Source organism: Myodes glareolus, chromosome 7 (genome assembly GCF_982192425.1).
Source record: "Myodes glareolus chromosome 7, mMyoGla1.1, whole genome shotgun sequence".
Lineage (NCBI taxonomy): Eukaryota > Metazoa > Chordata > Mammalia > Rodentia > Cricetidae > Myodes > Myodes glareolus.
The window spans coordinates 65,020,343-65,142,238 of record NC_142032.1 but is presented as its reverse complement, the minus strand read 5'-3'; the positions used below and the strand labels follow the sequence as shown (position 1 = coordinate 65,142,238).

Below are 121,896 nucleotides of genomic sequence, written 5' to 3'. Positions count from 1 at the left end.
CCTTCCCCAATGCAGACTTCATACATGTTGGTCCCGACAGGTCACAACCCATTCTTCTCCACTCAGCACAGGCGGAGTGGGGTTCAATTCTCACAGCCTGTGATCTTTAGGGTGCTTTTGGGGGAGGGAGGAATAGAAGGAAAAGGAGAAGGGAAGGGAGAGAGGGAGAAAGGGAGAGGGATCCTGAGCAAGTAAGCACAAACGAGAGCGGGAAGGAGGGGCCCGGATGCAAATGAAATAGGTAGGCGGGGCCCACATTCAAATGAGTTAATCGGAGCCCTGCGCCCGGCAGGCTCACACTTGGACTCCCTAAGCTCCGCGCGTGTGCCTGCCGGCAGGTCCAAGTCCGCGCAGCGCCTACCGGGGACTCATAACCCTCCCGCGGATCAGTATGTCCTTCCAAGGCAAGAAGAGCATTCCCCGGATCACGGTGAGTCGAACCCCCGCCCCCGCCGCGTCTGGCGCCCCTTGCCCACGGCGGGAGTGGCTTGCAAGAGCAGCCGACGATCCTCCGGGCCCAGCCTGTGAATCCCACGCCTGCTCTAGTCCCCGGCCAGGCGCCAGCCTTCCCTCTCCTCTCCTTCGTATGCTGCCAGCAGCGGAGAGAGCTCTCCAGGCCGCGCGGAACCCACTGCTCAGCCGGTGCACAGGCCCGCGGTTCGCCAGCTCTCAGGACTCTGGTGGTTGACTTGGAAGGCGGGGTGAGCGGCCTGCTACCCGGAGCGTAGGTAGCCGGCCTCCTGCCGGGTCTGGCGTGGGGCAGATGGGGATCAAGCGGACATTGCCGGGAGTTCTGTCTCCAGGATGACCGGCGGTCGCAGCCTTTGTTGGCCCCGGGCCTGAAGGCACTACGATGTCGGATACTGTTCCTAGAGCAGCCCGTGGGCAGCGTACCCTCTGGACGCGCCGCTTCGGTGTCTTTAGTGCTTTGTCCGAGACAAAGCGATTTAGCCCTGACTACTAGATCTGGTGCCCCTGGAGGCCCCGAGCCCCTGCGTGAAGCTGGGTTCGGAGACTCCACGGGAGGTGAGTACTAACTGACCGCTCCAATCAGCATCCCTGCAGCACTCCCTTTCAGGACAGACCTCCCCAAAAGCAGAAGGTCAGTGTGATCACCGGGCCGACCAGGAAACAAAGCCTTCCCACGGGAGGGGTTGGAGGATGGCCCGAAGCCTGGGAGTAAGAGAGGGAGGCTCCTGGGATCAGCTGGACCAGGTCGGGAGTTCTAGGAGGTCTCTAAAAAGCTTTGGACTTGTTCCCAGCCTAAGAGCTCTGCTGGAGTCTAATCAGGCTGTTGGGGAGGTCAGCTTCCTAGCCTTCTGGGGGGAGTCCTTTCCTCTAGAAAAAAAAAAACCTCAAAGAGGAAAGAGGCCCCCCTCATAGGGACCAGAATTAGTTCCTGCCTCTTGACTGCCTACTACTCCTAGGGATCCAGGCCTAAGGAGGAAGTGCCATTAGCCAGCTGGCAGTGAGTGGAGATGGTAATGGCAGATTCCTGCCTAGTCAAGCAGTTCTGTTCATGAAGAGGGAGATGGCTCGAAGGAACCCCCACCCCCCACTCATCTAGATGGGGCCTATCACAACATGACTTGTTCTCCCAAACTCAGGAGGACCCCAGAATGCAAATTCTGCTGTCTGGAGACGGAAGTCTAAATAGGGACCCCAGAACTCAAGATTTCTGGCTCAGTGGTTTCTTCTAATGGTTGAGTTTTCCTAGCTTATTTTTTTCTGAGAATGGCTAGAACAAGGGGGAAGAGGAGGGGTGTGGTCCAGAGTGGCAGCCCTGCGAAGTGGGTGGCTGTGGTAGGCCTAGGTAGTCACTAGTGCTCAGTGCGGCTGGTCTCTGAGCAGCTACAGACATTTGAAGAGAGACTTGAGCTGCAGTCAAGCTATGTGTGGTCAACAGGCTACTTCCACCATGGGCCAGATGGTAAGTCCCTTCAGCTTCGTGTCGGACCATACCATGTCTGTCTCACTTAAGGACTCCTGGGCAGGGTGATTTCATGGACATGAATGAATCTATGAACTTCACCTGTAGACATTGACATGTGGATTCTGTAGAATGTTTACAAGTTATTCTTTTCTCATACACACTATAAAACTTAAAAACTCTGTGATTCTGTGTTGTACATACAGGCAGAGGGCTGGGTGGTGTGGGCTGGGACATAGTTGCCAGGCCTTTGGAAGACTATGATAGTTGTTGGGCAGAACAGGAGAACCCGGAGAGTTCAGTCCGACACTCGGCTGCTGGGCAGAACAGGCAACTATACAAAAGACCCCCCCTCCCCATCCTTGCAGGCTCACAGGGCTCTGCTTACCACACTCTCAGCTGGTTCTCCTGGCCTCAGACGGATGCTATAACAGAGCCGAAGCTGGCCTGGGCCTGGCCCAGCTGCCACATGGGTCACAGAAACTTAGGGCATGTGGCCAGGCTTCCTTGTTTTGTGTCAAGTGCTTTTCCTGGTTAGTCCACAGGCAGAGTTGTGGCTCATGATGGGTAGAAAGGGACATCAGTAGGTCTCCCCTCTCACATGAGTGCCTCCATTTTCTGTTTCCACTATTCCCCACCAGAGCTAGGTCACCAGTTCTGAGGTCTGTGCACAGTCTCAGCTTTCTGCCTGACCCATCCCTCCTGGTTGGTCCTCAAAGTGTCTGTCTTATGGGTGCTAAGCATTGAAATCAATCAGATTCCATGCCTCTGTTTTGCTGAAGTTAGCCCACAGGGAGCTGTCCTTATCCACAAACCCTGTCTTCACACACATGAACATCTTCACACTGCAGCAGAGCCTATGGCCATTTGATCCACCCCTGCTCCCCCACTCCCACTGCGCCCCACTCCCCCTACCCCGCCTCCGCTCCCTCCCATCCCTTCACACCCATGGCCTCCCTATCCATCAGTTCTCTCCATCAACTCCCAGCTCACATTTTCTCGTGCTTATGTCCATAACTCTGGCTAAGAGCCTCTCACCTTCCCTCAACAACCTACGAAGCCACTTAAGCAGCAATTGTGTCCCTCTTTCCATATCATAATCTGTTTTTTCCCTGAGAGCCCAGGTGACCTCGGTATCAGTCAGAACTAACCCAATAGTCTGTCCCCCGTATCCTCCCATGGACTCCAAATCCTCTGTGTCCCAACCTGCCCTGCCCCGATGCCTGCCCTTGCTCTTCCCACTAGCTGTAGCCCTTGCGTTCTTTTGAGAACCAACCCAAAGGCTTTCCTGCCTCGGGGGCCTCTGCACAGCTGCCTCTAGCCTGGAACAATCCCCCCACTTCTGTCACACTACACGAGTGCCCCAGAAAAGCCCCTGTGATGCTCAGGGTGGCCTGGATCCCTCTCACCCTATCTCTGTGTTGCTCTTCTCTGGGTTTCAGTGTGTCGACCTGTGCCTTGGTGGAGGGTAGCAGAGACGCACTGCCTCCATCTGTCTATCCCTGGAGCCAAGACGAAAATGTCTGTCATCTGGTCCGCCCCACGCCTTCTGATACCACCACGGGCCTGTGGCATTCTGGTGTATCAGCCTGGCCCTGTTATTGCCCTCCTAGTTCCATCAGTACAGGTGGGAGGGAAGCACGCAGGTGCCCCTTGAGAACGGTTAGGTCACCAGGTCTTCCCTTAGGCCGGTCTTTTTTTCTGATGGTCAGATGGCAGGTTCCAACAAAGCAGCTGCTTCGCCGCCGCACTTTCGCCAACACAGCCTTGCCCCACCGTTCCCACTCAGATTCCCCCTCCCCCGCCTTCGGCATCTGCTGAACAGTTAGTGCCAGGGTCATGTTGGACACTGCACTGAGCACCCTGTTAGGAGTACTGTAAATAAACCTTTGTGCTGGTTCTCACGGCTGCAAAATGCATCGAAACTTCTCAGTCATTCTAGGGGAAGAGGTTCCTAATGGTCCGGAAAGTCTCTATTGGCACCCATTGTTTTGTCTCTTGTCAGAGTGACCGCCTTCTCATCAAAGGTGGGAAGATTGTGAACGATGACCAGTCCTTTTATGCTGATCTGTATGTGGAAGATGGCCTGATTAAGTAAGTTTCTACACGGGGGCATTTATAGATATGTGAAAGTGTGAACGTTGGTTACCTGGCACTCAGGCATCTGCTCTGGGGTGAGAACCATGCAGATGCCTTCTTTTCCAAACCCCTGACCCTGGGAACCATCCTGGAGGCATGCTCGTCTTTCCAGATAGCCACGAGTCCCGGAGCAACACAATGGGACCAGTGTTCACGTATCTTTATGTTATCACCGCACTTAGGACAAGTCTGGGCCCCTGCAGACGAGCAGGAAACACTGACCTGCTCCCTCCTCTACTTGGTGTGTCACGGAGCTCTGGTACAGGTGTGCAGACAGCAGACAGGGTCTGCTGACAGTTATGGTCATTAGACAGCAAGCAGAGGCTTCAGGGGAGACCAGGAGGAGAGCCATGCAGGCACAGCACTGGGCCCTACACACTGCCCTCCTGAGATTGCAAGTCTTATTCTCTAGCATCTGGGCCCTCAGCCTGCTTTTTTTCTCTCTCTCTCATGGTCATGACTCCAAGCCCTCACTTCCCAGAGCCACTGCCATGGTGCTTGTCTGAGTTCTGATCTGAGCTCTCTATGAAGTGAAGACTCTTTTTATTGCTTTCAGACAAATTGGAGAAAACCTCATCGTCCCTGGGGGCATCAAAACCATCGATGCTCATGGCCTGATGGTACTGCCTGGGGGAGTTGACGTCCACACTCGCCTGCAGATGCCTGTGCTGGGCATGACCCCAGCTGATGACTTCTGTCAGGGCACCAAGGCGGCCCTGGCGGGCGGGACCACCATGATACGTGAGTGTGCAGGCCACTTTCCAGGTAGTCATGAAGCTTTGAATAGCACAATGGCGCTGGCTTCCGTGCATATTTTTGTGTTATCGCAACACTCAGTACGAGACTGGGCTTCTGTGAATGCTTAGGCACGCCGGGACAGTGTGTGACCCATCTCCTTGTTGCATGACGTGGTTTTCCTCGGTTCTGTTTCTATATTATATCTCCATCTAAAACATGCCGGGCACACCCCTGCCGTCCCTGCTTCTCTTTCTGAGCCAGTTGCCCGGGCTAGCTCTAGAATGCTGATGGGTGCTGGATAAGCAGATATGTGCCCACTTATTCCTTCCAGGGGGGCTGGCTGCTGGCCAGGAACTGGGGTTCAGAAATTCTGGTGCTCTGAACCAGGAGAATTGAGCCTGAACCTTGCCTCTGACGTTTGAAGTAAGTTCTTGCCTGTGTTGAGAACTGAGGCTGTGGTGTTTGAAACAGGACATTTACACTGCCCTGTTTGAACCCCTCCTGTGCACATCTCTATTTGGTCTCAATAATATGACCCCACATACTCAGGCTTGTATGCCTTCTCGGCAGGAGGAAAGGGTCTCTCCTCTCCTCTAGTGTCTGAGGATGAAAGATTTATCACACACATTTCTTTGTGCACCTGAAACACAGTAAATACCGTCCCCGCTGCTACTAAGGAAGTACAGTTCAGGAGACTCCGGGCACTCCCAATGACACTCAGCCATTGCTACCACCACAGCTTGGTTTGGTTCACTCTGTCAGGCTGAAGGAAAACGAGCAGCAAGGTGGGCCACCTCAGGCTCCTGGGGCTCAAGTACATGTGGTGGGCCAGGTGGGCCAGCCCAGCTGCTCTGTTAATGCCCCTCGTTTGGGAGATGTCTCCAGAAGCACAAATGGCATGCACACAGGGCTGGAGCATGGGCTATGTCGTGCATATGCTGCACCCAGGGTCCTGGCTGGTGATCTGAGGGATGGACAGAGGGGGTGGAGGTACAGGGAGTATGGTACGGAGATGAGGCAGCCTCTGGTTCCTGAAGTGCACCGTTTTGTTTAGCAGTCCCTCTGAGCTCTCTTCTGGCACATCCCAGGTTTGGCCCGTGAGCAGTATTTGGACTTTGGAATGGGAGGGAGACAGCATGGTGGCCATGTACAGGAATGATTTATACTCTTGGGGGCTTGTGGAGTCAGTGGGGCTATGGAAACTGGCTCAGTGGAGGAAGTTTTCTGGAAGCATGCATGTCCACAGGGTCAGCACTGTGGACAGCTGACAACTCCCCCCCCCCCCCCCCCAGTCACTGTTGTCCCCTGAGGAGTCGAGGTCTAGGAAGTGGGGTGGTTTGAACTCAGGCTCCCTGCTCAGTGCTCTACTCAGAGAGGCTAGAGGGACGTGGGAGAGAAGATACCCTGGAAGGAAAAAGAAGGTGGTAAGACAGGACAGGACCTCCCTTCGCTGTGTCTTCCTCAAACCCCACTCTGGTCTCCAGAACGTGAAACCAAATCCCCCTTGGAGACAATAGTGAGACACCTGGGTCAGGCTTGGGAACCTGGCTGGACACGCTGCCTCCTCCCCCTACAGTGGACCATGTGTTTCCCGAGGCTGGTGTGAGCCTGCTGGCAGCCTATGAGCAGTGGCGGGAGCGGGCGGACAGCGCAGCCTGCTGTGATTACTCCCTTCATGTGGACATCCCCCGCTGGCATGAGAGCACCAAAGAGGAGCTGGAGGCCCTAGTCCGGGACAAAGGTGAGCAGCAGTGATGGGTGGGGGTACCCGAGGACCTCTGTGCCTACAGGCAGACTGAGGGTCCCCTTCTGGATCTCCTGGGATTTGCTGCAGTCTGCCAGCCTGATCCCAAGGCAGGTGTTTAGGAGTTGAGTTGGAGAATCGCCCAAGGTCAGTTGTGTTCTCAGAGGCTCCTGACGAGGAAGGCTCATGCCATGAGCACATCCTGTAATTCGTCTTCCCACAGACACTGCCCTGACCATGCTGTCCTTGGCTCTCTGTTTTCTAGAAAAGAGATGCCAGAAGACAAAGAGGTAGCCACATTTACCGTCACTTGGGGGCTTTCTCTTAAGAGGTTCTTTTAGGCTCTGTATTGAAACGGACTCATCTGTAGATAAAGATTGACTCCATTCTACATAATCTTCCTAACGCTCAAACCACACCAGAGGTGCTCAGTGGGCTTGGCACAAAGCCGGACCGCACTGGGTGCTTGCCTCACTGCCCTCCACGCGCTGTCTGTAGCTCACAGAAGAGCATACTCATGAGGGACACTGTTACCTGTCTGCTATGACCCCAAGGCCATCTCCTTTGGCTTGCCGTTCCCGGAGAGTGGCAGCCCTCACTTTGGTGCCTTTCGGAGCATAGGGCCCACATCTCCACCACCTGGGTATAGTGGACTCTGCTATCCAGGCAGCAGTTAGACCCCTGCAGCCCCATGTCCCTGACCCAGGTGCCTGCAGAGCTCACTCTCCTTGTGGGGATGGCCTTCTAATCAGAAATTGCCATCAGATGTCACACACAAGCTATCACCTGTGAGGATGGCACAGAGTGACTTGGCTTTTCCCAGTGTGATCCACATTAATATTTTTTATCCAGCAAGGGGGGAGGCGCCCTTGGCTGGGCGGGTTTGGGGCTGCCTTCAGGCCTCAATGGACCTTCATAGGTCCTGGTCCCGGGAGGTGGGCAGATTCTGGCTGTCCAGAAGTTAGAAAGGCTCAGCCTTGCTCCTGATTGGACTCTAATATTGTGGGCATCAGCCCCTCTCCCTCCTTCCTATGTGTCTGGGGTCCCAGCCCTGAGACTCTCCTGCCCCTTGTAGAGTGTCGTGAACATTCACTATGAGCTGTGGTATAGTGCAGCAGGACTCAGGACCTGTAGGCAGGTGACACGCCAGATGGCCCAAGAGAGGCTCCCCCAGCATGCCAGGCCTGGTTGCTTTTCCTGAACAGAGCATATGGGACTTGGTTCGCAAGCTAATTGCACTGCTCTGTGTCCTGCAGGAGTGGAGATCTGCCTGAGAGTTGGTGGTGAGAGTAGGTATATTCTTACCTGTGTGCCCACTGGGTGAGCAAACAGTCCCAAACGTGAGCAGCAGTGAGGCAATGACTGGGGCATAGTCGACTCTGTCCATGTGGCCTGGCTTGTTGATGGGGAAGACTGGCCTGCAGGATGCTATGCTATCTAGCTCAGCTTCTGTGGGAGAAATGTCCCTGTCTCTGGGTTCCTCTCTGGTGGCTGAGCCTCTCTAGCCTCTTTTCCAGGTGTGAATTCCTTCCTGGTCTTCATGGCATACAAGGACAGGTGCCAGTGCACTGACGGTCAGGTGAGGCCGAGTTCAGACGGAATGAACAAGTGGGGTGTCTTGGGCTGTTGCTGGAGAGACAACCCTACAAACATGGGACTCTGCCTTCTTCACAGATGTATGAAATCTTCAGCCTCATCCGGGACCTGGGAGCCTTGGCCCAAGTGCATGCAGAAAACGGGGACATTGTGGAGGAGGTGAGAGAGGTTATACCACCCACGGGGTTGACTGGGTGGGTCAAGCTGATGCCTAGTTGGTGAGCCCCAGTGGGAAGACAAAGCTGGGAGGAATCTTATGAGCGCTGTGACCTCTGTGACACTTGAATGGGAGAACGGGAATATTAAGTCAAAGGTCAAACAGCCCATGAGTTAGGAGGTCTTAAAAGACACTGAAACCACAATGTGGCTTTTTCTATGATGGTCACAGATCTTGCCAAAGTACCCCTGCCAGTCCTTTGGGAGACTGCAGTGTGACACCCAGGATCAGGGGAGCAACAGGGGCTGGCTGCCTACCAATAGCCTGAACCTTGGGCCAGCCTTCCCCAAGCCCACACTGCTATGCATTCTTTGTGGTTGCTCTATTCTGGGATGGTCAGGGGCCCAGGATTATGTTCAAGGTATGGGACTTGCTGCCAAGCACCTCATGTCCAGGGCTTGGGATCCTTGGGACTGGAGCAAAGCATCCTATTGGTCATTTAGGAGCAGAAGCGCCTCCTGGAACAGGGCATCACCGGCCCTGAGGGCCATGTCCTCAGCCACCCAGAAGAGGTAAGTCTGCCCTACTGAGTATACCATTGCCCCATCCCACCCCCCGACCCTGAGCTAAGTTGGCCCTGCTTCATGGCCTGAGTCGTACCTTGCTCATCTTGTTCTCACCTTGTGGGCTTAATGCAATGACCCTCTGCCTGTCCAGTATCCATCTCAACCACTTGCCACCCCACAACCCTTACCTGAGGCAAGAAAGCAGTAAGTACACTTGGGTCCTGAGAACCATGTGTTGTCAACCTAGATTCTAGACACTGGGCCCCAGGCTGGGTTCTTGCTCCAACCGAGATGCATGCCCCCAGTGCCGACAGTCTCGTGGGTGATCTTTGGGTCCAGAACTCACCTGGTCAGGAAGTCTCAAGGCTTCTCGTGTTCTGATTGTCCTCTCCCTTTGCCACCTTCAGGTAGAGGCCGAGGCTGTATACAGAGCAGTCACCATTGCCAAGCAGGCCAACTGTCCACTGTACATCACCAAGGTGATGAGCAAGGGAGCGGCTGACATGATTGCCCAAGCCAAGCGCAGGGGTGAGTGCCAGCGCTCACTTCCTACATGTCCCTAGCCTCCCTGAGCTCTGCTGACAATTGAGGACCTCTGGGCACTAAGGAGGGGAAGACCCAATGAAAAAGTAGGTCTCTTCATGGGGCACCTACTTATATTAGTCCTAGGGGTGCAAGCCCAAGGGAAGTTTAGGAGCCCTGTGTCCCTGTGAGGGGTGGGGCTAGACCTGATTCTCCAGCCTTGTTAAAATAATAACTGCCTATTAGGGGTCTTTAGCAAACTGGGGCCCTGTGTATCTGTTCCCAGGAGAGCCAAGCGCAGAATTCTCTGAGTATGTATTTAAGAGGGGTTCTTGATTCCACAAGTAGTCTCACTTTTGCTATGGGTTCAGGAGCTGGGGCCCCCATTCTGATGGCTAAGGGGCTCCATGACTCTAACACCTAGACTAGCTAGAGGCAGGCACCTATGTCCTGGCAGATCCATAGCTGTGGTTGCCAGGGGCTAGACTGTGTGACTCACAGAGAGGCTGTGAGCTCCGAGGGCCAGAGAAGCCCCTGCGGTCACCAGGGTATGGGAGAGGGCCACAATTGGGGCGTAAATCCAAGGTCATTCATAAAAGAGGCAGCATGTTTAAGAACAATGGAGGATCTGGAATCCATTTCCCCACCCAGTCTCATAATGAGACCTCATTTCCTAGCTGTGCCTTGAGACTATGGAGTCCCTGGGGTGGAAGTGGATGCGTACAGAGACAGGGACAAGTTTTCTTCCCAAAGATTGGCACAGAAACCCTCCGTGTTTACAAGGGAAAGGATCAGTAGCGTTGCCAGCACAGGATGAACAGACCCTGCAAGGCTCACCCGGAGCCTCACTCCTCCTCCCAATAAGCTACTCTGCAGTAGGACCGGTCTCTACCTCACTGAGCCTGGGGCTTATTGGAACAGCATCAGACTAGTTCAGAGCTCTGCTACAAGGCCCAGACCTGGGACTCAGGGCCTCTCTGTGTCTGAACTGACAGGTGTAATTGGTTAAGTCCTACTCTGTGGCCCAGCAGGAGTGCCCAGCAGTCTGACCCTCAGCAGAGGTTGTAGTATAGAAAGGATCATTGTCTCGGTCACTGTACCTCCCAAAGAACCACCCTGCAGGGTCAGCGACTACTCAGGGACTCCAGAAAAAAAGCACATGCTTTTCCTGGTCATGAAAGCAAAGGATAGAGAGAGGTAGTAGTGTGAGATCATGCTGTGGGTGCAGGTTGCTGGGGTGCCGGCCATAATCCTTGCTCACTTTAGGGGTGGTCGTCTTTGGGGAACCTATCACTGCCAGCCTGGGCACTGATGGCTCACACTACTGGAGCAAGAACTGGGCCAAGGCTGCGGCCTTCGTCACGTCACCCCCTATCAACCCAGACCCTACCACCGCGGACTACCTCACCTCCCTGCTGTCCAGGTGAGCAGCCATCCCACCAAAACTCAGGGCAACCTGAGGCCTCCGAGTCTGTGCTTCCTCCGGACACCCCCTGAGGAATCCCAGGCTTCTGCAGGAAAGCCAGCTGGGGAGGTTCGGGGCTCTCTGGTCCCAGCTGGGATTTCCCACCCCTACACTCTTCTCTTAGTCCCTCATGAGTCTGTCCATGGCCTTCATATTGTGCCCACACTGTCCATTCTCTCCTCCCTGGGCTGAAGTACCAGCTCAGATCCCTCATAGCCTTGGCTGGCTGCCTAGGAGGCTGGAGCTGACCCAGCTGTGGCCAGTTCTGGAGGGCCCGTCCCTTGGCCACTCTGACCCTGGCTTGTTCTCAGTGGGGACCTCCAGGTGACAGGCAGCGCACACTGCACCTTCACTACTGCCCAGAAGGCCGTGGGCAAGGACAACTTCACACTGATTCCAGAGGGCGTCAATGGTGTAGAAGAGCGCATGTCTGTGGTCTGGGAGAAGTGTGTGGTAAGTCTAGGCCTGCGGGTGGTTGTGACAAGGGTGCTGTGAGCAGCGTGCTGTGGGGGGACCCCGCCACCAGAAATGCTCACGAGAGAGACCAGCCTTATCCCTTCAAGCCTTAGCTTAGCCGTCCCTGGCACCTAGATTCTCCTTGGGATGGTATTATCACATCTATAGAGCCCCCTCCCTGGAAGTTAATGTCATATCCATCACCCTGCACACCATAAACATGTAATTGTTACATGTTAATGAAAAACTTTACATTTTTGAAAATTTAAATGAAATGACATAAAATTGAAAGATTCATCATAGCCAAGCAGAGTGTTGCAGTCCTGTAGTCACAGTACCCTGGAAGCTAAGGGGGGAACTGGAGTTTAAAGTCAGCTTGAGCTACACAGGCAGGCAGGCAGGCAGGTGTGTACACAGGCACAGGCTTAGAAGGTAAGTCTCCCTCCTCTGCATCCTGGCCCCTCTCTCGAGATCATCTGCCACACCTAAAAACCGGGGTGACTGTCAGAGTGTCTCAAGGGACATCGATGTTAGTATCAAAACCTCATTTATTCACAGAGGCAGCGAGAAATGGGGCTGTGGCCACAGAAGCAGCCACAGAGGCAGTCACACCACTAGTCTGCCTTGGCACTGCCATTGGTGCCCTGTCTGGATGGGCACTTGTACCACTGTTATTGAAGCCATGGCTGGAACCCCTCCTGAGCTTGCGATGCCCTGTGACATCCACAGCCCACCCTCCCCCTCAGCTGGCTCTCTGAGCTTGCAATGCCCCGTGACATCTGCAGCCCACCCTCCCCCTCAGCTGCAGCCCACCCTCCCCCTCAGCTGGCTCTCTCGCTTCTCAGGCTTCAGGAAAAATGGACGAGAATGAGTTCGTTGCTGTGACCAGCACAAACGCTGCCAAAATCTTCAATTTTTACCCCAGGAAGGGGCGTGTGGCTGTGGGCTCTGATGCTGACCTGGTCATCTGGAACCCCAGGGCCACGAAAGTCATCTCTGCCAAGAGCCACAACCTGGTGAGAATGCTTCCCTTCTTAGCAGGGCCTAGATGGACCTGCTTTCCAGGGGAGCTACCAGAATAGGTGGTAGGTGTCCACCCTCAGTGTGGCTCAGTGGGCAGCCCTGACCTAGGCAGAGCATATCTGCCCAGCACCCCACTCAGCCAGTGTGTGTGACTGGGTTGTTGACCCATCCTATAGATAAGGAGCCCAAGGCAGAGGGTGCCACACCTTTGACAGCAGAAGAATGCCGTGACTCGGGGTGGGGGGGGAGCTGGGTTGGCTGAGAGTCATTTCTTCTATGTGTCACTTGGCTGCCTCAGTTGCTTTTCTTCTGGGTGGGGCCTTAACACAGCGTGTGCAGGTTACCTGTAGTGCTGGCCAGCTTGGGGGGGGGGCGGGGTCAGAGCTGAGGAAGCTGCACCTGTGGGCCTCTCCCCAGAACGTAGAGTACAACATCTTTGAAGGAGTGGAGTGCCGAGGAGTGCCCACAGTGGTCATAAGTCAGGGCCGAGTGGTGCTGGAGGACGGGAACCTGTTTGTCACTCCAGGGGCTGGCCGCTTCATTCCCCGGAAGACGTTCCCCGACTTTGTCTATAAGAGGATAAAGGCTCGCAACCGGGTAAGAGGCTGACCTGGGCTGACAGGACATCAGTGGGTGGCAGGCTTGGAGTTCCCGATACAGTCCGTGAGCTCTGGTGTGAGGTCCTGCCTCCTGGCTGATGTGGCTTTGGAAGGCAGGGTGGAAGCCATCACTTGCCCAAGGCCTACTAGATCATTGCCTGTTGTAGGGGAAGTGGCCAGGAGGCCAGTGGCAGGCCTGGTCCTCCTGTGCCCATCATCAACTGCCTACGCAGTGATGGTGATATACCCCTTTTGCCACAGTGGTCTATAGGAAATATGGGTATAAACTCATTTATAATCACCTCCCTCCCTGTGTAAATTCCCACGAAGACGCTAAGGCAGTCCAGAGCACATCACCTATCTGCACTCCCTCTGAGGGGTAGGACAGGAATGGAGACCCTAGGAGGAACCTATAGAGGACAGCTCTGTATGGGGAAAGCCCAGTTCCACTTGCAGGGGGAGAGGGGACCATGGTGGTGGACAATGGTTTGGCCCTGCCCACTGTCATCTGCTGGACAGTGACACCCCTTCCCCCTTGCCAATAGGACCTAGTCCTCCAGGGCTGCCTCTGATTACATTGTTAAGTAGGCCCAGGAGTCCAGAAGGGGGTGTCAGCCAGGAGGATGGGGCCCATCTGACGTCACTCTTGGGATCACTGGTCCATACTGGGGCCCTGGAAAATGCCTCAGGCTTTGCGAGCCATTTTCAGGGCAGACAGAACCTAGAACCTCATTCCATGCGGCCTCCTGACCACAGTTGGGACCTGGATCTGGTTCCAGTTCCAGATGGGGCTGCTTTGCTTAAGTGGCCTTGCCTGAACATTTTTGGGACTGAGGTTACACTGGTGTGTGTGTGTGTGTGTGTGTGTGTGTGTGTGTGTGTGTGTGTGCTTCCTGAGAGGCACAGGTGTAACCACATGTGTCGGCTGATTGCTACACAGGGAGAGCACAAAAGAGATGTGTGAAGCTGTGTGTGCTCCTCTATGCAGGGGAGCATGGGATTAGTGAGCTGGGATGAGTTGGGGTGCAGAGCAGATAAGCAGGGTACTACCCTCCATCAGCTTAACTGGCTAAACCCCCAGCTCTCTCGGCCCCACAGCTAGCAGAGATCCATGGTGTGCCCCGAGGCCTGTACGATGGGCCCGTCCATGAGGTGATGCTACCTGCCAAGCCAGGGAGCGGCACACCGGCTCGTGCTTCCTGTCCGGGCAAGATCTCAGTGCCACCTGTGCGTAACCTGCACCAGTCGGGGTTCAGCCTATCTGGTGAGTTGGGTCTGGGCAAGGGGTACGAAACTCTTCTACCAGGTCCAGCCTGTGCCCAGAAGGCTCTAAGCTCAGCTGGGAACCTGGGCCTGTACATACTCAGGACACATCTCAGGGGTGGACCTGTGGATAGCCAGTGTGGATACTTTAGAGTAGAAGGTACTTGGTAAAGGGCCTCATTTGGGGTCTTATGAGGGGCAAAGAGGTGTGCACCCCTTCTGTGGAAGCCCATTTCTGTCCCAGCATTTGCCTTTGGGGGTGCTGTTGAGATGAACGAACCTGCACCTTGAATCAATCTTGGAGAAGACATGTCAGCCCAGAACTTAACACAGAATGTTCAACCTCCATGGGAAGAGAGGTGTCACCTCTGTGGGGACCCAAGCTATAATACAGCTTCCTCAGCACCACAAGCTAAGAATCAGCAGTGAAGTATGAGGCATGGGTCTGAGCTGTGTCCTCAGCACTTGGAGACACTCTAGAATGTACCTGCCATGCTGACCAACAGAGTTGGCTTTTACTAGCTGAGGGGTTTCCCAGTCTCCCATCTTGCCTACAGACCAAAGTCAGACCCCTTCCACCACTTGAGTGGGGGCTACATTGCTATATTGTCTTTGTTCTCTCCTCTCTCTGCTTGGGAGGTGATAATAGCTCCTGGTCACTTGGTAGGATAAGTTGAAAGTTCTTCAGAATCCAAGATCACCGTGAATGAGGGGGCAAGCTCCTGTTATCACCAATAGCCCACACAAAGACCAAATAGGGCAGGCTTCCTGGAGGGTTGGCCTTTGCCTTCCTGTCCCCACAGATTGTAGGGTCTTTGTCTATACTTTTCAGACATACGGATAAGCAGCCTGCCTGGCCACCTTGCCCTATCAGCCATGGCTTTGGGGAGAAAACCCACCCTGGGTGCACACTGCATGAGGTTACATAGCTTCTTTGTGGTCCTGGTTTAGTGGGTACAACCAGCCACATCTATCTTCCCTTTTGGATGGAAAGAGAGAGCCTTACCCTCCCTCCCATCCTTACTGCACTTACTTGCCCTTTCTTCAGGGTCTCAAGCTGACGATCACATCGCCAGACGTACAGCTCAGAAGATCATGGCACCCCCTGGAGGACGCTCCAACATCACCTCTCTTTCCTAGACTTGGGGTCTGGCATGCTGGTGCTTTCCCCACTGGCGGGGTGTGGAGACCACTCACTTTAGTTAGCCCCCTCCTTTGTAGATGTTACCGCGAAAGGTGCTCAGCCTTGCCCTTCTGTACCCCATAAACTCTCCCTTTGGAGTCCCAGATCCCAATATGAGGTACCCCCTCCAGAGGGCTGAATTCAGGGAGAGTTCACTGCCAGAGAGAGAGAGGACTAGGCATGGCAGTGAGCTGGTGCCTCTTGCCCACCTGGCCTTACCCGGAAGGCCCTCCATGAGAATTCTCTGCCTCGAGCCTGTGGGCTTTCTAGGGTCTGGGACCAGGCAGGGTGGGCATTTGCTGCTGCCTCCCCCTAAGGAATCACTGCCCTGTGGAAGCCTCCAAGCTTCCACCAGCTCTGTTTCTAAGGTGCAGCTACCCCTTGGGGGCCTGTCCCCGACTGCCCTGGTGTAGGGAGGAGAGCGGGTGAGTGGAGCCTCCGTCTTGCGGAGCTGCTGTGACTTCAGGGATCCACCAGTTACTCAGTGCAGGGTAGCTCCCTCCCACATAGACACTTCCAAGGACCAAACCTGAGCTCCTATAGCAGCCCCCTCTAAGGTTTTATGATCCCTTAGCTAAGACACTTTCCTTTTCCTACAAACTGTGTTTCCATAAGTTTATTAGAGTAGCAGTTTTGTACTGTGAGGAAACCATAGCCAGGGATCTGCATGCTGCTGTACCAGATGCCGGCCACTGGCCACCGGCCACACCTGGCATGAGTCGGGTCAATAAAAAAGTCTGGGTTAGAAGCTGCCCGTGTGTTGCCAGCCAGACTTCCTGCCCTCACAAGCATTTGCACAGGGACCAGGGAGCCCCTTCTGTAGCTGCCACCTCTGGTCAGCTGCATGCTGTCTAGCAGAGTGGTCTCTGCCTGCTCTGGACCACAGGCGTGGCTGGATCTGAATGGTGGGAGGTGGGCTTCCTCCTAGGGTCTTTGGCTGTGATCCTCAGTCAGACGATCAGCAAGAGGACAGCCATGTTCTGACTGGCCGGACTCAAACCACTCCAGCTCTGATGAGGCTGTGAACGGAACACTGAGGCGTACTCTGCAGGTGGGATGTGGCATAACGGGCAACCTAGGGGACCAGGGCAGCCGCTCATAGCCAGGCACCACTGCTGAAAGGCAAGCGGCTAGGTAGTTCCTACCAGTGCCTTCTTGGGGGTTGGAATTGCTGGGCTAGCCTCCTGGCTGCAGCCTCTTCTCATGGAGGTGGGTGGGTCTCAAGTTCTTTATCTCAGGCAAGGGATCCCCCTAGAAGCAGGAGGTCTTTCCCACACTGCTTGTCCCTTATCCCCTCAACAATCCATTCTCAGTAGCAGAAGCATGTCCATAGGAGCTGACTGCACTGTGGACATCCAGGACTGTCATAAAGTTTCTCTGGTCCTAGCAGCAACCCTACTGAAGGCCCAACCTGGCAGCCCTGCCACTGTTTTGGGAGGTCATGTCCTCTGGGCCACATACACATGAATTTTTTTTTTTTGAGACCCAATCTTATTATGTAGCCTTGGCTGTCTGTAGACCCAACTGGCCTTGAATTTAGAGATCTGCCTGCCTCCCAAGTGCTGGTATTCAAGGTGTGCACTACCATAACCCAGCAGCTTTAGATTTGAACCTTGGGCTTTGGTCGACTGCTGTGCTCTATGGAAGTGTTTTTTCTGCTTCCACCAGCAAGGACAGGGGTGATGAAGGACTTTACATCCCTGCCACAATCAAAAAGGAGAGTGCACTCTCACCAAAGTCACCTCTTACACACTTGTACAGACCCCCCAGAGTTATTCCCTTGGGTGTGCCTGACCTTGCCAGTTTTCACTCAGAATCTGGCTACCTGAAGGGGCTGCAAGCAAGTGGTAGTGACCTGGGTACTTTGTCCACCCGCCTTTGTATGCCGTGCTGTACTTCTTAGGTGTGAGCCTCACTGGGAGCCCTATGGTTAGTCAGTTCCCCTAGGGGCAGGGGTGGGGTGGAACCAGACAGGGCTCAGAGCTGCCTTCTCAGTCCTGGGGCTTCAGCTCTGTTCTCAGCACAGTCCACAATTCAGACACGGTGGTCACTTCGGCCCCTGGTTACTTCACAGCCTGGCTAGGCAGGAGGACATCATTTACTGGGGTTTACCAGAACCATAGACATAGGTACAGATTTTTGTATGGTAACCAGGGTGGCAACTGCCCTGAGAGGGCACCATACGTGACGTGGGAATCTCCCAAGTGAATGCACACAGGCCTGGGAAGCCCTGGGCTGGAGGGGCAGAACTCATCCTTGGGCTGGAGAGGCCAGGGCAGTGGCTTATTCAAAGTGCCTCTCTGACCACAGAGGCCTGGGGCAGATGTCATATTTTGGGCTGTGAGCCTCCTGCCCAGCCCTGTAGAAGCCATGTTGTCTGGTACTACTCTGAGGCTCCTCGGCTTTTGACAATTACCGCTTGTCTTGGACCTTGAAATGGCTCTCAGCCACCCACTTCCGGTTTCTACCAATGCTGAAGTAGACACCACAACACCACTGTCCCGTGGCACCCGCTCCCCGGCTGCCCCAGCCCAACAGACCTTTTCCAGGAAGACTGCAGGCACTGGAGGTCACCACTCCACGGGCAAAGGACATACAGAACAGGCGACGCAGCAGTTCTTAAGACTGTAATTCTCAGAGGTGAAAACTATACACAAATTGCAGAAATTGCCAGAGCAGTGTTTATCTCTAGAAAACATTCTTTGCCGTCCCACCCACTCCCTCCCCCAACCCCCGCCCTCCATGACAAATCAGAATCAGCAAGGCCTGTTCCCATCCCCACAGCCTTGAGTAGCGAGCTCAAGGACATTCTGGCCAGGCCACGGCAAAGACTGGCCACAAGGCTATATACAGCCAATTCCTAAAGGGTCCAGAAATTCAAGGACTCCTGCCCCAACGTACCACTCTGGCTGTCCGTAATCTGCCAGCCTACAATTAGAGGGGCCCGCCATCATGATGGCTGCGTGACTCCCTCTATGTTGCAAATAACATGGTCTAGGTACCAAGGGTCCTCCTTGCCCAACCACCACTCTCGACGGGTACCCATGGCTCCCAGCAGTTTCACCATACTGACAGCCTCGCGGGCAGGCTGGGCGGTCAGGCCTTTGCCCCACTGCTGCCTCCTCCTGGCCGTCCTGAGTCTTCAAAGCAGCCTGAGAGAGAACTGCCCTTGGACACGGTCCACTTGGCCTAGCTGCTCCCAGATGAGGGGCAGATGGAGCCACACATGGGCAGGGCTGTGGGCTCTGGCTCACTGTCTGCAGTGGGATCTGTCATATCTGCAGTCTCGGAGCATGGAAGAGGCTCGTTCATGAGTTCCTGGCTCCTCTTCAGCCTGGGGGTGAGGGGAGACAACACCCAAGTGGATCTATGTAGCCCACCAAATGGCACAGCCTCACTGACATCTCCAGGACCCACTGAGGTAGAATATATATGGCTTTTCTTAGGACCCATGGGATGTGTCCTTCAGGGATGTGGTGTGGGATGCCAGGGATGTCCCTTGTTAGAAACCCTGTTCTGGCACTTGTTAGAAACCCTGTTCTGGCACATGCTGGGAACACAGGGAGCTGGACAGTAGACATGGACGGTGAGACCATTAGCGGTATGAGAGGCTCAGCCCTCTGCTGCTAGCCGCAGGCTCTGCATGGCAGCTCATTCAGAAGAAGCCGAGGGAGCTCTAGCTCTAGCTTGGGTCCTGTTTCAGTGGGCAGTGCTGGAACAGCTTTTCAAAGAGCAAGGCCAAGCTCACAAGTCATCATGTCCTCTAACCACAGGGTGGGGCCAGTGTCCTCAACCAGACCCACATTGCTCATGCATCCTCCCCAGCCTAGCACAGAGCCACTACCTCTGGGAAGCCCTCCCTGCTTCCCAGGCAGGGACAGTTGACCCTTTCTTAGGCCCCACTATACCAGGCTCTCTTCATTGAGGCAGGTGTTAGCAGTCTGTGACCTGTCTTGGCCACTGGCACTAGACACCAAGGAAAGCTTTTCTGAGTGAGTGACCCAGTGGCAGGTGTGACTGAAGGGGCCACCAGGAGGTAGCTGGCTCTGGTCTGAGCCAAGTGTGTCCCTGAGATTCTAACCCCTGGATCTGAGTTCACCCAGAATGTTCCCAAGGAGCCCCTGTAGGGGCCTGAGAAGAGGACACTCAACTTGATCTTCCATATCCACTGCTTGTCCTTCCCAGAGAGCACGGGCCAGTCCTTCTGGGTCACATAGCTGCTGGGACATCTGTGCTGTGTAACCCCTGCACCCTACTATGGCCCCTCACATACACACACTCACTTTTCTCTGTTAAAAATCACGAAATCTTGCTGGATGGCATCCAGACAGTCTTGCAGGTAGTCGTTCTCCTGGGGACAGAAAGACCGCCTCGGTGACTCGTGCTGGATGCTAGGGCCAGTTCCCAAGCGCTGCTCCGACCACCCTCTCCTGAGCTCTGGGAAGGCAACTCCCAGCTTCCAGGGAGCTCTGCTCTTCAGAAGCCCATCTCCTACCTCTGAGAGCAGACTCACTTAAGACCAGCTGTGGGGGTGGGCAAGGCAGGGCAAAGACACTGCCTCGACTCTCCTGTACTCACTGAACCCGCACCTGACCCCTCTGTGTGTCCCTTCCCAAAGAATCTGGTAGGGACCCTGAAGGTACATTACTCCTCCCTCAGAACCTCATTTGTGTCTCCCAGCAGCACAGCCAGGCTCAGGGGTGATGGACTCTGGGGGGCTACACAGCACAGCTAACGGGCACCTGTGAGAACCAGGACAACAGTTTGGGAGAGGGCTTTAGGGTCATGGATGGGCTGTAAGTTAAGTCAGAATATGAGACTCAAGAGCTGTGTCTCTAAGAGATTTTCTCCCCTGGCTCAGTTTTTGGAAATCTGGTTATGGGGTTCAAGGGTCCATATCATCTTGGAAGAATGCGGAGAAGTGAAAACACATGCCTGGGCGGGCTGAAGATTAAAGGCCGAAGGACCTACAAGATGGCCATGTTCTCCTACCACAAGGTGGTAAGCAATGAGCTGGGGAGGGGTCCTAGGATAGGAGATACTTCTAGAACCCATCCCCTTGTGCCCATGGTAGAGACGGCGCATCCAAGAAGCTGAAGCCCAGGGAGGCACACTTAGTCAGGAGGAGCCTGTGGTGCTAGCCAGCAGATTCTGGAGCTCTTGGTGGTCAGAGAGGCCAGAGTTAGCTTGGTAAAGGCTACCAGCTGCCCAGGGGCAGGAGACAGAGCTGCACACTTGCTTTCTAGATCCGATATCCGTCCTACAATCCTTTACCTGGAAGGGGTTCAGTCCCCTAAGTGGGAGGACGGCTAGGTTGCAGCAAATGCATGCTGTGGGGACCAGGTCCCTGCAGCTGTCTCCACAAAGGGGGTGTCTAAGTGCTTAAAAATCTGCTTAGACCTCAAGCCCTGCTCACAGAGCCCAGTGACCACAGACCCACCCTTTCTCTGAATGCTGAAAGCAAGACCCTGGTAAGGCTTATGGCATCTGTCAGTGCTGGCTTTCCTGCCAACTCGACCTGTGGGAAGCAGCTGTTATGATGAGGGGTGGGGGAGGCAGATGTAGGTTGCGAATAAAGTGTAAGTCATGCAGATCGGCACATTTGAGGCACCCAGTGTGTAGCATGGTAATGGGAGTTAACAACGCTGGGATGTATACTTGAGGTTCCTAAAAGGATAGATTTGGAAATTCAGCCTTTTCTCCAGTTTCTCTTTGATGATTATTTACCATTTTTTGCTTGTAATAACATAGCAGTTTGTACACCATAAGTGTCTGTAGCTTCCAGGCCAGTGATTCCTAAATAAATCATGTTTGTAAAATAACTGTAATGTTTATAAATGAAAAAAACTGTAAATGTTTGTAAAATAGCTGTTGTAGGGGGCTTGGGCTCAGTATATAACACATTGCAACACTGGGAGGCAGAAGCAAGCAGGCAGATCTCTGTGAGTTCAAACCCAGCTTGGTCTACAGGACAATCAGGGCAGTTATACAGAAAAATCCTGTCTCAAAAAACAAAACAAAACAAAAAACAGAAAGAAAGAAAGATAGGAAGGAAGGGAGGAAGGCAGGAAGGCAGGAAGGCAGGAAGGCAGGAAGGCAGGAAGGCAGGAAGGCAGGAAGGCAGGAAGGAAGGAAGGAAGGAAGGAAGGAAGGAAGGAAGGAAGAGAGAGAAAGCAAAACAAAAAACCCAACAAAACCACGTTGCAATGCAAGCCTGAGGATTAGGAGTCTGATTCCCAGCAGCAACTTAAAAAGGTAGGTAGGCATGGTAGCCCATCTGTAAGCTCAGTGCTCAAGAGGTAGAGGCAGGGGATTGCCAGGGCAGGCTAGACTAGCTACATCAGTGAGCTCTGGGTTCCTCAAGAGATCATGCCTCAGGAAATAAAGTCAACAGAGTGAAAAAGATACAGGACATCAGATTCTGTCCCCTCCCCGTATATACATGTGCTTGCATACTTGCACACATGTGTGCCCCCTCGAACACACACATTCAAAAGCAGATGCTGGAATAAATACCCCAGAACCAACCAGCCTACACAATTACCGAGAAGTTTGGCACCCAGGCTGAAGTGACCAAAACCAGCTACAATCAGAGACATTCGTCCTCACCTCTGTCTTTCTTTATGGTGTCTCACAGATTTCCCATTCCGTTTGTAAGCTATGCCTCAAGAACCATGGTCCCCTGGGAATAGCCTGCCGGGGTTAAGGATGAGTGGCCATACCTTATACCTCTTCCTGCTGGGAAAGTGGCACAGACCCTGACCTGTTGCTTCACCTGTAGGAGGTAGCTGGTTTCTTCATTCCTGTACAATGCCCTCCAGAACTCATCTTGACACCATGTCAAGAGTAGGAAGATAAACCAGATGTTCATGTGTCTGTGTGTATCTGAGTGTGTGTGTGTGTGTGTGTGTCTGTGTGTGCACGTGCACATGCATGGTTCTGTTTCCTGTCTTGGGGGTCTCCTCTCCTTGTATCTACAGCAGGTACAAACCAATCAGTACTTGGCTGAAGGCGTGAGGGGACTCGGAAGCTCTCCATATCTCCACAGCTCTCTCCTTTGCAGGAGATATCACACCCCAACATTTTGCACCACAGCTGTGCCACCCTGAGAGGGGCCTCCATCCAGCAGAGGAACTGACTTTAGTCACCAATAAGAGGTTGGACTCTGTTCCTAGATGGGCCTCGCTGTGTCTCTCCATATACTCTCTGATGATGAGCAGACAGACAGAAAATTCCAGTCTGAGAAGGCAAAGGCAGTCACAAACTCAAGCCCCTCAGGGATGAGGGTCTGAATCGCCATCATAGACAGGATTCATCCAACCAAACACTGAGACTAGCAGAGGTGCATTATGAGGGTGGGAAGGAACCAAACTGGCACTGAGGCAGTGGTGAAAAAAAAATCAAGAATCAGGCATGGCCTTGACCATGCGAGTAGCACCCTAGCAGGGGCGGCGGTCCACCCACTAACCTCCACATCAACACATTCCTAGGAAGATAAGTGCCCAGCGGCCTAAGGAGCCCCTACAAAAACATCTAATAAACCTGTCTCTGAGCTGAGCCGTGGTGGTGCACACCTTTGTGGGAGGCAGAGGCAGGTGCATCTCTAAGTTCGAGGCCAGCCTGGTCTACAAAGCAAGTCCCAGGACAGCCGGGATGGTTACACAAAAAAAACTCTGTCTTGAAAAACAAACAAAAAGTGGCTCTGAGTGAGACAAGAGATAGAATTGAGGACTCTTTCCTACAGACTCCCCTGCAGCTGGACGTTCTCTCGGTCTCTCCTGGTCCTGCTGGACCAGCTTCTCATGCATTCCAGGTGCTGTCCTCAGGAGGCCTCCTACGGTGTCTTCCTGTGCTGGTTCCACCGGGCCTCTGTGCTGAGTCCCCATGTTCAGCTCTTCTCCAGTGGCCTGCAGTGGGCTGTTGGAGTCCTTGCCAATACACACAGAGCCACCAAAACCTAGGTCAGGGGTAGGAGCATGAAAACTCGGCTCCTTTAGAACTGGTCACATCTGCACATCATAGTCCGCACCCTTGCTTGCTCAGGCTGAGGCATGCTGCCTCCATGACTGCTTCCAGCCATGCTTCCTTAGCGGCTCATATCTATGCCCGTGAATCCTCAGGTCAGGAAGACATCAACAAGGATGAATAAATGTTCAGCGGCAGTACTAGACTCCAGATGTCACCCATGCTGACAAAGAGCCTGGGAAGTGGCAACCAGGTCCAACCCCTAACGCTGTTGCAGACAGATGTGTTGAGGAGCTCGGGTGTTGTTCCTAAACTGCTCAGAATTCACTAGAAATGTAACTCAGACTAGCGCAATCATCTCGAACAAAAAGAACAAAGTGGGAAGAGCTACAGTTTCTGGTTTCAGCACTGACTTCAAAGTGACAGCCACCAAGACAGCACATGCCGGATGAGGACAGATCAATGGGCGAAGAAATTAATCCATAAATAAACCCTGCTATTTATAGTCAGATTGATTTTTGAAAATGGTGCCAAGAAGTTCCATGGGAGAAAAATAGGCCTCTCAACACATCTCTGCAACCATTTGATATCCACAATCAAAAGAATAAAGATGAACCCTCCCCCGACACCACACATAAAAATCGGTTCAGAGTAGATCACAGACATACACACGAGACCTGGAGCTAACAACACACAGGCAAAATCCTCAAGACTACAGGTTCGGTGACTCTCCCCCACACAAAATACAAGCAGTGGATGCTCCCAGCAGCCCAGCATCAAAGACTCCAGCTGCAAATGACATGCCCACAAAGAAAAGACAGTCTGGCAGGAGAAGCAAACATATAGCAGTCATCCATCTGATAAGCATTTGCATTAAAGTGTAAAGAAATAACTCTTAAAATTAAACAAAACCATAAAGATTTCTGCATTGGGTACTGCTCTGTAAACAACTTCCACATTGCCACTCCTTTTCTTTCAGCCAGAAAAACAAGGTTGATGTGCTGGAGATCGGAGGCTTTTCTTGGACCTGCCAGAGCTGAATATAGGGGGGTCACAGTGCCCCCAAATCTACAGAGGACAACAGAGTCCCTGGAGCTGACACTAGTGGATCAAGAACTGCAGGAGCACTTCCCGGAGGACCCCCGAGGCTGTATTCCTAGGGTACCACTCACCCATTCCTTTATCGGGCTTCATTCCAGGAAGCCAAGAAGTATTCATGGAGGACCCAGAAAGGTTCCCCACTTAGAAGAAGAGGAAAGAACTGCCAGGTGAAACACACCCAGAGTCTCCCCTATAGAAGTAGAAATGGGTTGTCCAAGGTAAAATCCACTGTAGTGGGGAGGAGAGCTTTCTGAGAGCAAACTCTTGCTAGCCTTGGCATCACCTGAGGGGAGGCAACGAGCTGGGGAATGTTGGTGAGGGTGCACACGTTAATACAGACTACAGACTCTCCCCACCCGACTTCTGCACGGAGCAAATGGCAGGGCATAGTACATGGCGAACAGTGCTGGCAGGAAGGGACTTTCCTCTTGGATAAAGTCATGTTGTCTGAAGGTAAACTTTAATTGGCTAACAACGTATTGCAAATTCTACTACTTTTACATTGATTTATGTGTGCACATGCACAAACACATGTGTCACAGTGCGTGTATGAAGGTCAGAGGGCACCTTTCAGAAATCAGTTCTCTCCCTCCACCATGTGGGTCTCAGGAATCAACCTCAGGCTATCGGGCCTGGCAGCAAGCACCGCTCCCCACTGAGCCATCTCGCCAGCCCTCCTAAATCTATATTGGAAGAAGTGTAATTGGTGAACTGAGGGAGGAGATGGAGGAAGATCATGTCATGCTTCATGAAAATCAGAGACGGCAAAGCTGGATAGGAAAGAACAAACACAGTAAGCAGATTGGCACAGAACATTGTGGGGTATGGCAGGGCACGCCCCTAATCCCAGCACTTGAGTGGTAGAAGCAGGAGATCAGACATTCAAGGTCATTCTAGACAATAAAGTGGGTTTAGGACCAGCCTCCGTTACAAGAGACCCTGTCTTAAAAAAGCAACCAGAAACCCACAGAGAATGCAAACAAAATACTCCATCAAACCAAACAACAACTACCAAAAAAAAAAAACCTAGCTAGAAAACAAAAACAAAATCTTCCCTGCTTCATACTGTGTGGTGGTTACAACTGAAGCCGCACACTGAACATTCAGAAGCACTGACGAGGACACAAAGCATTAGAGCCTCAGACGTGGCCAGTGGGGGCATAACATGGCACAGCTACAGAACACACCATGGTGGGTTCCTGAAAACCGAGGCACAGAGGTGGCACATAAGCCAGATGTAACACCAAGGTCCCTCCCAAGGGAAACAAGAGCATACCCCCACGGGGACCTACACACAAATTTGCAGCCGTGTTACAATGAGTCAAGAGCAGAAGTGGTCCAAAGCCCAGTCAGGTGACAAATGGCTGAGGGAAATGTGATACAGTCGTGAATAAAAGACTAAACAGAGGGGATATTTCTCCCAAGCAGAAGAATGGAGGCCTTTGGGACAGCGTGGGTGAGTCTTGAAAACATTGTGTTGAGTGCAATAAGTGTGCAGGATCACACACTATGATTCCATCTAGGTGAATGGACACCTAGATGTCAGAGCAGGGACATCTACAGGGACAGAGGCGGCTGCCATGCCTGCAGGGGAAGCCTGGAGAAGAGCAGCTGATAAGAGGGGCAGTGGGAGAGCTCTCCACTCAGACTGTCGTGGCAGGTGTGCTGGAAGCCAGCGATGTTGCACTCCGTGTGTGTGTGTGTGTGTGTGTGTGTGTGTGTGTGTGTGTTTTGTATGCGATGTGCCTATAAGAAAATAAAGGTATTCATTAAAGTGCCTCCGTCTTGAGGTTCTCAGTTTTCCATAAGAACGCTGGATGTTTTCCCAGTGTTAGCCGACTTTCAGAACACTTACCACCCTCCATCAAAAGCCCACCAACTGCTGCAGGATGGCACCGAGGTCCGCCCGGTGTAGGCGTCTACCCATCCAGAAGTCAGCACGGCAGTTAATGTCTGTATATTCTCCACATCTGGATTCTCACACTAGGCCCCCCGCTCCAGCAAAGAGCCAGTATCAATTCCCCAAAGCCCTGGTTCTAAAGACCCCAGCCAGAACCTCTGCCATCCCTACTCTTGGCACCTGGCCCAAGAGCCATCAGACTGAAACATAACACACAGACACTGGGGTACCATGGGCAGCTGGAGGAGAGAGAGAACAGAAGCCCTACCTCCCTGCCTGGTTCTGAAAAATCAGGGCATCAAGGGGATGATCCCAGTCCTGTATCCCACACCCACTCAGGAACAACACAGAGCCCATCAGATCTGGGAGGTCATACTCCAGAGAGGCCCAAGAATAGGGGCAAACAGTGACCATTGATCGCTACCACTCGGGTGTCAGCACATGACGGTTGCTCTCACCAGCAGCACCATGGCATCAGGAACAAGACTGTGACTTCCCCCTCAAATGTTCAGGATCTAAACCCTAGAACCTGTGGATGTGACTTTATGTGGGATGCTAGGATTGGCAGCCACCCCAGAGCCAGAGAGTCAGGGAAGGATTGCCTTCTTGGAGCCTTCAGAGAGCAGAGCTATGACAACATTTTGATTTTGGCCACTGGCACCCCTGAGCACTGATGTACCAGGACACAAGTCACCTGAGCACTAATGTCCCCGGGCATAGCATCAGGGGCTCTTCACTCTCAGTGTGTGCCCACCACTGGTCAGTTGGTCCCCCAGCTGATTGATGTCCAGAAGGAGCAAGCAGCTGAGGGCAGCCATGTGGAAAGGCCAAGTATGACCAGGGACGCTGGTAAGGATAGGGGGAAAGTCCTAGGCTTCCTTGGGACTTTAGGAGACTATTGCTGAGCTAGAGAGCACATGCTCTGCCCAGAGGCCATGCCAGAGTGCTGTGAAGTGACCTTGCACACCACACGCAGGGGTGGGGAAGACCCGCAGCCTGAACCCAGCACTCACCGACTGTGAGCTGTCCCTGCTGCTATCCCGCGACTTGTTCTTAGCCAACCGCTTTTTCTTCTTGTGCAGAGGCCTCGACTCCAGGATCATCTCTTCCAGCTCAAAGGTGGGGTCACAGTGCAGGCGGCCTTTCTGTGTAGAGACAGGGTACTGAGCCCAGCCTGCAGGTGCCACCCCACCCCACCAGCCTGGGCTTGCCTGTCCCAGCCCATGGGCTTCTTACATTGGGCACAAAGCCCGGCTCCACCTTCTTCTCGCTCAGGTCATCCCAGAGCACATGGGCCAGTGATGGGGCTGTCTGCATGTCTTGGAGACTGGAAAACCGGTGCTCGGGGTTCACGGTGAGGAGCTGCAAGGAGCCCCCCTCTTAGACGTGTCCCACAGAAGAATGGCCACCTGCCCCAGGTTGAAGCAAGCCTTGAGGATGTTCACGGGTCTGAGGCGTTGAAACCTCAGGATCATAAGTGGCATGAGAGGAAAGGTTGCATCAAGTAATATGGCCCAAGGGATTCTGTGATCCCAGTGCCCTGCTGCCCAAGGACAACAGAGGACCTGTAGAGACGTCCTACCAAGATTTGCCAGCAGGTGGCAGTGGTAGCCTGGTTAATGTTCTCTGATACTCGCATGTGGGTCCAACTATAGCAAAGCCTCTTATTACCAGGTAGACCTTCCAGGCTCCGGAAACCTAGGCATCCACGCTGGGTCAGGACGTCAAGTCAGTAGGGCCAGGTGCCTCCTGTTCAGGTTTTGTATATAGTAACCATTTCTCACACCTGTCCTGACTATGGGCTCTGCTATCTAGATCCACCCATTGGGATGCTCCAATCAACACATTTAGAGAAAAGCTCATGATGTGATAAACAACCCATAGTCCAGTCCCAGGACATATGGTGTCCCTGCATCCCTAGTAGCTCTTATCCTCCATCCTCCTTCCAGCTGCTATAGACAAAACCTGGATGTGAGACAGGGAGGGGGAGGTTGGCTTTCTTCCTTGTTTGCTCCCTGGGAGTGGTGACCCCAGGCCCTATGTACCTTTCAGGGTGGAGGCAGGGGCAGAGGAGAGCACAGTTTGAGCCATGCACCAGCTCGGTACTCTCTCCCTCCTAGAGGTGTAATGCAGAAGGCTTGATGCCTGAATTCTTTGCCTGGGTCTGAGTATCTTGTGAAGTGGGTGATGGCAATGTCCTAACGCATGGGTTCCTGACAGGATTACAGACAGGGGCATGCCATTATTTAACCCACCATGAGGGGCCAGTCAGGCTGTTTGTGAGAAGCTTCTGCAGAACTAGAAACCCACTTCGCTGAGCCAGACAGGGTCTCAGAGTGGTTGTCCAGGAAAAGTTACAGCTGTGCTAGGGAAGGGGTCTGTGCCCATGGAAAGATGGGGTACCTCTCTGAGATCCTGACAGAGTGAGTGCAGAAGGGATAGAGCTCTGGGGGGTGAAGGGGGAAGGAGGCTCACCTTCCGTAGCAGGGCGACCATCTCCTTGGACCAGGTGGGCACATATTGAACACTCACGGTGCTGAACAGCTGAACAAGCGACTCCACGGCGTTGTTCGAGTGGATATCGTAGGGCCTCTGTGGGCAGGGATGTACTGTACCAGGTGCCCCTCTCCGCCCCTGCACCCAAGCACAAGTGCAAACACCCTGGGAGCCCATCTGCACTCCCTGGTACAGAACCAGCTCTGAAAACAGCAGCTACTTGGTCCAGAGCCCAGGGGTAGAGCTTGCACCAGGACTGAACCGGGTATCACAGCCCAAAAGCTCATCTGTCAAGAATATCCGTGCCCTACCACCACTAAGACTAAAGGCCTGGGTGGGTCAGTCCCAAAGGATGAGACATCCGGTGTTCAGCAGACTGGGGTTCCATGGAATGGTGGGGGTACCCCAAGAGAGGATACAGAGGGCAATATGAGGCCTAAGCAGATCAGGATGTTCTTAGAGAGAGAAAGAGAGAAAAGCAAAGTCCCTTCCAGGAACCTGCTGGACACATGTCCTGTCCATCACTGGCCACTCAAGGAGACTCACTTGCTCGGGCATCTATTATACTTTGCTAAAAGCCTGTGTCCTCCAAGGTTTGGGTGTACCACCCTCCCTCCCTGACTCTCAGCCAGTCTGGGGCGAGGAAGTGGATAGCGTAGGGTCACAAGTCTCCATACCCATCCGCGTAGCAGCTCGTAAGCCATCACCCCCACCGACCACCAGTCCACCTCGAAGGAGTAGCCGGTCCCGCCATTGACGAATGAGTGGAAGATCTCTGGAGCTTTCCAACAGAGAGAAGAAAGAGCTGAGCTGTGGGGCTAGAGGGGCTGATAACCGGGCAACTCGCAGCCAGGCCTGGAAAGAAGGCTGCACCGGATCTAAAAGAGAACCTACCCACCATGATTCTGCACTGCTCCACCTGCACGGAGCAGCACCCTCCTGGAGCAGCCCACAGCAGCTAAAACATTGTGCATAGCTAGACCATTTGGTTCAAGCTCCGCTCCTCTGTTCTAGGAGTGTGCAGGGATGGAGGGGGCATCTCATTTTTCTATTCCGTGACTCTCATCTACACCCGCAGAGTTTTCTACACATACACAATTGATCATATAAAAAAGCCTTTCCTGCTAATCCTCTTATGACTTTATGTCTGACTGCGGCAGGGGCATGGCCCTGCATGGCCAGGTGTCACCTGAGGCCTTAGGCTTACCCATGTATGGTTTGGTCCCAGCTAAAGCTGTTGCCCTCTCCCCATCCTTTATGATGGTGGCGATGTTGAAGTCGGTCAGGTGAGCGTGTCCTGTGAAGAGAGGATAGACACGATTGTCCAGGTCCCGGGCCGGGTGCCCACACTCCTTGCGGTGTCTCAGAGCTCCAGACACTCACCTTGCTCATCCAGGAGAATGTTGTCAGGCTTGACATCTCTAGGAAGACAAAGGGTGACAAGAAAATTAGCTGGAACCCACGCCATTCCCACCCTGACATCTCTGACAGTCATGGGCTCTCCAGATGCTCCACCAGAGGCAGAGGCTGGAAGGCATGACTTGGTATTTAGAAAGAATCCTAACATAGGACCCGGTGTGAGGTATGGAGAACACCCTCCACACTATTCAGAGGGCACCGAGGCCACCCAGAAGCCAGCGACAGGGAAGCCACCAGCAATCCATGTTCTGAGTCATGGTGACCAGAGAGCATCTAGGACTGCACAGAAGTGCATGTACAGCTGAAAGCCCCGAAGGACCACGGAAGACCTGCAAGGCCATGTTCCCTCCCCAGAGCGCTGGAACTGCACGGAAGTGAACTCATGTACATTTCGCCCACAGCTTGGTTTTGGTCTTCTCCCCTTGACTTCCAGACACACACTAGTACCAGTAACGTTATGGTCAGATGACAGAACCCCCAGGGCAGAGAGGCAGAAATCAGGCTTCTTTGACTACTAACACACCTCAGTTTCCACTGAGGCTGAAGGATTTCAGCCTAATTTCTGCTCCCTAATTCTACCTGTTTGCTAATTAGACATTTCCCAATCCCACCTGCTCTGCAAGAACACCACAATCAGTGTGAAGTCCCAGGATGTGGTCATGGGGCAAATAAGAGTCAGCCGGATGTGGCCCTGTGATCCACCCATGAGGACTAAGTCCTGTGTCGAGACTCAAATGGGGTTGTTTGGATAGGGTTGAGGAACAGGTATTTCTGAGAGGGTGGGATGCAGAGCCAGAACAGACTCTGCTAGACCAGGAATATCATCCCCTTAGGTGGTGTGATCCAAGGTTACTGCCAACCACTCAACCCAGGTGGGCGCGTCATCCCGCAGGTGTTCACACACCTGTGGATGATGTGCTGGCTCCGCAGGTAGTCCAGGGCCAGGGCCATCTCACAGATGTACAGCCTCACGGTGTCCTCTGAGAACTGGACGTTCTGCTGGAGGTGGTAGCGCAGGTCTCCACCCAGAAGCAGGTCCACCACCATGAACATGTCCTCCTCATCCTGGAAGGAGTACCTGTGGGCATCAAGGGAAGACTTGGCATAGGAATGGCTGGGGAGCCAGAGCAATGGCTCCTGCCTCACCTGGTCCTTCCTCCTTCCAATCCGACCGCCATCCTGACTAAGGCAGCGACGACACCCTTGCTCATAGCTGCACCAAGACACCAGGGAAAACTCAACAGCCATGCGCCTGAGGGTGATTTGGCTGTGGGGCAGGGGTACCCAAGAGTGACAACTGGAGAACAGAAACAGTGAAAACTCCTGAACTGTTTCAGGTTTCCCTGGTTTCTTCTATGAGAATAAACAAAACAAGACAAAAACACTGGCTGGTGAAAGAACTTGAGACAGTACCAGTGAAATGCTTAGTGCAGAGTTGGGCAAGAAACTGGTGTTTAATGACCAGGAAGCCATGGTGATGATGGTAGTGGTAACGGTGATGATGATGGTGACAGCAATGGTCATGATAGCACTGGTGATAGTGATGGTGGTGGTGATGGTGGTGATATTGGTGGTGCTGGTGGTAGTGATGGTGATGGTGATGACCGCAATGGTGGTGCTGGTGAAAGTAATGATGGTGGTAGTAATATTGGTGGCTGTGGTGAGGATTGTGATGTTGGTGATGATGGTGGTGACAGTGATGGGGTGCTGGTGATAGTGCTGGGGGTGCTGGTAAAAGTGATGGTTGTGGTAATACTTCTGACGGTGGTGGTGATGATTGCAGTGGTGGTGGAGAGAGTGTTGGTTGGTAGTGTTGACAGTGGTAGTGCTGGGATGGTGATGGTTGTGATATTGATGGTGATGGTTGCCATGGTGGTGGTGATAATGATAGCTGATAGTGGGGATGGTGGTCGTGGTAATGGTGTTGGTGACAGCAGTGGCGGGAGTGGTACTGATGATGGTTGTAATGATAGCGATGCTGGTGGTAGCGGTGGTGATGCTGATGTTGGCAATAATGAAAATGATGGTGGCAGAAGCAGAGCAATGCTTTACGGATGTCCTTCCTCTTGGTAATGTCTTTTGTGAGCTCTCGGTGGTAACTAATTCTCACACAACTGACTCAGAAGAATTACAGAGAATTCACTTTCATGTTTGTCCCACTCCCTGTCCTCCACACCCACCCTCTCTCCTCAGGGGAAGGCGGTCTGGAGAGGGTAGCCTGGAGAAGGTGGCCTATGCAGGAGTCCAAGGAAGGGGTCTGGAAGAGGGTCAAGGAACAAAGAGAGCTGGGATTTCATGGTGACCCCAATGCACACAGCCCTAGATGGCAGGTGACATCCCTCAGAGGGCCACACTATGAAAAGGTAGAATGTAATTTAGATTCTGAACTTCCGGCTTGTGGCCGAAGTCACACCAACACCCGTTCAGCTGTGCACAGCAGCACTGGGGACCTCCTGCTTCACAGACGAGGAGACTAACAACAAAGAGATCAGGTGTGCTGTCTACAGCATGGTAGGGGACTCAATCCAGAACCCAAACACCCGACCATTAGGCAACACTGTCTTTCAGAAAGCCTGGGGAGGTTGGCTTGCTAAGGTCCCAAACAGGAAAATCTTGGTCTTCCTTTTTTCCACGACATCTCAGTGCCAACACCGTGTGGCTCCCACCTGACAGCGATTCCCCTCCTTTCTCCTGGTCCACCCCTGTGCCTGGGCCTGACCGCCCAAGCTACAGCGTGACAGGATCAGGTTGGAGGGGTACTTCTCACTGAGACCTCCTCGCCACTTTAGAATGGCGCTCAGCGTGCTGACAACCAGATGGAATGTGCACCACAAAAATGCTCTCTGAATCTATCACTCTCCAGCCTGCCTGGAAAACAACAGTCACAGCACACTAAAGTGTCTGAGTAGGAAGGAAAGCCATTGAGTCATGCTGCGTCGCCTCTGGGAAACGGCCACTGTCCACTTTGAAGTTTCTTGACCTACTGTAGCAAAAATAAAATTGCAGATTGCAGTTGGGGGGATGGTTCTGTGCTCTCCAGCAAGTCTTGGGTTCACCATCAAACAGAACACACTTGCTTTCCACTACCCCAAACAGCACTTAGCTGCTCCTTCCTGAAGCTCTGCTAAAGGACACAGGGTCACCGACAGGGAAGGGGCACCTGTGACTTCTAAGGGCTACTTTGCCACAGATCCCTGCTGTTGGAAACCCTGTGGTCCACCTAGCCTTTGTCCATCATGCCTGTCCAAGAGTACAGCACAGAACGGTCTATGTGGGAAGTCTATATAGCCCACAACAGGAAGCAGTCAAGGAGAACCCTTGAGTCTGAGAGATCCATGTACTGGAGGGGGAAAGGCCCCCTTGAGTCAGGGAGCAGTCCTGCCATGGAGCGGACCCTGGGTCCTTCCTGGAGAGGAAGGAATCAACCTCCTAGCAGTTTACAGGTTCTTATGCATCTAGCCCTCATTTTGTGCAGTGTGGTGGCCTGAATGGAAATGGCCCCCGTGGGCTCATAGGAAGTGGCACTATTAGGAGGTGTGGCCTTGCTGGAGTAGGTGTGGCCTTGCTAAAAGAAGTCTATCACCAGGGTGGGCTTGGAGATTTCAGAAGCTCAGCCTAGGCCCAGTGGCTCACTCTCTCTTCCTACTGCCTCAGGATCCAGACTTAAAACACTCAGCTACATCTCCTGCACCATGTCTGCCTGTGTGCTGCTGTGCTTCCCCCTATGACAAAAACAGACTAAACCTCTAAACTGTAAGCCAGCCCCAATTAAATGTTTTCCTTAATAAGAGTTGCCGTGGTCATGGCATTTATTCACAGTAATAGAAACCCTAACAAAGATATGCAGGAACCTGAAGGTCCTCCCCTACACTTGGTAATACAACTTAGTGCTAAATACTGGGCTCCTAGCAGACCCGGGGAGAATCTATACAAACCCAGTAGACCATGGGCCCCTGGAACCATCAGGCCCTGAGCATAGAAGCTGGAGAGATGGTGGGGGCAGGGAGGACTAGCGTGGGGCGGGGGGTGAGCATTCCAGCAGCCTTGTCTCATTCCAGAGGGCAAATCCTGTTGTGAGGGGCAGCCCTGGCAGGCCCTCGGGTGGGCTCACCAGAGGTTCACCAGGAAGACATGCTCGATCTCCTGCAGGATCTCCAACTCCCGGAAGACGTTGCGGACCTCGTCACGCTCGATGCATTGCTGCTTGTTCATGTACTTCATGGCATACATCTTCTCGGTGTCCCGCTTCTGCACGATACACACCTGGGGGCCAAGGGCCAGTGAGCAGAGTGCCAGAAACTGGACTCTTCAGCTGCCTCCACCCTGAAAGAGCCAGGGTTCCCAGCCGGCCGTGGGATGAGGCTGTGAACAGGCCCCTTCTACAGACCCACAGAACCCAGTCTCAGTGCACGCAGACAAGAGTCCTAGCTTCATGGTGGGCTTTCCCATAAGGAGTGCTAAGCCTCCCCACCAGCCATGACCTGTGAGAGTCGTCACACCTGACCAAGCTTCAGCACCCCCTTCCCTCTCAGGGCTTGCATCAGCAGGTAGCTTTGAGGGATGCTGGGGACTCTGGTGGGGTCTGAGTGTAAAATGTGCTCGCCACAAGTTCGTGTGTTTAAGCACCTAGCCTCCAGCTGGTGGCGCTGTTTTGGAACTTTGCAGAAGCTTTAACAGGTAGAGTCCAGGTAGAAGAAGTAGGTCACTGTGTTTGGGAGCAGGGGGTGGGAGATATGGTTTGGCCCTACTTCCTGTCTGCTCTCTGCTTCCTGGAAATGCCCTCACAGACCCATCCAGAGGCGTGTCTCTTAGTTGATTTCAGCTCCCATCAAATTAACGTTCGTGATAACCATCACCCGAATGAAGGAGAACCCACGTAGCACGAAGCTGTGCATCTGGGAAAGCTCCACCCGCCACGATCATCCTTTGCGCCCAGCAGGGACTGTCCATGATAGCAGGTCCCTTACAGTCCTTAAGGCGCGGCGCTTTCTGAGCCCTGTGCTGTCGTGGGCAACCACCAGCGCTGACCGGCATCACTTAGCGGAGAAGAGGATGAGGTGAGCAGAGCAGCTGGTATCCTTTGTGGCCAGGAAGTGTCTATCGGAACCAAGGACAAAGACTCCCAAAAGGAAACAGGATGTAACACACAAAAAGCTGCTGCCAAGCCAGCACCTACCCCCACTGCAAGCCACAGTGACCCTCTTGAGGACAGGTGACTCAGGTAACCAGAGCCACTGCCGAGGGTTTCTACATACTGTGGTCTCAACGGCTTCATGGAACACTAGCCGCGGGTCAGAATGATTCTGGACCTCAGGGTGGGTGGGAAGTCCAGCAGTCACTGGAAAGCCTGGAGATTGCCATACACCTCAGTGGTACTAACCTCAGACCAAACCTCTGGATCCACCCTGAGGGGACCCACATTCCTTTTCCTGAGAATACACACAAGGTCAAGGTTTCTAGGACTGGTGGGTGTCCTGGCACGGTAAGCGAAATGACCGCCATTCAGCCACTGAAGAGTCACCGAAAGGACTTTAAATGACATGTAACAACTGGGACCCCAAGCAAGGACACTGAGCTGAGCAGCATAAACAGGAGGGTGGCACACAGTCTGCACAGAAGCTAGACATGAGCCACGGAGACGAAAGCAGCCAGGGCAGATGGAAGCTGTGCAGAGACGTCTTGGCTACGGTTTTTGTCACTCTATTGTGAAGTTCTGGTGACAGCCGGTGGCGCTTCTGTGAACCCTGCCTTACAGCAATGGCAGTAGAGCTGTCAGGCACTCTGGTCTTGGATGAAGGGTCTGTGGATGAAATGGCTGAGCAGCTCCGCTCAGCCCTGAGCCCTACATATCCTCCCACCGCCCAGAGACACACCCTCTGTGTATCCACAGCTGCGGTTTCCAAGGCAACACTGCATACAGAACACCTTGCCCACAGGCATCGTAAACCCAAGGGAGCTAAGTCTGAGACATGACGCCAGCATGGTATGGAGGGAACATGTGACTGCCTCCAGGAGCCCATCCACCTCAGCAAAAACTCACCAGCGGCACAAACACAGCCAGGTCCCCATGCAGGCTACAAAGATCCTTGCAAAACTCTTCTGGAAACTTCCTCTGCAGGGGCTGATGCCCCAGGGAGACTCTAGCCCAAGGATAACAGCTCACCCTGAATAAGCATCAGCTTCTACCTCCAAGGACCACTATCACCCCTGCACCCCTACCTCAGCATTGCCTTTGAGGAGCAGGTAAGGGGTGCAGGGCCCATAGAGGACATTCAAAGAAGGGGTCTTATCTCTGAGGTGGGTTTGAGCAAAGATCCTTCCCAAATCTTTAATAAAAATTTCAAAGCCAAGTGGGGCTGAACTCAGTTGACAGAGCAGTTGTCTAACATGTACAAAGCCCTGGTCCAACCCCCAGCATTCCATAAAACTCAATGTGGTAGCATATTCCTGTAAAGTCAGAAATGAGGAGATAAAGGCAGTTCAAGGCCAACCTTGGCTACTTAATGAGTTCAAAGCTAAGCTAGGTCATATGAGACTCTCTAAAATACAAGAAAGAAAAAAGGAAGGAAGATATGGTGGCTTACATAAAAATTACCCACATGGAAAAGGGAACACTTCTGCATTGCTGGTGGGAACGTAAGCTGGTACAACCCCTTTGGATGTCAGTGTGGCGATTTCTCAGAAAATTAGGAAACAACCTTCCTCAAGACCCAGTAATATGACTTCTGGGTATATATCCAAAGGATGCTCAATTGTGCCATAAGGACATATGTTCAACTATTCTCATAGCAGCTTTGTTTGTCATAGCCAGAACCTGAAAACAACCTAAATGCCCCTTGACCGAAGAATGGATAAGGAAAATGTGGTACATTTACACAACGGAGTACTACACAGCAGAAAAAAAATAACGACATCTTGAATTTTGCAGGAAAATGGATGGAGCTAGAAAACATTACTTTGAGTAAGGTAACCCAGACACAGAAAAACAATTATCACATGTACTTACTCATAGGTGGTTTTTAAACATAAAGCAAAGAAAGCCAGCCTATAAACCACAATCCCAGAGAACTTAGACAACAATGAGGACTCTAAGAGAGAGTTACATAGATCTAATCTACATGGGAAGTAGAAAGTAGAAAAAGACAAGATCTCCTGAGTAAATTGGGAGCATGGGAATCTTGGAGAAGGGTTGAAGAGGGGAGGGGAGAGGCAGTGAGGGGAGCAGAGAAAAATGTAGAGCTCAATAAAAATCAATAAAGCATATATATATGTATATATATATATGTGTGTATATATATATATATAGGCTAGTGAAAGCATAAGATCCGATGTTAAGCTGCACAGGTTCAGAGTGCCTGTTTCAGCTCCATAGGCGTTTGCTAAAATGCAGACTTTGGGTCTGGCTAATTCTGACGTGTGACTTTTTTTTTCTTATTTGAAAATTCTCTATAAAAAAAAGTTTTAATTAAAAAAAAAAGGTTGCCATGTTCATGGTGTCTCTTTACAGCAATAAAACCCTAACTAAAACAGAAGGGAAAAGAAAAGAGGGGAAAGACAGACACACATACACAGGTGGGGGAGGGGGAAGAGCTCAAAGGTTGTTTCCAAAAAACCATAGCATTCACTAGCTGGCTGCCCAGGATATATGAGAATATAAATCCAGAATCTCCCCAAAAGGGCCTCAACAGCCAAGTTTAACTTAACTGTCTGTGTCCCGTAAGTGTTCTATGGACTGTCAAACTAAGTCAGTAACCTAGAAATCAGGATAACGCAAAGGAGAAGGTGAAAATCACGGCTACTGGGCAATTTTGCAAATGTGTCTGAATAAGCCCAGTGGCACTGAGAGCCAAATCATCCTCTTGTTCACACTCGCTCTGCAAATGCTCTCTCAGGACTTCTCAGCCTGCCGAGAAGGCAGCTGGATCCTCCTCTTGTGAGAATATTCAACTGTCCTGGAGGGAGGCTGCAGGCAGGACCCTGAGCAACAGGTAGAGCTGAACCCCAAGGCCAGGGTTCAAAAAGAAGGAAAACTCAGAATACCTCACAACCCTTCAGTAGGTAGCATCTGGCCACTTCTCAGAGTCCACCCACCCCAAAATCAACTCTGGCACAAGTCCAGCCAGGTTTGTGTACAGGCGACCAAGTCCCTGGAAAATCCTGTCTGGCTCTTGTTGGGTCTCCTGGGCATTCTGAATTTGGACAGACCTTGATACCAATCTCACTCCGTCACTCTAACGGTACAGTTGTAGGGAAGGGCCCAAAAGCTGTTGCCAGAATGAGCTTATGGGCTAGAATAGGGCACCTCAACTCAATCTATGACTCAAGCCAAGTCAGCCACCATTGGGTACTAAACAACAGGCCTATCCAACAGTCCTGCCCACAAGATTTCCCTCAAGTCAAACATGGAGTTGTGACTGAGCACAATGACAGTCAGGTCAGTGAGGGAGTTAAAACTATGCCACTCTGGCACACAGACTATTTTGAATTAAAGGTACTTTTAAAAAGAACGGGCATATGTTGTGGGATATTGTTCAAAGATGTGTTACATTTGCTTATGTTGTGGAATATTTGTTTAATGATGCAAAGATGTGTTGCATTCTTTTATGTAGCATTTGTTTAACTCTGTGATGCTGTGTTACTTTGCCTGCCTAAAACACCTGATTGGTCTAATAAAGAGCAGGATGGCCAATAGCAAGGCAGGAAAAAGGATAGGCCAGGCTGGCAGGCAGAGAGATAAATGGGAGGAGAAATCTGGGAGGAAGATGAAGGAGCAAAAGAAGGAAGAAGAGGAATCCAGGGTCCAACCACCAGCTACACAGCAAGCCACAGAGTAAGAAGAAAGGTATACAGAAACAGAGAAAGACAAAAATCCCAGTGGCAAAAGGTAAATGGGATAATTTAAGAAAAGCTGGCTAGAAATAAGCCAAGCTAAGGCCAGGCATTCATAAGAATGAATAAGACTCCATGTGTGTTTACTTGGGAGCTAGGTAGTAGGCTCCGAAAAGAGTAAAACACAACCAATTACAGGCATAAGCCAATAACTGACCCTCCTGTCTCCTAAGATCTAGAGCTGAAATCCCTTCCCTAAATTGGCAGGGAAGCAACATCCTTATTCAGAACCCAAGATCAGAATGCGAGAGCTGTCTAGAACATACTTACAGTTGTTCCTGTTTAATCCTCCTGCATGATCTGGTTGCTCCTTTGCAGGTCAGTAGCTGAGTGATGCCAGAAGCTCTTGAGCAGACCACCTAGACAGCTAGCTGCCTTGGGTGCTGCCTAAGTATTGGCCTTCACCACTACTGCCCTGCAGACCACAGAACTGCAGCCCTCCTTGGGCTCAGCTCTGTCCAGTGGCTTTGCACTACCATGGGGCTGCTCCCCATTGGCACATGGGTCAGGTCAGCAGCACCCACTGCCTCCTGGGCAACAGGAAGTCCCATTTGGGGATGGCACCTGTTAAAGGAGCTTATGACATCTCTGGCTTAAGATGTCTTTAAAAGAAGCTGGTGACTCAGACATTCCAGGCGTCAGCAACCAACAAGGAGACCCAGCAACCTCACCCTCCTGTCTTCTGTTTCCCTGCTGGTGACAGCAGTCCCCGCAGGAGGCATGGCCTTTGGGCACAGATGCAAGGGCTGAATGATCATTTGTCACCTCAGTCCCCTGCAGTGGGGGGGGGGGGAAGCTTTGCAGGACTTTCTATTAATTAAGACTCCTAGGCCAGGCTAGACCTCTTATCCGGTAGACAGCCTTCGACATGGCCCTCTGGCCTAGGCATCCAGGCCCCCGCTTTCTGGTCATAAGACTGGCTGTAGACGAATGCCTCCCTCACCCCTGGAGCACAGAAGCAGAAGGCATGTGCTCCTTCTCTAAGCTCCAGGTATTCCCCTGCCTCAGCTACCCCCAAGGCATTTTTGGGTATCTGTGTCTGTATGCACTCGGCCACCTTCTCATGTATGTGAGACCCATCCTGGACCATTCTGGAAAGCTTCAGGGGTTGTTCTGTGATCACAGAGAAACCTGTAAAAGTCCGTCATGTGACCCCTGGAGGCACCTGCCTGGGTCCGAGGCTAGTTCAACAGTGTTCCCGGAGTCCTCCCTCTGAGACGCACTCCCCTCCCTTCTCTTTTCCAAGGTTATGGCAGGCAGGCATACAGCAAACAGGGCAGTAGCAGAATGCCTGGCATAGGCTGGCCGAAAGACCTTTCGATGGCACGTGGGGGACAGCTTGTGTGGCTTGTGGGTAGGGCAGTGGGCGCTGGAGAACATTACCCAGCCACTCACCATAGGTCCTAAGCAGGTCCTCCCCAGAAAGTGGGCGACAGAGATCACTTTGCCCTACTCCATGGATGTGACAGGAAGAGCCTTTGTAGGCAGTACTACTGGGACATCAAGTGTGAGGACAGAGGACTCCTGAGGGTTTGAGAGGCCACACCTACTCCACGACTGAACCAGCTGCAGCCTGGCAGGTCACAGTGTCAGAACGACTGGAGAAAGCACAGGTGGCCAAGTGTTGAGCTGCAGACTCCTGGCCCCACCCCCAGCTAGCTACAACCCTGTTTCAAATTACTATTTTGAAAGCCTACTGAAATTTTCAGAATGAAAATAAGTGTCAGTCACAGCAGGCCACCCAACCTACCTGGTCCTGGCTCCAGGCCCTGCTCTGAGTGATGCTTCATTCTGCTCCCAGGGAGCAGAATTATGGGCCTGCCAGTCTGAGCCCAGGCCAGCCAGAGCATGGACATGAAGGCTTCTTGTCTCCCCCAAATACACCCTCAAGCAGGAGGCAGAGAATGCCAATTACTTCCAAGATAGAAGTGGGCAGACTAGGAAAATACCCAAGGGGGGCCTACCTTTTGGGGGCGGGAGAAGTCTTTGCCTAGCAGATCCAGGGTCCTAAGTTATTCTGTTCCTTTTGTGCTTCTCCTATGAAAGCCGCCTACATACCCCCCTCCACCTAGGGTCAGTCATATATACACACATACACACCACAGGCCCTGTCTGCAGGATCCCTGGGGAAAACATGTTCTCTCACCCAGCGTAGAAACCCCACAGTTACTGCCAGGGAGATAGAGAGTCTATAATTTTCCCACTACTGGCCCCAACAAGGAGCCACCAGGAGCTGCTACTAGCCGCAGAGCCATAGAGAAGCAAAGGGAGCAGCATGCAGATGGGGTTTTCCTGGGTCTCTGGGCTCTTAATTCCGAGGTCCGGCTATGGTCTCTGAAAACATGGCCAAGCTGAGGGTCTGCAGGTCATGGAGGGGGTTGAGCCCTAAATCAACGGCAGATACACACACACACACACACACACACACACACACACACACACACACACAATAAGAGGTAGAGGAAGACATAAAGGATAAGGCCACGTGGAGATGGGATAGGTGTGAACACACTGGTCCTGGTGATGGAGGCAGACAGTCACAAGCCAGTGCTTGCTAAAGATCATGGAGACTTCGACAGCTTCCAGGAGCCGGGAGAGGCCAACGGTCTTTCTCCCTTACCTGCAGGAAGAGTCAGTCTTGCTGCTACATCAGACCTCAGTCTCCGGAGAGGGTATGAGCTGCGGCTGTCTGGAGCTGGCATGTGGTGGGAATTTGCTTCAGTTCCAAGGAGTCAGATTGAATGCGCATCCCAAGCATACCTATCATGGATACACCAGCTCCCTGGGGAGCCAAGTCTTTGGCCTAAACTTGTAGTGCACCCTCACCTGAAGGCACCTTCTCTCTCTCTTTCCCATCTGCTGATCTTGCCTCTTGCCCCTCTTCCCTTCAGCAATCCAAACCTTCACTGTCTTTCCACACAGGCTGGCCTGCCCATGTCGCTGCTGAGTAGGACTGGCCACAGAGCTCTGGACTAGGGACACACTTAAAGCTGCTAGGGACGGTGCAGAGGTTTGCCCTTAGAATGGGTTTCATTAATTGCATCTAAGTGCCCTTTGGTGAAGGCAGCTGAGGGGGTTTAAGTCTAGCTAGAAAAGCCTGGCTCTGCCAGCCTCCAGCGCCAGCCTCTACAGACAGAGACTCCACAGAGGAGTTTTATGTTGCCCTGATTTAGAGGGACTGCAGATGTGGCGGGTCCAGCAAAGCAATGTTCCAGAAGGTGAAAGGAGACTCGGGGCCTCTTCCAGCTAAGCCTTTGCAGCAGACCACACTGATTGTTTCCTCAAAGGAAATTGGTCTGGGCTTTCTGGGCCACTTCCTCAGTAATCCACTTACACCAGACAAAGAGGAAGTGAGATCAGATCTCAGAGGAGTGAGCCCTGCTGCTCCCGGGGCGGCAGGGCGCCCTGCAAAATGCCACTGCTCAGCCTGGAATAAGCTGGTGACTAATGGCGGTGTAAGTGCCATTCTAATTGAACACTGTTTACGCATTTTGCAGATTTAAGTGATTCACCCCAAGCTCTTTTTCTTTCCAAGTCATTTTTGTTCCCCAGAAGGCAAAGGGCTGACAACAGGTACTTAAAGCCTTGGAACACTATAATGAACGCACCTCCTGGGAGTAGAAAAGCCCAGGGAAGGCAGACTGGACCACAGGGGACCAGGTAAGGATCCTGCCTTCCCAAGGATTCTGGTGGTTGCCAATGCCCGCAGAACAAAAATCACAGGATGGGTCCCGGAGAAGGTGGCTGCCAGACCTTGGCACGGGTAATCTGGGTAAGGCACAAAGAGAATAGTGTCCCCAAAAGAAAGCCAAGCAACCCCTGTAGAAGCACAGAAAGGCAAGGACTAGACAGATCAGAAAAGGGTGCTCAGACGACTCACAGGAGTCCCTGGCAGAGCAAGAGACCAATCCTACTTCTCCCAAGAGGCTGTGATCTGAGAGATCAGCCTGGCTCCTCAAAGCCCATCCCGGCCCCTTCCTGGACCAGCCCCTGCTGTTCCCCAGTGCCCAGCATCTCTCCTCAGCCCAGACCAACTCCCTTGCCTGGGTCTGCACCCGGCTGTCCCTTACTGTCCCCTAACCTCTGTCCCTCAGAGACTTCAGGGGAATGCTTGCCCTTGAGGAGGTACCATTTGGAAGGGGGTACCTAGCTTCATGTAGGAAAGAGAGGGACACAAGAGGAACGCACACAATGAAGAAAGGAGTGGAGGGACAAAGACTTGGCTTTCTCAACTCTTAAGCTCTACTTCCTGGGCAGTGGCTGGTGGAACTAGAGAAGTTTCGGACGCCATGATGTATTAATCACTTCTTGTCATTGTCACAAGATACCTGACAGAAGCAGCTCAAGGCTCGGAAGATTATTTTGGCTCACAGCTTTAATAAGGCACAGTTCACCATGGTGAGGAAGGGTACAGGAGGCATGACGGAGTTCATGGTAGCAGAAACCCGAGGTGGGGACCCCCCATATCCCAGGATCGTGAAGCAGCAACGCGTGCTCGGATTTATCTCGTTTTCTTCCCCTTTCATTCAGTCTGGGTCTCCAGCTCAGGAGGATGGGTTTTCCTCCTGAGTTAAAACTCTGGAAACACTCTCACACACACCAAGTGGTTACCTCATAAGTGTGGCACCGATACGTGGAGAGACAGCAGACCAGGGGGACAGAAGAGAAAATCAAGAAACACGCCAAGCTGCACAAGGATACTTCTTGTGCCATTATAGGTGGCTTCTCAAATTTAAGTAAAAAAAAAAAATTGACCTTTTAAAAAGTGATGCTGGGATCAGCTAAGTCATTGTATGAAAATTTGATCCATGCCTGACATGACAAGTCAGAATAATTAACTTCAGGTTATGAGTTTTAACATGACACATAAAACCTAGAAACAAGAGAGGAAAATATGAAGATGTCTCTAAATAGAAGTAGGGACAAATTAGACTCTGAATCCAAAAGAAATTTAGAAAATGATTGATTAAAAAAATAAATAAAAATGGTTGCATAAAAGAAAAACACTGTGTATGGGAAAGAGTGTATAAATGAACTTGAAAGATAAGTAAATTAAGAACATTTACTTATAAACTATAAGAGAGTATAAACTCTCTTATAAACTAAGAGAGACATACATGGATCTAATCTACATAGGAAGTAGAAAAAGACAAGATCTCCTGAGTAAATTGGGAGCATGGGGACCTTGTGGGAGGGTTGAAGGGGGAGGGGAGAGGCAGGGAAGGGAGCAGAGAAAAATGTAGAGCTCAATAAAAATCAATAAAAAAGAAAACGTTGGCATTCCTATTAAATATATATCGAGCTCCAGTAACAAACAGAAATACCAACTAAAGAGAAAAGTGAAAAGAAAATAGGCAAATTAGCCTACCATAAGAGAAATGCAAGGCAAAGCTAAGTGAGCTGGTGTGGCTTGTCTGTCAGGCTGGCAAAAATCCAAGCAGCTGGCAACACGCCCTATGGCAGGCACCCTGTGGACGACAACGGTGCCACCCCTATGCAGGGAGAGTTGGCAATTTCAGCACAAGTCGTGTGCACCACCCTCCAGCCCACATACTCCACTTCTAGGAACTAGCCCAAAGCTCCACTGCAGAAGCACACAGGCATGGCTAATGCATGAGGCAGAGGCGGGGGGGCTTGTTGGCACACCTTCAGACTTAACGACAAACCATGGCATAAATGGGTGGCAGGATGATGGCCTCCAGGGGTGCATGGAACCTAATCCTGGGTCTGTAAATGTGTACATGGGAAAGGGACTTTGCAGCTATGATGCTGATCTTGAGAGAAGGACAGCATCCTGGACCAAAGGCATCTGATGCTGCCGCCTGGTCCTTACCAGGCAGTGATGGAGGCAGGGACGCTCAAGTCAGAGAAGTGACCTAAGACAGAAACAAGAGGCCCAAGGGGCAGCAAGACCACCAGCCAAAGAGTGAGGACCTCTTCTAGATGTGGGAGGCAGATTTAAAATGGATTCTACACAGGCGTGTCCGGAAGGAATGCAATCCAGCCCACACTAGGCTGCAATATATAAGCGGCCAGCACTCAAAGGGAATGGCTGCCAAGGTCAGCTGCACACAGGTCTCAGGCAGGAGCAAGGCTCTCTGGTGACAGCGCCTTGCCTTCAGTTACAGACGATCTGATAAAGACATCTAGAGATGGAGAGGGCTCACAGACAGGGTCTCTCAGTACAGAGCAACCTGGGTCTCAAAAAGACTACACAGCAGGGGAAGGAGGGGCAGATACTGAGCAAGGAGAACAAACCACTCTCGTACAGAAGTACTGTCAACCTGACTCAGAGAAGGAGTAATAATAATAGTCATGAGGTCACCAGGAGAACGCTGATCCTGACAAATGCTCATAGGACCACACTTGGTTAGTTCTGTGGGTATGTTTTTAAAAGAGTATCCTTGGAGACAGCAGCTGAAGCACAGAGGGAAGGGATGGGCTGCTCTCCGTAATTCAGTTGAATGCATAAGAGAGTCAAGAGAGAGGGCTGGCTTCCACAGGGGTGGTCAGGATAGACCCAAAGCTGCTGTTCATAGTGATCAGCGGAGAGGTACAGCTAGCATTAGCACAGAGGCCTGGTTAGGAGCAGATGAGGATGGCCTTCCAGGCCAAGGGTCAACTCTTGCTCCACTGTCTCGGCCCCAGAAACTTGTGAATTGTCACAAGGCATGAGACTCCCACAAGGGGGCAGCACACAGAGGCAGCAGAATCAGCTGTCTCAGAGCAGAGATGGGCCTTTGGAGTACCCAGGCAGAGAAGGAAATGAGGTACATAGAGAGCAGCCTAGACCTCATACAAGGCACCCACAGCCTCCTGCGAACCTCGCATGACTTGTATCCTGGAAAGCTGCGCTCGCCAGCCCCGTGAGCTTCACCAGCAAGAGGAGCTCCTCCGGGCCCAACAAGCAGAGGGCAACCATCCTGCTCTGGACAGTCAGGAGGGCCACCCTCAGTTGAACACCCTATTTGGTCCTCCCAAGTCAAGGCTGCTCAAGGACCAGGTATAGCAGGGGATGGTAATGGCCTTCACATGCTTAAGCAGGGAATAAAGCAAGAGCTCTCTGCCTGAGCCCGTTGCGAGGAAAACAGCTATTTTTAAGGTACCAGCACTGCCTCGGTGACCCTGAGAGACAAGCCTGGCACATTCACATCGTGTTTTGGCCCACTTAGGAGCGTGTGATAAATGTTCTGCTGCACGTTGGCTCCATGGGGCGGTGGCCGGGAGGCTTTCTTTGTCCTGCAGCGGCAGCAGAGGCAAGCCCAGAATGGAGCTGTTAGAAGAGGGACTGGCAACAGGCTGCTGATGCCACCCTCGGTGCCCATAGTACCCAGAGCTCCCGTGACACTGCTGGGTTCCCACAGCCCTGGTGGTTCCCTCAGCCGAGACGCTCTATAACTGCTCTCAGGAAAACCCCTCTGATCTAGTTAGGGAGGAAGCCCCTCTCCTCGGTCAGCTTCTTGTGGCTGGTGCTCACTTCACCTCCTGACCTTTGAGGAATCCCCCTGTAGCTATGCTCAGAACTCCTGTGGGTTTCACCTCCAATCCTGGAAGGGATGGAGTCCTGTTTGATCCTTAGCATTTTCCCCTCTTCAAAGCCACTGCGGCCAGCAGCCCTGGCTTTCATGGAGAAAGGCCACTGGTGGGGACAGCCTCAGTATGGGAGGGTACAGGGAGACTCCTGAAGTGAGGACGGGACCCAGATGGGTTCTAGAAGGGTCTGCGCCTAGAGGCCCACAGAAGAGAAGTTCAAAGGACATTTGACAGATTGGGTGCCCCAGGACCACTTGCCAATGAAGGTCCGAGGCAGAAGAGTTCACAGTTCAATCAAAATTTAAATCTCAGAGCCTGCCTGGGCCTGAGTGGCAGAGCTCTGAGGTGGGAAAATGAGGACAAGAGCCAACAATGGCTGGCCCTGGCATCCACAGCACAGTAGCTGGGCCAGCCTGTACAGGACTCCCTGAGACCTGACTACTGTTCACACTGAGGGTCTCTACGGCCCTCCCAAGTCCATCTGCTGCTGTGGTCCCCGAAGAGGACATCAGGTCCTACCGGAAGGGCTGCTTTTACCTCTCTCCCCCTCCACTAGCGCGAGCATGTTTTCTGCCCTCTCTTTCAATCAACGGCACCAGCGAAAGCACAAGCAAGAGTCGGTTTCAAACCATTTTAGGTCACAACCAACACAGTCAACAGATGCCGCTGTTTTGAGGTCTCCGGGGCACACTAGTCCGTTAAATATGCTTGTTCCTATAAGGTCTCATCAACCTCTGCCAGTGGGGTAGACTCCGCAGGACATCTGTGAGCGCAGACCAGGCCAGTGCGTTACCCAGAACCTGTGTGCTATAGGACCACAGGCTGGGGGAAACGAGGCTCAGACACACGCAAGGAGCACAGCAGCTACACTCAGGGTCAGCAGCACCAGGCGGCAGGCAGAGACTTCTGTAACTGTTACTGACACTCCTAACTCCAATGGCCACCTCGAGCTTACGTTAGCAATGCTCGCCATAGATGCTACCTACCTTGTGTCAGCCAGGCCCGTGATGGGCCATAAAGCAATGGCTGACCCTGACACCCACAGCACAAAGATTTGAGATGCTAAATCCTAGAATTCAGGATGCAAGCCCAGAATGTCTTAGGAGAAAAGGGTGGAGCTAATCGGAAAGAAAAGGAAGTCACGTGACACTGGCATCAGCATCAAAGGTAAGCTGCTGCCTGCACACTGCCCTCCATCCTGCTGATATCAGAATCCACTGGCTGTGAACACGGAGGATAGATGATACCATCTGCCCAACGAAGCTGACATAGGCTGTCTCCCAATGACCTTCTCATCCTGGTGTCTTGGATGGTCCATACGGGCTGTAGGCATAACTGGCTCCAGCAGCCCCAGGGATGATCTAGAATCCATGATTCAACATTAACAACTGGGTCACATCCCAGAAGTCAGGCATCCTCTGAGTTCTCTGTAGCTATGACTGACTCCCCGCTGCTGTGTGGAGCATCTTAGAAGCAGATTCTTCACAGACAGACTCAGTGAACCATAGGCCCAGTGATGTCCCACAATACTCCTGGCAGGATGCAGCCGCTGAGAGAGGTTGCCATGGCAACGACGGTGCTGTCTTGTCTCTGAGATGCTGGGCAAAGGTAAGGTGTCATCAGTGGGGGCCACATAAACAGATCCGTCAGGGAAGGACAAGGGAGGCCCTGAGCCAGCCTCACACCAGCTAAAAGTCCCCAAACTGCATGACCACATCTGAGGATGAGCTTCCTCTGGCTAAAGTCTCTTCTGGCTCTATCTGAGGATTTGGTGACTCAGTAAGGGGCAGAACTCCTAGAGTGGATGGGGACTATGCCAAAGGCATTTTGCACCTAATTCTCTTAGTTCTTTACCCATAAGCTTAAGAACATAGAATTTGTCTGTGAATTTGGGCCTAAGCCTTCCTACTGGTATGTGCTCCCTCCTTACTCAGAAGGCTCCATCAGTCCTTCTGAGAGCTCTGAGCCACAATGTTAGGCCCAAATCCTTAGGAGGGAGACTTCATGCCCAGACTGTAGTAAGAGAGAAAGAGGCCAGGTTTCCCTCCCCAGAAATCATTGTGTACAGGCACCCTGGAGCCTCTGTGTTGAGCTGGGACTGGCCTTAGCCTGGGAACATAAAGAAAGAGAAAGAGGGTTTAAGGAACATAGAGTGACCAGGGCAGTAGGGGGGTTAGAGAGAAAGATGGATGGAGAGATCCATTCCATTGGAAATGGCCCATAAGGCCCTACGTAGGAGGAACATTCCTGCTGAAACAGAAAATTACGTCTGTTCTTCCAAAGCCAACCAAGGTACTAAACCCCACCAGGACTTGGGCTCCTGCAGGACATTCAGACTCGGGGGTCGGGCATCTCCTAGGTCCTTCCTAGGGCTCCCTTGATCTTCCAGTTACTGATAACCATTCTCAGAGGATCTTCAAGACTGCCACCTCAGGGCTGGAGAGACGGCTCAGAGGTTAGGAGCACTGACTGCTCTTCCAGAGGTTCTGAGTTCAATTCCCAGCAACGACATGATGGCTCACAACCATCTATAATGAGATCTGGTGCCCTCTTCTGGCATGCAGGCAGACATGGAAGGAATGTTGTATACATAATAAATAAATTAATCTTTAAAAAACCCTGCCATCTTGCCCTATTGACAGCACTGACATTAACATTCAGCCTTGAGCTGAATGCACCTCTAAAACTCCCCACACCCACTAGAAGCTGGAACCAGGTCCTGTCTTCCCAGCCAAGAAATGCCCACAGACTGCAAGGTCACCACCTTGACTGCATGGATCCCAGATGGGGTACAAGTCCCGTATTCAAGCCTGTCTAGTCTCTGCCCAGCCATAACGGAGCTCAAGGAAGCAGCCTTTCCCCTCACTCCTGGGGAGTCATTACAGGGAGGAAGCCGGTGGGCAGGACCTACACTAGGATGCACAGACCAACCAAGTTTCCAAATGGAAAAATGAACTGCTTACTACAAGAACCAAACACCGTACAGAACGGTGTAGCGCACGCTCTAAGAACATGTAACAAACAACACAATATGGGGCATGGGAAGGAAGGGTTCAGGTGACAGCCCCAAGCCTGCCACTTGATAAAGGACAGAAAGGGAACAAGAGCAGGAAAGGTTTTCTAAGAATGCCCCAGGTCTGCTCAAGACATGCCCTCCAAGGCCCTTCCCATCCTCCCTCACTATCAGTCTTCGCTTGTCCAGGAAGGCCTGCCCCCTTACAGAGGGCCTAGAGGCAGACCTGCCCCCAGATAGGCTTGATCACAAGCCAATGCAGCTCACTTATACCAACAAGGGCCTCTGGGTGCTCCCAGATAAGCCATGTATTCTCTGAGGGAACACTGCTTCTCAGATCTGACATTTTGGAGTACTCATTTTTGTTCGCCATGATGCCATTATACAAAAGAAATTAAAAGCTAATAAATACAGCTCTTTCTTCCTCTGTGGTCAGCTCTCTCTCTCTCTCTCTCTCTCTCTCTCTCTCTCCCCAGAACGTCCCAGTGATACTGGAAGCTAGGGATAGAATCCAGTTTTCTAGAATTAAAACAAGAAAAGTTTGGGGAGGGTGAGCTTTTCAGATACAGCCCTCTCCCAACCTGAGAGGATGCTAAAGTTTTAGTCAAAATGAGTGACAAGCAAGAGGGCGTGAGGGGAAAGGTAAGGCATTGCAGTTGAAGGGCTGGACAAGCATCTGTACCAACAGGAAAACAGATGTATTTTCTCGGAGTCCTGATTATTCTCACCTGGATGGTATGTCTTAGAATTAGCTAGAGCCACATCACTCCCTGGGCATCTGTTCATTGAGGAGAAGATGGGATCAGGGAAGGACCCTAAGGGCTGTACTGCCTCCTGCAGAGGTCCTAGACCCCTGGGGAAGAGGTACACAGACCATATACTCATAGGAGGAGCCTGAATGGCCCACAGCTCTGAAAGAGACACCGCTGGGGACAGGAGAGAATCCCATCTGAAGCCTCGTTCCCTCCTGGTGTCCTCTGAATGTAGCCAGGCTGTCATAATGCCCCAAGGACCAAAAGGGGGGGGGGGGTTATTCTATTCCCACACCTGAGGATTTTAATCCCATGGTTGAAGAATGAAGACTGGCCCATCTCCAGCCTCCTCTCTTTCAAGTTCTCAGTAACTGGTAGATTTGATTATATCTCCTGCTCTTTAAGGTCAGCCTGTCATTTCCAGGATGGATGGAAGCCTGGCAGAAGAGCAAATCTAACCAGGGATGTACAGGATTCTCATAGGATGTTTCTTCGGGCTTTGGTTAAACAAGAAAGCTGAGTGTGAAGTTCTGACCCCTAAGTCAGGGAGCTAAGAGTCTGATGCCCCATGCGGGTGAGCCTGAGCACCCAGTTCATGCTTGAACAAGTACCTTGCAAAGCCAATGTTCAGAGAGGGGCTCCCATAGGTGATCAGGGCCAAGGTCATTCATTCTGGCTCAGACTGACAATGGGCATTTCAACCAGTCCCTTCTAGCTTTCCTCTTCACTGCCATGACGGTCATTCAATGTTTATCTTTCAATTTCTGTATTCCTAAATTAAGCGATATTCCCAAGCAACTGCCTGTGTGTCCCAGTTCACTCCGCCTTATGGAAACAAGGATTTGATTCCATAAAATCCAGCAGCTACTTCTCCCAGGAACAACTTTCAGGGGCTTCCTGCTCAACAAACCCAGCACAACAGAATCAGCCCTCAACCCTCCAGCAGGAGGTCAGGAGTGTCCAAGCCTTCCACAGCAGAGGCTTGAGTCCCAGACATCTCGACGTTACCCTCACAGGCTCCTACTGAGGCATAAATTTCATCAGCAGATCTGTCTGTCACCATCAGGGAAACACAAGGAGACAGCCTCTCACTTCCACTGGGAAGACTATGACCCAGAAACCCCGACCCTGACAAGTACGGGAAGGGATAAGGAACGGTGTGCCCTGTGGTGGGACAGTAACATGATTCAGCCTTTGCTGAAACAACATGGCAGTTCCTCAAGGGTCATAAATAAGGCTGCCCTGTGATATGGCGATTCCACCTGAGCAACAGAATTTAAAGCAGGAACACCCAGAGACTGAACACTCATGTTCATGACAACAGTGGGATCCACAACGGCTCATCTGTGGCAGCAACCCAAGAGTCCATCAGCAGGAAAGCACTGGACACAGGATCAGTAGGCTCGCTCTACGTTCAGAGGAAGGGGATTCTGACACACACTACATCACAGACACACTTTGAGACTATTTTGCTACAAGAACCCGAGCAGAAACAAAAGACAGACTTTGCATAATTCCACTCACTGCTGCCTATTGAATGCTTGAGGTCCCGCAGACTTGCACATTGAAATCTTAAGCAACCAGATGACAGTAGCAGATTGCGAGGGTGGGAGGATTCCTGAGCAGGACACGCCCTGAGGCGGGACCCCAGGAATCTCTGACCTCTTTCCACCATGCGAGGACACAGCTGGGAACTCAGTCCCCACCAGACACCATATCTGCTTTCATTTTGGACGTCTGGCATCCATAACTATGAGAGATATTTATTGCCCGAGCATCCAGTATGTGGTGCTTCTGTCACAGAAGCTAGAAATAACCAAGGCAAGGTGTCCTGGTACTCAAAACCATAGATAGAAGCAGGACTCTGCTGCCAGGGCCCAGAACGAGGGCAAGGGAGAGTTAGCACTTAATGGAGATAGCTTCATCTTTGCAAGATGAAAGTAGTCAAAGTCAGTCACACAACAACATGGCCATGGGAACATGGGACTGTGTGCCCCAAACAGGATAGGTGACAAACAATATGTTAAATGTAGTTTGCCAGTTTTTTGGTTTTTTTTTAAGAAACTGGGAAAAAAAGTCAAGGACTAGTTATAACAAATTCACATAACCTATCTCCAAGAGTCACAGCCCCAACAGGTGAAGCAGCCATTGCTGAAAGGAACATCTGACTGGAAACGCTGGTCTCAGACGCACAGGCCCTGCTACGGCCTGGCACTCGATGGGACTTCAGCGGGCTTCGTCTCCCCTATAGAAAAGTGACTCACCCTCTGAACCACACCATACAAGTGGATATACTCTCAGGTCCACCAGACATCCCAGCTTCCTTCCCCGGTCCCCACTCCTTCCTGCCCGAGTGATGTCTACAACTGTGGCCACGGAGAGTAGCTGGAAGAACAGACCCCGACCTGTGACAGGCCTTCTTCTGACACCCAGCCTAAGACTCCTGGTGGCCTGACTGGGCAGTTAGCTGGGATCAGTGTTCCAAGTACTACCCACCCTCTCAGAAGATGTGCCTGTCTCCCCGCCCCCACAGCAACCTGCTTCCAGGCCAACAACTTTCAAAACCAAAATTTGATCAGAGGACCCAAAATCTTGGGGTTCTACAAACTTGTCATAGGATGGGATACTCCAAATGCCCTCATGAGGACCAAGAATGCCCCCCCCCGAAGGAGTGTAGGGGACAGTAGATGCAGGAAGGGTTGGGTAATGGGTACCCTGAAACATCCCCCCCAGTGGATAGAAATAGGAAGAGTCCCGGAAAACAGCACCTACCCCTGCTCCCATGACCCCAGGCTAGTCCACTAATGGTGGTCTTCCTCCTGGGATGTGACAACCCAGCCCTCTCCAGACCTAGTTTGTGAATGTCTCCCAGTTCTAGTACCCCCTTGGCTACTTTCCTGAGCCCAGTTCCAGTACCTCCATCAGCTACTTTCCTGAACCCAGTTCCAGCCGCTGTCCTCCACTATTCCACACACCTGTCCCTCCTGCCTGCACCCTCTGTAGCTCTCGCCACATCAGCCCAGAGGGTTTCAACTGGTCTCAGTTAGGCTACCCATCTCCGCAGTCTCCAAGCAATAGACCTGGGGGAACCCCTGGGACCCGGGATGTTAGGGACCCTCCCTGTGGTGTTTTCAAGCCTGTGCAAAGTGCTTGTCTGCTTTGACTTACATTCACCCCAGGCTCCAGCAACCAGAACAGTCATCCTTTGTGATCCAATGAAGTAGAGGCAATTAATCACCCTCAATCACCCTGTGCTTTGTACTCTGGTGGCTGTACAATCTCTTTAGAGAGGGCTTTCAGAGCCTAAATAGACACCGTGCCCAGACAGCTGTGAGGCCGGAGGGGAGGGAGGTACCCGGACAGCTGAACAGAAACGTCTGTTCAGGAGGGGTCCATCCACAGCACACCATGCTGCAGAAGCCGAGGGCTAATTCCAGCCTTTTCAGAGCCCTAGTTAAGTCTCTTTGAGTTATAATTACCCCCAATCTGTAGCTATCACAAGGCAGCAATCAGGAAGTTAGATCTGGCCAAGAAAGAACAAGGCAAGTGGAGACAGGCTCAGCAAGCCGCCTGCTTGAGGGGATAAGCGCTTCAGGGTTGGTCTGAGAGAAAGCAGGCTGGGCCACCACACTAAGTTCTGTCCCTTTGCACCTAAGAAACAGACATAGTTAGAGCCTGGCCTCTGGACTCCAGTGTGACCTGAGCTGTTGTTTCGGTTGGCTGATTCATCGGATGTCACAGCAGATTGGGGAGCTGGCTACACAATGCAGCCCTTCTAAGATCCCCCCATCATTCTAGGCCACAGTGCACCCCTTATTGAGGAAATCACTCAGCCTGCAAGAGGGCTTCAGTATCATGAGTGGGTGGGTATTAGGATGCAGAACTTTACAGGACGACAAAGGTTCTACAGAGCTAAACCAGGACACCTATTCTCAGCTGAGTCAGGAGTCCAGAGACCCTGCCCAGAAGGTGACGGAGGGTTGCGCTGACAACCCCAGAAAGGCCAGAGTCCCTGCTTCTTCCCTGACCGTCCTGAGCTTTTTGCCACAGTGATGGGACTAGCTTCTCCGAGGAGTGATGGAGCAAGTCTGCGTGGCTCCCTGGTCCCACATGTCCCCAGCCTCCACTGGCCCACCCAGAGGTTCTTCCTTACCTTGCCAAAGCTGCCCTTCCCAATGGCTCGCAGAATCTGGAAGTGGTCGAAGTTCACTGTGGGATGAAGCAGAAAGACACTGGGTAAGGTGGTGGAAAGACCCTGTGCCAGGCACAAGGTCCACCCTTGAGAAGTGTGCCCCTGCTTGGCAATCCTGCAGGCTATCAGAGATCGCCCACTTAACCCCTCAAGAGGGCTGATCATGTCTCTGGGTGAACTCCGGGTGTACAGAGGATGGCTCAGACCCTCCTTGCACGATTTGCAGGATTGCTATGGAGTGGAGGCAAGTATATGATCACCAGCAGGACTGGGGTTAATGAGCAAACACAGGCTCCCAGACTTCCACTGCTGCAAACCCACACCCAGCAACTCCCTTGACATCACACCCCATGAAAGATATGCAACTGGAAGCTCAGGCCTCTCGGCTCTTGGAGCACCAGTCCCTGCTCTGGGGTTCTCCAGCAACAGGAGGGAGCACTGGCCCCTGCGGCAGAGCTCAAGACAGCACACAACACAGCTAGCTGTCCTTGCCAGGGGTCACCAGGGCCCTACTGATGGTGCCTCTTTGCTGTCACAGCCCTGATGATATCACACCCTCTGCCTGTGCAGCAAACCGTTGTCAGTGGAGGAGTCTGATTCCCAGACTTCCTGCTGTGCCCTGCCTGAAGCTTCCCCATGGGGTCAGTACGTGTCTGTCTCTCTTACTGTCCTTTTCTCAGGTAAGGCCTATGGGATGGGCTCAGGCAGCCTAGATTTCTGCCCAGCCCCACTGAGACAGCCCCTCCAGGCTAGCAGTGTGTATGTAACTCCACACTCTAGCACTTGGAGGGTCTACCCAGGGCTTTCAGCCTAGCTACACAGACACTTACTCTGGGGAAACCCTGACTGCCCATGGCTGGTGGTGTTACTTATTCACTTCATAATCACTCCCTCACCCCACCAGAGATTTGGGGCCAAGTGGGACTCTCACTCCAGCTTATGCGTATAAGGCAGGTACTCGGCTGCTGCCCCAGACCAGGAAGCTGATTAGTACAGGCCTAAGTACTGAGTTGGTTGTGGGGTAAGATGAAGTGGACAGGGTGCCAGCAGCTAGACTAGCAACAAGGTCGGGAAGGTCCCTAGGGAATGGGTCCACTCTTGACAACACAGTCACCTCATCCAAGCCTGTGCAGCACCAGACACCACATACCAGGCCGGGACCCACTGACACCAGGGCTGGGCTGTTTGGCCACCTGCTGGAGACCTCAGCTTGTTTGGTCATTTTTTGTTTTGGGTTTTGTTTTTTGAGAAAACTGCATACTGCAGAGAGAAAGCAATCACAGCAGGGTGGATGGCAGCCAGCCCCTCCGCCCCTCCGCCCCTCCTATGCGCAGGAAAACATGGTTGCTGGTTCCTGTAAGCCACTGCATCTACCAGCCGGGAGAGGAAGCCTGATTGTCCGAGCCTAGCCACGTGGTGAGGACAAAACTAAAAGGATAAAGTGGGGAGTGCATGGTGGGTGAAGTGGGACCGTGCAGACCCCATCCAGCAGAGGCTCACACGGACCTTGCTCTTCCCTTAAGCCCTTGGCTGTCCCATAGACACGGCTCTGCGCAGCGCTATGAAGCGAGGTGAGGGTGCCCTATGCTGCAGCCACCACCAGAATCTTTCCACACCTTGTCGTTTATGCTCATCCATGACAAACACACTAGTACTGCCTGGTGATGAGCTGTTACGCAGGGTTCCCAAACGAAATGAGCAGGGGTGGGGGAAGGGATCTGGGGTCAGGTGCAGGAGCAGCACAGGCTGGGAGTGGAGGCAAGGCGCTGACCTTGGGGTTTAAATTAAGGTCTGCATCTTGATGATGGAGGGGAAGAGGCCTGGGCCAGCCATATTGCAGCTTCTGGAGACAGGCTCTGCCAGCAAGCTTTGAGCCAGGGTCCCTCTGCCTCCCAATCAGAACTCAGATGCTGCCACTGTTACCTAGATGTCCCTGGTCTCCTATAGCTGCACAAGAGACCTAACACAATCAGGCACCCAAGTTAGGCAGCCTCGCCCACTCCCAACAGTTGATGAGAAGTATGCCCTCCATGCCCACCTTCAGAATGGCAGTATGGAGTCTGTTGGGCTCTATCCTAGTCCCATTGGTACCCAGAGTCCAGCCCAATGCCACTTGAGAAACAAGTTAGGGAACCTCACTGGGATGTCCTCAGTAGCCAGCACAATGCAGGGGGCGTCAAGGATCAGCCCAACAGCTATGAGTTCACACAGGAACTCAGCCAAGACAACTAGCCTTTGTAGAGCCCAGGTATAATGTTCTGAGTTTAGCCTTTACTGGAAAAAAAAAAGGATGGAAATAAAATACATTAAATAACAGTCAGAGGCATGTGTGAGTCTCCGAGCAGCTGTCCCGTTCCATGCTCAGACACCTGCACAGTCGAAGTCACCATCCAGGTTTGTGGGAATGAAGCCTCCTAGGAAGGCTGGGTATAATGGCACCTGCTTTTAATCCCAGCACTTGGAAGGTAGAGGCAGGTGGATCTCTATGAGTTCAAGGCCAGCCTGGTCTAAATGTTGCATTCAGGCCAGCCACAATACATAGTGAGACCCTGTCTCCAAACAAAGAGACAAACAACAGAAAAGACTCCAGGTTCCTAGAGAAGAACTGGCAAAATCTGCTGAGGGACAGAACCAGGGAGTGCACGGCGAGAGCTGTGGTTTGGACACTGGCTTGTCTGTGGCCTCTCAGCAGCCCCCAGCTCCCTGTGATGGGCCGGAGTAGCTCTGGAGGAGCCCACAATGTGCCCATCTCCTTGGATCCTTGGTGTCCTCCTACGCCGAGGGCCCATGAGGATCTCACATGCCAGCCCCTGCAGTGGGTGAGGGAGACAGGCAAGCACTGCTGACTGCAGCCCTGAGAAGAAGCAGGTGCCAGGTGGCTTCAGGTTTCAGTACGCAACCCTCCTAACCTCACAGGCACATTCATTCCATAACCAATTCATAAAAACACACGGAGATGTGGCTGCCATGGGAGCTCCCCAGTGGCCTGTACAGAGAAAACACCCTGCCGAGACAAAGGGTAAGGGTACTGAGTTCATTAAGTCGACCCACCCTCCTGGTATTTGGCCCTTGGAATGGAAAAAAAAATCACAACAAAGATTCCTGACTTTCCCCAAACCTGTCTCATTACCAACAGCTTTGTTTTTCAAAACGACCAGGCCAGTTCTATATGCTGTCCGTTTCCTTACAAACTTAGCTGGTTTCATCTTCAAAGACCTCAGAACCCAGCCCTGCTGGCCATCCCCAGATGCAAGCTCCTCCCCCTCCTTTTAGGTTCCCAAAGCAGCCAGGGGTCTGGCTACACATCTCAGCACCAAGAAGAAGAGTCTAAAACCCTGGCGACTCTTTTCTGGCTTGTCCTTGTTGGGGAGACACAAAGAAAATTCTGTTGTGGAAGAAAACACTCTAGACAAACAAATAAGTGGGGGGCAAGGCAAGGAAAGGGGGTACAGACTGCCTGTTTTTACAAGGTCACCACAGGGACGCTTCTGAGGATGACCCTGAGCAGAAGAGCCAGCCCAGGGGAGGGCCGATCAAGACAGTTTGCTCCAGCTCTCTGCAATGGTGAGGTGAGATCCCTGCCCCGCCCCCAGCCCAGTGTTAAACACCTCATAAATCCTCAAACAGGTAGAGGAAAACACTAGTTCAATTCCCTACAGGTCCTTACACATCCACATCTCCCGCTTGAATCCAAATTTGCTACGCAGGAAATGGCCCAGCTCAGAGCTTCAAGCCCCCAGATGCTCTCCCATCGTACAACATACTGAAGAGCGTGGGCACAGACTCTTCCCAGGGCAGAGAAATATTTCAAAATCAAGGGTTTTTTTTAAAAAAAATATTTACTCTTTGAGGAACGCTTTCATTTTACAGAGTGTGGCTGGAAGCAGTCATTGCTATATGGGGACAGGTCACCACCTCTCTTGTACCTATAGCTCTGCAGCTGTTTTCTCAAGGACGAGGCACCAGGTGAGGTGTCAGGGAGCCATCGAGAGTGCTGCTCAAGTCATTGGCTGGGGTCCCAACCACAAAACCAAAACAGCAGGAAAACACAGGGTATCTCAGCATCCCAAGCCAGCAACTCAGAGAACTTCCGGTCACGGGTTCTCCTGGGCATCAGCATCTGAGTACGATTCTGAGTGCCCCACTCGACACTGAGGCTTGGCTGAGCGAGAAACACACACCATAGGAATGACAGTCAGCACTGCCTTTTCCCCCTCTGGGTTCCCTGAGACTGCCAGCTGCTCTCACTGAGCAGCCTGAGCAGGTGTTTCTGCACACATGTGTCCTTGGCACATTTGGATCACGTAAGAATTGTTGCCCGTTGGTCCTGTTGTGGCAAGCAAATCAAGGGTGGCTGGAAGAGGCAGAGGGGGGCAATCAGTCTGATGACAATATCAAAACCATATGTCAGCTAAAAACAGTCAAGAGAAAGCCAAAAAAACCATAGATTCGTATACAGTTGCATACAATCCTAAGCAAAATCTACAGGTCTTATTTGAATGTGCCTCTCCTACAAACAAACACCCTGCCTGCAAGTGACAGGGTCAGCTCCCCTTCCCTTTTTCACATGGCTCCTCAGGTCTATCACTGGGTTCAGCACACAGACTGTGGTGGGTATAGAAGCAGTGCTCCCTAACGAGAAAGCAATGGGGAAGCGTTAAGCCACTAGGTTCTGAGTTAAAGCAGATAAAGGCATGTCCCTGTGAGGAAAGCAGAGGGAAGATGGTCCCTGGGAAAGTAAAAATAGACCAGCGGCTGTACCGTGAGTCACGCTATTGTTATCGGTGACACAATCAATGCACAGCCTGGAGGCCTCCCCCGCAGGCCTGGAGGGGCAGCTACACTCGCTCTCCACATCCCAGAGAAGTCTCCAGAGAGTCCCATCCAAATCCAGGACAGGCTCAGGAAGTTAAGTGGTGGAGTGCTGAACAGAGAAAAGCAAGAGAGGCGCTACCCACAGCCTCCAATGGATCTGAGGCTGGGGACCTTTCTTGGTACAGCCTGCCTCTCCTGGTCACCTATGAGAGCCTCCTGACCTCAGCACCCTCCTACAAAGCCTCTCTCACCCACGGGACAGTTGAACAAGAAGGTGAAACTGTCTGAAGTAACCATAAAGGATTTCAGGTTATAAGGCAAATTGGCCATAGAGTCCACGACCGAGGAAAACTCTCATGAGGAAAATCTCCCACCCCAAATGACTAAAGGCCTGGTTCAGTATAGTCCTGTGACTTCTATGAAATGTGTTTATGGCCCAGGATCATGGGCTACCTGGGGTTACAATCTCTTCCCATGATTGTTCAACGAAGAGTCAGGCAGCCCAACTCTGCCCTGCAATAAGCCACCAACACCCTACAGACGGTACCGAAGAGTGGCCCTCGGAGCTGCTCAAGATGTGACAGCTGCCCTTTCTTTTCCTACATGAGGAAGCTGAGTGGGGCAGACCAGCTAGGTAGCAAAGGAAATTAGGTATTATAAGGGGTGAAAAAGAAGAACGTTCTCTTCCCTGACTTGACCTCAGACAACCTCTTTCCTCAGTCCGAAGATGTCTCTGGGGAAAAGTTCAGGTGCAAGGGGCGGGGAAGTAGATGTGTGTTGTGGTTCTGATGCTGGACTCCTCAGTTCAGAATATCAACGGTGTAGGCGACAGTGAACTTACTCGCTCACTCCTGTTTCAAAAGACTCACTCAGTCACCTCCCACCTTCCCCCACCCTGGCCCCAGGCAGATCAGGGCTGCAGCCCTCTAGGGCCACGAACTTGTGGCCTAAGCTACTGCCTGTACTACCAGGGATGTTGTTCTCAGCAGCCACCCCAGCTAGCCAGGCTACACAGGGAAGCAACCAGGCCCTGTGCCCCCAACTGGGAACTGCTTCTGAGAGCCTACCTTGCCTGGCCATCTGCTGCTCACCTTCAAGCCTTCTCTCAGAAGCTGACTGAGGTCTGGCCCCCCTCAGAGCCCCGCCTTTGTATCTTCTGCTAGTCTTTGTCTCCAGCCCTGGGGCTGGAGCAAAGGCCTCTGCCTGTGTTTTCTTGCAGCAGACACAGGATTCAGAAGTAGCTGAGATAAAGCTGAGGTCCCAAGGGACCTTGAATCCCAGAACAATCCTGGCTTCTTATAGCCAGGATCAGAACAATCCTGGCTTCCTATAGCCAGGATCAGAACAATTCTGGCTTCTTATAGCCAGGATTATGCCAACAGCCAGGGGACCTTGGGCACCCCGCCACTAGTCTCCGTGGGGGCAGTGACCTGGCCCATCCCCCACCCTTTGTTTACAGTAAATGCTCCTGGTAATGGCTTCCCAGACTGCTCTGCCCACCCTGGCCCTGCCACCTGAGCCAATCTGGAATCCTGTTCCCGCCTTCCATTTTGATATCCCCCAGACTGCACCGGAAACTTCCATAAATTAATGATTAGGGCAGCAGCCGGATCAATACAATAACTCTGGCCAGCCGCAGCTCAGTTCCTGGGGCCTGCAGGGAAGCTGCCTGGGATGGGCAGAGAGCCTACCCCACAGTGGTTGGAACATGGGGTTCTCCCACAGTTGTGGGCAGCAGTGCTTCCCCTAAGCTTACCCAGGGGAATCCTATTGTGCAAAGTCTGACTTTTGGTAACCGCTCAGGTGATCAACACCCTTAGAACCACTAGGGACAAATCTGGGAAGCCCCAGGTCCTTTAGTGTTTCATTAGGCAAGGGCCTACCCTGTTAGACTCAGTCAATGGACACAGGACATGCTGTGACGTGTGTGTGTGTGTGTGTGTGTGTGTGTGTGTGTGTGTGTGTGTAGGCTTTGCTTTCCCTGGCTACGACTTAACACTGAGACCCAGGCGAGCACCCCTGCTATGGCACCACAGCTGGCTTCAGTCACTACTAGACTTGGGCCTCCACCACCTCCGGCACTCAGGTGTTTGGGGAGTCAGAGACCCCAAACTTGTCTGGAGTCTCCATGCTTCAGATCTCTGAACTGGGAAGGCAGAATAGAATGGGGTTTTTATCCAGGCTCCCCTCCCAAAAGACCATAAAGATTTGGGTCCAGCTATCTCACAGGATCCCAGAACTGTGAATTCACCTGCTGTCCCAAGTTCCTCTCCTCCCCAAGTTGATCACAGCCATGCACACTCTCTGTAGCCCTCACTGCTCGTGGCTGTCCACACCTTGACACTACTCTCTCTGGAGCTCCCTCCACTGTGAGGCATCCTGATCCTTTCAGGACACAGGAGCCCCTCTCCCCAGCAGATATGAACTCCTGGTTTGAAGAGCATGTGCCTCCCACTTGCTGGGGTGGGTGCTGGAGTACAGCATTGACTTCCGCAGCAAGAGTCCAGACAAGGGCCTAGAACATTAGGCAGCTCTCCAGAAGTGGTACCCAGAATGTATTAGCCTTGCGTGAATGTATGAAGCAGACAGGCCAGCCTGAGAGAAACCTAGGATGGCCTCACCAGGGACCTCTTTTTTTTTTTTTTTTTTTAATGTAGGAAGCATGGAGGATGGGGGTGGGGCATGTAGCCAGATGAAGGCTTAAAGGACTGTACCCGAAGCTGCCCTTCCACCGGCCACTGCAGGCTCTGGACTTCTGCTGTAGCTCCACCAGGTTTCAGGCCACCAGCGCCCCCCAGAAGAAGACAGAGGAACCCTAGGAAGAGGCAATAGCCTGGCTGCCAGAGGCAATAGGTACTGGACGCCCAGTGTAGACCTGGGGTGGACCTCGGCACTTCTAGACCGCTTCACATGTGGGGGAGCCCCAACTACTGGGCAATCTGTGATACAGAGAGGCTGAGGTCCCACGACTGACCACCCTGCAGTGAAGGGCAAGCATAGCAAGGCCCACAAAACCCAGGGAAGCCATCCACCTGTGCTTAGCTCTGCCGCTTCTGAAATTAGTCGGGACCCAAGCTAGCAACTGCCCGCACACTCTGGCAAGTAAGTGTCTTGCAGAGGAAAAGCTGCCACCAGCACTTTCATTCCCCTGCTCCTCCTAGCGGATGGGAATGGAGACCCAGCTATGCAGACCCCAGGACTACAGTAGGAAGCAAAACCCAGCCGCAGGTCATGCACAGTCTTATGCCCACCGCCTCCTCTCCACCATCACCTGCGACAATCACTGCACAGCAATGGAGGAGGGAGAACAGCCAAAGTGGTGCCAGCGGCTGCCTGTGCGGCAGGGCTTCCGCAACCAGACAGGCGTGAACTCACATCTTACTCTCACATTAACACTTCCAGAGAGGCGAAAACACCTTCCCCGACTGTCAACAGCACTTTCCCCGCAGCCTCCTCTTTCCTGGAATGAAGGGCACAGGGGGAGCAACTGGTGCCCTGCCTCCCAGGGCTGTGCACTGAGGACAAGGGACACTTTTGTGCCCTTTCTACTTGGCCTGCCAATCGCAGGAATGGCACTGCCCCACACTCACACCCCGGCCCATGAGTGACAGGTTGAAAGGTTTTCTACCATTCCCCCACACCCTGCAGGGACAAGAGTTGGGGCTTTGATGTGGTACCCTGTGCATCTTGAGTCCCAGTTGCCAGTCCCTATCCACACAGTATGTACAGATTCTCAAAAGAAGCCACTCGGTGTACCCTGATGCTTATGTCTCTGCCCTACCAACACAGGCTAGGGTACATGGCTACACATCTGAGTGCTTGCTGTGAACCCCAAAGCCATGGCCCCCAGACACACTTACTTCAACACGCTAGAATCTCATCCCACACACAGACTAGGAGTGAGACTGGGCCATTTCATCACCAAAGAGTTTTCTTCTAAAAATGTTAACAATAAATGGAAGGAAAATATCAACCTGCTAAAAGCAGTCCCTCCACACTGGCCCAGGGACAGAACTCACTGCCTGAGATCTCGTCAGGGCACTGGGACAGTCATCATCTCCTCGATGACCCACAGGACTGAACTAGGAGATGCCTGAGTTGGACATTGCTGCCATGACCCAGAGGGACCAGTCACTTCCACCCTTTGGGCTCAGGAAGCAGAGGGGTTCCTGGGGACAAACCAGGTCATAGCCAGAGCAGAGCCACCCCAGGGCAGCCCCTTCATGAAGCCCACAACCTAGGCAGCCTCCTCCCTCTTAGACTGCCCTGACCATAGGACAGCCTACACAGATGGGTCAATGGTGGTACTGGGTCCCCTTCACACACTCAATTACAGATACTTTGTTCGGAACACACCCTTCTCTGCTTTCTCGTTTGAGAGGAAGGACAATAGCTCACCTTGCGGTTTGAGTAGCCCTACACTCAACAAGAGCCAAAGGTTCTGCGTGAATGCAGCCTTGGTCTCAAGATCATGGGGGTGGCCAGGCTCACTTGACCTAAGGCAATTGCCCATCAATTAACAGGGTATCAGTCAAGTTAGGAGGCACCCAGGGAGCAGGCTACAGTCCTCAGAAATGCAAGACAAAGGCAGCCCCACATCTGGACTTCATCTCCCTGTGCTTTGACAGGTCCTGCCCCACTTCCCACTCCCACACCCTCCCCATCTCCTCCTCCTGGAGGGTTGACCATGAAGGAAGCATCCAAGACTCAGCAGGATGCATTTCCTACATCCTTCGGCAAGACAGGGGCTTGCCAGTGCTCAGAAAGTTGCTAAGGCAACGGGCAAAGTGCAGTGTGGGAGGAGTCTGGAGCATTCATGAGCATCCGTGTCTGTACACACATCAGAGCAACATGAGGCTGTCTCCCCACACTCATGCCCATTATAACCCAGGGCCCAGAACATAAGGCACAGTCTTACACACTCAGAGCACAACTCCCACCCCCCACGCTCACACATTCATCTTACCCACACTGGCATAGGCACACTCACATTTTCACACAAAGTCATATGATTCCACACCCACGACATTCACACCCGCCCAATATCCACACAGACTCTATCTGCTCTCTACCCAGTCCAGAAACCTGGGTGGTCTCATTTCCCACTGGTCACTGATGTCCTGCCTGCAACAGGGACTTTGAAATTGTGCTTCAAGTTCCCACCCTGCAGGAACAGGAAGGGACTAGGAGAGACATCTACCACAGAAACACAGCCCTCCATCCCCAAGGTAATCCTCCTAAGTCTGACCTCAGCGACCACCGGGTGTTGAGCCTCGGTTGCTCAACCCCAAACTCAGCTGGCCTTGAGAAGTCCTACCCAGTACCATGAAAATATCAGCCATGAACGGAGAACACAAAAAGGACTGAGCAGGCTAAACTTCACACAACAGGGTTAGTCAGCTCTGAACCTCAGATTTGGGATCCAAGGGAAGAATAGCTGGGATCCTGAAACCCAGGCAATGTCCTCTTGGGTACTTGGGGAAAGTCTACGGCACGTGGAGGGATTGCACCATTTTATCTGATTTTTCTGGCTCTGCCCAACAGAATCCCAAAAGACAGACACTGCTGAATTTGACAAGCCTCTATTACAGTTCAGCTCACAGAACTTCCCGTGTTGGGGACACTGGGATACAGTAGCCAAGTTGGGAATGCTGGGATTTTCTTGCCTGGGCACAGCTAACAAAGTCACACACTCTCCAATTCACATTGGTTCCTCGGCTGTGTTTGAACACGTCAGGAAACATTTAAGGTACACACGTGTGAAAGAACAGAAGAGCAAGTCCCGAGGACCCCTGGGTACACCCTGACTTCTCCCACGCCAGACGTCCCGTCCCTAAGGCACCCTTAGTGTCCCGGTTTTACTTCACAACCCCAGGAGTCCGCTCAGCATGACCCTCAGACCTTACTGGGACCCCTCCATTGCATGTGCCTCCTGGAGGCTTGTTCTCCCTCACAGCTGTGGACCTACCCATACTAATCTGTGTGGTTCTTTCCACCTCTGCCTGGCTCTCCTACTGGGCTGTCTGTACCCAGAGACACTGTTAAGAGGAACCCTTCTGTTGGGTCCCTGGGCTTCCTCATTCCCTATGAACACTAGCCCATGACCACAATGTGGCTTAACACAGTACACATCTGTTGTCTTGAGGATATGAGGACTGAATTCTCGAGTGGGTCTTGCTGAGCTGAAATCTAAGCGCTAACAGGCAGAGAGCATGGGTCTGCCCAGCTGCATATGCAGAACCTCCCCTCAGGGTGATGGTACTGAATAGTGGCATCCTTCAGAGGTGTCAGGTCCTAAGGATGCCTCATTCCTTGGTGGCCTTATAAAGTAAGCTCCAAAGGACTCCCTGCCAAGTCCACCAAGTGAGAACATGGCAGAAAGAGACCATTCATGAACCAAGAAACAGACCTGAGCAGATGATAAATCTGCCAATGTCTTCATCTCGGACGTCCCACTTACCACATTGTGAGACCTGAATGTTTGGACCTGTGAGGACGAGGACGGCCCATCTTCCTGAGGCTCCAGTGGAGAATCCTTCCTTGCTCTCGGATTCTAGGGGGATTGCCCCCTCTGCAGCTCCTCTTCCCTTCTCAGCCAGCAACCTACCTTCCTCTAGCTAGTCTCTCCCAATCTCTGTCTCTGCTCTCACAGCTCCCAGCCCTGTTGCCCTTCTGCCTCCCTGTCATGAAGGCAGCTGGTTTGCACGAAGGGCCCACCCCAGTATTGCACGGCACCCTCTGAGCCTCAAGACCTTTTGCTTATTAGTCACATTTGCAAAGTCCTCTTTGTCATCTAAGGTGACAGTCATAGCTTCTGTAGATTTAGACACGGTCACCCTCAGAGCACTGTCTAACCCCCAACAGCACGTGAGCGTGGACGAAAGCCCCCTGGAGTTGCTGAAGGGAAGCAAACTTGGCGAGGACTCAGAGACTGCCAAGCAGAGGGCTCCTCCTCTCAGAGGGACTTTCACTTGCAGTGTTTTACCAGGTGATGCTTCTGGGTGCCAGAGTCATGTGGGGAAGGGCTGCAGGGCCCTGCCTCTCCCTGGGAGTTACACACACACACACACACACACACACACACACACACACACACACACACACAGGCAGAGTCGGAAGACTCTTGCCTCATCCCCAGCTCTGAACTCACTGAACAAACACATCCTAAGAAGACTGTCAAGCAGTGATCTCCTCCCCAGGCGGATTTCTTAAGAGGCACTGTCCCTACCTGTCTCAGTTAGGGTTTTCAGTGCTGAGAAGAGACACCATGACCACAGCAACTCTTATGAGGAAAATAATTAATTGAGGGGCTTGCTTACAGTTTCATAGATTCAGTCCACTCTTATTACAATAGGGAGCACAGCAGTGTGCAGGCAGATGTGGTGCTGGCATAGCTGAGAGTCCTATATCTTGTAGGTAACAAAAATGACTGTCACACTGGATGGTATCTTTTGCATAGGAAACCTCAAAGCCCACCCCCACAGTGACACATGTCCTCCAACAAGGCCATACCCACTTCAACAAAGTCACACTTTCTGATGGTGACACTCTCTATGAGATTATGGGGGCCAATGACATTCAAACTACCACATTCCTCTCCCTGGTCCCCCATAAGCTTGTAACAATATCATAACACAAAATGCATTTAGTCCAACTTCGAAAGTCCCCATAGTCTATCAGTCTCAAAATTTTTTTAAAGTCCAAAGTTCAAAGTCTCTTCTGAGATTCATATACTCTCTAAGCTGCGATTGTTTGTAAAAATCAATATAAAAAAGCAGATCACATATCTCCAACATATAATGGCACACGATTTACATTACCATTCCAAACCATAGGGAAAGGAGCATAGCAAGGAAATACTGGACCAAAGCATGACCAAAAACCAGCTGGGCGAACTCCAAACTCTGCATCTCCATGTCTGATGTCAAAACGCTCTTCAGATCTTCAACCCCTTTCAGCTTTGTTGACTGCGACACACTTCTTTCTCTTGGGCTGGTTCTACTCCCTGTTAATAGCTCTCTTTGACAGGTATTCCATGACTCTGGCATCTCTAACATCTTGGGTTCTCTCCAAGGCAACCCAGGCTTCAACTTCATAGCTTCACGCAATGGCCTCTCTACTAGGCCTCCATTCAGGGACACCCCTGACACATACCTGTCTCAGTTTCTTTCTTTAGTCATAGAGGCAAATTTCAAAACCCCTTTCTTCTATCCTTAACTCTAAAGCCAGAACCATTTAGGCAACGCTGCCAAGTTCTGCTGCTTCCTGGTGCTGGAACATGGCCCTCTTGTTCAACTACATCTTCACCAGCTTTCTGTCCTTCACTGCCTAAGCTTGGCTGTCCTGAAACTTGCTCTGTAGACCAGGCTGGCCTCAAACTCAGAAACCAGACAGCTTCTGCTTTCCCGGTACTGGGATTAAAGGTGTGTCCCACCACGTCCAGCCCTAAGCTTTGCTTAGCTCCTTTTCATAAGTAGGAAATTTAGTTGAGTGGGATCTTTCCCTGAGATCACCACTCCCTTTATTCCATTTCTTTATCCATTCATCTCCTTGAACACAGGATTTAGCTCTATTCTACTTCCTGGTACTCTTTTCTCCTCAAAATTTACATTTTGTTATTTATCCTGTTCACCTTGCTTTTTTTTTCATTATAAATGTTCATTAGAGCTACCACTAAAATCTACATGACAGAGTCTATACTAAGCTGTCTGAGTTTGGGTTTTTATTTCTGTGAAATAGGAAACACTATGAGCATGGCAACTCTTGCAAAGAAAACATTTAATTGGGGTGGCTCACTTATGGTCCATTATCATCACGGGGTGGGGGGGGGAGCATGATGGCATACAGGCAGACATGGTGCTAGCTACATCTTGACCAGAAGGCAGCAGGAAGTCAACTGACAGTCAGGCTAAGAGAAACTTGAGCAAGAGAGCCCTGAAAGCCCACCCCCACAGTGATAAACTTCCTCCAACTAGGCCACACCTCCTGATAGTGCCACTCCCTATGAGATCACAGGGGCCAATTACATTCAAATTACCACACTACCCACCACTACCTGCCCGCCTAGCTGACTGCTCTGACGACTGTGGGCAATCAGCAAGGCTGCCGTCTCCCAAACCCATCATTACACATTTAATCAGAAACCATTCCTATTTGGAGACTAATGGATCTGAGGGCTTCTTTTCAAAATGCAAATTCGTGACTGAGAGTCTAGTCCCCCAGGGCAGGCCCCACCTTGCCCAGCATGCCTCTGGTGACTCTCAGGAATGTGAGAGAACTCTGCAGGACAGGCCTCAGGATCTGAGCCACCAGGGGCTGTGCCAGCACTCATTGATGCGGTGGCACTACACGGATGCTGGCCAGCACCCAGGAATGGAATGTGGATCCTGGAGCCATTTGGAAGAGTTAGAGAAGGCTTCCTAGAGGAGGGGGATGGGCTGCCCCACAGCTAACTTAGAAGGGAGTCAGGCACTTCTGGGGGGATTCAGGGACCCTATGGGTGTGGCCACACTAGGAGAATGTGGGAGCACAGACTATAAGGGGAGATCTAGGATCCCAGTGCCAGGAGCAGGGCTGGATCCATTGGCAAACAGATGCCAAGAGTACCAGGGCAGCAATGACTCAGACTGTCTGACAGGTGAGACCAGGGAATTTGTGCTCATGTATGCATAACACATATACAGGTGTTTGCTTGTATGTGCACATTTGAGTATTATGGCATGAGTTGCTGTATGTGCCTGCATACTCATGTGTATATATTTGTATCAAACACATGTCTGCATGTTTATGTTCAAAGGGTTATACGTGTGTGTGTACATGCGCACAGTGTGTATGTTGCAAGTGTGCTTACATGTGGGTGTGTCATGTGTATCTGTATGTGAATGTGTGTGTATCAAACACTTTTGTTTCTGCATATTGTTCTGTGATTGCCTGCATGTGCATACACATGTATATGTGCTCGGTAGTATGTGTGTATAAGTCTTTAGTATATATGCCCACCTGAATCCCAGCAAACTGATGCACCGTGGGACTCTCACTCCAGAGGGGCGGCCAGCAGCCAGCCTGGGCTGCAGGTGATGTCCCTACAGTGCTGTGGACTTCTTTGTGAGTGCTGCTTTGATCCCCTTCTTCCTAGGCCTCAACCTGGGAAAGCGATCCAGACCCAGGTAAAGACTCTCTGCCTGTGTCCCCATCCTCCAGGCCCTCAGTCAGGTGAGGACACTGGCTTTGCATCTTTTCTCCTTTCCAGGACAAAACAGGGTGAGATAACTCATATGTCAAGAAAGTACCAGAAGTCTCTCAGTTGGGGCTATAGGTCCCCATGCATTACAGTTTTTCTGGGACATGTACCCTTATGAGCAAGTCATACTAATTGGGGGGGGGGCATGCTTTCGACCTTCCTTAACACACACAGCTGGTTATTAGGGACTGGTTGTTATAGTTCTCTGATAACAGTGAGTCTTCCTTGTGAGCTCCTGATGGGAGCCATGTATCACCAAGGCTGCAGTATGCACATCGCAAACACAAACAGCACTGAGTGTGGCCCAAGGTAAAGAAAGTCCAGATAAAACCCTGGTGCTCAAGAGTGATTGCAAGGCTTGTGGTCCCTGCACTGACACCCTCTCCTAAGTAACTGTTTGCCCTTACACTACTCAAACATAGCCACTCCCCCTGGGACGTCTTCAGATCCAGAGGGATACACCAAGTCCCACTCAAAAAGACTCAGACATTGGTTAGAACGATGGCTGTCTGTGTGAGGACAGCCAGCTCAAAAGAAAACAGGGCATCATGGGGCTCTTAGTAGGGCTCACAGCCAAGCCATGGCCAGTGTGAAGTCCATTCTCTGTCACTCACCCAGCCTCTGTAGCTCCTATGGGGGACAAGAATGGGTGCTATCACGAACCCCAGGGCCCTGACCCTCCAAGTAGTCAGGGCACTATCCTAAGCATGGACATGGGGGCCTGGTTCCCACGCCTTATCTGGGAGACCACAAGACTAAAAGGGACAATGCTGCTATCACAAATACTCTAATATTTGCTGACAGGTACTGTCAGCGGCCATTCAGGTCCACAGTGCTGCTCCCCCAGAGAGCCTGGACCAAGCTTCAACCTGTGCCCTGCTTGTATGAACTAGCAGTGGTCATGGGGTACTATTTAATCCAGGGACAGTGAACAAACATATCCAAGGGAGATTCACCACCTCAAAGCCATCAAGGTACATATGACCTTCTCTTTTTGCAAGCTGGTTACCCTAGTTAGGAGATAGAGGCAGGACAAAGATTAACCATGAACAGTTAAAGCAGCTTTATTCTGACTTTCTTTTTTCTTTTGCAAAAGGCATTAAAACTGCGCTAAATCAAAATCTGAGCCCTGCTTATCAAGCCTGTACTTATACTGTTTTGTTTTGTTTTTGTTTTTTGTTTTTTGTTTTTTTTTTTTTTACTCAGCCAAGTTTCAAGAGAATACTTGAGTACAGGGATGCAGCCACAACTGTTTGGTGCCATCTCTGCATCAGAGCAACAAGGGAGGCACTGTGACCATGGCCTTGTAACTGTATTCCCAGGGGGTGGGGAACACCAGAGCATAGGGCCAGATTCTGTGGCTGCCCTCCCACATGCCAACCCCCTCTACCCCCTTCCTTCCAGTGTAGCCCAGTTCTCCAGAACCCAGCTCCCTGACACACAGCTGCCCTGGTCTGATGGCTTCTAGACCACCATGGTTACTCACTGAGATAATGTGCGGAATATGAGCCTGGAGGAGGCTGGGGACCTCCCCTGCATTTGGGAGAACCTGCCAGAGGCTGAACCAGTAGACTGCAGCTTATCTGAAATTTGGAAGCTGAAAGCAGTTGGCATCAGTCAGCCTCTGAGTGGTCCTTAGGACACTACCCAGGCTGATGCAGATCCTTCTTACTGAGGCTCAAAGTGAGGTTCAGCCCCTAACAGCCAACACATCAGCAAACAGGCGGTTAAAAGCAAGCAAAGAACTCAGATAGGAGGAATAACAAAAGACCTAAGACAAAAGACGCTGGCCTTGGTTATTTATCAAGAGATGCCAACTAGACCCCAACCACATAGTCCTGCTCCTACCACAGCAGCGAAACCCATGCCACGTGTGTGAGCAACTCAGGGCATCACTGGGATCATACACGTTAACTGGGTGTGAACGGCTGCGGTCACCCTGTAAAAGTTGCGCAGTTTCTTAGAAAGTCAAGCGTATCCTGGCTGAACAGCCCAGGAATTTCACTGCTGGACATCAGCCCAAGAGAAATGAGGCGTGCTGACGGCCAAGTGCCAAAAACCACAGGGTGTGGTCACAGGACCCGCGCTCAGGGAACTCCTGCCTTCTGCACTCATACAACAGACACCGCTTGACGACTTGCTGAGCTACTAACATTACTGGTACCGAACAACGAATCCCAGATGCACATGAATGACAGAAGCCAGGCTGAAGTAAAAAGGACACATTACACAGTGTCATTTGTACAGGAACAGATACCACCGATCCATGTGACGAGCCTCACAGGGTGGTGGCTCCCGGAGTTAGAGGAGGATGGAGACTCCAAGGCCAGCCTGGACTACACACAGAGAAACTCTCAAAGATGGAATGAGGGAGGGAAATAAAAGGAAAGAACGGGGTGGGGGAGGTCTCGGTGTTTGTCACTGGGGGAGAGAAATGCCTGGAAGAGAACAGGAGGGAACTTTCCAGAATGATGACGAAGTTCTGTACTCGGACTGTAGTTTCAGGGGACACACGCTTGCCAGGGTTTCCCAGCCTGTGTGTGATTCTGATCTGCACCTGTGATTCCAACTCAAAAATGCCTGACATATTTATGGGTTTACGGGGAATGTTAGGTAGTCTATTTCTGGAAAAGCGTTTGCTATCTGATGACAATGACCCTTAGTGACCCTTAGTGACCTCTTCACAATCAACTGATGGGCAGTGCCAACAAGACCCAAACCTGTCCCCAGGATGAGCATCAGAGCCAGACAAGAAGGGAAGACAGGCAGACCACAGGGCTGATCTGATTAGGGCTAAATTGTGGTTCGGAGCCAATGCAGGGTGAAGAGGGAGAAAGACCAAGTGGCAGGGTGTTGACCCTAAAATCTCAGAAAGCAGGAATACTGCAAATTGGAGGGGTTACAAGGAGAGTCTCTGAAGCAAGCAGGGCTATCATGGGTCAAAGCAGCAGAATTTCCGAGCCAGTCTGGGCCTGGGATAGCAACGGAGGCTGGAAGGGTTGATGGGGACCGGAGGGCAGGACCCCAAAGAGCCAAAGCTCCATCTCCACCACCCCCTTGAACTTGAAGAACTTGGGCCATCTGAGTGGACAGCAATGTCCACAAACCAAGGCTGGGCCTATGGTGACCTAGAAGTTCCCCCTACCCATCCCCACACTACCTCAGTTCTCAGCCCGGGGCTCAGAAGTGCAGAATGAGCCCACTGAGAACCACAATCCTCCTTTAGAAGCAGAGAACTTAGTATAGGTTGTTGGTCTGTCTCAGGAACCCCCGAAAGACTGGATAAAATGGGAGATGTCTGTGTATAGAGTTCACTAGCATTCTTAGACACACTTCAGATCATACATGTGTGTATGTGCCAGTGAGTGCAACTCTGTCCATGTGTGCATGTACATACTGCATCTGTGTGTCATGCATGAGTCTGATGGTGCAGTACTGTGCCCATATCTGTGTGTGCACATGCATGTGTGTGTGTGTGTGTGTGTGTGTGTGTGTGTGCGCGCGCATGCGCATATACTGCACATGCAGCGGGGCACAGATGTCTCTGAGTGGGTTGGTTTTGCTTCAGGCCTCACTGACACATATATCCTTTCCAAAGTCTGGACATAGCTCTGTGGTCTGAGTCACAGGGGACGGGGAATGAAGATGCAGCTAGCTCAGTCAGGTCTTCCCTGGAGACCTCAGAGGCTCCATCCCATTCCCAGCCTGCTGCTGAGGGAGAGCATGGGGCTCACAACCACTTATCACCATCACCACTCTGTCTGGAGCCACCACCTCCTCCCTGGGCTGGCTGCTGGGCCACCGCCAGCCAGCTGAGGAAGGCTGCTCACTAGGCCAACAGGCAGTAAATGACCTCCCCCATCACCCCCACCCCAGTCTGGCTCACAAGGCAGACCTCGGGCTGTTCTGTTTCACATTTACCAGGAGCATTCTGAACCCTTACCTCATGCTAAAAAGATAAGAGTCGCCCAGGCTCCCCTTCATCCTAGGCTTTCTCCTATGGGATCACAAATCCTAGTTACAATGGCTACAGCCTCCAAGCCCCAGAGTTAATAGTGGGGAAAATCTAGGCAAGACCATGGCAGCTGGCATCTGAAGGTGGTCTCCCCTGAATGTGACCTGCTGTCATTCTCTTGAGCCAGGCCCATCCCCCAAGGCCTGCCCTGTAACTTAGCTCCACTCCCCCACTCTCTGGTATCTGCCAGCAGGCCTCCCCACCCATGGTCACAGTTTCCTGGCAACCACACAGGAATCTGCCAGCTGATCCCTCATCCTGGCCTCATTGGCCCCCTGCTGACTAAGAGTAGCACCCATGGTTCTGAGACCCGAAGGAGGCTGCCACGCTCAGCATGGGCTTGGCTGAATGATCCGCAGAAGCTCTCCAGGCCCCAATCCCTGGAGCCCGTGAATGAGTCACCTTCCACGGCAAAGGGAACTTTGCAGCTGTGACAAAGTGAAGGATCTTGAGAGAGGATAAGGACCGTGGATTATCCTACTGGGATAGAAGTAATCACAATGTCTTTGTATGAATGATGCGGGGGGGGGGGGCAGGGGGGAGGAGAGGGGGATGCTCCCAGGGAAAATGATGGGACGGCTTAGCAAAGATGCAGCAACGCTGACTTGGAGGAGAAATGAAGGGGCCACAAGTCACAACCCACAGAGAACGGAGCCTCCAGAAGCTACAGAAACAAGCAAGAGCTTTCCCCCAGAGCCTGTGGAAAGAGAACGGCCCACACCACCTGACCAGTACATTGATCTTGTCCAGCCTGGAAGGCAGCTGACAGCCATGTCCTGGTTCCACCCAGGGGAGGGCACCTAGGGTCTTAGCCGAACATCAGCTCCACATCAAACGGGCTCAGCGGAAGTGACATATCACTACTGAGGAGGAAAAGTTGCTATTTTAAATTCTACCTCATGGTAAATATATGGTTTTACTTCAGACATTTTTTTCTTTGTATATGCTCTGACGGAAAGTCGATATTTGAAGATTAACAAATCACATGGTTATTTATTTTTGCAGGAAATGTGTGTTGATAAAGCCTTTCACTGGACTGTGGAAGCTAAATCAAAGAGCTGACATTTACCCAAGGTTTGAAATCTAATAGGATTGATCGCAGACCCTACCCTGACCCTTGCCCAGCATATCCTCACAGGCATCAAACCTCCAAGTACTAGCCTGTCCAAGTGCCAATCAGAGATAGCCTAGCCTAGTGGTTCCTCAGAGTATAAGGCATCTCAGGCTCTAGGTCACCTGAGTTCAGGGTCAAGAAAATTAGACTGGAACTGGGTCATATCCAGAGGTCTTTTTTGTTTTGTTTTTCGAGACAGGGTTTCTCTGTAGCTTTGGAGCCTGTCCTGGCACTAGTTCTGTAGACCAGGCTGGCCTCAAACTCACAGAGATCCACCTGCTTCTGCCTTCTGAGTGCTGGGATTAAAGATGTGCGCCACCACCGCCAGGCCAGAGGTCCTTTAAAAAGAACCTCAATCCATCTTTCTCCCACTATTGGGAAAATACCCCACCTTTAAGAGAGAGACAACAATAAGGAGACAGTCATGAACAGGGACTGTAAGAAATATACCCCAAACCTCCACCACATACAGGGCCAAAATGCACACTTCAGAGGGTGAGCTCTAACCCTTCCTGCCATTACCAAAGACAGCTGAGGCCCCGGGGAGCTGTCCCTGGTGCTGCCAGCCTACCCTCCCTGGAGCCAATTCCACCCCAGCTTCCCAGGCCTCCGCCTTGGAGGAGGGGGATCTCCACACACTCACTGTCTCCCAGGACCATGCTGCCCTTTGAGACCCTCACACTCTCCACACGGTCTTACAGCACAGCAGGAGGAATATAAGATACTGAGTTCCACAAAAACAAATACAACATTGTCCAGAGACCATTACAAAGCAAGGCTTGGACAAGGGAAGAAGAGGGGTGGGGTGGGGTGGGAGAGGGAAGAAGAACTCTCTCATCTGCCCATGGAAGGAAACCAGGTTCCTGGCCTGGCTTTGAAAAGTCTGGCTCAATGCCAGAGATTGGTGGTGAAAGGCAAGCCCCTTTATTTAAATCTTAGCCATGGGAAAACCCTGCAAGCCCCAAACCCCACCAACTTCCTCTAAAATCACACTGGTCTCCCATAGATTCCCTGCCTCATCCCACTTAGGCACACTTCCTTGAAGTATATGAGACAGGTCAGTATGACCACCTCAAACTAGTTACAATGTGTTTCTGTGGGGTCCTGACAGTACCCACAAATGCCAATATACAAGGCACATTTGCAATTTATCTGTGGCTAAATGCCTTTAAAATACAAATATCTTCCATCTCAAGGATTCCCCTACTGTCCTTGTTTGACCTGATGCTCCCCGATATGTCCACAGCAAAGGAAAGGGTCCAGTTATTCCTGACGATCTCAGTCATCCTGGCCTGGTCCACCCCTCCTTGTCTGCCCAGCAAACACAGAGTGTATTGTTCTCAGTGCCATCTATTAACCTGATTTAGCCCATCCATCCCTGGATACTAAGAGCAAACACAGCATCCAGCCAGCCCTGACGGCCCCAGTTATCCTGGCTTGACCAATTCATCTCCAGCTGACCAGAAACCACAGGGTCTAATAGCTCTAAAGATTCAAGGCCACTGCTATGCTCCAGCTGGCTCTCCAAGTGAACAGCCAGTGGTGTTGTGTCCGCCCCCCACCCCCAGCCAGCTCCTTCCCTCTCTCCTCCTCCAGCTCAGGAGATGGGATTATTGCCCTGGAAAGGGGCATACCTATTTTTAACCAACTGAATTGAATTAAGGAAAGGCATTATTTCTACACAGAGCATAAGACTTCTGTTCTCTTTGATGTTTCCAAAAATAAGAGTCAAAGCCATCCCAGAGCTAGGAGTCAGCTTGAGCCTGTGGTTTCCAGGATGAGGGTCTTGGCCAGACACAGAAGCCTGTGATGGTAAGGACAAGGGCAGCCAGGAACTCTGTGATGCATGGACAAGGGTAGCCAGGCCTGGGGCAGGGGGGCTTCCCTGAAAGCCACTTCAGAGGCCAGTGCCAACACCAGCGCTTAGGCCTCCAGACCCCAGCACAGTGATGCCACAAAACCAGCTCCAGCCCCATCCATACTCCATTCAGGCCGAATGGTTGGGGCCACAGCTACGGGTCCGGACCTTCGGGTTGTGCTGTGCTGTCTCTCCAGCCCTCCTGACTGGGAAGCCTGCCTGACTCCAGCCTCAGCCCTGCATCTCCAAGTCCCACAGGCAGCTACAGTTAAATCCCCTTCTGGCCTACAGTCCCCACAGTTTGCGTCCCCAGGACTGCAGAGGTCTTTATTTGGCCCTAACTTGAGCTGGATCACATTACCTTCAAGCAACGGGTTACTTATCCAGTGCTCCAACATACCAACCCAGCAACTCAGGGCCAGCCTTGTCTCTGCCAATTGTCCTGTAGAAGCAGAGCCTCTGAGATCCTCCTGGTCCTCCAGGGCCAAGCAGGGGTGGTCATGATGGATACTAACCCCCAGGGACAGACCCTAGACACAGAGCCCCCTTAGAGTCCCCCTCTCCATCCTCTCCTCCTCGCAGACACAGTCCATGACTTGGCTTCCAGCCGGGTATTCAAAGGAGATAGAGGACCAAGAGGTCACGACGGAGCAAGAGGAGGTAGATCATCAGTCCTGCAGAGTCCAGAAAGATCCAGAATACTGGGAATTCAGTGTAGTGGGTGACAAAGGAGGCACTCTACATCAGAGAGGAAAAGCTGAAGGAAGCTGGATTTCTACCTCATTTCCAATGACAAGGCAAACTGCAGATGCAGCAAAATTCATACACATGTGGGGGGAACTGCAAATATTCTATGGCCATGATAAGTGGTGAGTTTATCTTGAGAGCTTTGTGGCAAAACAAGGCTTTCTTAGCAAAAGGTAAAGCCCAGAAGCCAAACGGGAAAACCCTGGATTTTAGATGGATAGATACCTGGAAGTACCTAAAACCTAACACTTCTGACTAGAGAAAAATTCATCCCCTTCTGCAACTCAGAGCACCACCAACGGGTGCACAGTCTTACCATGCAGTGCCTTCAGCCATTGCAGCCATGCAAGGATGTGCCATGAGGCCCCGCCCATAGATGGGCACAGAGCTGAGCTCTTGGGCTTCCCAGCTTCCAGAACCATGAGCCAAATTTATCTCTATTCCCCATAAACAAACAAACAAAGTGGTGGTGGTGCACGCCTTTAATCCCAGCATTCAGGAGGCAGAGGCAGGCAGATCTCTTGAGGTCTGAAGCCAGTCTACACAGAGTGAGTTTTCCAGGCCAGCCAGGGCTACACAGAGAAACCTTGTCCCAGAAAAACCTAAGCAAAATTAAATAAACAAACAGAAAGAAAAGAAAAGAAAAATACTATGAGGTGGGCAAAAGTATTTGCATAAATACGATACATCGGAGCAATTCTCTTACAGGGTGGCAAACCCGTACAATCAATAAAAAAAGAACCCAGCAGAGAAAATGCTGGGGACCAATCTACAAAAGCCACATGTCAGGTAGGAGCCCACATTCTAGCTTGTCTCCAGCTTAGACGCAGTTGAAATACCAAGGAGACAGTTGCCAAATGAAACAGTGCTCACAGCCTGCACGGACCACCCACAAGCCATAGTGGCAGTTACCAGTCACCCACAAACCATAGTGGTATGTTATCAGTCACCCACAAACCATGATGGTATGTTATCAGTGACCAAAGACTGAGATAACATTGTAGACAAACTCACAACCTCAAATTCATCTTAGCTCCCCGGGTCGGAGAGCAACCGGTTAGCAACAGCTAACAAGGGCAGAGTGGTGCTGGGTAGTTATTTTCCTGCAACAGAGCCCTAAAATGAAACACAGCATTTAAAGTGAAGTAGATTTAGGCTTAAGAGATGGCTCCGCAGTTATGAGGAGCATGTACCGCTCTTTCAGAGGACCAGAGTTTGGCTCCTAGCACCCACATTGGGCAGCTCACAATCACCTATAATTCTAGTTCCAGGGAATCCAAGACCCTTTTCTGGCCTCCTCAAGCACTGAATGTACATGGTTCACAAACATACATGCAGGCAGAACACATGTTCTCAAGCCAATAATGTGTGTGTGTGTGTGTGTGTAAATGTACTGTGTGTACAGTATAACATGAAAAAAAACCAAAAAAGCTAAATATAAAGGGGTGAGGAGAGACTGAATGGGGTACGTTGCACAGAGCTGGCATGAAAGGGGAGGGGCTTCCCATACTCCACCCACAGCTGAGGAGCTATGGACAGCTGACAGGTGCTGGAGGCAGAAAAGGCAATTTCTTTGGGAGTTCGGCTCATGGTAGGTTGACCATGCTCCAGCAAAAGACCCTACACTCAACTACACAGGCAGCACTAATTGGTCTTGTGAACTGTAAAAATAAAATAAAATAAAATAAAAATCTATGTTTTTAAGGAATGTGAAGTTGGGGTGGGGTGGGATAGAGATGGGAGCTGGTGGTGAATATTATCAAAATCAACTGTATCCATGTGCTAAATTCTCAAAGAATTAATAAAATATTATGTTTTATGTTTCTATTATTTTATATGTTATTATGGTTTAAACCCATTGATTGGAAAATCACACAGTGACAACATAAAGTGTTTATAGAAATTCAAACACGTTTCATGGGGTACCTCTCTTCGTGTACACTAGAGGCCCTCGGTAGTAATCACATGTACGTAGATGCCTGTGTGTAAAACACAGGAGAAGAAACATAAAAAGACACATAAAGGAATGCATATGAAGACACACGCACGAACAAACAAGCATGGGATGTGTGTGTGCAGATAGTGAGAGCCTTACACCCCATCTGCTCGCCTCTATTATGTTTGTGTCTGAGCTGGACCATGAGGAAACACTCTCTGGGAAAAGCCTACTGGCTCTCTTATGTCTCCTAGGAGTGTCTCTAACGAAACAGGAGCCTGGTGACCTTGTACAGAAACAGCCCCCACTATCCCTAGCTTACCTTCCTTCCTATACCCCTCCCTACTGGGAAAAAAACCCAGCCATTTATATATAGCTCAGTCACTGTAGTCCTGAACCAACAACTGCAGATGTTTTTAAGAAAAAAAATTAAGAATAAACATACATACTCAATTTGGAAAACACCGCCTTCAGAAACTGGGTGTTTTATGATTTTTTTTTTGTTATTGTTGTGGTTTTGTTTTCTGATGGGCTTGGGGATTGAACCTAGGACCTCCTACATGCTGGGCAGCTTTCTGCCTCAGAGGTACACCCCCAGTCCTCTTCTGTAAGTTCATTTTGAAACAGGGTCTTGTTCTTTCAAGATCTGTGAAGAATTATGCTGGGATTCTGATAGGAATTGCCCTGAATCTGTAGATTGTTTTTGGTAAGATTGCTGTTTTTACTATGTTAATCCTACCTATCCAAGAGCATGGGAGATCTTTCCATTTTCTGATATCTCCCACAATTTCTTTCTTCAAAGACTTAAAGTTCTTGTCGAAAGTTCTTTCACTTCTTCGGTTAGTGTTACCCCAAGATATTTTATGTTATTTGTGGTTACTGTAAATGGTGATGTTTCTCTGATTTCTTTCTCAGCATCTTTATCATTTATATATAGGAAGGCTATTGATTTTTTGAGTTGATCTTGTATCCAAGCACATTACAGAAACTGTTTATCAGCTGTAGGAATTTCCTCGTAGAATTTTTGGTGTCCCTTATGTAAGCTATCATATCATCTGCAAATAGCGAAAGTTTGACTTCTTCTTTTCCAAGTTGTATCCCTTTGGTCTCCTTTTGTTGCCTTATTGCTCTAGCTAGAACTTTGAGTACCATGTTGAATAGGTATGGAGAGAGTGGACAGCCTTGTCTTGTTCCTGATTGTAATGGGATTGCTTTGAAACAGGGTCTTGTCAACTTGCCCAGGCTGGTTTTGAACTTGCTCTGTAGTTAGAAAATAAACTCTTACCTGGAGTAAATGTCTGCCAGGTAGAGGCTGCTCCCACTAGCAGGAAGTTCCCAGATCTGTTTGTTCCTATCAAGTGAAAACATGAACTTTGTAGAACACTTGAAGAGCCTTTGGTTTTGACTCAGGGATCCACAGAAGCCCTGAAACACCAGTGACGAAAGTACCACTGTGGTCAGCTGGGTTCCACTCAGTGGTCATCACAGACCCACCAGAGAAACCTGAGCCAGCAAAGGGAGAGGATTTGAACACATTCCCTAAAGTGCTTCTCTGTGGGAGTTGACTCTCCAGTGAGGGCTGGGGTCAGATGAGCTCCCAACCGGCCACCTGTGTACACAGTACAGCGTGGAGTGTCTCCCACTAAGGCAGCCCAAGAGTAGAGTCACCATCTGTATTCTACAGGTCTGGGGGTACCACACGTGCTGGGTGGGGGAGAGGTGTTAAATTGTATAACACTCCAGGCAGTCACTGCATTGAGCAAGAGCTGGGCTGTGCTTAAAATACTCAGGCAGAACTTGAGAGGCGCCGACGATCTAGCAGCACCCTCACGGCCTCACAGAGCCACCCACTGCTGCTCTCCAGAGAAAAGTAACACACCACGCAGCCCCTCCTGAGCCACGTGTCCTCATGGAGCAGAGTGCCCGTTCTGGCCTTCCCTGGGGGCCAGAAACAGACAGGTACTCTGTCCTCTGAACAGGCATTCTGATAGCTTTTTGTTTGCTTGTTTGATTCATTATTATTTTTTCCATTTTTGTTTTTTGTTTTGTTTTGTTTTGTTTTGTTTTTTTGGAGACAGGCTTTCTCTGTAGAGACCTGGTTGTCCTGAACTCAAACTCAGAGATCTGCCTGCCTCTGCCTCCTGAGTGCTGGGATTAAAGGCGTGCATTACCATCATGCAGCTTGTCCTGATAGTTTCTTGAACACAGTTTCTCAGCGCCCTGATCCACTCATCTATGGAATCCCATTTACCATAGGGCTGGGGCCATGACAGTGATGCTTAGAGATGGCCCAGGATGGCACAGCATCAGTCAGCCTTCGGGAGCCAGTTCTCATCTGTTTGTCTCAGACTCTCAGCTGATAACAGAAGGCCAGCCATGCCAAGTTCCCTAGGTCCTCCCCACAAAGGACAGCCATCAACATGGCATCCTGCACTGCACCCCCCAGGCTGAAAGAACATGCCTAGTCATCTCATTTCAACAAATGGTGCTGGACCAAACATACGCTAGACTGCAAAGAGAGAGAAAAAGAGGGAAAAAAACTCAACCTTACCTTATATGAAATGCAAACAAAAATTAACGGCTATAAAACACTAACGAGAAACAGGAGAGAAGTCTTTTTAATCTAGAGTTGTGCAAAGATTTCTTAGCAGAGTACAAAAAGAATAAACTATATAAGGATTGAAAAGACCAAAATAAACATGCACACGTGCGCGTGCGCACGCGCACACGCACACACACACACACACACACACACACACCTTCATCACAATTGAAAGTACCCATTTCTAAAACCAACATTTAAAAAAAGCAATGTTGGCTCCATGGTGGTGGTGCACACCTTTAACCCCAGCACTCTGAGAGGCAAAAATAGGCAAATCTCTGTGAGTTCAAGGCTAGTCTGGTCTACAAAGTGAGTTCCAGGACAGCCAGAGCTGTTGAAACCCTATCTTGAAAACAAACAAAAAGAATGTTGTTCTGATTTCTTGAACACAGCTTCTCAGTGGCTGGATCCACTATCTGTGGAATTCTATTTACCACAGGAGTGGTAATTAGTGAACTTCTGTGTTAATTCTGGCTCCTATGTACAGTAATGAGCTACACATACGTTGGGCAGATGGAAAGAAAATGTCCAAGGGAACCTCACAGGTGACAGAAGTCTTCATGCGCTGAGAGCACCCATCATCACGTGATGGTGTGATTCTGAGAAAATCCACTGAAAGCTGGATGTGTCCACTCACCCCCTTACTGCCAGCACTCAGGAGGCAGAAGCAGGCAGGGTTCTATAAGCTCAGGGCCAGCTGGATCTAATAGCAAGTTCTAAGCCAGCCAAGGATACATAAAAAACATTCTGTCCTCAAAAAGTAAAATAAAAAACAAACTATACTTAGAATGGATCAATTTTAGATTTTCTTTTTACAAACTATACTTCAACAAAACTGATTTTAGAAATCAGCTATATTCACATACATTGGTAACAAAAAAGTCATAAGAAAAATGTCACTTATAACATCAAATAACCATAATCACTTAGGGACAAATTTAATGAGAATTGCGTATGACCTGATTACCAGAAGATACAACCCACTAGTCAAAGAAATTCAAGAAAATCTAAATAAATGGAGAGAGTTTCATTTTAGCCCTGTCTCAAAAATAAATGAATGAATGAACGGATGGGTGGATGGGAGATATACTATGCTGATGGGTCGGAAGACTTCTGGTCTCCCTAAAATTGCTTAGTATATTTAATACAGTCCCAATCAAATCATCAGCAGGTTTTATGTGAACTCAAAACAAACTGACTCAAAATTTATATGGAAATACTAAGGACCGAGAATGGTCAAAATAAGTTTGAGGTCTGGAGAGATGGTTCAGTGGTTAGGAACATTTGTTGCTATTGCAAAAAAACAGGTGTGGTTCCCCCTCCTCCACTGCTGGCCTCCCCAGGGCCAGATAGACCCAGCATAGCCACGATGAGAAAGCTGTGGTCCCCTCTTCCACATCTGGTCACCCCCAGGTAGGACATGTTCTTTACTCCAGAGCTGGCCTCACCGTAATAGGACAGGCCCTGAGGAGCCAGTCCAGGGAAGCTGGGCCAGCACTCACATGCAGCTCACGAATGTCTCTAACTCTAGTTCCAAAGGCTTTGATGCTCTCTTCTGACCTCCACAGGCATCCATACATGCAGGCAAAACATTGATATCCATAAAATAAAATATCTTAAAAATAAGTTTGGAAAATGAACAAATCTGAAGGATACATACCGCTACTACCATTCGAGGCTTAAAGTAAGGTCAAATGGCCAAGTGTATTGCCAGCACAAGGAAAGACAAGAAGAGGGAACAGAGAAAAATCACTTATTTGCTGAGTTTTGCCAAAGGTGAGAAGAAATCCAGAGAGGAAATGGCATACCTTTCCAGGAGAAGAGCTAAAAGGATTGGACATCACACAGAAAACATGAACTTCTATGCACATCCATCCCAACTCGTACTCTGTGAACAGAAATAATACCTAAATGCATCTTAGACCTCAGGGGATGAGAGTGCAGCTCTGCATCACGTGTTTGGAATGGAGTTTGAACCTAAGTGCCACGGCTGATTACAGGACAAATAAAGATTTCTTAGACAAAAATGAAGACACCACTAACTGAAAATGATTGTTCATCAAAAGGTAATATTAAAAGAACGGGAAAGTGAGCAACAGCCTGGGAGACAGGATCGTCTTATATATTCATCCAGGAAATAGAACATGAGTTTAAGAAGCTCCTATGACTTCTCTCCCTCTTCCTCTCTCTTTCTCTCTCTCTCTGTCTCTCTCTCTCTGTCTCTCTGTCTCTCTCTCTCTCTCTCTCTCTCTCTGTCTCTCTCTCTCTCTCTCTCTCTCTCTCTCTCTCTCTCTCTCTCTCTCACACACACACAGAATGCAGAAGACTTGAACACACACTTCACAAAGTGACACTCTAAGTCCAGGCTGTTAACAAATGACCTTTGACTGGGTAGCTTAAACACTTATTTTTCTTCTTTTCCATGGTTCTGGAGTCCAGAAACACGATGTCAAATCTGGAGATGCCATGACTGGTGAAGGCCCACTTTTTGGGTCATACCCATCCTCTTCTGTGACCTCATATACTAGAAAAGAAACCTAATTCCATCATGAGGGACCCACCCATGTGACCTAGTCACCTTTCAAACGCCACACCTATTGTCTCAGGATCTAGAATTTCAACATATGAATGGGGGTGTGTGTCAAACATTCAGTCCATCGCAGAAACCAGTAAGCACATGAAGGAATAGTCAATATTATTAGTCATCAGGAAATGCAGGTGTCCCCCAAACCGGAGTTTCTAGGTCTTTACCTCAGAGAAGTCTGCCAGTGCCACAGAAGCAGCATCGTTATCAGGATCACAGTATGGTCCTCTAGTAACAGCAGGACACACTACATGGTCCTCTAGCAACAGCAGGACACACTACGTGTTCCATGGCACACCCTAAAGAACACCCTAAAGAATATCATATGATATTCACGTGGCCAAACTCTCACAGGGTGTCTGGGTATCAGTTGTCTTTTTTCTTTGCAGCCCAGCTTGGTTAACTGCAGTGACTGTTGACCCGTGTGCACAGACACCTACTGTGCACAGACACCTACTGTGCACAGACGCCTACTGTGCACAGCTGGGTGAAGTCTTGAGTAAGCTTAACCTGGCCTCTGACTTCACGGCTTTCTCAACTAGGTAGAGAAATGAGATCTTGCCTCAGGTAGTTCCTGAAAGAGTGTTTGTTCATTGAGGGCATGGAGGGGTTCACGTAGCTCCTAAGAGATATCATTTCAAAGCAGAAAGCCAGATCTCACAGCTGGACCATCGGAACTGACACTCATGATGATGCCATCAGAAACCAAAAGCCTCCAGAAGTCCTTGGAATGATGTCTGAGGAACCCTCTTGTCTGCTTCCTGAAGCATCAGGCACTTGTTGCCCTGAGGGCCTAGGGCTTGAGCTCTTTACCCAGAACTATCCATTTACCCAGAGATACCAGGGGCACCACACAGAAGGAACTGTAAAGCATATCACACCTAGGATCATCAATCTAGAGATACCCATTCAGACATCCACTCAGGAACACCAAACACCAAATGACACCCACTCAGGACACCCAAGGGAGTCAGCATGGGCAAGGCACCACGGGACCAGGGAGGGAACTTCCGCCTCATCCACCTCACCTGGCTGCTTTTCCGTTCCCTCCTGCTGACTCATTTGTAGCTCACCAGAGAGCAGGAAGGCAGCAGAGAGCCACTGCACTAGCGAGAGCCGAGCCCGCTAGACGGCAGGTGTAATTAACAGAAACTCCTGAACTTTCCAATTAGCTCAGTCTGTGAGGAGTAGGCTCTGCTCTCTAGGGGATGACAAGGGTAATTCAGAGGAATCTTTGTTCATTTTTAGGGACGTTTTTCTTGAGATTACACCACAGGAGAGCCCACTGGATACCACCACAGACAAGACCAAAGCCTAGAAGGACCCATCTGGCTCCAAGTGACTGCTGAACCCTCTGGTCTCTATCAGTCCATGATGTATCCACTCCCAGACTGCACATATGAGGCCTTAAGGTGTGGATCCTTCTTGTGAAGGGGCAGCCTCTGCCTCCCAAGGACCCAGGGATCCTCAGGATGAGACACCACTCTTGTCAGTCTTTAATAAGCCTACAGATAAACTGTGCTGAGTGAAGCCAAGATTCAGTGCTCCCTCAGAGGAACAGATTCCCTGGTGAGCATGGGCAGTGCCATGGGTCATTACCCCACCGCTGACAGAAGTAGGCCTTGGACCTCCCGGAAATCCCCTCACCAGCCTGGGGTTACTGTTGCACCATATACTATTTGCCCTCCTCTACAGACATCTAAGACTGAGCTCCACCATGACCAAAGGTCCTCGTCACCCACACAAAGTAAAACGCCCTCTCACCTGGCCAGGTAATCCAGCACTGCCAACCTGGGCTTCTGGCAGAGCCATTGGGCCAGAACCGAGAATCATCACTACTAAAAGCAGGAGTGTAGAGAAGTCACTCCTGGGGCTCTCTCTGGGTACCTAGGATCATCCCCTCTCCCGCTCTGACCATGACTGCTACCATGGAGCTCAGCTCATAGAGCTGCTGGACTCGGAGCACGTGCCCACATATTGCCAGCCTAACTTCTTGCCTCAGGCAGCCTAAAGAGATATATGTGTATGTGTGTTAGGGGGCGTCCACACCCCACATGCCTCACAAACGCCTGCAAGGAAAACAGGAGGCAGAGTTCCTGAGGGGAGGCGCACACAGGCTTCTCATCAGCCTCTCTTCCCCTCCCAAGCGTGAGGGTGGGGCCACGCTTTAGCCGGAAAGGCTCTGGCTACTCTGGGACAGAGTACCTTCTGACTCGGGTCTCAGGTCCTAGCAAACATAGTGCCTTGATGCTCCAGCCGCTTCTTAAAGATGCACCATGGAAAGACTGCTCTGGCTAGCAGGATCCAGCACAGGCCCCTGCATCAGGTATCCACACAAGTGAGGGTCAAGGTAGCGGAATCTGAGTTTGGGAGCCCCAGGTTAATCCTGGCCTGCAGACTTTGGGACAACCTGCCAGCCAAGGCTCCTTGCAGACACCACTGGCCTCAGTTTCCATGCACACACGCACATACTACAAACACTCATACTCACACCACTAGGCGTGCACACAAACATCCCCACATGAACTCTCTGTGGATTTAGTCTCATGCGTGCACAACAAGCAAACACTTTATTTATACATGTACCTTTACACACTCACTCATACCTAGGGTAACCACAGACCCTTCGTACTAGCCTGGTTCTCTGGAACCCTTCCCCCAACAAAGCAAGCCTCGTAGTTGGCAAACAGGCCAGCAAAGATGGGGCTGTCCCATCCAGCTACTGTATAAACCCTGGGACAGCTGGTCCTTACCCTGGTACACACGAGGCCAGATGCTTCCCACAGTCTCTTCAGGACTGTCTCTCTCCAGTTTACATTTAGCCCTGGAAGTCTCTGGAGGCTGTGAGCCCCAGTCAGGTTCTGGAAGCAACACCCATCTGCCACACTCAGCCACGGCTGCAACTGCACCCCTCCCCGGCAGCCACCAAAGCAGCAAGCCTCAGGCTTCTCACTTGCCTGCACAGCTGCTCTCAGGGATATGTGGCAACCAGTTGCAAACACAGAGGAGACTGCTACTGGTGGCAGCAGACAGAGGCCAGATGCTGCCAACATCCCCCAGTGCTGGAGGGAGCTTCTCCCTCATGGAACTACCAAGCCCCAATACCTACAGTTTGGAGTTGGGCCCAACCTGGGTTGAGAGGGCTCAGGAACCCACTCAGCATGGGAGACTCATCTCCAGCCACTTAGGGACACTCCTCCTTTAGTTCAGGGCAACCTGTGCATGACACAGGACCAACCCTTGAGCATGTATCAGTGCCGTCACAGTACGGGGCATAAGGCTCATGCCCTTTCCCTAAACCAGATTTTCAGCTTATTTTGTTTCATAACGAGCTCCACACAGAGCTTCCTCAAGGAAAGAATTTCCAGGAAGGTGTAACTGCAGTGACCAAAACCCAACAGCCATACTCAGCCTGTTAAAGGGTGCTGACCAGCTCAGACAGCTCCCGAAATGTCCAAGCAGCCATGCAGCAGGCCACTCTCCTAAATTGCCCTAGCACCGAGATTTGTCAGTTTCTCCATGCAATGAGAGCGCTTGCAGGGTTAGGTAAAGCACAAGACAGAAGACACACCCATAAAATGATGGGCAGGGAGCACGCAGAGCAGCCAAAAACTGATCTGTAGGCCCTGGGAGCCTGATACCTGGGAAGGCCCGGACCCACTTGACCCTTTGACCCCAGGTCCTCTCTATCTGTCATGGGGATCACAGCTCAAGTCACAGAACTGCCAGGCCCTTCGGGAAAGGGGGAGGACCCTGGGAACATTTGCTGAGGTCTGGCTGAGTGTCATTCCCTGGGACCTCCCATGGGAGATGCAGAAAGAGGGACATTGAAGTGACAACCTCCCACTCCAAGAAACAGCACCAGAGTCTCCCAAGTCATGTCCATTGCCCTGCAGACACCCCCAGCATTGGCAGGAGCAGTCATTGCTCCAGGAACTAAGTCACTCAGGATACAGGAGTAAGGAACCCCAGAGGTCTGTGCCTCAGGAGCCACCTATTGAGAACACATGAGAGGCCCTGTGGTCAACAGCATGGAAAAGCATGAGCAGGTGTGGCTAAGCTAAGAGGAGGATAGGTGGGAGCCATTCTCCAACATCTAGTCCGGGCTTGGCGAGGGTCCCTACTGAGCTCCGAGACTGCCCACTGTGGTTTTCCTGACTGCTAAACTGTAAGTCACCCTCAAACCAGGGAAATTCTTTACCAATGAGAGACCTTCCAGAGCCCTACTGCTTGGGACAATGTGACAGAGACAAGGCAAGCTGTGCCCCTGGCTGGAAGGAGCGACAGAAGAAAGTTCTGTGATCCTGAGCAAAGACTGGGGACTTGTCACTGAAGTGCAACCGGTCATCCTGGCTACTAGATAAGCCAGATAGCCACCAAGCAGACAGAGCAGGAAGATGGAGGTCAGTGCCCTGGGAACACTGGGGAGACCCCTGGGAACACCCCTGGGGGCACAGCCAGAGCCTGGGTAAGGATAGTGCTGGGAACACATGAGGAAACAAGGCAGAGGGTCGTGTTGTGCCGTTATCTTCTGATTGTGGAGCTAAGAGGAAATCCTAAAGGATGGCTCAGGGACACATGGAAAAAAGAGAGCCCTGAAGATAGGTCAGAGGCCTGGCCAAGCAGGGTGGTGGTAACCCAGGGAGGTGCCAGGGAAGGACTTGGCTTTGGTCATGCTGGATGTGAGGTATCTTCCAAGACACGTGGAGAATCATACGAGGTCAGAAGCTGGGCAGAGCGTGTGGGACGTGGGAGACAGGCCCCAGCTGGGGATGTAAATTTGAAGTTGCTGCCATATAGACGACATTTGAAGCCATGAGATCACTAGCACACAAGTGGAGTGAGGAGAAGAGAAGGGTGGCCCAGCCTGATGGGGCTATGGAACCAGGGGTGGGGGTGGCCAGCCAAGAAGCCTGAGATGAATCCTAGAATGTCCATCACCAGCCATTGGGGAAAAGAGAAGGGCTATCAGGAGCAAACGATCCTGCCGTGGTAAAGGTCAGCACACCGAACATTAGCCTTAGTCACGTGGACAGGACCTTCACAAGACAGTGAGGGGGCAGTGGACAAAAGTCCCGTCTCATACAGCTAAGAGGGTGGGGGATGCCAAGAAATGAGTACACAGGATCAAGCCAATCTTCCTTACCATGAGAAAAATAAGACACTGCTTACGCACTCAGCAATCATACGTTGGAATGCCACTTGGGTGGCGAGTGGTATGTTCTACTCTAGGGACACAAAAATACATGGTTCACCCTCATACACCCTCTGGAGCTTGTGGCATGGCAAGTCGACAATTAATTTAGCCTAGTCCCCAGGCATCTCCACTCTTCGGCCCAGAGGATGCTCCCCCAAGTTGGTACCTTGGACAGCTCACGACCCAGCAACACCATCTTTGCCCCCAATCCTTGTACCCAGGGTTCTCTCCAGAGTCACTGACAGTACCTCTCTCAGGGGTGGCGATGACTAAGCATCCAGGGATATCTCTGACTTTCAGGTAGAGCTCTCAGGACAAGAAGGGCACAGAGGAAGCTCTGGTCCTAGACCCGGGGACACTGCCTGGAGGTCCAGATTCTGGGTCTGCAGCTGTGAGGAGCTGTAGCTCCACAGGAGGAGGAGAGTGATGTGACAGGAGGGGGCACAGGGGCACAGGGAGCACATGTGGAAGAGTTTAGAAAGTGCTGAGATTGGGATGGGGTCTACAGAATTTGATTCTACTTGTTTGTCTCTTGAGGCAGAGTTCTCACTCTAACCCAAACAAGCCTTGATTTCACAGCCGTCATCTTGACTTGCCTTCCCGAGGATTGGGGTTACAGGCATGAGTGAGTCAACGAGTCTGACTACAGGACTTGCTCTTAACCATGGTGAACTTGGGACATCTTACAGGACATACAGAGAATGATGTCAAATCAGAGGCGAGAAAGTGAAAGACCAGCCCAAGCTGTGAGTGGCAGTTAGAAACCCCTTCCCTGAGCTTTCTTCAGGGTGAAGCTGGGCAGCATGGTTACGAGATGTGCCATACTGTCACGTGTCAGGGGTCTCCTGTCCCATTAGGAAAGGGTTCCATGGTCTGAACGCACAAGAATGTGGCATATATGTCATCTGGTTCCGACTCAGAGTACCACTCACAGAGCCATGTGGGCATGCCCATTGGTGCCTCTGAGGACAAAGACATGCACATCTTGTTGGGTCTCTGCTGGAAACTATACTTGCTGGGCTCCAGGATCAACACTGCAGCCAGCCAGAAGCATCCTGTGGTTAAACATGGTGGATGTAAGGCTCATTGGAATATGAGAAACTATGCACACTATGGAAACTGTGAGGTGCCTCAGGAAAACGATACTAGAAAAGACATGGGACAGGTTTAGGGCTTTTGGTAGGTGAACTCCAAGAGGGTTTGAGGTACCAAGGCCTCGATGTACTTAGCATATGAGGTAACCTTATGATTGGCCTCTCCATAACTCTTACATAGGAGCAATGAAGCTACCCGAAGCTATGGCTGGCAAAGCAGCCACTGTCCCCATGTTATCCAGTCTGAGAGACAAGCGGCAGCTCTCGCTCAGGTCAGCCCAGATGGAAGCTCATCATCTGGGCTGACACACACCATGTGTCAGGCTGTGTTCAGACGTGGAGGTCTTGTTCTGTCCCAGTCCTACGTAGCACAGTATCACAGGGTGTCCTGTGAATCTTTTGTGTTCTACAGAGACTAGCAGAGCCCCACCGGGAGTGTCAAGCCAGCTACCATTGGCGGTGGCTGCCGCCCATCCCATAGGACATGCAGAAATGCAGCTTCAATAGACAGAGGCTTTCCAAAGTGGGGCATCAGCCCACACTCCCACAGATGATGTGCAGTGCGTGCAGAAAAACGCAATGGGCTGAATGAACAGGGCAATGGGAAGAGCAAAGTCTTAAGCAGGTGACACAACCAGGCTTGTACTTTAAAGACCACCATCCCCAGAAGCACGGCACATACCCAGTATATAAACCTCAGCTTCTACAACATCTTTCTAAAAACAGAAGTCAGTGTTCCCTGGAGAGTTGGCTGACCCTAGGGCTGGGACAGGAAGCGTGCAGGAATAATGTGTGCCAGGATGGAAGAACATTTTCAACAAGAAGCAGCCACGATGCTGATGAGGCATGCCAACAGAGTCAGGGGAGCAATGCGGACAGCATACTAGGTACCTCTGGATCGATACCCACACCGTGAAACAAATGTCTGTAAGTACACAGTAATGCAAGTGACAGAACAGTGAAATAATAGGAGAAGAGACAAGAAGAGACAAATCCTCTATGCAGAAACAGGGGTCCCCTCAAGAAGGTGACAGTGGGTGTCTCTGTACAAAATACTCATGGCTCACCAGCTTGTGCATGTTCAGATGCTCCCTCCCTCCCACCCTCCTTCTCTCTCTCTCTCTCTCTCTCTCTCTCCTCCTGCCCCCCTCTCTACACTCTCTCCCCTTCTCTTCCCCTGCCCCCCTCTCTCTCTACACACACACACACACACACACACACACACACACACACACACACACGGTTCTTACTGCAAACTGCTCCATTGCTGTCCTCTCCAAAGCCAAGACAGTGGTTCTTCCTCTCACCCATTTCTGGGTTTTGAGCCTCCAACAGTGTGAGCTAATAAAGCTCTTTCTCTGGAACAGAAGCCTGGGTCAGGTATTTCATTACAGTTCCAGAAAGCTGACTCACGCAGCCACTTAGCTGTGTGATCTAATCTGTGTCCTGATGAATGCTGTGGACTGTGTGCGCTCCCGATAAGTCATGACAAATGCCGTGTGCCTCTGAGAGGGCTTCCTCCCCAAATACCACAGCCCCTGACTAATCCTGAAGGAAAAAAATGGAAGAACTACTGACTGGGGGTGTGCTACAAACATGTGAGTGGTCGGGAGGTGGTGGCGCACAACTTTAATTCCAACACTTGGGAGGCAGAGGCAGGTAGATCTCTGTGAGTTCGAGGCCAGTCTGGTCTACAAGAGCTAGTTCCAGGACAGCCAGAACTGCTACACAAACAAACCCTGTCTTGAAAAACCAAAACCAAACAAACAAACAAAAAACATGTGAGTGGCCATCAAGAACACAGGACATGAGATTCAGCTGCAACCATGAGGGGCCCAAGGAGACACAACACTAACCTCATGTGGGATCCAGGTGGGGATCTAGGGACAGAGGGAACATTAAGAGAGGACTGAAGCAACTGAGTACAGTACAGACAATGTTCGTCACAACTTATCCCTACTGGCTTTGACACACATTGCACTTTGTTTTGAGAAGGGTTCCACTGTGTAGCCAAGGCTGGCCTTAACCTCACAATCCTCCTGTCTCAGCCTTCCCAATATTGAGATTACAGGTGGGTACTGTCAAACCGGACTGCAGATATACCCATTAATGTAAGCACTTCATGTGAAAGAAAATAGACATTGGGCATACAGGACCTCTACCAGCTTCACAGCTTTCCCGCAAATCTAAATACACTAAAAGAAATGTAAGTTGTTAAGAAGAAATGTATGTGTTGTATAGGTTCAAGTGTGGGCAGGACAGAGAGATGACAAACAAAAAATGGCTGCTACGTGAGTGCTGGGATTACATAAGACCACGGAGTTCTTCAGGTTTTTATCACTTTCATTACATAAGAAAAAGCTATAAAGGGGGAAGGTCGTCTGGCGAGTATTTGGCAGTTAAGTAGAGGATCTATATAATTTATCACCCAAATCAGGACACTGTCACGAGGGAAGGGGGACACTATTAATAACCATGCTAGGTCAGCAGCCGGAAGCCAATGTCCCAGGTGACCCTAGGTACCTGATCACTGTATGGAAGCAGATCCCAGGAAGGAATGTGAGGGTCAGCAAGGAGGTCAAGTTAGGCAAAGAAGGGCGTGAAGGGGATCTCTGGAGATGGGAAGAAGAGGTATGATCAAGAAGAATGAGGTGAGGGCCTGGGCAACCCCCAATCTATAATAGCTCTTCCTAGATTGCCCCCACCCTGCCTGTCAGTGCTGATACCAAGCCCAGATTCAGGGTGACAATTCTCTTCTTCCAGTGTTCTGGGTTAAGTTTGTCAGAACTCACTCACTGAAGACCCATTCAGATGTGTGTGCTGTCCCTTTGAGGTGCCCCCTCACCTCAGGGCACCTAGGGTCACCCTCTCAGCAACAGTCTGCCCTCTATCCGCTCCTGTTTCTCAGGCCCTCGTTGTCGGGGACACCACAGCACTGACAGAAGGGCCTGAGGGGAGCAGGGACACAGGGCCTGGAATCCTGCCACCTCTTTTAAAGCCTTCTCGCATTTTCCTTCCTTTCTGTTTCATTTTTCCCCTATTTCCTCTCTGTCACCGAGGTTTATAACCCCCCTTTTCTGACTATGGGGCAAAAAGATGACTCTAGAGATACAGAGTAACCTTAATATTCAAAAGAAAATGAGGAGATTCGGGTGGTGGCATAGTCAGACGTGCCTGCAAGATAAACATGAGGCTCCAAATTCAGATCTCCAGCCACACACAAAACACAAGGCATAGCAGTGCACATCTGCTACCTAGCACTTAGCAGGCAGAGACAGGCGTATCCCCAGAGCTTGCTAGTCAATCTATCCCCAGCGGGTTTGGGCACTCTATGAGCTCTGAGCTAAGGGAGAGATGCTATCTCAAAAAATAAAGTGGGAAGCCTCAGAAGACACTCAGCACTAACCTCTGACCTCCACAGGTGCGTATGTGCACATGTACCCACACAAACTCATGCTTCCACTACATACATATATACAAATACAAAAATAGGAGGAAAAAGTAAAACAAAGGAACTAAAGCAAACAGGACCCACGGACAGACATGGGCAGATCCTACAGCGGCCACTCAGGAACTGAAGCCAGAATCTTTAAGTATTTCCAGAAAAGTCCCTACAACCAGATGGAGACAGGGACAGGTGAGCAGTAACACCCACCCCCATACACACACAGATACATACATACACACACACACACACACACACACACACATACACACACACACACACACACTACCCCAAAGGCCTCAGTGCTTCCGGTGGTAGGTGCAAGCTAGTTGGCAGGGGCGTGTTGAGTGTGCTGAGCAGCCTTGACCAAACAGGCACCATTTATGGCCCAGGACTGCACTGCCAGGAGAGTACAGAATTGGGAGGCTCTCTAAATGAAGGTCACTGTGGGTAGACATGCTGACCACGCACTTCCAGCCTGTCCCAGCTACCTCCTGCCCCCGTTCAACTCTTGCCAACAGCCAGCCTTGAACCACAGCAACCTCAGCCGACATGCAAAAGTCGGACCTTGGCCCTGTGAAGTTCCTCTCCTGGGTCCAAGGGGAACCTAGAGCTGACCTCTAACCAAGAGATGCAGGAAAAGGGATTCTGCCATCAAGCCTGCCCCTCAAGAAGTCCGCCATCTTCCACTTTTGCCCTGATCTCCTACCACAGAGACTACGGGACGTGAGCAGCCTGAGACCCTGAGGACACCTGAGTTCAAATGTGTCCTCGGGTTCTTGGGTGTTCCCTTCAGAAGGCCAAGCCCAACTTCCCGCCCTCCTGCCTCGTACATACTCAGTTCCTTGCTTCTAGAAGGATGAGGCTGAGGTGGTGTGATTTCAGAGGCTGGTAGTTCATTTGGTAGGGCCTTGAGGCCGGAAGCAGATCCCACAGATCTCACAGCCCCTCCTCCCTCAGAGAAGAGCATCCCAGTGGATATATCAAAATTTCGGGAGAGACCTGAGCAGCTCTGTTGTGGAGGCCTCTTGAGGAAACTCCTCCGTCTTGTAGTGGTAGGATCCTAGGTCTTGAGGCAGCTCATGACGTAGTAGGATATCCTACCACACTGGCAGCAGCAGAAACTCTTGGGGTCTGACTCTGAAGTGAGATGTCACCTTGATGCCTGATCCTGTGAACGCCACAAATTCCCTGGTCACATAATCCCAAGAAACAATGAAAATGTTTGTTAAGTCACTATGTCTTGGAGCACCTTATCAGATGGAGATAACCACGGGGTCATCCCCAGAGCACCAAGTGAGTCTGCCTTGAGAGACATAATGCCTGCAGGTCCTCTCAGGGGCCATAAATGGTCTTACCAGGAGCAGTAGCTCCAAGACGAGATATAGCAAGTGACCATGGCACCTTTGGGAAAGGCAGAGGTACCAAGAAGATGGAACTCGAGGCCGCCATGAGCCTTTCCTACCTTCGGGGCCTCACGTCAACAACAAAACGCCACACACGCAAATGCTGGCAAGGGCCCGTGACACCCGTGATGAACCCAGAGAAACTCTACACGCGCGTTGTTTACTTCTTGCTGTGGTCACAAGTGAAGCCTTCTGCCTTTGTAGCATAAAGAGTCATATGGTAATTCTGAAAGCCCAGAAACCTTTCCAAAGTCAACTTCTTAAATCACTGTGAAAAAATGGAATGTGCCTGTTCCTATTTTTAATAAATTGGGGGCGACACTGCCTCCCACCTCCAGCATCTCCTTGGCTTCAGAACTGAAATAACAGTGAGCTGGGGCTTCACACAATCCACGCGGGCCAGAGTATAGGAGGAAACATGCTGAAGGTTGGTGTGGGCTCCCAGGTCAAGTTTGGGGGAACAGGGTCAGGAGGAACCTCTGCCTCGTAGCTGGACCCAGGCGGGTTGGCAAGTGTCCGGCCCATGCTGGATTCCCAGCCACGATGACCTCTGTAACTGCTCTGGTTCTTTCGAACATCAGGTTTCAATTCAATGGGAAGTGAGCTTGTGATGGAGCAGGCAGCTTTCCCCTAGGGGCTGTGGTCACTGGCCATTATCTAGTTTAGCTCTTAAATAACAAAACTGTATCAATTACAGTTTCCCCGTGTTGTCCTAAATTTTGATCATTATAATTCTTCAACATATGAGACAGTGGTGATTTAGTATCAACAATTTGACAGGATCTAGAATCACAAGAGAGACAAACTTCTGGGCAAGTCTGTGAAGAAGTTTCTGGATTTGGTTAACTGAGGTGGGAAAACACACCCTGAGTATAGGTGGCACCATTCCTCAGGCTGAGGTCCTTACACAGCATAAAAGGGAGGGAGCTGAGCACCAACATTCACCTCTTCCTGTTTCCTGACTGCAGGTGGCACACGACCGGGCGGGCGCTTCAAGCCCCTGCCATCATGTCTTCCCTACCATGATGGGCTGCGCCCTCCAGCTGTGAGCCAGAACAAACGCTTTCTTAAGTGGTGTTTGTCAGTGTCTTGTCACAGCAATGAAAAGAGGAGTCCCTGCCTGATTCAGGTGGGAGGGAAGCACTGGCCTGACCCCTGCTCATCCTGGGGAGGCTGCACCTTACCTAATGCCAGAGGGACAGTTGAGAAGACCAGGCCCCTGTTGTGTGCCAGCGGAGCAGTAAAAGCTCAGTGGCACCAGAGCTGGTGGCACAGAAGAGAGGGAGGGGCACAGAAACACAGTTCATCACATTTTCAGGTGCAAAGGAAAAGTCTAGCCTGGAAGGAAGAATGGCACAGGTGGCGGCCCCAGCATTTTGACTACAGTGAACCACAACTGCAACTCTGAGCATCCTCCCGAGGAAGAAAACACAGCCAGGACCACAGGCCCCAGCACTCAGCATCAGGATCAGTGATGGTGTGGACAGCCCTCTCAGCACCCACTGGTTCGGAGGTTGGTGGGTACACACATCCTTCCTGTAGCTACATCTGCAAAACAAAGACACCGTGACCAATAGGCCAGCTACCCCTCAGCATCCGTGCCTAGAGTAGAATCCTGAGCAAATGCTAAGGCCCGACCTAGAGACCAATTGTTGGGTTGCTGAGCAAATGGACCATAGGAACACAGTGTGCCAGCCATGTTTTGGTTGCATCTGGGAAAGGAGTGGTCTGAAAACTTATAAGGGGCGAGATGTAAGAAATACACTGACAAGGTTCTAGTGACCGTGGGAACAAGTGACAGCTCAGTGAGAAGTGCCAGCTGGGCGTCGTCTGTGGCGTCAGCAGCCAGCAAAGCCAGGAAGGTGTCTACCTTGCCACTTGTAGCTCATTAGGACCCAGGGTATGCAGGCCTTACCAGTCCCCTGTCCTCCCTCAACAATACAGCTACTGTATACTCACTGTATACTCAAAGTTCTTGCTATTTGAACTGTGTCCATGGGCCAGTGATATTTCCTGGGATCTGGGCTGGGGACAAACCTGTCATGTCGCTAGACCCCCATGAACCAGAATCTGTGTCTTTAACTCCCTCCCCCAGGGGTAGGTAGGCACCAAAGATGCTTTGAGAATCTATGCGAGCTATCCTACCCAATCATTTCGAAGCAATGCTCTCCCACAGCCTGGCCTCCCTCAGGCCCCCCTCAGCATCTCCATCTCATCAGCAGAGAGCAACCCTAAACAAAAATGACTTCCAATGCTGCCTTCATTGCTTCTCAACTGAAAACTGGGTGGCTAAATTTTTAAACACAAAAACTGGCTTATTTTTAGCGTTGTAAACTGCACCACCAGATGGATAGACACACAGAGATGACATTTGTTACATAAAAATGCCTGACAGTGGGTCCCAAGTCCATTCTAGAGGGGCCTCATTGGCCAGAAGAAAAGGGATCACCGGGCTCCACAGCCATGCAAGGATCCTTCTGGGCCTATGTACTATACCTGGAACCCAGGAACCCAAGAGCAAATATCCAGAGAAGCAGGAAGGCATGACCAAGAGAGGAACTACTGGCCAGGACCACATGCCCCCAGGCTACCCACACCTGGGGGGCCATTCATACATGGCTACAACCAGGGAAGATCATCATTGTTTGCAGCTAGAGGCTCCTAGACACCAAAGCCTCTCCGAGGCTAGGGAGAGACAACCATTAACAAACCAGACCTGAGCTACACAAGAGTCTTCCTCCCTCCCTTTACCACAAAGCTAGAGGCGAAGGGCTGGGGAGACGGCTCAGTCGGGAAAGTACTTGTCATGCAAGCGTGATGGCCTGAGTTCGAGCCCCAGAACACACGTTTCAAAAGCCAGGTGTGGTGTCACCCTTGTGATACCAACACTGGGAAGGCAGAGACAGGAGGATCCCTGAAGCTCACTGGCCAACCAGCCTTGCCTACTTGACAGGATGCAGGCCAGTGAGAGACCCTGCCTCAAAAATAAAAGGTGAATAATTCCCAAAGAACACCACCTAACAACCTAAGGTTGTCCTCTAGCCGATACACACACACACACACACACACACACACACACACACACACACACACCTCAAGGCCACAGCTGCCTTGACAAAAATCTCTTAGTACAAGGAGCCAAACAAACACTTTGAAACACACACAGAAAAGCTTAAGTAGGGGCCAACAGCCTGGGGCTCAGCCCCCCAGTCTCTGCTTCCTGAGCTCTGAGTCAGAACAACAAAAGAGAGGCTAGTGTCACCGCATAGCTGGAGCCATGAGCATACCTCCCAGGACACCCAGTGAAAGTCACCAGAACACTACAAAGATTAGCGAGGGTCTGAGAAAGTATCCACGGTCAAGATGAATAGACTTTGACTGGTTGGTGTGTTCTCTGATTGTTAGACAACAGCCTTTTTATATACTCCAGCCTGGTCTCAAACTCATGATCCTCCTGCTTCAGAGTTCTAAGTGCTGGGATTACAACCAATGCATGGCAAATGAATGTTTGAACAAGTAATCCCTTCGGTCAGCATTTATCATGGGAAGCAGAACCAAGCTCAATAGCCCTGCCACAGACCAGCAATGAAATGGAACCAACCCACAGGAAGACTGAAAGACCCTGAGCCTCCAAACCCCTTCAACGTGATCAACCTAAGAAAATGCGGAGAACAAGGCACTATTCTTGGTGGGCCAGAATTCTCAATAAAGTAAAACTGGGCCAGTGAGATGACTCAGAAGGTAAAGGGATTGTCTACCAAGCCTGACAACCTGAGTTTGAACCCTAGAGTCCACAAGCCAGGAGAGAACCAACTCTCTCAAGTTGTCCTCTGACTTTCACATGTGTGCCGCAGTATGTGTATGACAGCTGTTTGTTGTCTCCCAAACAGAGCCTCCACCCCTATCCAACCGAGCCAGCCTGGATACCTGTTGGAACATAGCTATGGTGTTGCTAGAAATTCTTCCTAAGGTGACAGTGCCAAACACAGAGATGAGTATGCAAAGACATTCATGACCATGTAGTTTATGATATTTCAAAAATGTCCTCCAGTAGGAAACCAAGCAAACAGTGTAGTCACATCTTCAGAGAGGAACACACACTGACTGCTCCTCAGAGTCACAGGAACTTTAGAAAGGAGACGCCTAGCTGGGCCATGGTAGCGCACCCTTTTAATCCCAGCACTCGGGAGGAAGAGACAGATGAATCTCTGAGTTTGAGGCCAGCCTGGAATACACAGTGACTTTCAGGACAGTCAAGGCTACACAGATAAATCCTGTCTTGGTGAAGAGAGAGGAAGAGAGAGAGAGAGAGACAGAGACAGAGACAGAGACAGAGACAGAGAGACAGAGAGAGACAGAGAGAAGAAAGGAGATGCCTGAATCTCACTGTGAGCCAGTCCACCTCCACAAGCTGAATCTCAGCTTCTCCAGGAGAGGATTTGGCGTCTTTCAAGAGTGTCCACTCAAGGCTAGAGAGATGGCTCAGCAGTTAAGAGGCTGCTCTTCCAGAGGACCTGGGTTCAATTCCTAGCACCCACATGGCAGCTCACAATCGTCTGTAACTCCAGTGACAGGGGTTCCGACACCCTCACACAGACATACATGTAGGCAAGACACTAAAGTACATAAAGTGAATATATAAATTTTAAAACCAGACTTATTTTCTAAAAAAAAAAAAAAAAAAGCGTCCTCTAAACATGACATACAACCCAGGAGGAGAGCTGCTGAGCTGCCAATGTGAATCCAGCAGCTATTGATAAATAAAAAAGCAGGTTACAATAAAACAGTGCCTAGAACGTGATCCCATTTCTGTACAAAAGGGGAAAAAAAAGGTGTCTCAACACAGTGTAGGTGTGATTGCATTCCTAGATCCCTGGAAGAAAGCCCAAGAGAGAAGGCACCCAGGCGTTCACTTGGGGACCTCACTGTGCTGAACATGCACTTTGGCATCCAGCACAATTTCTTTGTCTAATGTATACATTGTGGCGCACCTATAATTAGAAAATGGGTTTTTCAAAATTTGTTTTTAAAGCAGTGTTCTCAGTGTTGGGGTCCCTGTCCTACACTGTGCTCCCTGACTTACTGCCCTAGAGAGGTACCCTCACCCATTTCCAGGGCTCTGGATGAGAGCAAGCCTTCTCAGATATTAGGAACTCCCTACTGTTAAGGGGATATCACCCTGGATCTAAGATGGCAAGCCTCCGCCTGCTAGGATGGACCAATGTCCCAGCAGGTCACACTAGTGGGAAGGAGCTGGAACCCCTCAGCAACGCAGGAGTCCTGAGGTAGTGACAGGACCGTCCTCTCCAAGTGAATTTCCGGTACAAGTCAGAGTAGAGAGCGAAGGCCATGGGTGAAGGAAACGGGGTCCTTTGTTGAGAAAGAAGAGCAGGAAATTCTTCTTCACTTGCCCCAAATACCTGCTAGGGAGGAACAGCACACTGGGGTTCAGGGAGGATTCATAGGCGTAGAGGCCATTTGAGATCCTATTTGGCACAACTATACTCTTTTAGTTGCAATTTACCTGCTACTTTGTTAAATTGCCCTCCTATTTTCTTCCTTTTTTTCCCTTTGCTGAGCAAATTTGATATATTAATTAGGTGTTTTAATCTAAAAAAAAAATTCATCAGAAGGTCTCACATTGCCATGGCAACTGTACAGTTCCAGTACATGCAAGTCACCAGCGCAGCACGGCCCGCCTCTCAGGCCCCACTACATCAGGAAAAGGGGGTGACTTATGTACAGGAGTCCAGGCCCCACTCCCTCTCTGAGGGCTGCTCTTCGTCTCAGCTGTACCCTTATGTTAATGAATCCTACCTAACACCTTAGCACGCAGTTCGCATGGAAGGAACACCATATCATGACTCTCTTTTTGCCCTGCTAGCGACAAGGACAAGTGGTCACCCACCCAGAGAGTATTCTCAGCCACCAGGCCCAGTATCCCATTTGGTCTCTCAAACCCACCAAAACCCAGTTAAGTTCTGGGGGTATATCAGTCCAGGGCCACACACCCGAGGCTGAGTACTACCAGTGACACACCATACAAAATAAGGCCTGGTGAGCACATCAGTTCATCATCCCTCAGAAGCCTAGAACAGTCAGTACCTCTGCCATCCTACCATAAGCAAGTAAGAGGTTAGGTTCCCAAGTCACGGTGAGCACCACAATTGACCTTGTTCCCGTGCCCCTCTGGTAAGACCTTGAGTTCTGAGACAGTGCGCGGTGAAGAAGAAAGAGTGGACTTGGACCGCCAACCACAGCCCCTGAACTACATCAATTTCTGTTTCCAACCCCGCTGCCTTGGAGACATGACGCACAGACATGGAAGGGTAGCCAGCCCTTGGCTGGCACCAGCAAGTACTGAAATCAAATGTGTTTTCCAGACCACTCATTTTTGTAGCCAGAAACCATATGCAAGTCCATTTACTGATCTGCTTCTTCCAGTTGGGTGTTTTTTCTTGCTTGCTTGTTTGTTTTTAACTCTGAATACTGATGTTGAGAATGAAGGCATAACATGTGAGTCCTGCATCCCCAAGTTCAGAGCACAGTGACCCGCCACCTCAGAACACACTGTGCCTGATGCAGGCAGACTTGAACGCCCCTCCCCCGCTGACCATCCACGCAGCAGAGGCCTGGAACTCACTGGCCTGACCCCATGCCTCCCACTTCCGAAAGGAATGCCGGCATGTAGCCCCACAAGCTCTCCAACACAGGCTTGGGTTCTGATTATTGTAATTTCCTAAATGCTTTAATTATTTATTGGAAATAAGTAGCTTGGGCTCCTGTGCTGAGCTGTGTTCTAAAATTATAAAAAATCCATCATATCTCTGTAGGCTGCCTACAAATGAAAATGCATATTTCAACTATTTTAAGAAAATGTCAAAAAAACATCAAATGTGTCATGATTGTACCATTTAAAATTATCCTTATGGCATCTGTAGGGGAAAAAGCTTTATGCTTCATGTGAATCCATCACGGCTCCCCCAAAGCCACATCCAGCAGGTGCTAAGGGAAAGGTCCCTGCACCCAGCATGGACCCAGCTGTTGTGCTTGCACAGCCAGGTGTCTGGCACCTCTCATCCATGGCCTCCCTCCAGAGGCTGGCTACCTTGCCCTGCTACTCAAGAGACACAGGTCCTCCAGGTCAACAGCTATCCTTTGCAGGTGGATTTCACAGACTCACGGAACCCGAGTTTCCCCAAGGGCGGGTCTTTGCACAAAGGCAAGGGCTGAGTGTGCAGCCCAACCTAATGTATGTTCTGGGCTTGCGGGGTGCACCGTCAATTGACGGGCCCAGGCCCCCGTGCCACCTGTAGGGCGGCTACCTCACTTCATAAACTGCACACCAAGCAAGCACCTCCTGGAACTAAAAGTAACCACGTTGCCTGCACACCACCCATAAAGGAAACTGAAAACATGCAGTGCACGTTAGCGGGTGGTGTTGTGCCTGAGCCTGGAGCCTCCACATCACCTACTCTCACCTCACAGGGCGGGATAGACCCTGCCCTGCCCACTGCACTGTCACTGGAAACAGGACGCGCATGGAGACTTCAGCGGTGGTCTAATAGTTTCTCTGGAAACTCAAACGCCCCAAGAAGCGGTCCCACCCAGGTGGCGACTGTGTCCCAACACAGAGAAATGCCACCTCTGCGTCCGCCCTGCGACAGTGCGCAAGGTCTTCATGGGCCCGGGTACCCGGTTGTCCCCGGGAGTCCCCAGTGGGCGGATTCACTCACCGTCCTCCTTGTCGTCAAACACCGGCCTCCGCGTGCTGGCTGCCGATATGGACGACATAGACATCCTCTTCTTCCACTTGCTCCACTGAAACAGGGGGCGCGGCTGCGCGCGGGCATCACCAGCGTCCCGGCCCCGAGGCTGGTTGGCTGCGGGAGGCTGCTGGGCAGGGGGCGCATCGGAGCCCGCGGGGCGAGCGCGACCAGGAGGAGGCGAGCCTGGGGGCGCCGCGGCGCTGCTGCCCCTGCGCTCGGCGCCGCTCCTCATCGCCAGGCCTGGGTATGCGCAGCGGCCACAGTCCGGAACATGGCCCGCCGCCCGGCCCGGCAAGAGCAGCAGCGCTAGGGCCCGGCAGCACCGGCAATGCGCCTAGTATCAGCTCTGGCTTGCCGGGGCAGCCGACCCGCCCGCGGTTGCGAGCGCCGGGGCGGGGCCGGAGAGATGGACTCGGGGTGGAGTCCGGAACCTGGGCGGGGCCAGGCGGGGCCAGGGCGGGGTTGGTATTAGATTCTGAACAACGCACTCAGCATGGGTTACCCACAGAGAAGGGTCTGGTTCGCAAGGGCTCGAAAACCCTTGCACCGAAAAGGCCGCAGGGCTAAAAGACAGATGCCAATCTCCTTCCTTCTATCCTGAAGCGCCCGAAGGGCCAGGGACAGGGACTCTGTGCTTCACTGAGTGACAGAGACCTTTGGGGGCCTGTAGGAATGCTGTGACTGGAGAGCAATCGGCAACCCCATGGGCCTAACAACCTCCACTGACTTCGTAGCAAAAGCCGTTTGCAGATTTCTGCCACTCGATCCTCAGAAACCTCAAACATAAGGCCACGGCTTGTGCTGTGCATGCAATGGGGGTCGCAGGAAGTGGCTGTGCTGCCCTGCGGTGGGGTGGTAGTGTGGTGCGATCCCGCTCTAAGGCCACAGGAGGCACGGGATCTCGACTCTTGGGGGTGGGGGAGAGCAGGGCGGGGTCTGACAGGCAGGCTCCGCCCAGCGCGAACACCAGGACCCTGGTTACAAGAGCGCGCAGACACACAGACGCGCGTGTCCTGAAACCTAGTTTTGCGGTACCCTAGTCTGGCTTCTCTGAGCTCTCCTAGTATAGCTCATTGGACACCCAATAGAGTCCCCTAGTGCAGGTTTGCGCCAAAGTCGTGGCGAGGAGCACAAGTCATCCAGAGTCCTGTGTTCAAGTCAATATTCCACTAGGTCTTAGATGAACATTGGGAAGCCTGGAGTGGAGTTAGCCTGTCATTGCTCCTTCACAAGGTCGGGATGTTTGGCTTCCAGCATCTAAGCCCTGGCCACTGGGAACCCTTATTTTGGTTACTCAGTGGTCTGACTTTGGAAAGCCTCTGCCTACTTCAGTCTTGTCTGAAAGCCTGGTCACAAAGATAGCCTTTCTTTCCACCACCTGGAAGTCCTGGAGTGACTTTCCTTCTGCCCCTATGGGGATTATAGGTGACCACAAGGCAGCAAGTGTCTCCCTCACCACAATTTCTACAGCATCCTTCCTTCAGCCACCACAGGTTCTTCTCTTGGAAATTCAAGGCCTTATAGCCTGCTTGGCTGTAAAAATCTAAATACAGGTGTCCTGAGTCTTTTCTGGGCCAACACCATAGGAGCTAGAACCCCACTGGTTTACAATTCGCCTCCACCTTTCTACGCCCTGCTAAACAGAAGCCTTTTCCCCCCTTGGCCAAGACAAGGAATGGCACAGGACAGCACAAGATAAGCGTCAACTGTTTAGAGTTTGGTGGGGGCGGGGATTTGCTGTGTAGCATAGCTGAAGGTCTGCTTGACTATCTACCACAGGTCTCCCTGGAGTTTCAAGGCAAACTCTCCAGGGCAGAGACAGTGGGATAAGTCCTGGCAGATGTCTACGGTTCTCAGTTTTCTGCACTTAGCACCACCACCTAGGCCTACAGACACCCGCTGCATGGCCTGCTCAGAGGAGGTCCTCGGCTTTCATTGTGTGGGAGAGAGTAGAGACCAACCCACCCACCCTGCACAACAGAATTCTCCATGGACCTTGTCCCCAAATCGTGGCACCTTTCCCTCCCAGACCTCTGAAAATGACAGGAAAGAAATAACATCCACAGTTATGTCCTCCCGCCACCAAGAGGCAGAGGGAACAGAAGGAAGAAGAGATTTTCACAGACAAAATACTAATGAGAGAGAGGGGCTGGGTAGACAGCTTAGTTGGTAAAGTGCTTGTTTGCCACATACGCATGAGCTTCTTCCCAGCCAGGCAGCGTGAGCCCGTAGTTCCAGCATGGGAAGGCAAAGACAGGAGGATCTCTGGGACTCGCTTGCCAACCTGTCTAGCTGAATTGAGTGGGTTTGGTGAAAGACCTTGTCGCAAAAATAAGTAGAGAGTGGATTAGGAGCGGCCGTGGTGATGCCTCTGACTGTCCAAGTATGATGATTAATCCTCAAGGCACCTAAGAGGCTAGTAAAGCACACGTCTGCATGTGTCCTTGAAGGTGTTTCCAGAGAGGACCGATGTGGGGGGGACGACTGAAGGGGAAAGGACCACCCTGGATGGGGCCCACACCAACCCATAGGGTGGAGTCCTGGGTGGGATGAAGGAGGAGGAAGCCCACCAGCATGGATGGCCTTCTCTACCCCTGCACACAAGATGAGCAGCTCCGTCTGCCTCTCCCCTGCTCTACTCCATTCTGCTGCTGTGGTAAGACACCCTAACCAAAAGCGACTTGGGGGAGAAGGGTTTATTTCAGTTTACAGGTCACAGTCCATTATCCTGAAGCAAAAACCATAGAAGGATGCTGCTTCACGGCTCACTCACAGACCCATGCTTACCTGGCTTTCTTATACAGCCCAGGCCCACCTGTGTAGGCATGGTGTTGCCCACAGTGGGCTGGGCCCTCCATAATCCATTAATAATGAAGACAGTTCTCTACACATGTGCCCTCAAGCCAATCTGATACAGGAAATCCCCGAACCCAGTTTCCCTTCTCCAACGACTCTAGACTGTCAAGTTGAGACAGTTTTCCTTCTTCGATCACTCTAGACTGTCAAGTTGGGAGTCAAAGTTAACTAGAACACTCAGGTAATTTGTCACAGTGACAGAATATCTGACTAAAAGCGGGGTGTCCCAGACGTCCAGCCATAGCTAGGAGTCCTGAGGTACATAGGTCAGACAGCAAGAAGCAGGCTAACGAAGGGCTTATAGCATAGACAGGTAGCAACTGCTATACCAAGATGCATGCTGCACCTAGCTCCCCACCAAGGAGGCTGGAGATGGAGCCAGCCCGTGATCCAAAAGGGAGCTAGGCCAGTAGGAGGTTCCCAAGCTCCCTAATATTTTCAAGAGTCTCGACATAAATGCCAAGTCCCAAATTGCACCTGAGAATTTTCAGCTCAGAAGTCTCAAATCTCCTCATCTAAATCAGGCACATAGCCCCTCCCCTCCATCCACACACATTTTCTCTCTCAGCAGCTTCAGCAATCTTGGGTAAATTGCTGTCCAAAACGCTTAGCTACGGAGGCTGAGAAGATAGTTCAATCGGTACAAGCATATGGACCTAGGCTAGATCCCCCAGAACTCATGTCAAGAGCTAGGTAGGTTGGTGCACATGAGCAATCCCAGCACTGAGGAGGTAGGGTAGGCTAGGGCTCAGCTGGCCTAGCTAAACCACCTTTTTCACTTAGTGCCCCTTCTCCATTATTAGATCCACTGTAGTGACATCTGGCACTCACAAGTAACCCTTACTTTACTTCACACTGGACCCAAAGAGTAAAAGTTTCATTGCAGATTTGGACACATGCCCAAGAGAAGGTATTAAGCCCTTCCTGCAAGTAAAGAGGGAATGCGTTCAACTTAGGAAGAAAATAAAGAATCCTGTATTGAGACTGCTAAGATTGGTGGTAAGAATAAATCTTGCCTGTGAAATTGTGAAGAAATATGTGCTGGTTTTGCTGTCTCACCAAACTGCTAAACTCACACCACAGTGTGTGACAAATGCCTTGCCAAGATGGGAAAGCCAGCGTGTGAGCGTGTGTGTGTGTGTGTGTGTGTGTGTGTGTGTGTGTGTGTGTGTGTGTGTGTCTGTCCCTCTCTTTAAAGCTCTTCTGGAGGTCTTGGATATATACTCAAAACCGCTCTCCACCTGGGGTCCCAGCAGCTAGCAAACAAGTTATCTCCTCCCACAGTGCAAGAGCAGGATGGTTAAGATGCAGGCACTACCACCCCAAGGGAAGAAATATGGGGTGAAGGAACCACCAGGCCCAAGTAAGATGAAACCTTGTAGAAAAGACATGGGCCTCACAAGACAGACTCCTCTGCACCTCCATGTTCCACTCCCGAAGCCTGGAGAGACCTCTGCAGCCCCGGATGGCCCAGAGGGCGTTTTCTGCTGTCTTGAAGCTCAGCTCACATTTGCAGTGAAACAATCGCAGCCCATTTTCTGCTCACGGAATCGTGGAAGGCCGGCAGCTTTCCCGTACTGTCCCGAGTCTGTCCATTCCAGCCCAAGCTGAGGACATTTCTGCTGAGAGAACATTCTTGAAGGCTTGTGAATCTCCTAGTTATCCCAGAAGAATGCTCTGGAGCCCATCCTGACCACCCCGTCTCAGGTCCTCACTCGGTGTTATCACTTCAGCCACCACCATTTAGGATGTATTTTCCCCACAGTGAATTTCCTAACTTAACAACTTTTGGGACCTCCCAAATAATTAAGTGCTAACCTGTTTTCACTTGACCAATCTCGTCTTCCCTTTCTTCCTCTGTTTTTATAATGGACAGCGAGGCACCAGCCCAGTACCTCTAATGTTCTGTCAGAAAAATCTTAGCAAAACATCCAAGGTTCTCACTCCACGTGATGCTTTTCACCCAGCAGAAGAACACTTTCCCTCTGGGTGTCTGCTGCATCACCATGGGGAAGCATCTCCTCCCACTTCTAGGAATGGGTCTACATGGTACTTTTCGCCCAGCAGCAGAACACCGTTCCCTCCCCGTGTCTGCTGCATCACCATGGGGAAGCATTTCCTCCCATTTCTAGGAACGTGTTTTCTCCTGTCCTCTCAACCCCAAGCATCGTCGTAGGCCATATCTCTAACCATCGCCCTCAACATCGAATGAGCCTCATCCAGATTATCAAGGATTATTTTCTGTTGTGGAATATTATTGTAACTGGGCAAAGATGTGCTTACATTTGTTTATGCTGCATTTGTTTAATGAGGTAAGGATACGTGTTTAATTATACAAAGATGTGTTACATTTGTTTTACCTTGCCTGCCGGGAGCCGCCAACTTGTTCACACTTTCCTTAAAAGGGGAGTGAGGATTCAGGAAAAAAAAAAATAGTCAAGAGACAGAAGATAGAGCAGGGAGGGCTTCCAGTGAACACTGTAGCAGCCTCAGGTTTATTACTCAAAGTCCTTATACACCCCGATCAAAAGGGGAGGGCAAAAGCCTTCCTTCCCATGATACAAGAGACAAACAAGCATAATTACTTCCTTACATCTCAGAACACCTAGTGACCACGCCCTAAGTCAAACATCCTGTTGTCTGGTCTTTGAGGAGTAAGAATAGATTTGAACTCCGACATTTAGTCAAGATGGAACGGATTCAAAACTGTGGGCTCCCACACTTGCCTGCCTAAGGCACCTGATTGGCCTAATAAAGAGCTGAATGGCCAATAGGTAGGCAGAAAATGGATGATCTTAGTGGTCGGCAGAGAGAATAAATGGGAGGGGAAATCTAGGCTCAAGAGAAAAGAGAGGAGAAAATAAGGGAGATTACACCTGGAACAAGAAGCCAGGCAGCAGCCAGGCAGACAGACACAGTGAAACTGAGATAAGGAAGGAAGGAAGAAAGGAAGGGAGTCTCATACTTGTTAACGGGGGTTTCTGTCCTGCCCTGTCCTGCAGCCGTTCAGTCCCAGAGAAACACACAGAGGTCTACGTTAATTATAAACTGGTTGGCCTATTGGCCCAGGCTTCTTATTAACTCTTACATCTTATATTAGCCCATAATTCTTGTCTGTGTTAGCCACATGGCTTGGTACCTTTATCAGTAAGGCAATCTCATCTTGCTTGCTCTGTGTCTGCCTTCCTCTCTGTCGACTGCAGACTGACCTTTCCTCTTCCCAGAATTCTCCTGTTCTCATCACTCTGCCTATACTTCCTGTCTGGCTACCGGCCAATCAGCGTTTTATTAAAAATAATACAAGTGACAGGATAAAAGACCACTGTCCCACAACGCATCCTGACCTCCAGTCTACTATGCAGCTCAGGATAACCTTGAACCCCTGCTCCTCCTGCCTCCATCTCCTAATCGGTCTAGAATTACAGGCACACACCATCACCCCTGGTTTTAAGATGACGCTTTCTCAGGTATAGTAGCACAACCCATATGTGTAAAAGAAGCAGTGTGTGGTATCACACACCTGTAATCCTACCAGCACTGTCGAAGTGGAGGCATATGGGTTCAAGACCATTCTGGTTATATGACAAGACGAACATAAACGGCTGTTGGGCCTAGCAACCTGAGTTCAATCCCCTGAATCCACAGAGTGAAAGAAGAGAACCAATGCCTGCGACCGACCTCTGACCTCCACTTACCCTGGGGCATGGATATCCAAGCATGTAAGCACTCACACACACTCACAAAATAGATAAATTAATGCAATGTATTTTCAAAGAAGACTGTCTCAAAGAAAGGGGGAAAAGCAAAAACCAAACAAGGCATGTAATTAAAAACTTCCCCACAAAGAAAATGAAGTTGCAGAGGCAATGAAAACGCACACGAGAATAATAAATAAACCCTTACACAAATAATAATTCAAAGTGAAGAAGAAGCCAAACTAAAGCCTCACACTTAGAAAACTAGAAGAAAGTTCTGATTTGAAGGTAAACAGATATGAAACAAAAAGCATGATCCATAAAAAAAAAAAACCATAAACTGATTCCGATTAACACCAAAAAAATGTTGGCGCTGCAAAGTGTACCACAAAGAGAATAAAAAGACATATTGGGCCAAAGGCAGTGGGTGGGGCCGATAGCAATTCCTATTTCTAGAATCAGACTTGTACCCACGGCACATGAAAGGCTCTCACACCCAACTGCAAGGAAACAGCTCAGGCACACAGTGGATAGACTTAAATAGACGCTAAGCCAAAGAAGTCACATAAACAGCTAACACACCCATGAAAATGTGACCCATATCACAAATCACTAGGCAAGGAAAATCTAAACCGCAACAAGGTGCCATTATCCACTCACAAGAATAAAAAGGCTGTAATAAAAAGGACAAACACCGCCAAGTGTTGGAAGTGGCCACTCTGGCGCTCACATTTTGCTCACAGGAATGTAAAATGGTACAGCTGCCGCTTTGGAAAACACTGTCTTAAAATTTTAAGCACACTTACCATGCAACTCAGAAATGTAGGAATATAAAATATATGCCAGCTCAGAGTATGAATATTCATAGCAGCATTATTTCATAATAACCGGAAGCTAGAAACCGTCCAAATGTCTGTCCCCTGGTGAACGGAGACACGAAAGCATGTCGATGCCATGAAGTGCCAGTGAGCAATGAAGAACAATGGGACGCTGACACCTGCCACAGCACAGTCTCAACGACAGCCTGCCGAGCGAGCGAACAGAGCCACGAGGAAAGGCTGCATATTACAGCATGCCGTTTGTGAGAAGTGTGTGCCCAGAAGAGTGAGGTATACAGAGACAGGCAGACACGAGGTCAGTGCTCTTCGGGCTGGGGTGGGAATGAGATGGCCTGCAGGCAGGCTTTGGAGTGCTGCATACAGAGGCTCTCTGAGGCTAAGCTGTGTTGGTGGGGACACTGCAGAGCCACGGGGAATCTTCACAGTGAACTGCGGCCAAGGTCTTTCTTTCCTCTTTCTGTCATCCTTTCATCTCTACCGAGTGTGGTGTTAGAATGGAAAATGTCCCCCATGGGCTCGTGGGATCGGCCAGGTGATCCCCAGCTGGTGATGTGATGTGGAATATTAGTTGAAGATGTTTCACACTTTTTTTTAACGCTGCGAAACGTTTGTTTAATGATGCAAAGATGTGCTGCACTTTTTTTATGTTGCATTTGTTTAACTCTGTGAAGCTGTGTTACTTTGACTATCTAAAATATCTGATTGGTCAAATAAAGAGCTGAACAGTCACTAGCTAGGCAGGAGAGGATAGGCAGGACTGACAGGCAGAGAGAATAAACAGAAGGAGAAAATGAAAAGAGGGAGGAGCAAGAAAAGGGGGAGAGGAGTTCATCAAGGGGTCAGCCACCAGCTACACAGCGAGTCAAGAAGTAAGAAGTAAAGTATATAGAACAGAGAAAGACAAAAGCCTAGTGGCAAAAGGTAAATGGGAAAATTTAAGAAAAGCTGGCTATAAACAAGCCAAACTAAGGCCAGGCATTCATAAGTAAGAACAAGTCTCTGCATATTTATCTGGGAGCTGGGTGGTGGGCCCTCCAAAAGAAAGAGTAATAAAAACCAAATATAGTGATGCTGTTTGACAAGGTTGTAAGACTTTTGGGGTGTGTCCTGCCTGGAAATGGTGGGTGGTAGCCCCTTCTGGGTCTGGTCCAAGTGCTCTGCCTCCTGGTCTGGCTGACAAGGAAGAAACTCAAGACACACTTTTGCTGTCATAGGGCACACTCATACCACATCCACAACAGTAGCAATAATATTTTTAGATAAATGAAATAAAATCTTGACTGGTGAGTGATCACACCTTCTGGGCTCTGCTGGTCTAGGCTCGAGAAGGCAAACAAAGTACCGGGAGACTACACAGACCCTAGGCGTTCAGGAGTGAGGGCCACCTCCCTTCTCATTTCTAAGGGGTGCCACAGTTAGGTGTAAAGTCAGAGCCGCAACTATAGCCTCCAGCGCTGTAAAGGTGGATCTGTGGTCTCTTTAGGAGCATCCAGAACCACTCTACATTAAAATCGCATTGCAAAATCGACCAAATGGCTTGCAAACAGTAAGGACCCCGCTGAGGCGCTGGGAGGAAGTCATCCTCTTTTCTGCCTCGGCCCCACCCTTGCCTTGCTCATAAAGGAATCCCGTCCAAATGCTTCTAGAATCTTTAGGAAAGGGTCAAACCAATTCCTCACATCCTCTGGGTTTAGCAGCCCACGATCCTCTTTTCAAAATAGGCTCAGTGTCTCGTCTGCTTTGGATACTGTGAGGAAAGGGCGAGCTCCGCAGCACAGCACCAGTGTTTGGAGCCACTGGGGGACCAGCCGCCCACCGTGCCTGAGGACTTCCTACCAAAAGCTCCCAGGAAGGTTTAGGTCTCTCCAATAGGCACAATTTGTCAATGATACAGACTATAGTAGCCCCAAGGTCAATGTCCACAATAACTTAGTCATCCCTAGGTACCGGACAGCCCCAGCCCAGCATCCCAACCAGACCAGTGGGACTCTCAGCTCAGAGCTTGCCCAAAACAGACACCTATGAGGAATATAGCCAAGGCTTCACAATACAATTACACCTGCTGACCTGGCCGCAGGTGCTCCTTGGATGATCACCTGGCTCGGGATCCCATGGGTATCATTATTCTTGATTGACATCTAGCACTGTGGGCAGAACCACTGCCTGGGCAGGGGATGCTGGACTGTAAAAAGTGGGGAAAGCAAACTGAGCACTGTGTTCCTCTCATCTACTTCTCGACTGTGGATACAAGGTGACCCTAGTTCCCTCTAGTTCCTGTCACTGTGACTTCCCCACCACCATGGGCTGGAACCTGCCTGATCTCTGAGACGTTTAAAGACTTTTTAAAGAATATGGAACACTTTAGAAATTTGCATGTCTTCCTTGCAAAAAAAAAAAAAAAAGACCACATCAATCTACTCGATATTCTCCTGATTTTAGTATATATGCTGCCAAAGCAAAATTAACTTAAGAGTTGCTTTGGTTGGAGCATTTTATCAAAGTTGTAGTAAAAATAACTAAAACACTGGCTGAGTTTGAACTTTTCTGTTATGTTAAGATGGATGTCTACAAAGGAAGCGTGTAACAGACTGTGTGGTTTGAACAAGAATGGCCCCCATAGGCTCATATATTTGAATGCTTAGTAGCCAAGGAGTGGAACTCTTTGAAAGGATTAAAAGGATTAGGAGAGGTGACCCTGCTGGAAGAGGTGTGTCACCATGGGTGGGCTCTGAGGTTTCAAAAGCCCATACCAGGCCCAGGCTTGCTCTTTCTCTGCCTGCCTATCAGGATGCAGCTCTCAACTACACCATCTCCATGCCTGGCATGCCTGGCATGCCTGCTGCCATGCTCCCTGCCATGATGATGGGCCACACTTCTAAAACTGTAGACAAACCCCCAATTAAATGCTTTCCTCTGTCAGAGCTGCCCTGGTCATGGCATCTCTTCACAGCAGAACACTGATTAAGGAACACAGGACTGTCCTGAAGTGTGACAAGGACACACCCACAGGTGGCCTCCACTAGCACTTCATCTTCTTGTTCCCAGTCAGCAGGCTAGGACCCTCTTGCCTGGATAGGAATCCTGGGTAGGGAAGGACAAACTCCTCAAATGCGGGTCAACAGGGAAAAGCAGCTCCAGGCCTGCGGGAGCAGCAGCAAGTGCTGCCCTCTAGTGTTACAGCTCTGGCGCAGCCTTTGGTTAGCTAAATCCTTAATTCCCTAGGTCCTCCTAGAAATCCAAGCGGCTTAGCCCTTGACGGTAACTGCCATTACAGCTTTAGGATCTGGGGTGTCCGAGACCTGCACCCTAAAGACCTGACAGCTCTAAGGAACTCTCCAGCGACCAGGGCCTGAAGTTCGTCTTCTGACTTTATTATGGCCTTCTATCATCCTTCATCTTCCCTCTACCTCGGCTGCCCCTCTTGTTCCTGCCCTGCTCCTCTCAAACTGTTCCGCTGGGTCTTCCTGTGACGGTCGTTGTCACAGTTGCCACCATTCAGGGCTGTTCTGGAGGCAGCCCCTGCTGCTCTGTAGCTGGTGCTGTCTCGGCCACTGCTGCCATCACCTGCACTGCTGCCCCTCGGGCACTGGTGTTTCTTCATATGGCCAGCTCTGCACACTCAAGGGAGCCCTTAGCTAAGCCTAAGACTGGAATACCAGAGACGGAGAACAGGAGACTGTCTCTCCTAAGAGGTCCTGAACAGAACCAATCAGTACACTGCCCAAGTAACCGAGGTTTGTGTTTGAACCAACGGCAGAACTGGCTTTAAATAAAATAATAATAATAATAATAATAATAATAATAATAATAATAATAATGATGATGATGTTGGCCAGGTGGTGGTGGCACACCCCTTTAATCCCAAAGGATTAAAGACAGGCGGATCTCTGTGAGTTCAAGGCCAGCTTAGTCTACAAGAGTGAGTTCCAGGACGGGTCCCAAAGATACAGAGAAACCTGTCTTGAAAAACGAAACAACAACAATAATAATGATAATAATGTTATAACACTTTATTTCTATCTAATACACATTGAAGCAATATAGAAAGATTTAAATAACCAAAGTAGCTGCAAAAATAAACAAATTTGTTTTATTAAGCTATGATTTCAGCCCTGTTTTTATTAGCTTTGAATGTATTATTGAAAGTGGATATATAAAATTATTAGAAAATAGAGTTTCATTGTGCTGAAGACATATTATTTTCATCTGTCGCCTACAGCAGTAGATACAATCCGACACACATTCAGCATTACTAAAAAGCAGACGAGTACCTGTGGGCAGGCTGCAAATAACAGCAAACATCATTTACCTTCCGGGCCTCTTGCCTCACTGTTTAGAAAACACCAAATACCAGGAGGCCTTCGTTAATGGCATTTTTAAATGAAGTTTTAACTTTAAATGTATGATTGTATCTCAAATATTCTAAGGCACCTGGGTGACCCTGCAACATTAAGCTCCAGACTCTCCAGACAGCTAATATGTAACACATGTCTCAGCCAAGCCTTTTAGTGAGATGTTAATTAAAGGGTTAACTTTTTTTTTCAACTGATGCTTGGAAGAATGATGTGGTATCCTAGCAACAAGGATACTATCTCATTATTACAAATGCAGAATATGCTCATCTAGACATGAGTTACAATTGCTAAGGATTCTATGGGGACTGGATACATGGCCCAGTGGTTAAAAGTACTCACTGCTCTTGCAGAGGACCTAGGCACCCACATGCAGCACCCACATGGCAGCTCACAACAACCTGCAATTTCAGCTCCAGGGAATCTGATTCCCTCTTCTGGCTTCCTTCGGCTCCCGCACTCACATGGTACACATAAATTCACACAGTCATTGCTATCTGACACTATTCTTCCAGAGATATAAACAAACATTTACTTGTGCCAGGCAAGGAACCAATGGCAAACCAAAGTAAGAATACCACCAAAGCCCAACTTGGTAACTCCTGAGATTTGTTGGGGAATATGAGTAAGGGGTTACATATGGGAACAGAAATGACTCAAAGACAGCTGTATCACTACAAAGCCCACCTCAGAGTGGGTGATAGTTTACAAAAGCTGGAAATCTGGAGCTTACTGCACAGCATGCAGACAGCTGAACAAGTTTAAAACTGTCTCTTCCAGGTAGCTCAGTTAGTCTGAGCCTCTTTGAGGAAATCTCAGTTTATCTAAGACTGTCTCTCAACAGTCGTTACTGCTTATAGATGGGTGGAGTGGGAGAGGCCTACTGAATCCGGTCGGCTTTAGGGACTTCCTGAAGCCTTTAGTTGTTCACTCTCTGAACTTAATGAGTTTCCTTGCAGGATGCAGTGTTTCACACCCTTCTCAGGTATCCTGTTGTTCCCCTCCTTTCTAATACCCTGTGTCTTAGGAAGCTTTCCTTCCTCTAAGATGGTGCATTTTAATCTCAGAGGAAATAATAATATAATAAATAATTCTAGGTACAATGAGTTCTTACTGTCTTTTTAACAGTTCTTTTCTTTTATTGGAAATACTTTTCCACACACACACACAATATATCTGATCAGTTTCCTGTCTTCCAACTCCTCTCAGATCCTCAATTCTCCATCCACCCAACTCCCTGCTTTCTTTCTCTCTCTTTGGAAAACAAATAGGCAAAGGAAACAAATGAGTCAGAATTTGGGGGGGGGGGGGGAAGAGCACAAGAAAAAAAGAGAGAGAGACACTCATAAAAACACAAAATCAGGGGGCTGGAGAAATGGCTCAGGGGTTAAGAGCACAGTGCCTACTCTTCCAGAAGTCCTGAGTTCAATTCCCAACAACCACATGGTGGCTCACGACCACCTTTAATAGGATCTGATGCCCTCTTCTAGAATGCAGGTATATGTGCAGAGCACTCCTATGTTAAAATATATAAATACATATATAAATACATACATATACATGTATGTGTATATGATTTAAGAAAATACAAAATCAGAAACCATAATATAAAAGTCAAAGACCAGTAAGACAAAAAAATGCCCAAATAAAACTATATAAGTCAAAAAGTCTGCAAAAATACCATTGAGTTCATTTTGTGTTTTCCATCTACTGCTGGGCATGGGGCCTACCCATCTGGCTAATATACCCAGTGAGACTCCATTGGGGGACACTGATTTTTCCTGTGCAAGTATCAATTAGGGACAGCTTCTTGGTGAGAGGTGGGAGACTGGGTCCACTACCCGTCTCAGCACTGGAACCTAATCTGACTTGACGCTATTCGGTCCCTATGCATGCTGCCACCGTCTCTGTGAGTTCATATGTGTGTCTGTCCTGTTGTGTGTGCAAGACACATGGTGTCATCCATCCCCTCTGGCTCTTAAAATCTTCCTCTCTCCTCTTCCACATAGATACCTGAACCCTGAGGAGAGGGGACTGATGAAGACATCACAGTTAGGACTGATGCTCCAAAATCTCTCACTCTCTACACATTGCCCAGTTGTGGGTGTCTGCGTTGGTTCCCATCTAGTGCACGAGGGAGCTTCTCTGATGATGGCTGAGCGAGACACTGGTCTGTGGACATAGCAGAATGTCCTTCCCAGTCATTTTAGCGCTGTGCTCCTTTAGCAGAACAAAGGCACTTGTTTCCCCCTAGGCCTCCATATGATCATATGGTTTCCATATGATCTCTCAAATGACCCTTGGTGTTAGTTGTCCCTCCCTGTATTCCCTCCTCTACCTCTTCTTCCCTCCCCTTCTCCATTTAATCCTCCTGCTCCGACCTCCCCCAAGTCTCTATAATATATATAGTAACTATAATATATATGTAACTATATATTCTAATTCCCCTTCCTTGGAAGGTCCTCCCCTCCCACTTAGTCCTTTATATCTAACCCCTGTGGTATATAAACTAACATGCCTACCAAGGCTTAACAGCTAACATCCAATATATAAGAGAATATATACGATATTTGTCTTTTTGTGGTCTAGGTTACCTCAGTGTGATTTTTTTTCTTAGATCCAACCACTTATCTGCAAATTGTTTAATTTTAGCAGCTGGATAATATTCCATTGTATAAATGTACGACATTTTTATTATCCATTCACTCGTTGATAGGCACCTATACTGTTTCCAATTTCTGGCAATTATGAAGAGAGCAGCAATGAATAAGAATGAGCAAGTATCTCTGTAGTAGGATGTGGAGTCCTTTGGGTATAAGCCCAAGAGTGGTATAGCTGGATCTTGAGGCAGATCTATTCCCAGCTTCCTGGGGAACCACCACACTGACTTCCATAGTGGCTGTACAAGTTTGCACTCCCACAAGCAATGAATAAGTGTCCCACTTTCTCCACATCCTCACCAGCATGAGCTGTCATTTGTTTCATTGATCTTAGCCATTCTGACAGATGTAAGATGGAATTTCAAAATAGTCTTGATTTGCATTTCCCTGGTGACTAAGGATGTTGAACATTTCTTTAAGTGTTTCTTGGCCATTTGTGTTTCATCTTTTGAGAACTCTCTGATTATATCTGTACTCCATTTATTTTTCCTGGTATCCAGTTGTTTTTGTTTTTTTGTATCTTAGATGTCAGCCATCTATTGGATATTCCTGGTAAAGATCTTTCCCCATTCTGTAGCCTGCTGCTTTGTCTGAATGATGCTGTCCTTTGTCATATAGAAGCTTTTCAATTTCATGAGGTTCCACTTATTGTTGATGTTAATGCCCGCACGATCAGTGTCCTGTTCGGACTATTCAAGACTATTCCCACTTTCTCGTCTATCAGGTTCAGTGTATCTGGCCTTATGTTTAGCTCCTTGATCCATTTGGATCAAACGCTGTTTGTTAAAGGTGCTTTCTTTTTTCCTTGTGTACTTTAGGTTTCTTTGTCAAAAACCAGGTTCCCACAGATGTGCACACTTATATGTGGTTTGCAATTTGATTCCATTGGTCAACATGTCTGTTTTTATGTCAACACCATGCTGTTTTTATTACTGTAGCTTTGCAGTACAATTTGAGATTAGAGATGGTGATATCTCCAGCAGTTCTTTTATTATTCAGGATTGTTTGTAGCTATTCTGAGTTTTTATTATTCAAGATTGTTTTTGGCTATTCTGAGTTTGTGTGTATTTCCATATGGTCCTGAAAACTGTCTTTTCCATTTTCTGTGAAGAATTGTGTTAACATTTTGATGGGAATTGCTTTGAATCTGTAGACCGCTTTTGGTAGGATGGCCATTTTCACTATATTGATCCTACTGAATAATGAACATGGAAAATATTTCCATCTTCTGGTGTCTTCTTTAATTATTTTCTTAAATGTCTTAAATTTTTTATTATAGAAGTCTTTTGCTTGCTTCGTTAGAGTTATCCCAAGATTTGTTTGTTTGTTTGTTTTGTTAATGTAAAAGATACTGTTTCCATGATTCTTTCTCAATCTGTCATTTGTGTATCGGAAGGCTACTGGATTTTGTGTGTTGATTTTGTACCCTGCTATTTGGATGAACATGCTTATCAGCTATAGAAGTTTGCTGGTAGAGTTTTTAGGGACTTTATGTATAAAATCGTATCATCTGCAAATAAAGATAATTTGACTTCTTCCTTTCCTGTATGAATTCCCTTGTTCTCCTTCAACTGTCTTATTGCTGTAGCTAAGACTTCAAGTACCTATACTGAATAGGTATGAGAATGGACATCATTGTCTTGTTCCTAGTTTTAGCGGAAATGCTTTGAGTTTCTCCCCATTTAGGTTGATTTTGGCCATGAGCTTGCTGTAAATTGTCCTTATTATATTGAGGTCTATCCCTTATATTCCTAGTTTTCTGGGACTTTTATCCTGAAGGAATGCTGGATTTTCTCAAAGACCTTTTCTGCAGCACATGTTTTTAATATGTTAGTCCATCCCTCTGTCTCTGGGATGAAGCCTACTTGGCTGTTGTGGATAATCTTTTTTATAGTTCTTGGATTTAGCTTGCAAGTATTTTATTGAGAATTTTGTACCTATATTCATTAGAAATATTAGTCTACAATTTTCTTTCTTGGATCCTTGTACAGTTTAGGTATCAGAATAATTATAACCTCATAAAAATAATTAGTCAATGTTCCTTCAATTTCTATTTTACAGAATTATTTGAAGAGTATTAATGTTAATTTTTTTGACAGTCTGGTAGAATTCTGCCCTGAATCCAGTGGGCGCTAGGGTTTTCTGGTTGGGAAATTTTTAGTTACTGATTCTATTTCTCTAGGTGCTACGGGTTTTTAAAATTGCTTATCTGATCTTGAGAAAACTTTGGTAGGTTGTGTATATCAAAAAATTGTTCCGTTTCATTTCTGTTTTCCAGTTTGGTGGAGTACGGATTTTTGTAGTATGCCCTTATGATTCTTTGGATTTGCTCATCAGTCGGTTGTGATGTCCCTATTTTCATCTCTACTTTTATTAATTTGGATATTTTCTTTTAGTCTTTTAGTGAATTTGGCTAAGGGTTTATCAGTATTATTTTCTCAAAGAATCAACTAGTTTGTTAATTTTTTTGTATTGTTTTTGTTGTTTGTTTCTATTTCATTGATTTCAGCCCTGAGTTTAACTATTTTTTGCTGTCTACTCTTTTTGGGTGTTTTTTGTTCTAGAGTTTTCAGGTGGCACCACTAATAGGAGACTCCTATCGCTTGTTTGTGTGTTCCACTTAGTGCTAAGAACTTGCCTCTTAAACTGCCTTCATTGGGTCCCATAAACTTGGTTATGCTGTGGGTTTTTATTATTTATTATTTATTTTATGTGTTTCAAGACATGATTTCTCTGAGGAGCCCCGGCTGTCCTGGAACTCACTAGGTAGACCAGGCTGGCCTTGAACTAGGAGATCCGCCTGCCTCTGCCCCCACAAGTGTTGCGATTAAAGGCGTGTGCTACCACCACCCGGCTGTGTTTTCATTTTTATTCAGTTCTAAAACGTCTTTAAGTTCCATCTTAACTTGTCTTGACCCCCTTTTCATTCCGTTCAGTTTCCATGAGTTGGTATACTTCCTGTTGTTGATAACCAGCTTCAATCCACGATGATCCGCTAAGAAGCAGGGAATCATTGGATTTTCTTATATCTGTTAGGATTTGGTTTGTTGCCCAAGGGTGTGGTCAGTTTTGGAGAAAGTTCCATGAGTTGCTGAGAAAAGGGTATATTCTTTTGTATTTGGGTGAAATGGTCTGTAAATATCTACTAGGTTCATTTGATTTACGATGTCATTTATCTCCAGAATTTCTGTTTAGTTTTTGTCTGGATGACCTGTCGGCGAGGGTTGTGATTGAAGTCTCCCACTATCACCAGGTGAGGGCCAGTGTGATTTTTAGCAGTACTAGTATTCCTTTTAGGGACTTTGGTGCCTTTGTGTTTGGTGGATACATGTTTAAAACTGCAATATCCTCTTGGCGAATTTTCCCCTTGATAAGTATAAAGTGGCCTTCCCTATTTTTTCTGATTAATTTCAGTTTAAAGTCTATTTTGTCAGATATTTTTAAAAGCTGCCCCTGTTTGCTTCTTGGGTCCATTTGTTTGGATTATCTTTTTCTATCCTTTACTCTGAGGTGATGCTTATCCTTGATGGTAAGGTGTGTCTCTTGGGTGCTGCAGAAAGATGGATCCTGTTTTCTAATCTACCAGTCTATATCTTTTCATTGGGAAACATTAATATGGAAAGTTATCAATGAGCAGTGTTTTTTGATTCCTGCTATTTTGTTGTTGTGGTATGAGTTTCCCCCATTTTGTTTGATTTGCTGCTCTGAGATTATTTATTTCTTGTGTTTTTTTGCTGACCTGAGTCCCAGCCAGTGTGACTACTGCAGGCCCCAGGCAGAAAGTGTTTTTAGACCTACAGGAGGAAGAATGCTGTGTCCATACCAAGGTTCAGTCGAGTCCTGAGAATAGAGGTGGGGTGAGAGGAGAGGCACCTGCTAGTCTCTTTGGTTAGACTCATCCCCAGGCTGGTATTTTGAACTTTGGATTATCTACCTCCAGAGTTCTGGGTTACAGGCATGCACACCAACATCAAGTTTATGTGGTGCTGGGGCTGGAACCCAGGGCTTGGTGTATGCTAGGAGAGCGCCCT

General features: G+C 50.3%; 2 protein-coding genes across 3 annotated transcripts; one reads left to right on the top strand and one right to left on the bottom strand.

Annotated features, from left to right (window-relative positions):
* The first annotated feature begins 276 nt into the window (after window positions 1–276).
* On the top strand, window positions 277–16,129 carry Dpysl4 (dihydropyrimidinase like 4). Of its 2 annotated transcripts, none has more exons than XM_048455281.3 (14): window positions 277–430; window positions 3,936–4,024; window positions 4,626–4,810; window positions 6,384–6,548; window positions 8,069–8,130; window positions 8,226–8,306; window positions 8,808–8,876; window positions 9,278–9,398; window positions 10,659–10,815; window positions 11,169–11,310; window positions 12,159–12,329; window positions 12,754–12,933; window positions 14,034–14,199; window positions 15,247–16,129. In XM_048455281.3, exons 1-14 carry the CDS (start codon window positions 392–394, stop codon window positions 15,336–15,338), a joined length of 1,719 nt encoding a protein of 572 aa, XP_048311238.2. In that variant the 5' UTR covers window positions 277–391; the 3' UTR covers window positions 15,339–16,129. The 2 variants fall into 2 exon arrangements, with proteins under 2 accessions (XP_048311238.2, XP_048311240.2); XM_048455283.3 differs by lacking the exon at window positions 277–430 and adding an exon at window positions 630–1,026.
* A 1,864-nt stretch (window positions 16,130–17,993) lies between these two features.
* Window positions 17,994–103,836, bottom strand: Stk32c (serine/threonine kinase 32C). The gene is made up of 12 exons (XM_048455284.3): window positions 103,431–103,836; window positions 54,603–54,658; window positions 34,374–34,525; window positions 31,167–31,340; window positions 30,227–30,264; window positions 30,051–30,140; window positions 29,521–29,624; window positions 28,823–28,939; window positions 27,584–27,709; window positions 27,361–27,492; window positions 19,665–19,732; window positions 17,994–18,715 (listed from the first exon to the last, which is right to left on the bottom strand). Exons 1-12 carry the CDS (start codon window positions 103,693–103,695, stop codon window positions 18,571–18,573), a joined length of 1,467 nt encoding a protein of 488 aa, XP_048311241.2. The 5' UTR covers window positions 103,696–103,836; the 3' UTR covers window positions 17,994–18,570.
* Between the last annotated feature and the right edge of the window lie 18,060 nt (window positions 103,837–121,896).

Bases quoted from the DNA above. Each gene is read 5' to 3' on its own strand.
- Dpysl4 (XM_048455281.3), top strand. From the start codon at position 392: ATGTCCTTCCAAGGCAAGAAGAGCATTCCCCGGATCACG. The intron at 6,549-8,068 runs GTGAGCAGCAGT...CCTCTTTTCCAG, and splicing joins GGCCCTAGTCCGGGACAAAG to GTGTGAATTCCTTCCTGGTC. The intron at 11,311-12,158 runs GTAAGTCTAGGC...CTCGCTTCTCAG, and splicing joins TGGTCTGGGAGAAGTGTGTG to GCTTCAGGAAAAATGGACGA.
- Stk32c (XM_048455284.3), bottom strand. From the start codon at position 103,695: ATGAGGAGCGGCGCCGAGCGCAGGGGCAGCAGCGCCGCGGCGCCCCCA. The intron at 31,341-34,373 runs GTGAGCCCACCC...TGATGCCCACAG, and splicing joins GTCTTCCTGGTGAACCTCTG to GTACTCCTTCCAGGATGAGG. The intron at 30,141-30,226 runs GTGAGTGTCTGG...CTCTCTTCACAG, and splicing joins CATTCTCCTGGATGAGCAAG to GACACGCTCACCTGACCGAC.